We start from the raw sequence: 144,179 nt of genomic DNA, 5'->3' as shown, positions 1-144,179 counted from the left end.
TGCCTGTAGTGCCAGCTACTCAAGAGAGTGAGGCAGGAAGATTGCTTGAGCCAGAAGTTCACAGTGAGCTATGATCACATAACTGCACTCTAGCCTGGGCAACAGAGCAAGACCCTGTCAAAACAAACAAACAACAACAAAAAACAAACAAACAAACAAAAAACCACCAGAAAAGAAAAGGTGTATCATTATGTTGTTTATTTGAAGTTTTTCTACTACTTTGATGTTTTAGGTATTTATTGCTATAAACTTCCCTTTAAGAAGTGTTTGCTGTATCCAATGGGTTTTTCTCTTTTACTTTCATTTTTATCTGTCTTAATAAATTTTTTCATTGCCTTCTTAATTTCTTCATTGACTCATTTGTTGTCAGGAGTATGTTGCTTAATTTCCACAGATTTGTACAGTTTCTAATGTTCCTTCTGTTATTGATTTCTAGTTTTATTCCATCATAGTCAGAAAAGATATTTGATACAATTTCAACTTTTAAAAATTTGGTTTTTTTTTTTAACTTTCATTTTAGGTTCAAGGGTACATGTTAAATTTTGCTACATAGGTGAAATCATGTCACAGGGGTTTGTTATAGAGATTATTTTATCACCTGATATTAAGCCCAATATGCAATAGTTATATTTTCTGCTCCTCTCCCTCCTCCCACCCTCCAACCTCAAGTAGACTCCATGTCTGTTGTTTGTTTCTTTGTGTTCATGAGTTCTCATCATTTAGCTCCCACATATAAGTGAGAACATGTGGTATTTGGTTTTCTGTTCCTAATTAGTTTGCTAAGGATAGCAGCCTTCAGCTCCATCCATATTGCCACAAAAGACATAATTTTGTTCTTTTTCATGGCAGCATAGTATTCCATGGTGTATATGTACCACATTTTCTTTATCCAATCTGTCATTGATGGGTGTTTAGATTGATTCCATGTTTTTGCTATTATGAATAGTGCTGCAATGAACATTTGTGTGCATGTGTCTTTATGGTAGAATGATTTATATTCCTCTCGGTATATACCTAGTAATGAAATTGCCTGGCTGAACGATAGTTATGCTTTTAGCTCTTTGAGGAATCACCGTACTGCTTTTCACAATGGTTGAAGTAATTTACACTCCCTCCAACAGTGTATAAGTGTTCCCTTCTCTCTGCAACCTTGCCAGCATCTGTTTTGACTTTTCAAAAATAGCCATTATGACTGGTGTGAAATGGTATCCCATTGTGATTTTGATTTGCATTTCTCTAAAGATCAGTGATACTGGGCTTTTCTTCATATGCTTGTTGGCCACAGGTATGTCTTCTTTTGAAAAGTGTCTGTTCCTGTTCTTTGGCCACTTTTTAATGGAATTGTTTGTTTTTATCTTGTAAATCTGTTTAAGGTCCTTATAGATTCTGGATATTAGGGCTTTCTCAGATGCATAGTTTGCATATATTTTCTCCCCTTCTGTAAGTTGTCTATTCTGTTGATAGTTTATTTTGCTTGCTGTGCAGAAGTTCTTTAGTTTAATTAGACCCCATTTGTCAATTTTTGCTTTCGTTGTAATTTTTGTGTGTGTATCTTCATCATGAAGTCTTTACCTGTGCCTATATCCTGAGTGGTATTGCCCAAGTTGTCTTCCAGTATTGGGTTTCACATGTAAGTCTTTAATCTATCTTGAGTTAATTTTTGTATATAATGTAAGGAAGGGGTCCACTTTCAAACTTCGGCATGTGGCTAACCAGTTATCCTAGCACTATTTATTGAATAGGGAGTCCTTCCCCATTGCTTGCTTTTGACAGCTTTGTGAAGATCAAATGGTCAGAGGTGTGTAGCCTTATTTCTGAGCTCTCTACTCTGTTCTCTTTTTCTACTTCCCTGTCTTTGTACCAGTATCTTGCTGTTTTGGTTACTGTAGCCCTGTGATGTAGTTTGAAGTCAGGTAACATGATGCCTCCAGCTTTTTTCTTTTTGCTTAGAATTGCCTTGGCCATTTGGGCTCTTTCTTTGTTCCATATAAATTTTAAAATAGTTTTTCTAGTTCTGTGAAAAATGTCATTGGTAGTCTGAAAGGAATAGCATTAGATCTGTAAATTGGGCAGTGTGGCCATTTTACTGATACTGGTTCTTCCTATCCATGAACATGGGATATTTTTCCATTTCTTTGTGTCTTGATTTCTTTGAGCAGTGTTTTGTAATTCTCATTGTTGAGATCTTTCACCTCCCTGGATGGCTGTATTCCTAGGTATTTTGTTCCTTTTGTGGCAATTGTAAATGGAATTGCCTTCTTGATTAGGTTCTCAGCTTGGCCATTCCTGGCATGTAGAAATGCTAGTGATTTTTGTACATTAATTTTGTATCCTAAAATTTTGCTGAAATTGTTTATCAGTTGAAGGAGGTTTTGGGCCAAGACTATGGGGTTTTCTAGATATAGAATCATATTGTCCACAAAACAGTAATAGTTCAACTTCCTCTCTTCCTTTTTGGATGCCCTTTATTTCTTTCTCTTGCCTGATTGCTCTGGCTAGGACTTAAAATACTGTATTGAATAGGAGTGGTGAAAGAGAGCCTCCTCACCTTGTGCCAGTTTATAAGGGGAATGCTTCCAGCTTTTGCTCATTCAGTATGATGTTAGCTGTGGGTTTCTCATAACTGGCTCATTATTTTGGGTATGTTCCTTCAATTTATAGAGTTTTGTTGAGTTCTATCAAAGTCTTTTTCTGCATCTATTGAGACAATCATGTGGTTTTTGTCTTTAATTCTGTTTTTGTGATAAATCACATTTATTGATTTGCATATGTTGAACCAAGCTTGCATCCCAGGGATAAAGCCTCCTGATTATGGTATATTAGCTTTTTTTATGTGCTGCTGGATTCGGTTTGCAAATATTTCATTGAGAATTTTTGCATTGATATTCATCAAGAATACTGGCCTAAAGTTTTCTCTTTTTGTCGTGTCTCTGCCAGGTTTTGTTATCAGGGTGATGCTGGCCTTATAGAATGGATTGAAGAGGAGTCCCTTCTCAATTATTTTGAATAGTTGCAATAGGAATGGTATCAGCTCTTCTTTGTACATCTGGTAGAATTTGGCTATGAATCTATCAGGTCCTGGGTTTTTTTTTCATTGGTAGACTATTTATTATTGTTTCTATTTTAGAGTTCATTATTAGTTTATTCAGGGAATCAATTTCTTCCTACTTTAGTCTTGGGGGCTGTGCACGTCCAGAATTTATCCACCTCTTCTAGGTTTTCTGGTTTGTGTGCGTAGAGATGTTCATAGTAACTTTCTGATGGTTATTTTTATTTCTCTGGGGTCAGTGATAACTTTCCCTTTATCATTTCTAGTTTCTGTATTTGAATCTTCTCTCTCTTCTTATTAGTCTAGCTAGCATTCTATCTTACTAATTTTTTCAAAACAAAATTTCAGACCAATGACCAACGGATTCATTGGTCTTTTCAATGGTTTTTCACATCTTGATTCCCTTCAGTTCATCTCTGGTTCTGGATTATTTCTTGTCTTCTGCTAGCTTTGGGGTTGCTTTGTTCTTGCTTCTCTAATTCTTTCTGTTGTTACATTAGATTGTTAATTTGATATCTTTCTAACTTTTTGATGTGGTCATTTAGTGCTGTGAATTTTCCTCTTAACACTGACTTAGCTGTGTCCCAGAGATTCTGGTGTGTTGTTTTTCTGTTCTCATAGTTTAAGGGAACTTTTTGATTTCTGCCTTAATTTTGGTTCTTTTTCATTTGCTGAGGATTGTTTTATGTCCAATTACGTGGTTGATTTTAGAGTATGTGCCATATGACAATAAGCAGAATGTATATTCTGTTGGTTTTGGATGGAAAGTTCTGTAGAGGTCAATCAGATTCATTTGGTAGAATGTTGAGTTAAGGTTCTGAATATCTTTGTTAATTTTCTGCCTCAGTGATCTACCTAATATTGTCAGTGGAGTGTTGAAGTCTCCTACTATTATTATGTGGGAGTCTATGTCTCTGTCTCTTTGTAGGTCTCTAAGAACTTGCTTTATGAATCATGTTGCCTCTGTGTTGGGTACATATATATTCAGAATAGTTAGGTCTTCTTACTGAATTGAACACTTTCCCATTATTTTATACCCTTCTTTGTCTTTTTTGATCTTTGTTGGTTTAAAGTCTGTTTTGTCTGAAATTAAGAATGCAACCCCTGATTTTTTCTGTTTTCCATTTCTTTGGTAAATTTTCCTTCATCCCTTTATTTTGTGCCTGTGGGTGTCATTATAAGTGAGATGAGTCTCTTGAAGGCAGCATACCATTAGGTCTTGCTTTTTTTCCAGTTTGCTGCTCTGTGCCTTTTAACTGGGCCATTTAGCTGATTTACATTTGAGGTTAGTATTGATATGTGTGGATTTGATCCTGTTATGTTGTTAGCTTGTTATTGTGCTGACCTTTTGTGTAATTACTTTATAGTGTCACTGATCCATGTATTTAAGTGTGTTTTTGTATTAGCTGGTAGTGGTCTTTCTATATTTAGTGCTCCTTTCAAGAGCTCCTGTAAGGCAAGTATGGTCATAATAAACACCCTCAACATTTGCTTATCTGAAAAGGATTTTATTTCTCATTTTTTTTAGGAAGCTTAGTTTGGCAGAATATGAAATTATTGGTTGAAGATTTTTTTCTTAAAGAATGTTGAGGCCAGGCATGGTGATTCATGCCTGTAATCCCAACACTTTGGGAGGCCGGGGCAGGCAGATCACAAGGTCAGCAGGTCTAGACCGTCCTGGCTAATGTGGTGAAACCCTGTCTCTACTAAAAATATACACAAAAAATTAGTCAGGCGTGGTGGCAGGCACCTGTAGTCCCAGCTACTTGGGAGGCTGAGGCAGGATAATGGCATGAACCCGAGAGGTGGAGCTTGCAGTGAGCCAAGATCGCACCACTGCACTCCAGCCTGGGCAACAGAGCAGAACTCCATCTCAAAAAAAAAAAAAAAAAAAAGAATGTTGAATATAGGCCCCCAATCTCTTCTGGCATGTAGGGTTTCAGTGGAGAGGTCCACTGTTAGCCTGATGGGGTTCCCTTTATAGGTGACCTGCCCTTTCTCTCCAGCTCCTTTTTATATTCTTTCTTGCATTTTGACCTTGGAAAATCTGATGATTATGTGTCTTGGGGATGATCTTTCTTGTGTAGAATCTTGCAGGAGTTATTTGTATTTCCTGAATTTGATTCTTGGCTCTGCGGCAAAGTTGGGGAAGTTTTTATAGGTGATGTCCTGAAATGTTTTCCAAGTTGTTTGTTTTCTCCCACTGCCTTTCAGGGATGCCAATGATTCATAGACTTGGCCTCTTTACACAATCCCATGCCTCACAGAGGTTTTGTTCATTCCTTTTTCTTTATTTTTGTCTGACTGTCTTATTTCAGAAAGCCAGTCTTCAAATTCTGAGATTCTCTCCACAACTTGGTTCGTTCTGCTGTTAATACTCGTGATTGCATTTTGAAATGTTTGCATTGTGTTATTCAGCTCTGTCAGATCTGTTAGGTTCTTTTTTATACTGGTTATTTTGTCCTTGAGCTCCCGCATCATTTTATTATGGTTCCTAGTTTCCTTGGATTGGGTTTTTTCATTCTCCTGAATCTCAGTGATCTTTCCTATCCATATTTTGAATTATATTTCTGTCATTTCACCCAGCTCAGCTTAGTTAAGACCTCTTGTTGGGGAACTGGTGCAGTCATTTGGAGGGCATTTGACCTTCTGGCCATTTGAGTGCCTGGAGTTCTTGTGTTGGTTCTTTCTCGTGTCTGTGTGTGGATGTTTCTTTAATTGCAGTGTAGATTGACTACAGTCAATAAAGTCTTTTCTGGATGTTTTAACAGGGCTGATGCTTTGTGTAAGGTCTTTATTTGAAGCTGACTTCTTATTTTTGGTTTCAAGGATGGGGAATATTAGTGAGGTATTTTTGGTGTTGAAGTTTTGGGGTGTGATCCAGTACATGGTTCTTAGGTGTATTGGTCATTTGGTAGACCTTCATGGTTGTGTGACTCCTCTATGTTTCCTCAAAGTTTTAGCCATGTTCCCCCTCAATGCTCTGAAAGTGTGGGTTCCTCTTCCCTTTAAGTGCTGGCTGTAGATCATGGCTTGGCACTCCTGGGCTGCCCACTGCAGCTCTGGGGTGATCTCAGTGTTTATGTTCCTTCCCCCAACTTGGAGGCATCAGAGGAAGGGACCTTAGGAGTGGTTGTGGCCAAGGGTCTTTTGCTTGTCTCCTGGGGCTCTACTCCAAAGAGACCACTCAGTGCAATCAGCCCAGGATGGAGGGTCTGTGCTGTGGGCCCAAGCTGGGGTTTCCCTGTCTGATGATGAGTGTTGGCAGGGGGTGGGGAGTGCAGGAGAACCCATGGGAGAGACACTGGCCTCCTCTCCTTGGGTTGACTGCAGCTTGTTGGAGGTATGGATAAAGCACTTAAGGTCTTTGCTCCTTTGTTAGTCTGAAGATAGCAAGGGCAGTTCCACTGCAGATGAAGCGGCAGAGAGGCTTTCAGTTACACCTGGGGGCTCTGTCCAAGGAGTTGCAGAGCTGCTACTGGCTTGATAGCTCTGGTGAGGAGTGGCTGGAGGCCCAGGCCTGGAAGATGTGCGTGGTGAGGAGATATGGAAACAGACACCCATATAAGAGTCTGGCCACTATTCTGCAAGACTGCTGTAGTATGCTGAGGGCCTGCTCCAGTCCCTAGTTACCTCATATTTTCCAGTATCTGGAGGTATCAACAGTGAAGTCTGCAAAATAGCAAAGACGGCAGTCTGCTCCTCACTCTGGGAGCTCTGTCCCATGGAGGTACAAACCTGTTGCTGGCCTGAACACACTGGTAGAAGGTGGCTGGAGAGTCCAGTTTTGAGGTCCCACCCAGTGAGGAGAAACAGGATTGGTACCCTCTTTAAAAAGCAGTCTGGCCACATTTTCATACAGCAGCTGAGGTGTGCTGGGGCACTGCTTTTGTCCCTGGTCAACTAGGACTCTTCAAATTCCAAAGGCTGGAACAACCAAGTCACCAAAACAGCAAAGATGGCAGCCTGCCCCTTCCTCTGGGGACATCATCCCAGGGAGGTTTCAAATAACTGTTGTACAGAGACCACCAGTGGGGGTGGCTGTAGACCCTGGTTGGGAGGTCTTCCCAGTGAGGAGAAACAGGATTGGGGACCCGCTTAAAAGAGGAGTCTGGCCACATTTTCATAGAGCAACTAAGCTGTGCTGGGGGACCACTTCCACCCCCAGCTGACTCGGACTCTCCACAGCCCAAAGTCTGAAATGGCTGTTGCCCAAATAACAAAGATAGTAGCCCACCTTTCCCTCTGGGAGCTCCAAACCAGAGAGGTTTCAAATTTCTGTTGGCCAGAAAAAGCAACAGCGGTGTCTGGAGACCCTGGTTGGGAGGTTCTGCTCAGTGAGAAGGAACAGGATCAGGGACCGACTTTAAAAAGTGGTCTGGCTGGCAAGGCGTGGTGGCTCACGCCTGTAATCTCAACACTTTGAGAGGCCAAGGCAGGCAGATCATGAGGTCAGGAGATTGAGACCATCCTGGCTAACACGGTGAAACCCCATCTCTACTAAAAATACAAAAGCAAAATTAGCTGGGCATGGTGGCGGGCGCCTGTAGTCCCAGCTACTCCAGAGGCTGAGGCAGGAGAATGGTGTGAACCTGGGAGGCAGAGCTTGCAGTGAGCTGAGATTGCACCACTGAACTCCAGCCTGGGCGACAGAGCAAGACTCCCTCTGAGAAAAAAAAAAAAAAGGTAGTCTGGCCAGATTTTGATAGAGCAGCTGTGTTTCCTGGGGGACCACTTCTGCCCCCTGTCTTCTGCTTGAACTTTACAAAATCTGAAGACTGGAATGGCAAAGTCACCCTAAGAGCAAAGATGGTGACACACCCCTTCCCCTGGGAGCTCTATCTCAGGGAAGTGTAATGCTATCACCAGAGGCTGGCTGGAATTCCAAGTCCGTGGGTCTTACGCTGTGAGGTGTCATGAAAGTGGGGCCTGCAGACTGTTGCCGCTCAGCCCCCTAGATTTAGCCTCTTTCCTAGGGGTATGTATGGGAGTCTAGCCTCCTGCTTTGCCAGAGTTGCAGCTACTTTTGCTGGGAAGCTCAGAAAGCCTGGGTGTCTGAGGCTCCTAGATCTCCACATGTGTCTGAGCAGTTGCTCTACTGAGGCTCCACATAGCTCTGTGTGTCAGACTGAAGGCCCTGGTGGAGTGGGTTCACGGGGGGATATCATGACCCAAGGGTCACACAGATCTGTGGGAGAAACATGGGTTCCTGGGGTGGCACATTTACTCACCTCTTCCCTGGGTCAGGGAGGTTTCCCTGGTTCTGTGTCACTCCCAAATGGGCTGTCTTCCTGCCTTACTTTTCTCCATTCTCCATGGGTTGAGATGTTTCCTTGATTAGTCTCAATGCCTGTACCTGGGTGTTTCAGTTGAAGGTGCTGTATTTACTTGCTTCATTCTTTCCTCTCCATGAGAGCCATGCACACTAGCTTCTTCCAGTCAGCCATCTTGGCCACCACTTAAAAATTTGTTAACACTTGTTTTGTGACCTATCATGTAGTCTTTTTGGGAGAATGTTTCATGGGCTGTTGAAAAAGTATATATATTCTGAAGTTGCTGCATGGAAAATCCTGTAAATGTCTTTTTGGTCTCTTTGGTCTACAATGCAGTCTGACTCACGTTTCTTGTAAATGTTCTATCTGGATGATCAGTTCATTTCTGAATGTGGAATGTTGAGGTCCCCTACTATTATTGTATTGTAGGCAATCTCTCCTTTTAGTTCTACTAACATTCGTTTTATATATTTGGGTGCTCCAGTATTGGGTGCATATACATTTATGATTATTATACCTCTTGCTCTATTGGTCCCGTAGTCATTATATAATGTCCTTCTCTGTCTTTTTTTAAAACTATTCTTGAATTAAAGTCTATTTTTCCTAAGTGTAGCTACTTCTTCTCTTTTGGATTCCATTTCTGTGGAATATCTTTTTCTATCACTTCACTTTCTATCTGTGCATATCTTTATAGGTGAAATGAATTTCTTGTAGATAGCATATAGTTGGATCTTATTTTTTGTCAATTTAGCCACTCTATCCTTTAATTGGATAATTTAATATATTTATATCCAAAATTATTATTGATATGTAATGGTTTATTAATGGCTTTTTCTTGTTTGCTAGTTGTTTTATAGATTCTTCCTTCTTTTTCCTTTCTGGATGTCTTTTGTGGTTAAGCGATTTTGTATATTTTGATTCTGAGCTATTTATTCTCATATGTGTATTATAGGTTTTTTTCCTTGTGGTTATCATAAGGTTTACAAAAATTTATTATAGTTATAACAGATTATTTTAACTGATAACAGCTTAACTTTGATCACAAAGAAAAGTAACAAAAACAAACACTACACTTTAAACACCCCCATCATTTGGACTTTTTGATGGTTCTATCTATTTACATTTTTTAATATTTTCTATCTCTTAACCAATTCTTAAACTAATTATTGTTTTTACTTGTTTTGTCTTTTAGTCTTCATGCTTATACTAATAAGTGTTTTACTTATCTCAGTCATAGTACTACAGTATTCTGAATTTGTTTTCTTTCTTTTGCCAGTGAGTTTAATACTTTCCAATGTTTTCTTGTTATAGAAAATTATAGATAAATGTTAGCATTCATCTCTTCCTGATTGAAGAACTCCCTTTAGCATTTTTCATTAGACAAGTCTGGTATTGACAGATTCCGTCAGCTTTTGTCTGGGAAAGGTTTTCTCTCTCTTTTATGTTTGAAGGCTTCATTTGGTGGGTATAGTATTCTTAACTGGCAGAGTATTTTTCTTTCAGCACTTTAAATAAGGCATCCCACTCTCCAGGCATGCAGTTTCTCCTGAGAAATCCACTGACAGCCATACTGGGGCTCCATTGAATGTGTAATATTTATTTTCTCTTGTTGCTTTGAGTAATTCTTTCTTTGTCCTTGATTCTTGCTAATTTGATTATGATGTGCTTTGGCAGTCCACTTTGGGTTAAATTTGTTGGTGACTTCTGAACTTCCTGCATCTCATGATGTTGTCTTTCTCTAAATTTGGGTAATTTTCAGCCATTTCTTCCTTAAATATGCATTCTAGGCTGTTTTTTCTCTCATCTACTTCAGAAATTATGTTACGCTGTGGTTGGTTCTCTTGATGGCGTCCTATAATTATCATAAACATCTTCACCTTTTTAAATTTCTTTTTTTCTTTTTACTCCTCTGATTGGGTAATAATATCATATGTTCTATCTTCAAGCTCACTAATTTTTTCTTCTATTTGATCAAGTCAGCTGTTGAAGCTCTCTGATAAATTCTCAGTTCAATTATTGTATTCTTTATTTCTAGAACTTTTTTTATTTCTTCTTCTTTGTCTAATTTCTCATTTTGTTCCTGGATTGTTTTCCAAATTTCATATAGTTTCCCATCCATATTTTCTTGTGACTCTCTGAACTTCTTTAAGGTAATTATATTGAATTCTCTGTCTGAAATTTCATAGATCTTAAATTATTTTGGGTCCATTGCTGGAGCTTTGGTTTCTTTTGATAGTGTTCTATTTCCTTGAGCTTTCACTGTCCTTGTGTCTTTACATTGATGCTTGCACATTTGAGAAGACAGTCGCCTCTTCTAGTTTTTGTAGGTGTTTTTTCGTTGTGTTAGACCTTTACTATTTAGTATCAGGATTTAAATGCTGACCTGTGGTTTCTTAACATCTGGGGAGGACTTATAATGAGCACTGGAACTAAAACACTGCACTGCAGCTATTGTGTTGCCCTGCTATTGTTTCTTGATCTAAGGAAGACTTATAATGAACAGTGGAACTTAACTGCTGCTTTGAAACTAAATCACTGCCTTTCAATATTTCTCACTATAGGAAAAACTTAAGCAGATATCAGAACTTAATTCCAAGCCTTTAGTTTTTTCCAGGCCAAAGGAAGGCTCCACATGAGCACCTGGGCTTTGTAAAAACTTCAGTAAGGGATTTGGGCCTTGCTGCAGATAGTGCTCCATGCAGGAATATGGCATCTGGAAGTGTCTTCAATGTGGCATTGCAGAGAGTAGCCAAATACATTCTGCATACCAGTCACTGCAATCATCACTCCACTCTTTATTCCCAACTCACCCCAGTTGGTTCAGCTCTGCTGGACCTCATAATGACTCCTGCAAGATGGGACCAGAGTAGGCTCCCTGAAAAGATTTCAGACCAGTGGAGATATAAAATGTTCACCTCCAAATCCCTCCACTTACCTCAAAAATCATGGGTTCAGGATGATTATCTGTGAGTCACATTATGCTGGCTTGGAGAAGGGATTGGCACAATTCAAAATGATGGTTTATCTTATTGGTCATGGTTACTCCTGTTTCTGTGGGATCAAGATGTTTCTCCACTTCTCCTTAGAGTTCTGTGAATTCAGGGTGGTATTCTTTTCCTTGAATAGTTTCTAGCTGTATGTTTGTGGGGCAAGTGATGCCATGGGATCTACTATTCGGCCATCTTGCTGATGTCATTCTGAAATCTAGTCTTTTCCCCCCAAGCTTTATTGGGGTATGATTGATGAAGAAAAATTGTATCTATTCAAGTGTGCAACATGATGTTTTCATATATCTATACACTGTGAAATCATTAACACAATCAAGTGAACTAATATACACATCACCTTATATTTGAGTGGTGTGTGGTAATAACATGTGAGGTTTACTTTCTTAGCAAATTACAAGTGTACAATACATTTACTATAGTCACCATCTTGTACATTAGGCCTCCCAAACTCATTTAACTTGTAACTGGAAGTTTATATTATTTGACCAACATCTCTTTTTCTTCCCTTTCCCATAACCTCTGATAACCACCATTCTGTCCTCTATTATTATGAGTTTGACTGTTTTTAGACACTACAAAAATAAAGTCATGCAATATTTGCCTTTTTGTGTCTGGCTTATTTCAATTAGCATAAAGTCTTCCACGTCCATCCATGTTGTGGCAAAAAAAAAGATCTCCTTTTTTTTTTTTTATAAGATGGAGTCTCACTCTATTGTCCAGACTGGAGTACAGTGGCCTGATATCAGCTCACTGCAACCTCCTCCTCCCAGGTTCAAGTGATTCTCCTGCCTCAGCCTCCCAAGTAGCTGGGTTTACAGGCACCCACCACCACATCCAGCTAATTTTTGTATTTTTAGTAGAGACAGAGTTTCACCATGTTGGCCAGGCTGGTCTCAAACTCCTGACCTCAAGTGATCCTCAGCCTCCCAAAGTGCTGGGATTATAGGCATGAGTCTCTGTGCCCGGCCAATAGCCTTTTTTTTTTTTAAGGCTGAATAATATTTCATTGTGTCCATATACCATGTTCCCTCCCTCCCTCCCTCCCTCCCTCCCTCCCTCCCTCCCTCCCTTCCTTCTTTCCTTCCTTCCTTCCTTCCTTCCTTCCTTCCTTCCTTCCTTCCTTCCTTCCTTCCTTCTTTCCTTCCTTCCTTCCTTCCTCCTTCCTTCCTTCTTTCCTTATTTCCTTCCTTCCTCCTTTCCTTGCTTTCCTTTCCTTCTATTCTCTCTTTTCTTTCTTTCTTTCTTTCTTTCTTTCTTTCTTTCTTTCTTTCTTTCTTTCTTTCTTTCTTTTTTTCTTTCTTTCTTTCTTTCTCTCTCTCTTTCTTTTTTCTTTCCTTCTTTCTTTTTCTTTCTCTCTCTTTCTTTCTCTCTCTCCTTCCTTCCTTCCTTCCTTCCTTCCTTCTTTGTTTTTATTTTGAGATAGGGGTCTCAAACTCCCAATCTCAAACTCCTGGCTTCAAGTGATCTTTCTGCTTCAATCTCCTGAGTAGCTGGGATTACAGGCACAAGCCACCACACCCAGCTAATACAACACTATAATTTCTTTATCCATTCATCTGTTGTAGGACAATCAGATTGTTTCCATTTCTTGACTAATGAAAATAATGCTGCACTGAACATAGGAGTCCTAATATCCCTTTGAGATACTGATTTTATGTCTTTTGATATATACTCAGAAATGAAATTGTTGGATCATATGACAGTTCTATTTTTAATTTTTTGAGGAGCCTCCATATTGTTTTATATAATGACAGTGCCAATTTACATTCTCAACGATGTGCAAGGGTCTTGTCCACATCGTCACAAAAACGATCTTTTTTCTAACAGCTATCCTAACAGATGTGATGCAGTAGCTCACTATGGTTTCAATTTGCGTTTCCCTAAAACATAGTGGTGTTGAGCATATTTTCATGCACACTTTGCCCATTTTAATGTACTCTATGGAAAAATATATGTTTAGTCAGGTCCATGGCCCAATTTTAAATCAGATTATAATTATGTTTTCTTTTTGCTATTAGATTGCACAAATTTGTTTTTTTAATTATTATTATACTTTAAGTTCTAGAATACATGTGCAGAATGGGCAAGTTTGTTACATAGGTATAAACATGCCATGGTGATTTGCTGCACTCATCAACCTGTCATCTACATTAGGTATTTCTCCTAATGCTATCCCTCCCCTATCCCCCAACCCCCTGACAGGCCCCAGTGTGTGATGTTCCCCTCCCTGTGTCCATATGTTTTCATTGTTCAATTCCCACCTATGAGTTAGAACATGTGGTGTTTGGTTTTCTGTCCTTGTGATAGTTTGCTCAGAATGATGGTCTCCAGCTGCATCCATGTCCCTGCAAAGGACATGAACTCATCCTTTTTTATGGCTGCATAGTATTCCGTGGTGTATATGTGCCACATATTCTTTATCCAATCTATCATTGATGGGCATTTGGGTTACTTCCAAGTCTTTGCTATTGTGAACTGTGCACAATAAATGTACATGTGCATGTGTCTTTATAGTAGAATGATTTCTAATCCTTTGGGTATGTACCCAGTAATGGGATTGCTGGGTCAAATGGTATTTCTGGTTTTAGATCCTTGAGGAATCGCCACACTGTCTTTCACAATGGTTGAACTAGTTTACACTCCCACCAACAGTGTAAAAGCATTCCTATTTCTCTACATCCTCTCCAGCATCTGTTGTTTCCTGACTTTTTAAAGATTGCCATTCAAACTGTCATGAAATGGTACTTCATTGTGGTTTTGATTGGCATTTCTCCAATGACCGGTGATGATGAACTTTTTTTCTTATCATTGTTGGCCAAATGTCTTCTTTTGAGATGTGTCCATTCATATCCTTCACCCACTTTTTGATGGGGTTGTTTTTTTCTTGTAAATTTTTTTAAGCTCTCTGTAGATTCTGGATATTAGCCCTTTTACAGATGGATAAATTGCAAAAAATTTCTCCCATTCTGTAGGTTGCCTGTTCACTCTGATGATAGTTTTTTTTTTCCATGCATAAGCTCTTTAGTTTAATCAGATCCCATTTGTCAATTTTGGCTTTTGTTGACATTGCTTTTGGTGTTTTAGTCATGAAGTCTTTGCCAATGCCTGTGTCCTGAATGGTATTACCTAGGTTTTCTTCCAGGGTTTTTATGGATTTAGGTCTTACATTTAAGTCCTTAATCCATCTTGGGTTAATTTTTGTATAAGGTGTAAGGAAGGGGTTCAGTTTCAGTTTTCTGCATATGGCTAGTCAGTTTTTCCAACACCATTTATTATCCTTTCCCCATTGCTTGTTTTTGTCAGGTTTGTCAAAGATCAGATGGTTGTAGATGTGTGGTGTTATTTCTGAGGACTCTGTTCTGTTCCATTGGTCTATACATCTGTTTTGGTACCAGTACCATGCTGTTTTGGCTAATGTAGTCTTGTAGTATAGTTTGAAGTCAGTTAGTGTGATGCCTCCAGCCCTGTTCTTTTTGCTTAGGATTGTCTTGGCTATATGGGCCAAGAAAAGTTTTTTCTAATTCTGTGAAGAAAGTGAATCCTTGCTGATGGGGATAGCATTGAATCTATAAATTACTTTGGGCAGTATGGCCATTTTCATGATATTGACTCTTTCTATCCATGAGTATGGAATGTTTTTCCATTTGTTTGTGTCCTCTCTTATTTCCTTGAGCAGTGGTTTGTAGTTTGCCTTGAAGAGGTCCTTCACGTCTCTTGTAAATATACAATCATGTCATCTGCAAACAGAGACAATTTGACTTCCTCTCTTCTTATTTGAATACCCTTTATGTTTTTCTCTTGCCTGATTGCCCTGGCCAGAACTTCCAATACTATGTTGAGTAAGAGTGGTGACAGAGGTCTTCCTGGTCTTGTGCCAGTTTTCAAAAGGAATACTTTCAGCTTTTGCCCATTCAGTATAATACTGGCTGTGGGTTTGTCATAAATAGCTGTTATTATTTTGAGATATGTTCCATCAATACCTAGTTTATTGAGAGTTTTTATCATGAAGTCATGTTGAATTTTATCAAAGGCCTTTTCTTCCTCTACTGAGATAAGCATGTGGTTTTTGTCATTGGTTCTGTTCATGTGATGGATTACATTTATTGATTTGTGTATGTTGAACCAGCCTTGCATCCCAGGGATGAAGCCAACTTGATCGTGGTGGATAAGCTTTTTGATGTGTTGCTGGATTCAGTTTGCCAGTATTTTATTAAGGATTTTCGCATCGATGTTCATCAGGGATATTGGCCTGAAATTTTCTTTTTTTGTTCTGTCTCTGCCAGGTTTTGGAATCAGGATGATACTGGCCTCATAAAATGAGTTAGGGAGGAGTCCCTCTTTTTCTATTGTTTGAAATAGTTTCTGAAGGAATGGTACCAGCTCCTCTTTGTACCTTGGATAGAATTCTGCTGTGAATCCATCTGTTCTGGGGCTTTTTTTGGTGGTAAGCTATTAATTACTGCCTCCATTTCAGAACTTGTTATTGGCCTATTCAAGGATTTGACTTCTTCCTTGTTTAGACTTGGGAGGGTGTATGTGTCCAGGAATTCATCCATTTCTTCTAGATTTTCTAGCATATTTGTGTAGAGGCATTTATAGTATTGTCTGATGGAAGTTTGTATTTCTGTGAGATCAGTGGTGATATCCTCTTTATCATTTTCTATTGTGTCTATTTGATTCTTCTTTCTTTTCTTCTTTATTAGACTGACCAGCGGTCTATCTACTTTGTTAATCTTTTCGAAAAACCAGCTCCTGAATTCACTGATTTTTTTTTAAGGGTTTGTCATGTCTGTGTCTCCTTCAGTTCTGCTCTGATCTTAGTTATTTCTTGTCTTTTGCTAGTTTTTGAATTTGTTTGCTCATGCTTCTCTAGTTATTTTAATTGTGATGTTAGGGTGTCGATTTTATATCTTTCTCACTTTCTCATGTGGGCATTTAGTGCTATAAATTTCCCTCTACACACCACTTTAAATGTGTCCCACACCTACACCAAAACCCGATCAGTACATCACCATCATCAAAGACCAGAGGCAGATAAAACCACAAAGATGGGGAAAAAGCAGGGCAGAAAAGCTGGAAATTCAAAAAATAAGAGTGCATCTCCCCCGGCAAAGGAGCGCAGCTCATCGCCAGCAACGGATCAAAGCTGGACAGAGAATGACTTTGACGAGATAAGAGAAGAAGGCTTCAGTCCGTCAAATTTCTCAGAGCTAAAGGAGGAATTACGTACCCAGCGTAAAGAAACTAAAAATCTTGAAAAAAAAGTGGAAGAATTGGTGGCTAGAGTAATTAATGTAGAGAAGGTCATAAACGAAATGAAAGAGATGAAAACCATGACACGAGAAATACGTGACAAATGCACAAGCTTCAGTAACCGACTCGATCAACTGGAAGAAAGAGTATCAGCGATTGAGGATCAAATGAATGAAATGAAGCGAGAAGAGAAACCAAAAGAAAAAAGAAGAAAAAGAAATGAACAAAGCCTGCAAGAAGTATGGGATTATGTAAAAAGACCAAATCTACGTCTGATTGGGGTGCCTGAAAGTGAGGGGGAAAATGGAACCAAGTTGGAAAACACTCTTCAGGATATCATCCAGGAGAACTTCCCCAACCTAGTAGGGCAGGCCAACATTCAAATCCAGGAAATACAGAGAACGCCACAAAGATACTCCTCGAGAAGAGCAACTCCAAGACACATAATTGCCAGATTCACCAAAGTTGAAATGAAGGAAAAAATCTTAAGGGCAGCCAGAGAGAAAGGTCGGGTTACCCACAAAGGGAAGCCCATCAGACTAACAGCAGATCTCTCGGCAGAAACTCTCCAAGCCAGAAGAGAGTGGGGGCCAATATTCAACATTCTTAAAGAAAAGAATTTTAAACCCAGAATTTCATATCCAGCCAAACTAAGTTTCAGAAGTGAAGGAGAAATAAAATCCTTTACAGATAAGCAAATGCTTAGAGATTTTGTCACCACTAGGCCTGCCTTACAAGAGACCCTGAAGGAAGCACTAAACATGGAAAGGAACAACCAGTACCAGCCATTGCAAAAACATGCCAAAATGTAAAGACCATCGAGGCTAGGAAGAAACTGCATCAACTAACGAGCAAAATAACCAGTTAATATCATAATGGCAGGATCAAGTTCACACATAACAATATTAACCTTAAATGTAAATGGACTAAATGCTCCAATTAAAAGACACAGACTGGCAAACTGGATAAAGAGTCAAGACCCATCAGTCTGCTGTATTCAGGAGACCCATCTCACACGCAGAGACATACATAGGCTCAAAATAAAGGGATGGAGGAAGATTTACCAAGCAAATGGAGAACAAAAAAAAGTGGGGGTTGCAATACTAGTCTCTGATAAAACAGACTTTAAACCATCAAAGATCAAAAGAGACAAAGAAGGCCATTACATAATGGTAAAGGGATCAATTCAACAGGAAGAGCTAACTATCCTAAATATATATGCACCCAATACAGGAGCACCCAGATTCATCAAGCAAGTCCTTAGAGACTTACAAAGAGACTTAGACTCCCATACAATAATAATGGGAGACTTCAACACTCCACTGTCAACATTAGACAGATCAACGAGACAGAAAGTTAACAAGGATATCCAGGAATTGAACTCATCTCTGCAGCAAGCAGACCTAATAGACATCTATAGAACTCTCCACCCCAAATCAACAGAATATACATTCTTCTCAGCACCACATCATACTTACTCCAAAATCGACCATGTAATTGGAAGTAAATCACTCCTCAGCAAATGTACAAGAACAGAAATTATAACAAACTGTCTCTCAGACCACAGTGCAATCAAACTAGAACTCAGGACTAAGAAACTCAATCAAAACCGCTCAACTACATGGAAACTGAACAACCTGCTCCTGAATGACTACTGGGTACATAACAAAATGAAGGCAGAAATAAAGATGTTCCTTGAAACCAATGAGAACAAAGATACAACATACCAGAATCTCTGGGACACATTTAAAGCAGTGTGTAGAGGGAAATTTATAGCACTAAATGCCCACAAGAGAAAGCAGGAAAGATCTAAAATTGACACTCTAACATCGCAATTAAAAGAACTAGAGAAGCAAGAGCAAACACATTCGAAAGCTAGCAGAAGGCAAGAAATAACTAAGATCAGAGCAGAACTGAAGGAGATAGAGACACAAAAAACCCTCCAAAAAATCAATGAATCCAGGAGTTGGTTTTTTGAAACGATCAACAAAATTGACAGACCACTAGCAAGACTAATAAAGAAGAAAAGAGAGAAGAATCAAATCGACGCAATTAAAAATGATAAAGGGGATATCACCACCGACCCCACAGAAATACAAACTACCATCAGAGAATACTATAAACACCTCTATGCAAATAAACTGGAAAATCTAGAAGAAATGGATAATTTCCTGGACACTTACACTCTTCCAAGACTAAACCAGGAAGAAGTTGAATCCCTGAATAGACCAATAGCAGGCTCTGAAATTGAGGCAATAATTAATAGCCTACCAACAAAAAAAAGTCCAGGACCAGATGGATTCACAGCTGAATTCTATCAGAGGTACAAGGAGGAGTTGGTACCATTCCTTCTGAAACTATTCCAATCAATAGAAAAAGAGGGAATCCTCCCTAACTCATTTTATGAGGCCAACATCATCCTGATACCAAAGCCTGGCAGAGACACAACAAAAAAAGAGAATTTTAGACCAATATCCCTGATGAACATCGATGCAAAAATCCTCAATGAAATACTGGCAAACCGAATCCAGCAACACATCAAAAAGCTTATCCATCATGATCAAGTGGGCTTCATCCCTGGGATGCAAGGCTGGTTCAACATTCGCAAATCAATAAACATAATCCAACTGGCAAACCGAATCCAGCAACACATCAAAAAGCTTATCCATCATGATCAAGTGGGCTTCATCCCTGGGATGCAAGGCTGGTTCAACATTCGCAAATCAATAAACATAATCCAGCATACAAACAGAACCAAAGACAAGAACCACATGATTATCTCAATAGATGCAGAAAAGGCTTTTGACAAAATTTAACAGCCCTTCATGCTAAAAACGCTCAATAAATTCGGTATTGATGGAATGTACCTCAAAATAATAAGAGCTATTTATGACAAACCCACAGCCAATATCATACTGAATGGGCAAAAACTGGAAAAATTCCCTTTGAAAACTGGCACAAGACAGGGATGCCCTCTCTCACCACTCCTATTCAACATAGTGTTGGAAGTTCTGGCTAGGGCAATTAGGCAAGAGAAAGAAATCAAGGGTATTCAGTTAGGAAAAGAAGAAGTCAAATTGTCCCTCTTTGCAGATGACATGATTGTATATTTAGAAAACCCCATTGTCTCAGCCCAAAATCTCCTTAAGCTGATAAGCAACTTCAGCAAAGTCTCAGGATACAAAATTAATGTGCAAAAATCACAAGCATTCTTATACACCAGTAACAGACAAACAGAGAGCCAAATCAGGAATGAACTTCCATTCACAATTGCTTCAAAGAGAATCAAATACCTAGGAATCCAACTTACAAGGGATGTAAAGGACCTCTTCAAGGAGAACTACAAACCACTGCTCAGTGAAATCAAAGAGGACACAAACAAATGGAAGAACATACCATGCTCATGGATAGGAAGAATCAATATCGTGAAAATGGCCATACTGCCCAAGGTAATTTATAGATTCAATGCCATCCCCATCAAGCTACCAATGAGTTTCTTCACAGAATTGGAAAAAACTGTTTTAAAGTTCATATGGAACCAAAAAAGAGCCCACATCTCCAAGACAATCCTAAGTCAAAAGAACAAAGCTGGAGGCATCACGCTACCTGACTTCAAACTATACTACAAGGCTACAGTAACCAAAACAGCATGGTACTGGTACCAAAACAGAGATATAGACCAATGGAACAGAACAGAGTCCTCAGAAATAATACCACACATCTACAGCCATCTGATCTTTGACAAACCTGAGAGAAACAAGAAATGGGGAAAGGATTCCCTATTTAATAAATGGTGCTGGGAAAATTGGCTAGCCATAAGTAGAAAGCTGAAACTGGATCCTTTCCTTACTCCTTATACGAAAATTAATTCAAGATGGATTAGAGACTTAAATGTTAGACCTAATACCATAAAAATCCTAGAGGAAAACCTAGGTAGTACCATTCAGGACATAGGCATGGGCAAAGACTTCATGTCTAAAACACCAAAAGCAACAGCAGCAAAAGCCAAAATTGACAAATGGGATCTAATTAAACTAAAGAGCTTCTGCACAGCAAAAGAAACTACCATCAGAGTGAACAGGCAACCTACAGAATGGGAGAAAATTTTTGCAATCTACTCATCTGACAAAGGGCTAATATCCAGAACCTACAAAGAACTCAAACAAATTCACAAGAAGAAAACAAACAACCCCATCAAAAAGTGGGCAAAGGATATGAACAGACATTTCTCAAAAGAAGACATTCATACAGCCAACAGACACATGAAAAAATGCTCATCATCACTGGCCATCAGAGAAATGCAAATCAAAACCACAATGAGATACCATCTCACACCAGTTAGAATGGCGATCATTAAAAAGTCAGGAAACAACAGGTGCTGGAGAGGATGTGGAGAAAAAGGAACGCTTTTACACTGTTGGTGGGATTGTAAACTAGTTCAACCATTATGGAAAACAGTATGGCGATTCCTCAAGGATCTAGAACTAGATGTACCATATGACCCAGCCATTCCATTACTGGGTATATACCCAAAGGATTATAAATTATGCTGCTATAAAGACACATGCACACGTATGTTTATTGCAGCACTATTCACAATAGCAAAGACTTGGAATCAACCCAAATGTCCATCAGTGACAGATTGGATTAAGAAAATGTGGCACATATACACCATGGAATACTATGCAGCCATCAAAAAGGATGAGTTTGTGTCCTTTGTAGGGACATGGATGCAGCTGGAAACCATCATTCTTAGCAAACTATCACAAGAACAGAAAACCAAACACCGCATGTTCTCACTCATAGGTGGGAACTGAACAATGAGATCACTTGGACTCAGGAAGGGGAACATCACACACTGGGGCCTATCATGGGGAGGGGGGAGGGGGGAGAGATTGCACTGGGAGTTATACCTGATGTAAATGACGAGTTGATGGGTGCAGCACACCAACATGGCACAAGTATACATATGTAACAAACCTGCACGTTATGCACATGTACCCTACAACTTAAAGTATAATAATAATAAATTAATTTTAAAATAAATAAATAAATAAATAAATGTGTCCCAGAGATTCTGGTACGTTGTCTTTGTTCTCATTGGTTTCAAAGAACTTATTTATTTCTGCCTTAATTATGTTGTTTACCCAGTAGTCATTCAAGAGCAGGTTGTTCAGTTTCCATGTAGTTGTGTGGTTTTGAGAGTTTCTTAATCCTGAGTTCTAATTTGCTTGTACTGTGGTCTGAGAGACTGTTATGATTTCCGTTCTTTTGCATTTGTTGAGGAGTGTTTTACTTCCAATTATGTCATCAGTTTTAGAATAAGTGCGATGTAGTGCTGAGAAGAATGTATATTCTGATTTGGGGTGAAGTGTTCTGTAGATGTCTATTAGGTCTGCTTGGTCCAGTGCTGAGTCAAGTCCTGAATATCCTTGTTAATTTTCTCTCTCATTGATCTGTCTAATATTGACAGTGTAGTGTTAAAGTCTACCACTATTATTGTGTGGGAGTTTTAGTCTTTTTGTAGGTCTCTAAGAACTTGCTCTATGAATCTGAATGCTTCTGTTTTAGGTGCATATATACTTAGGATAGTTAGCTCTTCTTGTTGCATTGGTCCTTTTTACCGTTATGTCACGCCCTTTTTATCTTATTTCCTCTTTTTTGGTTTAACATCTGTTTTGTCAGAGACTAGGATTGCAACCCCTGCTTTTTTTTTTTTGCTTTCCATTTGCTTGGAAAATATTCCTCCATCCCTTTATTTTGAGCCTATGTGTGTCTTTGCATGTGAGATGGGTGTCCTGAATACAGCACACTGATGGGTCTTGACACTTTATCCAGTTTGCCAGTTTGTGTCTTTTAACTGGGCCTTTATCCCATTACATTTAAGGTTAATATTGTTATGTGTGAATTTGATCCTGTCATCATGATGCTAGCTGGTTACTTTGCACGTTAGTTGATGCAATTTCTTCATAGCGTCGATGGTCTTTAGAATTTTGTATGTTTTGCAGTGACTGGTACTGGTTGTTCCTTTCCATATTTAGTGCTTCCTTCAGGAGCTCTTATCAGGCAGGCCTAGTGGTGACAAAATCTCTCAGCATTTGCTTGTCTGTACAGGATTTTATGTCTCCACTTATGAAACTTAGTTTGGCTGGATATGAAATTCTGGATTGAAAATTAGTTTCTTTAAGAATGTTGAATATTGGTCCCTACTCTTTTCTGGCTTGTAGGGTTTCTGCAGAGAGATCCACTCTTAGTCTAGTGGGTTCCCTTTCTGGGTAACTTGACCTTTCTCTCTGTGTGCCCTTAACATTTTTTCCTTCATTCAACCTTGGTGAATCTGAAGATGATGTGTCTTGGGGTTGCTCTTCTTGAGGAGTATCTTTGTGGTGTTCTCTGTATTTCCTGAATTTTAGTGTTGGCTTGTCTTGCTAGGTTGGGGAAGTTCTCCTGGATAATATCCTGGAGGTATTTCCAACTTGGTTCCATTCTCCCCATCACTTTCAGGTACACCAATCAAACGTAGGTTTGGTCTTTTTACAAGTTCCGTATTTTTTGGAGGATTTGTTCATTCCTTTTCATTCTTTTTTCTCTAATCTTGTCTTCATGCTTTATTTCATTAAGTTGATCTTCAATCTCTGATATCCTTTCTTCTGCTTGATTGGCTATTGATGCTTGTGTATGCTTCACTAAGTTCTCGTGCTGTGCTTTTCAGCTCCATCAGGTCATTTATGTTCTTCTCTAAACTGGTTATTCTAGTTAGCAATTCCTCTAACCTTTTTTCAAGGTTGTTAGCTTCCTTGCGTTGGGTTAGAACATGCTCCTTTAGCTTGGAAGAGTTTGTTATTACCCACCTTCTGAAGCCTACTTCTGTCAATTTGTCAAACTCATTCTCCATCCAGTTTTGTTCCCTTGCTGGTGAGGAGTTGTGATCCTTTGGAGGAGAAGAGGCATTCTGGTTTTTTTCCAGCCTTTTGGCACTGGTTTTTCCTCATCTTTGTGGACTTATCTACCTTTGGTCTTTGATGCTGGTAACCTTCGGATGGGGTTTCTGTGTGCACGTCCTTTTTGTTGGTATTGATGCTACTCCTTCCTATTTGTTAGTTTTCCTTCTAAAAGTCAGGCTCCTTTGCTACAGGAGTTTGCTGGAGGTCCCCTTCAGATCCTGTTTTCCTGGGTGTTACCAGTGCAGGCTGCAGAACAGCAAAGATTGCTGCCTGTACCTTCCTCTGGAAGCTTTGACCCAGAGGGGCACCTGCCAGATGCCAGCCAGAGCTCTCCTGTATGAGGTGTCTGTCGACCCCTGCTGGGAGGTGTCTCCCAGTCAGGAGGTATGGGGGTCAGGGACCCACTTGAGGAGGCAGTCCATCCCTTAGCAGAGGTCAAGTGCTGTGCTGGGAGATCCACTGCTCTCTTCAGAACCAGCATGCAAGAACGCTTAAGTCTGCTGAAGCTTCACCCACAGCCGTCCTTTCCCCCAGGTGCTCTGTCCCAGGGAGCTGGGAGTTTTACCTATAAGCCCCTGACTGGGGCTGCTGCCTTCTTTTCTGAGATGCCCTGCCAAGAGAGAGGAGGAATCTAGAGAGGCACTGTGGCTACAGTGGCTTTGCTGCAGTGGGCTCTGCCTGGTTTGAACTTCCTGGTTGCTTTGTTTATGCTGTGAGAGGAAAACTGCCTACTCAAGCCTCCATAATGGCAGATGCCCCTTCCTCGATCAAGCTCGACAGTTTCAGGTTGACTTCAGACGGCCGTGCTGGCAGTGAGAATTTTAAGCCAGTGGATCTTAGCTTGCTTGGCTCCGTGGGGGTGGGGTCCACCGAACTAGACCACTTGGCTCCCTGGCTCCAGCCCTCTTTCCAGGAGAGTAAATGGTTCTGTCTCGCTGGTATTCCAGGTGCCACCAGGGCATGAAAAAAAAAACTCGTGCAGCTACCTTGGTGTCTGCCCAAACGGCCACCCAGTTTTTTGCTTGAAACCCAGGGCCTTGGTGGTGTAGGTACCTGAGGGAATCTCCCGGTCTGCAGGTTGCGAAGACTGTGGGAAGAGTCTAATATCTGGGCCAGAATGCACTGTCTTTCGTGGCACAGTCCCTCACGGCTTCCCTTGGCTCGAGGAGGGATTTCCCTGACCCTCTGTGCTTCCTGGGTGAAGTGATGCCCCACCCTCCTTTGGCTTCTCCTCCATGGGCTACACCCACTTTCAAACCAGTCCCAGTGAGATGAGCCAGGTACCTCAGTTGGAAAATGCAGAAATCACCCGCCTTCTGCATTGATCTCACTGGGAGCTGCAGACTGGAGCTGTTCGTATTCAGCCATCTTGCCAGCCACTTGTGTGAATTTCTTATATATTTTGAATATAAACTCTTTATCAGTCATATGGTTTGCAAATATTTTTTCCTGTTCCATAGGTTTCTTTTATATGTTGTAGATTATTTTCTTTGCTATGCAGAAGTATTTAGTTTTCTGTAATCCATTTTTAACTTTTTCATCTCTGCTGCCTGTGCATATGATCTCAAATCCAAAAATTTATTGCTATGGTGTGTGTCATAGTTTTCCCCTTTGTTTCTTCTAAGAGTTTTATGGTTCCAATATTTATGTTTAAATCTTTAATCTATTTTGGGTTGATTTTTGTGCATGAAGTAAGATAAGGAACCAATTTCATTTTTTGCATGTGACTATCCAGTTTTCCCACATCATTCATTGGACTGACTATATTTTCCCCCTTGTGTGTTCTTGGCACCTTTATCAAAAATCAGTTGACTATATATGTGTGGGTTTATTCCAGGGTTAATTTTGTTCTATTGGTCTATATGTCTGTTTTTATACTGGTATCATATTGTTTTGATTTCTTTTCCTTTGTAATATAATTTAAAATCAAGAAGTGTGCTACGTCCAGCATTGTGGTTCTTGCTCAAGATTTCTTTGGCTATTTAGGATATTTTATGGTTCTATATAAATTTTAGGATTATTTTCTCTATTTCTATAAAACATACTACTACTGAATTTTGATTGTGATTGCATTGAATCTGTAGATCACTTTATGTAGTGTGAATATTTTTAGAATATTAATTATTCTGCTCCATAAACAAATAATACTTTTCCATATATTTATGTCTTCTTCATTTTTTAATCAGTGTTTTATAATTTTTAGTGTACAGATCTTTCACCTCATTGGTTAAATTTATTTCTAAGTATTCTTTTTTTAAGTTATTGTAAGATTGTTTCTTAATATCTTTTTCATCTAGCTCATTGTTAATGTGTATAAATAAAACTGATTTTTGTATGTTGATTTTCTGTCTTGCAACTTTACTGAATTTCTGTAGTAGTTCTCATAGTTTTTCATAGAATCTTTAGAGATTTCTACATATAAGATCATGTCATCTGTAAACACATACAGTTTTATATCTTTTCTGATTTGGATGCCCTTGCCTAATGCCCTTGCCTAATGGCTCTGACTAGAACTTACAATATTGTGATGAATGGCAGTGGTGAGAGGGGGCATCCTTGTTTTGTTCTTGATCTTAGAGTAAAAGCTTTCAGCTTTCCACCATTGAGTATGATATTAGCTGCAGACTTGTTATATATGGCCTTTATTGTGTTAAAAAACATCTCTTCTATATCTAATTTGTTGGAAGTTCTTATCATGAAAAAATATTGAATTTTATCAGCTAATTTTGTTAATAATCATATCATTTTTGCTATGCACTTTGTTAATTTGGTGTATCACATTTATTGAGTTGCATATATTGAACAATTGTTACATACCACAGATAAATACCATTTGATCATGGTGTATTATCATTTGAATGTGCTGTGGAATTAAGGTTTTAGTATTTTCTTGAGGGTTTATGCATTTTTGTCCATCAGGATATTGGCCTATAATTTTTTTTTCCAGTAATGTCCCTGTCAGCTTTGGTGTCAGAATAATGTTTACCTCATAAAATGAGTTTAAAAATATTATTTCCTCTTCAACTTTTGGAAGATTTTAAGAAGGATTTCCATTAATTTTTCTTTAAAATTTTAGTAGAATTCACCAGCATTTGGTCCTGGACTTTTATTTGTTGGAAGACTTGATTGCTGATTGAATCTTCTTATTGTTCAGTTCAGATTTTTCTATTTCTTAAGTCTTAGTAGGTTGTATGTTTCTAGGAATTCATCCATTTTTTCTAGTTCATCCAATTTGTTGGATAATTATTCATAGTAGTCTCTTATGATCCTTTCTTTGTGTGATATCAGTTGTTTCCTCTTTTCTTTCTAATTGTATTTGAGTATTCTCTATTTTTTTAAGTTAATCTAACTAAAGGTTTGTCCACTTTGTTCACCTTTCTGAAAAACCAACCCAGTTTTACTGATTATTTTTCTAGTCTATGTTTTATTTATTTCTACTCTGATTTTAATTATCCTTTATTTTATTCTTCCTTTTTAAACTTTGGGCTTCATTTAGTTTTATTCTGTTGCCTTATGTTCAAAATCATTCTTTTTTCCTTCTTTAAAAAAAATTTTTTTTTGAGAGACAGGGACTTGCTGTCCTATTTCCCAGGCTGGAGTGCAATGGCATGATCATGGCTCACAGCAGCCTTGAAACCCTGGGCTCAAGTGATGCTCCCACCTCAGCCTTGCCAGTAGCTAAGACTACAGGTATATGCTACCACACCTGCCTAATTTATGTTTTGTAGAGGCGGGGTCCACTATGTTGCCCAGGCTGATCTCAAACTCCTGGCCTCAAGCAATCCTCCCATCTTGGCCTTCCATAGCACTGAGATTACATGTGTGAGCCACCAGGGCAGCCCATCTTCCTTTTTTCTTAATGTAGGTCCTTGTTGTTATAAACTTTCTTCTTAGAATGCCTTTTTCTGCATCCCATAAGTTTTGGTCTGTTGTGTTTCCATTTTCATTTGTCTCAAGATTTTTTTTTATTATTTTCCTTTTGAGTTCTTCTTTGACCCATTTTTGTTCAGGAGGTGTTGTTTAATTTCCACATATTGTGAATTTTAAAATTTCTTCATGTTGTTGATTTCTTGTTTCATACCATTGTGGTCAGAAAAGATGCATGATATAAATCCAGTCTTCTTAAATTTGTAAAAACTTGTTTTGTGGCCTAGCATATGATCCTTTCTGGAAACTGTTCTGTGTGCAATTGAGGAGAATATTCTACCATGTCGAGTGGAATGTTCAGTTTATGTCTGTTAGGTTTATTTGTCTATAGTATTCAAGTCCAATGTTATTGATTTTCTGTCTGGATAATTGATCCACTGTTGAAAGTGAAGTATTACTTTACTATTTTTTAGTGGTCTAATTCTCTCTGTAGAGCTATTCATATGTGTTTTATATATTAAGGTGTTACAGTGCTATGTGCCTATATATTTACAATTGATATATCCTCTTGATAAATTGACTCATTTATTGTTATATAATGACTGTTTCTTTTATAGTTTTTTACTTAAGGTCTATTTTGTATGATATAGGTATAGCTACCCCTGCTCTTTTCTAGTTTCCATTTGCATGGAAAGTCTTTCTTTCATTTATTTCCTTTCAATCTATGTGTGTCTTTAAAGCTCAAGTGAGTCTCTTGTAGGCATCATATAGATGGGTCTTGTGTGTGTGTGTGTGTGTGTGTGTGTGTGTGTGTTTAATCTATTCAGGCACTCTATATCTTTTGAATAGAGAATTTAGTCCATTTACATTTAACATAATTATTGAGAGGTAACAACTTATTATTGCCATTTTGTTAATTGTTTTCTGATTGGTAGGTTCTTTGTTCCTTTCTTCCTCTTCTGCTATCTTTTTGATTTATTTATTTTATGTAGTGGTATGCTTTGATTTCTTTCTCTTTATCTTTTGTGTATCTAATATAGATACTTGTTTTGTGGTTACTGTTAGGCTTACATAAAACATCTAATAGTTACAACAGGCTATTTTAATCTAATAACAACTTTGATCACTATACAAGCTCTGCCCAATTTTATGTTTTTAATATATAACTTCTTATATTATGAACCCACTAATAAATTATTATAGTTTTTAATACCTTGACTTTTAATCTTTGTGCTAGAGTTATAAGTGATTTATATACCATTATTACAGCACTAGAGTATTCTGAATTTAACTACAAAATTATCTTTCCAAGTGAGTTTTATATTTTCATATGTATTTACATTACTAATTAGCATTATTTCATTTCAGGTTGAAGAACTCTCTTTAGCATTTTTTTAAGGCAGGTCTAATGATGATGATTTCCCTCAACTTTTGTTTCTCTGAGGAAATTTTTATCTATCCTTCATTTATGAAGAATAGCTTTGCCAGGCAAACTATTATTGTTTTGCAGGGGTTCTTTCCAGCACTCTGAATATATCATTCCAAGTTCTCCTGACCTGCAAGGTTTCTGCTGATGGCCTCATAGAAATTTTCTTGTGTTTGATGAGCCTCTTTTCTCTTGTTGCTTTCAAATTTCTCTCTTTCGTCTTTGTGTTTGATAGTTTGATTAAAATATGTGTCAGTGAAGTCTTTGGGGACCACCACTGAGCTTCATGTACTTGGATTTCCATATCTCTTCCCAAACTTGGACAATTTTCAGCCATTATTTCTTTAAATAGTTTTCTGTCCTTTTCCCTCTCTGTCTTCTCCTTCTGAAGATTCCATAATATAAATATTAGCTCTTTTGATGGGGTCTCAAAAATCTTATAGGCTTTCTTCATTCCCTTTTATTCTTTTTCACTTTTTCTTTTATGCCTTGATAATTTAAAATGACATGTCTTCAAATTCTGATTCTTTGGCTTGACTGAGTCTGCTGTTGAAACTTTCTATTGCATTCTCTAGTTCAGTCACTGTATTCTTCCAGCTTCAAAATTTCTGTTTGGTTCTCTCTTTTTCTGTTTTCTATCTCTTTTTTGAACATCTCATTTTGTTCTCATATTGTTTTCTTGATTTCATTAAATCATTTATCTATGTTCTCTTGTAACCTGCTGAGCTTCTTTATAACAATAATTTGTGTGTGTGTTTAATCTATTCAGGCACTCTATGTCTTTTGAATAGAGAATTTAGTCCATTTACATTTAACATAATTATTGAGAGGTAACAACTTATTATTGCCATTTTGTTAATTGTTTTCTGATTGGTAGGTTCTTTGTTCCTTTCTTCCTCTTCTGCTATCTTTTTGATTTATTTTATGTAGTGGTATGTTTCTTGTTTGGTGTCTTGTTTCCCTGGTTTCTTGTGATCCTTGTTTGTGCAGGTTTGATATATAGGTAAACAGACAGGTGTCTGTGCCTTCGAAGACCTTTTCCAGATTTAGTTGACTGGCTGTGATAAGAAAAGACATTTATCAGTGGGGTGAGGGGGCCCTGGAGCATACTGTATCACCAGATATCAAATGTGGGAGCATAAAGTAGCTCTGGGTCTTGTGTGGGGTTGGTGTAGAGACTTATCAGCTCAGAAAGCTGTGGTCCATGATGTCAGCAGCAGCAAAACCTTTATTGATAAGAACTGCAGGGGATCCACAGTGAGTAAAAAAGCTGTTAGGGTCCTCAGCAGTGCCTCTGGCTTCAGTAGCAAGGGGCAAGGGCAAACAGTGGTGGACATCAGGACTTGAAGTTTACACATGTGTGGCTTCAGGGACCAGCTGTACATGCAAGTGTGGCTGCAGGAGTTGGGCCTGCCAGTATGCATGAGCTCAACTGCAAGGAACAGCTGAAGGCATGTGCCTGGTGGTGAGGGAGTCGGGGCTAGCTGGTGCATGTACACTGCTGTTGGGACCAGAGCTGACGGCTAGCTGCAGGTGACTGAATGGTAGTGAAGGCTGGCAGTGGGGTCAGTGTCAGCTGTGTAAACACACATGCTCGCAGGATCACCATGGGCATACATACAGCACTGCATGTCATGGCTTGATGCAGGAACCCAAGTCATCTGCAAGCATGTGCATGCAGTAGCCAGGCTGTGTGTGGGGATGGGGCACCCATGGTGGAAAGAAAGCTCTGGGAAGGGGAGAAAAGAGTGACAGCTCAGACAGCTGGAGTCTGCAAAGACTGTAGATCTCAAAGGCAAAAGCTTTTGGCATCCCCTATGGAGCAGACTGCTTGGATCCACAGTGATGAACACCATGGGGTCCTCAGAGGAGCTGGCTGTTGAGGAGGATGCTGTGAAACACCACAAGAGCTGTTGAGGTCCTCAGTGGCGAGAGTTGAGGATCAAGCCATGGGGGGTCACAATAGCATCCACCATATGGCTGACACTGATAGTCTCCAGCCTTCTTTGTTTTTTAGCTGAATATATGTCATGTTAAGTTTTTAGTCCTCTCCAGATGTCTCAGCTATGTTGGTGTCCCCAGGGATCTGGGTAAGGTGAAGCCAAAGCAGATCCTTAGGGCAATGCCCCCCAAAAACTGGGGAAGTTGGTCATTCATTCCGCTCTTCTTGTCCCTGTAAGGAGAACTTGTGCACTGGGTAGTTCCCTCTTAGCACTGAGCAGTGACAGCCTCAGGGGATGAGATGGTGCAGGCAAAATGAAGCTGTTGTTCCTATGCCTTTTATGCAATTATTCTTTGTGTTGTTATTGTTGTTGTTTGTTGTTGTTTTGTTTGTTTGTTTTGCTTTGCTGTGTTGCTGCAGCTTCTCAAATTGATGCCTGAGCTCTCCATAGCTATTTTCACTTGTGGATATCTGTCTAATTATTATTTTTTTGTGGGCAGATGAAGGCTGGCGTCTCCTACTCTGATATCTTGCTGATGTTATTCCTGAAATCTAGCCTTTAAAAGGAGATAATACCTTGTTTTAAAAAGAGCTAGGAGTTTTAAATCAAATGGTTACTTTCTGGAACTTTTCTGTTCAAAGCACTAAGAAAATGGGATACTGTAATTTTTGTTGAATATATATCATGTTAAGTAATAAGAGACAGGAGTTTGGTGTCCTTAGCTATTGCTTCAGTTGACTGATTTACCAAAAGCCATTTTGATTCAATATCACCGGGAAAAATTAAGAAAACGTTAATATTCCCTGCACAGACTAACATATTCAAGACTTGCTATTTTCAGTCAGACAAAGATCATTAGGAAATAAATTTGCGTTCATCAGAGCCAAATATGCTTAATAACTACTTCATTAAAATCTGCTAATGCTGGAACTCTTTTTGAGAAATTGGATTTATAACAATAAGCCATAGATAGCAACGAGATGACTCTGCCCCCAAAGAAATGACCCTTATTTTGTCTAGTTTAAAAATAGTTTGTTTAGTGGTAAGAAAAGCTTTAGTTCTTGGCTTCTGTCTCTTGCACAGTTTCCAACATGACAACAGGAGAGGGAGGCAATCAAGAATACATGATAGGAAAACATACTAGCTTCCCATTGACTGGGGGTAAAACTTCCCAAGAACAAGAAGAAGACTGACCTCATTCAACTCAAACCAACAGAAGCAGCACTAAGATGGTAAATAAATAACTTTTTTTTTTTTAGACGAAGACTCGCTCTTGTTGCCTAGGCTGGAGTGCAATGGTGCGGTCTCGGCTCACTGCAATCTCCGCCTCCTAGGTTCAAGCCATTCTCGTGCCTCAGCCTCCTGAGTAGCTGGGATTACGGGTACCTGCCAGCACACCTGGCTAATTTTTGTATTTTTGGTAGAGACGAGGTTTCACCATGTTGGCCAGGCTGGTCTCGAACTCCTGACCTCAGGTGATCTGCCCACCTCAGCCTCCCAAAGTGCTGGGATTACAGGCATGAACCACTGCACCCGGCAAATGAAGAGTTTTATGTGGACAGCACAACCACACTGCTTCAGGGCTGAGAACCAAAGTAACAGGCATGGGGAACCTCACAGGCAACACAAAGTTCATCTCTTTTATATTTATAAGGCAACATTTCCTCTATCCATTCTTCAGCACCTTTTCCTTATCTTCCTCCTGGGTCTGCATCTTAACTCTAACCAAGTGGTTGTCGACTCAGTGTGAGTGTCAGAATTACCTGTGTTGATATTCAAATATCACACATGATCTATTCATGTGGTAGGGCCACCGTAATAATACCAGAGACTGGATGGCTTAAACAACAGCAATTTATATTTTCACAGTTCTGGAGGCTAGAAATCCAGGATTAAAGTTTCAACAGATTTTGTTTCTTCTGACGCTTCTTTCCTTGGCTTGTAGGTGGCCACCTTCTTGCTCTGCCCTCACATGGTCATCCCTCTGGGCATGTGCACCCCTGGTGTCTCTCTGTGTGTTTGTATTTCCTCTTCTGACAAGGACAACAGTCAGATTGGATTAAGGCACACCCTAACAGTCTCATTTTAACTTAATCACTTCTTTAAAGACCCCCATGTTCACATACAGGCACATTCTGAGGTACTAGGGTTGAGAGCTTCAACATGTGACTTTGTGAGGGACACAATACACAGTTCAGCCCATTACTTTCCCCAAGTCCCAGTCACAGAGACTCTGATTCAGTAGGTATGGGGAAGTACCTCGGGATCTCTACTTTAAAACTACCACAAGGTGTCTCAAATACACAGGATTATATTCCAGTGTATTTTCTGACTTCTATGTATAATTCTTGAAGTCAAAGACTGCCTTGTACATGTATGTAATCTCATTCATTTTTATAGTACCTATCAAAGATGTTTAGGAAACAGTCTATTTTGTTTTAGTTATTACTCTGTTCTCTCTGGGTTTTTCCTACTTATCTATCTATCATCTATCTATCTATCTATCTATCTATCTATCTATCTATCTATCTATCTATGTATCTATCTTTGAGACAGACTCTTGCTCTGTTGCCCAGGCTGGAGTGCAGTGGCACGATCTCAGCTCACTACAACCTTCATCTCCCGGGTTCAAGTGATTCTCCTGCCTGAGTCTCCCGAGTAGCTGGGATTACAGGTGTGCTATCACGCCTGGCTAAGTTTTGTATTTTTAGTAGAGATGGGTTTTGCCATGTTGGCCAGGCTGGTCTCAAACTCCTGACCTCAGGTGATCTGCCCACCTCAGCCTCCCAAAGTGCTGGAATTACAGGCACAAGTCACCACACCTGGCCTATTTATTCTCTATATTTGATTTATTACTGACATGAGTATTTTATGTTTGCACTCTCTTACCCTTCCAGGGGCATTATCTTCTCATCTCTATAACTTTGATGAGGACCCAGCTGCTCCCTGTCCCAGTACTTCTTTATTCTCCAACTCTATTTCCCTGCAGGGCTCTGGAATCTAAACCACTCTGGGGAGAAATCTCAGGACTGATCTATACTTCAGGTAAGTTGGCATGTGGGCAAACTTGCTGCTTTTCTCATTTCAGTCTTGTGTCTCTCTCTTGGTAATTAGGTTTCTATTTTATTTCAGGGTCTGGATCCATGTGACACACACTAGCTCCACACTGGTCTCTTGATTGTTAGCTGATATCTAACTTCCTGCCTTGTTAGCCTGCCCATTCTCCAAGCCTGGGAACCTTTGTGCCTTGTCCTTGCCATCCTCCCAGTGTCATCAGCATAAATAATCTAGATCAAGAAGTGGTAAACTTTTTCTGTTAAGGACCTGAAAGTAAATATTTTAGGCTTTGCCAGTCATGTGGACTCTGTCAAGACTACTTAACTCTAACTCTGTAGAGCAGAAGCAGCCGGAAATGACATGTAAACAAATGAGCATGGCTATGTTCAAATAACACTTATGTACAAAAACAGCTAGCAGCTGAGGGCTGCTGACCTGAGGGCTGTAGTTGGCAAACTTGATCGCAATGGAGTGTTATCAATTTATTCTGTGGAATTTCATGGGCTCCTTCTATTAGAGAGGAGATTTTAATTAGATACTTTCTCTTTTATCTGTTTCATATTTAGGACTCTAATCATTCCATCCTGTATTCAGTCCATCGAGGCTGCTATAACAAAATTTCATAAATTGGGTGGCTTAAACAACAGAAATTTACTTCTTCTAGAACTAGGGACTGGGAAGGATCTAGGTAATGGCAGATTTTGTGTCTGGTGAGGATCCACTTTCTACTTTACTACATCCTCACATGGTGGAAAAATTATGGTTTCTTCAGCCCTTGTGCACTAATCCCATTTTTGAGGGTCCCACCCTGATGATCAAATCACTTCCCAAGGGTTCCGCCTCCTTACAGTATCACACTGACGATTAGGGTTCAACATAAATCTTGGGGAGACAAAAATATTCAGACCACAGCAGACTCCAAGTAAAAATTTTGGTGTAAAGAGGGTTCTACTGCTTTAAAATAAAAGGTTTGAAAACTACTAGTATAGATCAGTTCTAAGAAATACGCAAACGGAGATCTGAAAAAAATTAATTTGCCCTCAGTTGTAGAATTGCAGTTAGAAACTGCAGCTAGAAACCATAATGTCAATGATTAAACAAAATGTGGGGCCTTTCTAAGCATGGGAACCTTGTACAACTACACAAATTACACAGCCATTAAGTCATTTCTAGAGGGAGGATTGCTCTCTGTAAAGTCTGAAGAGGCACCGAGTGATCTGAATTTCTTAATAATTTTTTTAACAAGGGGCTCTGAATTTTCATTTTGCACTGGGCCTTGCAAATTATATAGCTGATCCTGCTCTTTACCTCCACATAAATATGCAATGCATTTGTGCAGTAAATAAGACCCCGTAAATGTCCAGAGAGGTGAGATCCCCCCCCAACTTAATTATTTTAAGAAACAGCTCATAGTCCTTACCCTCAACTTATAACTGTGCTGTAACTGCCTAGAGCTTTTGGTTTATTTATGAGTTACACAAACATTTGAGTTTGATGGCTCAAGGCAAAATTTGCAGCCAGCCAAGCTGGCCTTTGAAGTTTGCTCTCCTTCCTTTGGGATCAGCTTCATGACCCCTATTTCCGCCTGAATCCCCTCCCAAGCCTGTCTCTACCTGGGGTTCACTGCCCCCATGCTCTCTATATTATTTTTTTGCTACATGATTCTCTCCCTCAGATTGGTACATATCCCTTGTGTGGCAACTCTCCCTCAGTACCAGATTTTTTAGCTTCTAAGGTCAGAGTAAGTAAACTTATTTGTGAAAATGGGGTTTAGCCACCAATATGTCTCCTTAACAATAGTACTTTGATTTTCTTCAGACAGCCACCTCTTCCACATGGCCATATAATTCAGAGGCAGATAGCTCCATCCCTAAGCCCAAGACTAGGTCCTTATCGGTCTAAGCCAATTATGAAGACATTATTCTCCTTTCTGTGACTGCTTTGAGAAGATGTGTGACATAGTCCAAGCCAAAGAATGCAGGTGGTGGAATGGGATAAGCAGAGGTGGAATGGCATCTGGGCAATGTTGCCTTGCTGTTAAAGATATAAGAAAATGATGCCCTCTTGTTTTTCCTCAATATGTGTGTTGTTATTCCTCAAAAACCAAAATACCCAAGAATCTCGTATTTATATAGAAAGTGGATTTACCTTAGCCAAAGCCTATTTTCATATGGATTTGAACGACCTAAATAATAAAAACTTTGGAGACACAAAAAAGTGTCAAATTCTTCAGAACTCTAAGGACTGTATTTATAAATTTCATAAATTGTTCCAATGCTTTTTAAATGTCTAGATTCACAGGTTGTTTTAAAACTTTACTAGTCTATAACATTAAATCTTGCATTAAAACACAATTTCCCAATTAAAAAATGGGCAAAAGTCCTGAACGGACTTCTCACCAAAGATGATAAAGATGGATGGCAAATAAGCATATGAAAAGATGCTCCACATCACATATCATTAGAGAAATTCAAATTAAAAAAATGAGATACCACTACACAACTATTAGAATGGCCAAAATCCAGAACATTGCTAATAACGCTGGAGAAGATGTGGTACAATAGGAACTTTCATTGCTGGTGAGAATGCAAAATTGTACAGTCACTTTGGAAGACAGTTTGGCAGTTTCTTACACATACTCTTACCACATAATCCAGCAGTCACACTCAATAGTATTTACCCAAAGGAGTTGAACATTTATGTTCACAAAAATCTTGCACACAGGTGTTTATGGCACTGTCAAAACTTGGAAGCAACCAAGATGCCCTTCAATAGATTCTATGGATTGAATTGTTTCTACTCCTCTCTCCAAATTCACATATTAAAGCCTTAATCCCAAATGTGACTGTATTTGGAGATTGAGCCTTTAGGAGGTTAAATGAGGTCCAACACAACTGTTGGCTTTATAAGAAGAAGAGATCTCTCCCTGGCCACTCCACATGAACTCAGAGAAAAGGCCAGTGAGGATGCAGTGAGCAGGTGGCTATCTGCAAGCCAAGAAGAAAGTCCTCATCAGAGGCCGGGCGCGGTGGCTCACGCCTGTAATCCCAGCACTTTGGGAGGCCGAGGCGGGCGGATCACGAGGTCAGGAGATCGAGACTATCCTGGCTGACACGGTGAAACCCCATCTCTACTAAAAATACAAAAAATGAGCCGGGCGTGTTGGCGGGCGCCTGTAGTCCCAGCTACTCGGGAGGCTGAGGCTGGAGAATGGTGTGAATCCGGGAGGCGGAGCTTGCAGTGAGCCGAGATCGCGCCACTGCAGTCCAGCCTGGGGACACAACGAGACTCAGTCTCAAAAAAAAAAAAAAAAAAAAGTCCTCACCAGAAACAGGACCTGCTGGACCTTGATCTTGAACTTCCAGCCTCCTTAACTTTGAGAAAACAAATTTCTGTTGTTTAAGCCATGCAGCTTGTGTTATTTTGTTATGGCACCCCTAGCCACCTAAGATGGTAGGTGAATAAATAAACTGTGGTATATTCAGACAACAGAATATTATCCAATTATCCAGTGCTAAACAAAAGTTAGCTATGAAGCCCTGAAAAGACATGGAGGAAACATAAATGCATATCACTAAGTTAAAGAAGCCAATCTGAAAAGACTACATACTACATGATTCCAACTACATGACATTTTGGAAAAGACAAAAGTATGGAGACAGTAAATGACTCATGAATGACTAAGTGCCCTCCCTGTGGTAATGAGTTAACATTAGATCCGGTTGTTTAAAAAGAGTCTGGCACCTCCTCCCTCTCTTTCTTTCTCCCTCTCTGGACATGTCACCCGCTGGCTTCTCCTTTGCCTTCTGCCATGATTGTAAGCTTCCTAATGCCTCACCGGAAGCAGATATTGACACTACGCTTCTTGTGTAGCCAACAGAATCATGAGCTAAATAAACCTTTCTTCTTTCCAAATTACCTAGCCTCAGGTATTCTTTTATAGCAATGCAAAACAGACCAACACAGGAACTCTGTGTTCTTTCTGCTCATTTTTGCTGTGATCCTAAAGCTGCTTTAAAAAATAAAGTCTATTTAAAATAAAAATAAATTTTAGTTTCTTTCTGAAAAAAATGATTTAACTATAAAATACCTGAAAATATAATAGAGGAGAAAAGCAACTGAATATTGAAAATGCCTAAGATGGCAAGAATGGAGAAAGAGGTAAACAAAAAATAAATAATTTTTTATAGTAGCAAGATAGTAGAATTAAACTCAACCGTATCAAGTAAAAATGGACTAAACATTCCAGTTAAAAGGTAGTTTATTAGATTTGATAAATAAGCAATACCAAAAAATATAGCAAAGAAACACATTAAAGTTGTAGAATGTGCAAGAAGCTAAAATATGCAAACATTAAGCATAAGAAAGTTATATCAGACCAAGCAGACTTTGAGACAAGAAGTATTACTATAGATAAAGTGGGATATTTGGTAATGATAAAAGGGACAATTATTGAGAAGATATGACAATATCACATATGTAATGACCTCATAACAGAACCTAAAAATGCATGAATCAAAATTGTCAAAACTAAAGTAATCAACAAATACACAATTGTAGTTGGAAATTTTAATGCCCTTCTCTCACTACTTAAAGAAGGCAGAGACAAAAATCAACAAACACATAGATTTAAATAATACTACTGGACCTGTCATTTATAAAACATAATACCCAACAACTGCAGAATATCCATTCTGTTTAAGTCCACATGGAACATACACCAAGATACACCATGTGTCAAGCCAGAAAAAAAAAAAAGTCTCAATGAATTTCAAATAATAAAAATGATACAGAGTAATTCTCTGACCACACAAGAATGAAATCAGAAATGAGTAACAATACAGTACCCAGAAAATTCCCAAACATTAGGAAATTAATCCACACATTTCTAACACAAGGGCCAAAGACTACAGAACAAGGAAACAAATGATCAGTTTCACAAATAAAAGAGGATATCACTATGATCTGACAGATATTAGAAGGGTATTATAAACAATTTTATGCCAATAAAAACCAACAAGCAAAGCGAAAAACACAAGCTGCCAAAGCTCATTCAAGAGAAAGCAAATATCCTTAGTAAACCTATATCCATGAAAGAAATTGAATTTGTAATCAAAACCATTACCACAAAGAAAACTCGAGGTCCAGATGGCTTCACCAATGAATGCCATCAGACATTTAAGGCAGAAATAATGCCCATCTTAAACTGTTTTATAAAAGAGTATTATTCTTCTATAGAAACACTTTCCAACTTGTTTTATGAAGGAAAGCAGCATAACCTTCATACTAGAAGTAAAAACAGTGCAATAAAAGCACAGACCAATATACCTCCTGAACAAATATTTTAAAACTCCTTAAGAAAAATTAGGAAGCCAAATCCAGCAATTAAAACTATAACATGTCACAAACAAGTGGAGTTTATCCTAGGAATGTAAGATTGGTTTAACAGTTAAAAAAAAAAAAAATCAATCAATGTAATTCATCACATTAAAATAGTAAAGAAGAAAAGTCATAAAATCATTTCCATAGATAGAGAAAACAGGAAAATTGATAAAAGACAATACCCATTCATGATTTTAAAAATAAAAACAGCAGACGAGAAACAGAGGGTAACCTTGTCAATCTGATAAACAGCCAACATCATATTTTAATGGTGAAATATTTCAATATTTTCCTTATCCTTGGCAAAAGGGCAAGGATATGTACTGTCTCCAACATTGTACTGGAAGTCCTAGCTAGAAAGAAAGACAAGACAAGAAAAAGAAATAAGCAGCATGAAGACAGGAGAGGAAGAAGCTAAATGATCCTTAGTTACAAGTGGCATGATTGCATATAAACTGTGGCATCTAAAAAATGACTACTCAACTAGTAAGTGAAATTAGCAATGTGACAGGATATCCAGAAACATCAAGTATCTAAAAATAAACATGAGAAATGTGGAAACTGCTACAATATAAAACACAAAACATAGCTGAGAAAAATGAAAACCTAGAGATATAAACCATTCTATGTTGATTGAAAGACTCAAAATTGATGAGTTTTATTTTCTCCAAATTGATCTGTAGAGTTAATGCAATTCTTATCAATATCCCAGCAAGCTTTTATGCAAAAATTTATTTAAAGTAGCCTAAAACTGGAAGATACCAAAATGCCTGTGGAAACAGGCACATGGAAAAACAAAATTTGCTCTAGCCATACAATTGAAAACTCATTAGTAAAGGGAATAAACTATGAATACACTGAACGTAACAGAATAATTTCAAAAACATCGTGAGTGAACAAATCGAAACACAAGAGGTTGCATAGTATATACCATTTACATGAAATTCAAGAACCAGAAAAGCTAATCAGTGGTAGTTGAAATGAGAACAATGACTGCTTCTGGGTGTGAGAAGGAGCCACCTGGAAAGGGACATAACACCTTCTGAGGTGACAGAAATGACTTATGTCTTGTTTTGAATAATGTTTACATAAGTATATGAAATTGTAAAAACTCAGAGAAAAAACACAAGATTCATGGATTATGTTTAGGCTAGTTATACCTTGAATTATATTACATAAGTTATATCTCAAGAATGTTGATTTTAAAAGAATCAACCTGGCCAGGCACAGTGGCTCAGGCCTCTAATTCCAGCACTTTGGGAGGCCAAAGTGCGCAGATCACCTGAGGTCGGAAGTTCGAGACCAGCCTGACCAACAAGACACCCCATCTCTACTAAAAATACAAAATAAGCCGGGCGTGGTGGCACATGCCTGTAATCTCAGCTACTTGGGAGGCTGAGGCAGGAGAATCGCTTGAATCCGGGAGGCGGAGGTTGCAGTGACCAAGATCGTGCCATTCCACTCCAGCCTGGGCAACAAGAGTGAAACTCCATCTCAAAAATAAAATAAAATAAAATAAAATAAAATAAAGAATGAACCCATAGGATCTCGCAATTCTTTTACTCAGAAATGTATTCTCACTTTGTTCTGGTCTTACCTTTATTTTGAAGATAAGGCATAACTCACTGCTCTCAAAATTCTCTGTTAAACTCTGACCAAAATTATTACAAATCGGACCTAACCCAAAGAAGCAGTAATAACAACGATATGCAAGATAACTGTTTTTACATCTATGTATAGGTGACTGAAATAAAGATCTAGCCTAATGCAAGGAGAATGGAGAAAATGCTTTTATCAAATGTCCATCATGTACATGCACACAATATTTGAACACAAACATGGTTGTGATGCTGCCATTACACAATGTGGTGCCCTGGTTCTTTGATGACTCCCAAAGTTGTCTTTCTATAGTCTCCTCCCCTTGAATTTCACCTGGCCCAGGGACATCTTTTGACCAGCAGAATAAGGCAGAAGCCCTGGCAGCCTCTGCTTTTGTACTCTTGAAAGTTCTGAACTGCTACATAAGAAGTCTGGTTACCCCATTGGAGACAGCACATACCGAAGCCCTATGGAGACACCATGTGGAGAGGGAGAGGTCATTAGATTGCATGAAGAATTGAGGAACCCAGCCAACAGTTACACCAAAGACCCTAAATATATGACCTCACCAGAATCACTCAAGCCAACTCCTACCATTAGAGACTAATTAGTGCAGGTACCAGACACGGAAGTGAGGAAACCATTTTGGACATTCTAGTAGACATGATATCTAGATCATCTCTGCTGTTCCCTCTTTGAATTCCTGACTCACAGAATAGTGAGAAGTAATAAAAACAGTTGTTGTGTTAAGCCAGTAAATTTTGGGGTGCTCCATTATGCAGTACTAGATAGCCAAAAGACACCGAATGGGATAAACTGCCAAGGGAAAGCTGGGGCCAGGAGAAGGGGGTAAGAGGCAATATAAGAATGAACAGAAAATCAAAGAACAAAGGAGATCAAGGCAGATACACATAATACTGAAGAAACAGGAGGATCCCAGAAACACAAAATTGTGCTTCAGACAATCCTTTCTACCTATATGATGGCTTTAGCAAAGGCATGCCGCAGCTAATATCAGTAGGTCAAAGGATAGTACTAGGGCAGAAATGCCTAAAAAGCTATTTCTGCCAGCTTGATTATGAAACTTAACCCATACTGACTTCTTTAAAAGTTACTTTTGGTGTACACTTCTGTACTGAGATTCTCCTTATGGTTTCCAGCTGAGCTATAAAATTGAGATTGCCTTAAATAATCCCAAATGATTCTCTAGATGAGGAAGGTGTTCCTTAAAAAAATTATGCATTAAAATAGTGCACTCTTATTATTTTTATATATCTGTAACATATTAAACTACAGATTCATTTGTGAAATTTTGCAGATAGCTTCACTCTACATCTGCTAGGCCAGCTGTACCATCTGTATGTGGTGCTATTTTGAGATCCATACTTAAGCAGCAGATAAAGGATACATGAAGCTTGCAGTGGCTGAGCTGTCTGGACCTGGCTGCACTTAAGAAGGCAGAGTCTTACAGAACTGACTTACTAATAATGATTGAAGTTAAAAGCACTACAGAGTAACAAAGTATCGGCTGCCTTTTATTTTTGATTTTGCAAATGCCCCCATTTCCTTATCTGCAAAATGGGAATTTTAATGGTACGTTCCTCATAAGATTGTTATGAGGATTAAATGTCTAAATGCTTAATATCTGGCATGAAGTAAAGCTTCAATAAGTTTATCTATTATATAATTTCCTATATATGTCATATTAATAATGCAACAAAAATATATCATTTTATGTTAAGTTTCAATCAGAATTTGTTACCTTTGGTGTTATAATGATGCAAAGACACTAGCTAGCTTGTGACAAAGCTGCTTACATGTTTCAATTACTTTTTACAATCTGGTATAGCTTGAAAAGATAATCAACACCAGTAAGTTTAAGGCTGTACATGATGTTTCACTTTTACCATCTCTGAGTCACAAATTCTATTGGATTAATAAACCTTGAACTGCTAAGAAACTATTATGAACTAAGATGGACACCAAGAAGAACCATTATAGCTTTTATAAGTCTTTCAACTGAAAGTAACAGAAACCAACACTGGTTCTTTCAAGTAAAAAGGGAATTTGTTGGAAGGATGTTGAGAGCTCACATTATTGATGGGATTCTGGCAAACCAAACTTGGAATATGGGCCAACAAAGGCAGTGCTGAAGAGCAGAAATAGCTGCCCCTGCCACCATGAATCCTGCCTAACTCCTATGGATACGTTAGTCACGAAAGATGCAAAGTTCTGGGTGGGACTGTTTGATTAACTGAGCCCTGATCCCATGACCAACTCCTGGCTTCAGGAGAGGAAAGAGGAAAAGAAAACCATTTTAGCTACTATATTTAGTGGTAGTATCCTATCTTCCATGAAGATTATACCAATGGTGAACTATCCCAAACAGGAGGGAATATTTGGAGGGTGGACAACCATCCAAACACTGATTATCCACTACACCTTTGAATTGTTAGACACAGTAACATGAGACTGGCATCCACTTTATGACTAGTTGTTTGAAAAGTAAGTTTTACCACGTGACTGTAGTTCAGTAATATTTGAGGGCAATCCATACCTCATTTATCTCAGAAATCCAATTTGAGCCTCAAAAAGTCTATACAGCACAACAATTTGAGTCAATTCAGAGTATGCAGACAAATAGCAACAGTTTGTTACATTTAAATAATTACATAGTAAAGCATAATGGTTATCTGCAAATTTTACACACACACACTAACCAGTCAGGCTATTTTCTATTACAATAGCATTTTTAATGATCACCTAAGTAGCTGCAGGTTTTTCCATCTGTATTACTTTCCTGTGACTGTTGTAACAAATCATCACAAAATTAGTGGCTTAAAACACAAAAATTTATTCTCTTGAAGTTCTGGAGGCCTGAACTTTGAATCAAGGTGTGAACAGGGCCACATTCCTTCCTAAGACTCTAGGGGAGAATCTGTTTCTTGCTTCTTCCAGCTACCGACGGCATTAGGTATTCTTTGGCTTGTGGCTACGTCACTCCAATCTCTGCCTCATGGTCACACTGCCTCCTCCTTATCTGTGTCCTCTCTTCTGTGTGTTCATGTTATCTCCCTTTGTCTCTTTTAAGACTATTTGTGATGGTGTTTAAGGCCTTCCCAGATAATCCAGAGTAATCTCCTTTCCTCAAGACCCTTAATTAGATCCGCAAAGACCCCTTTTCCAATAAGGTAACATTTGCAAATTCTAGGGATTAGGACTTGATGTCTGAATGGCCATTACTGAATCTACTACTATACCATCATAATCTATTCCTGTATGTTACTAAAGTACCCAGTAAAATAAGACCGATTTAAAGAGAAATTAGGTTCAAGGAAATGATGAGCATTAATACTTTTCATTACGTTTGAAAACAGAATGGTAGCCAGATATTTCCAGGGTTTTCCAAAGAAACAAAATGAATAGGCTGTGGGGGATGGGGGAGGGAGAGAGACTGATCTATAATAAGGAATTTGTTCATGAGATTATGGAGACTGGTAAGTCTTAAGATCCGCTGTTGGCAAGCTGGAGACAGGAGAACAATGGTGTAAGTTCCAGTCTGAAGGCCTGCAGCCTTAAGACCCAGGAAGGGCCAATGTTTCAGTTCAAGTTCAAAGGCAGAAAAAAAAACAATGTTCCAGATCAAGGTAGTCAAGCAGGAGGAGCTCCCTCTTACTCAACTGGAGGATCAGCCTTTTTGCTCTATTCAGACTTTCAGCTGACTGGATGAGACCCAGGAACATTAGGAAGGTCAATCTGCTTTCTCAGTCTGCCCATTCAAATGGTCATCTTCCAAAAACACCCTCACAGACACACTCAGGGTAACATTTGACCAAGTATCTAGGTACCCTGTGGCCCAGTCAAGTTGACATATAAAATTGACAGTCACATCAGGTCATGCCGAATTGCAGAGAATTCATTCTTTCTATGAGATCACAAATTTGATTCCAGCAGACACATTCAAATAGGGATTAAAGTTGCCACAGGGAGGACATACTGCAGTCATTTATTTACCTAATATTCGTCAAGCATCCACCATAAGCATGTCATTGTTATTATGGGTGTGGGAAGTGGTGCAATAAAAAAGGAAAAAGGAAATGCCAATGAAAATACCAAACACATTTGATGTTTTTTACCTGTCCAAAAAGGTATAAAATCCATATCAAATATTTAAAATTCAAAAAAGTATATAAATTTTATGTAAGTAGAATAAAATATATACCACATGGATGAAACATAGAATCCTGACTTTTTCAATATGAAGTTTGCTCTGTTGGTGTTCCTTTACTAAAATACTACAAATTATTGAAAACTTAGGAGGCATAAAACATATAAAGGAAAGAGTATTTTTTTAGTTATCTGTTTTACTTTCAAACATATGAAAAACTGAGTTAAAAATCCATCCATCCCAGACCCCAACTACAGTTTATTCCTGTCTTATTTCCTATTGTGAATCAGTTTATAGCTTAACAATATATTAAAAATGCTTTACCTGCTGCCATTTGTTGAAAAATTGAAGTACAGTAAAAACTGTGTGTAACAACTTTGTAGAAGCACGTCGTGTAGAGAAAATTATTTGCACTAACATGTTTTTCCCTCAAGGGAAGCAACCTTCATATCCAAACCACTTACTACTTTTTAAAGAGAAGTTGCACTTTTCCATTTTCCCATAGTAACAACATCCAAATTTAAATGACCAAATCAAAAATAACTTTCTCACAACTGACCAGACTGATATCATGATACAGTTACCTATTGATGGAAACCATATCAAAAATGTAAGGTACTTTATATAAACATACATTGCTTCTGGAATAAAAAATTAACATAATGATGTTTCTGTAATAGAAATAGAAAGTTAATTATTAACTTGCCTGAGTCTAGTTTCCCAGAGAGGGAGTTGGAATTTTCAAAGCTACATAAAAACTGACTATGCCTAGCACTTAAGGCAATCATTCTCAGTTAACCCCAAATCTTGGACTTCAGTGTCTTGGTCATGACAGGAAAGAGGCAGGTGAATCCTACTACCAGATTGCCATATCACTTGGAACCAGCCCCCTGATTACAACGAGGGAGGAAAACAAAAAACAACCCCCATCCCTTCACACACACACCCTAACCACAAAGCCTGAGCTATTAGGATAGGGCCAGGATCCCCCCGGTCCCTGATCAACCAGCAGGATACCAGTGCCTTCTTAGTCATGCAGATTAGAAGGCCAATAATCTAAGTATTCTTTCTGAATAGAATGCCAATCCCGTTAAAATCTCTATGCATTTTCTAGAGGGGATGGACAATGGCATCCCCTGGATATTACTTGTCTTTGGTAGTTTTCTCCCAGTGAATGCTGTTCTAGCAGACTTGATCAATGTACTGCCTGACCATTTGAGCTTGCTTGTGCAATAAAAGCATAATATTCCTACTCAAAAATGTATTTTCTCTTAAGTAATTTTAAAACTACATTTTTAAAAATATTAACTTGGGGTGGTCATATTCTTTTGATAAAGCTGGCAAATATTTCTTATTTATGAAATTTAAGAAAATGAAGGTTAGACAAGATCATCAGTACTGTAAAATGTGTTTACCAAAGTAAAATATTTAACATTGCTAGAGATTTGTAATAAGTGGTAGCTCTAACATGAATTTGGAAGTCTCAGGCTGACTTTCTCTGCTGCACAGACTCACCAGTAAGTTGTATCAATAAATGCAGACAGGCCTAAACCATTTGCCTTGTTTCCAAAAAAGGCCTTGTTTCCAAAAAAGTAAAGGAATAGGAAAAGTAGAGTAGGCAATTGCAAACAAAAGTAAAGCAAGGTTGTGAGCTGTATATCTAGTAAAGTAGAATTCAGGCCTCAAAGCAGTAAACAAAACAAATAAAGATACTTTATAGTATTATAACCATAATGAAGATATAAACATAATGAAGATATAATCATAATGAAGATATAATCATTTTGAATATCTACATACCAAATAACAGCAGCCACCTTCATAAAGCAGAAACTACAGAAGATGCAAGAAGAAATGAACAGAAATATACTAAGAGATCACAATCAGTCCAAGACAGGTCAAGTGAAAAAAGTATACATTAAGTATACAAAAGGCCTAAAAACAGAACTAATAATGTCAATATTATATATATCCAAAATATGCCCTGATGCTACAGAATTTTATCTTTCTGTCAATGTGAAACATTCAAAGAAATGTACTATATGTTATGTCACAAAAATTCAAAAATATAATACAAACAACATTCTTCAGTCACAATATAGTAAAACTAAAAGTCAGAAATTTTTTAAAACCAAAAATGTCATTTCACCCTGGAAATTTAAAAAAAAGAAAATTCTCCATTAAACAAACAGCTCAGATCAGAGTAAAAAGAAATTGCCAAATTTCTTTTTAAAAAATCATAATTAAAACATAATATATTAGAATGTATAGTATAAAATTAAAGCAGTGATTAGTGGAAAATTTAGAGTCTATACACTTATTATCGATAAAAATTAAAGAATCAGTATACTGAATTCAATACTCATTTCAAAAGCTATAAAAATAGTAACAGCTAAAAGAGAAAATGCAATAAAGAAAAGGTACAAATAATTATTTAGAAATGAAACAACAGAATAAATAATCTGACTCTTAAAACATTCATCAACAAAACAAATGGTCACTAGTTAACCAATCAAAGTGGGGAGGGAAGAGATGACAGGGAGAACACAAATATACAAAACAGGAAATAAAGAGGGAAAAATAACTTTGAAACAAATACTATATTTTTTAAAAATGAGAGACTGCTTAATACACATCTTTCCAAATAAATTTTAAAACCTAGATGAAACAGATATTTCCTTGAGAATATCTCTTATCAAATTTGACAAGATAGAAAGTAAAAACTGAAATGTAAAAACTTACCAAAAACTAACCTAACTAGCACCGGCCCTAGATGGATTCAGAGGGGAATTCTACCAAATCTTCAAGAACCAAATACTCCCAAAACTATTTAAACATTTCTAAAAGAGGAAAAAACTTTCCATTAATTTTTATAAAGAAAACATAACATTGATTCCAAACCTGAATTATACTGCAAAGGACAGAAACTTCAGACTTACCTAAGAACACCAATACAAAATTTTAATAAAAAATAAAATCCTGTTTACAATACTAAAAAAAATAGGAACAAATTTAACCAAAGAGGTGAGACACCTATAAAGTGAAAACTATAAAACACTGATAAAAGCAAAAAATTGAAGATGACACAAATAAACAAAAAGCTATCCCATGTTCATGAATTGGAAGAATATTGTTAAAATGTCCACACTACCCAGTGATCTACAGATTCAATGCAATGACATTTTTCACAGAAATAGAAAAAAAAAAAATCCTAAAATTCATATGGAGCCACAGACTGTGAAAAGCCAATGCAATTTTGAGCAAAAAGAACAAAGTTGGAGACATAACATTACCCAACTTCAAAATATACTACAAAGTTATAGTGATCAAAACAGTATAGTACCAGCATAAAAACAGACACATAGGCCAATGGAACAGAACAGAGAGCCCAGAAATAAATCCATACACTTATGATTGGTTAATTTTAGACAAAAGTGTCAAGGACATACAATGGAGAAGGAACAATCCTTAATAAATGGTGCTGGGAAAACTGGGTATCGACATGTACAATATTAGACCCTCATCTCTCACCATATACAAAAATCAATTCAAAATAGATTGATGATTTAAACATAAGACCTGAAACTGTAAAACTGTTAAGAGAAAAACATAAGAGAAAAGCTCTTCATGGCATTGGTCTGGGCAATGATTTTTTATATATGATTCCAAAAGCATAGGCAATAAAAGCAAATAAGATTACAAATAAGATTACATCAAACTAAAAAAAACAAATAAGATTACATCAAACTAAAAAGGTTCTGCACAGCCATAGAATCAAGAGTTGAAGAGACAACCTATGAAATGGGAAAAAATATCTGCAAACCATATATCTAATAAATGGTTAATATCCAGAATATATAAAGAAATCAAATACCTCAATAGCAAGAAAACAAATAACTGACTGGATTTTAAGTGGACAAAGGACCTGAATAAGTATTTCTTAAAAGACATAGAAATAGCCAACAGGTACATGAAAAAATGGTCAATGTCACTAGTCATCAGGGAAATGCAAATTACAATCACAATGAGATATCACCTCACACCTGTTAGAATGGTTCGTATCAAAAAAACAAAAGTGTTGGGTGGGGGGGATGTGGAGAAAACATAATTTTTTTACACAGTTGAGGGAAGGCAAATTAGTATAGAAAACAGTGAGGGTTCCTTAATAAATTAAAAATAGGGCCAGGCATGGTGACTCACACCTGTAATCCCAGCACTTTGGGAGGCTGAGGTCAGGAGTTCGAGACCACCCTGGTCAACATTTCAAAACCCCATCTCTACAAAAAATTAGGCAGGCATGGTGGTGGATGCCTGTAATCCCAGCTAATTGGAAGGCTGTGGCAGGAGAACTGCTTGAACCCAGGAGGCGGAGGTTGCAGTGAGCTGAGATTGTGCCACTGCACTCCAGCCTGGGCAACAGAGTGAGACTCTTTCTCAAAAAAAAAAAAAAAAAAAAAAAATTAAAAATATAACTACCATGAACCAGCAATCCCACTGCTGGGTATTTATCCAAACGAAATGAAATCAGTGTGTCAGAGACATATGCATTCCCATGTTCACTGCGGCATTATTCACAATAGCCAAGACATGGAATCAACCTAAGTGTTCAATGGATGAACAGATAAAGAATTTGTGGTATATACACATAATGTCATACCATCCTGCCTTTAAAAAGACAAAAATCCTGGTATTTGGAACAACATGGATGAACCTAAAGGACATCATGTTAAATGAAACCAACCAGGCAAAGAAAGACAAATACCAAATGATCTCACTTATATGTCGAATCTAAAAAAGTTGAACTCACAAGAGATAGAGAGTAGAACGGTAATTATCAGGGGCTGGGTATGGGAAGTGGGTGGAGGCAGTTAGGGAGCTGTTGGTCAAAGAATACAAAATTTCAGTAAAACAGGACAAACAGGTTTAAGAGATGTATTGTACAACATGGTGACTAAAGTTCATAAGAATGTATTGTCTTGAAAAATCACTGAGAATAGATTGTATCTTCATCACAAAAAAGGTGAATTAATGGACTTTAGTTAGTTCAATTTACCCATTCTACATGTATACATATATCAAAACATCATGTTGTATTCAATACATATACCTAAATTTTATGTGTCAATTAAATCAATTTTAATTCCTGCCCTGACTTTGAGCTCACCATCTAGTAAGAGGCAGGCTATTAACAAATAAGCTTAATAAGTAAATCAAATAATATGTTAGAAAGTGATAAGTAATATGGGAGCAGGGTAAGAGGATCAGGAATATTGAGGAAACAAGGAGATAGGTAAAGGCTTTCAAGACATTTTACAGTGGAGGGAAAAGGAGAGATGCCATGACTTGAGGAATTAGAAAGGTTAAAAACCTGAAATACTTGTAGCTGAGGGAAAGAATATAGCGCAGAGACTGGAAGGAAAAAAAAATCCTGAAAAGAGGAAGAAATGGTATCAGAGGTACAATGTGAGGCTCGCTTGTGATAAGGAGTAAACTTACTTATTACTTGTGATAAAAAGGAATACACTTTTTTTTTCTTCACACAGGACAGGGAATTTGGGGATAGGAAAAAATTATGTTGACACGAGCTACAGAAGGCCTCCTTGCAGCATGCTTAACTACCAAGAGCTAAGTTCATCTTTTTGGAATTAGATTTTTTTTAAAATAGAGAATTCTTGGACATAATCACCAGTTTAGCAGCTAAGTAGTGCTGTTTTATGTGTAATACTTATTTCTCCTTTTAATTGACAAAAATTCACATTCTGAAGCACATAGGCTCATTTTGTTAACTTTGCTTTTTTCTTCCAGTGCTCATAAGAGTAGGCAGTAAGGAAACTGATTATCTCCTTTAAAATAATTAAAGGCATCACTAACTGATATGCTATGAGCATTGTAGCTGGTCTTAACATCTAAGAGGCATCTGATACCTTACAGTACATCTGATAGAGTTTGGATTTGCAACCAATTTGATAGTCTGCATACTCATGTATAGATAGCTTTCAGTTTCCAAGTAACTCATAAATTAATATTTAATGAAATCATTTGCCTGGAGATTTTCTGTACATTCCTATTAATCTCCTGGATTCTTTACATTTGGTGTGCACTGCACACTCCAGTCAATGACAGAGTTATGAGGACTAGTTTCTCATATACATTTACATCTCATATGTACCTGAACAAAAGCAGGTTTATTTCCCTCTTATTATCCCCTAGAAAAGTCATCTTTCTCCAGGGCAAGCAAAATCCCTTTATAAAAAACACAATCTTAATTACTTATTTGTGGAAATCACAGAAGGTTGAAACCACCTCAATCAATGTTGTGCTTTCAGAAGGCTAAAAAAAGACCACCAGATGAATTATTTAAAAACAAGAGGCAAATAAATTTAACAGTGATTTAGTCTGTTCTTGGAGATGTAACCTCAAAAACAAGCCATGGTTGTGTTACACACACACATTTTAAAGATCAGTTTTGGCCTGGCGTGGTGTCTCATGCCTGTAATCCCAACACTTTGGGAAGCTGAGGCAGGCAGACTGCTTGAGCTCAAGAGTTTCAGACCAGCCTGGGCAACATGGCGAGACCCTGTCTCTTCCAAAACTACAAAAAAACCAACCAAACAAAAACAAAAAAAACCCCAGGCATGGTGATGTGCACCTGTGGTCCCAGCTACTCAGGAGGCTGCTGTGGGAGCCTGGGGGTCAGAGATTGTGCCGCTGCACTTCAGCCTGGGTGACAGAGTGAGACCCTGTCTCATTAAACTGTGGAAATCACGATTACCTACAGAATGAATGGCAGAAACTGCTAATTTAATGTTTATATAATGGGTGATCTGAAGCATGAGATTTCTCATAACTTTGTACACGGATAAAACATTACTATCTGTCAAAGAACACATTTTCTTTCAAATAAACTTAAGACAACAAACCAATAAACTTTGGAAAACTGGTAGGTCAAATGTCAAAGATAAATGTGAACATAATGAATATAATGTGTGGGCAATGTTAATATATCATTTCATACAATTAAAATATGCACATAATTTATCTCTAGGATCTACAATGAATTCTAAATAAATCGGATGTTTTAAAAAATTAACCTATAGGATAAATTTTAGGCAACATCCAGTACCACCCCACCTTCCCACAAATTAAGTGACAAACTATAGAAATCACACTAGACCAAAGATTCTGAGACTTGGCACTACTGACATTTGAGGCTAATTGTTGCAAGGGCTGTCCTGTGTATTGCAGCACGTTTAGCAGCATCCTTGGCCTGGTCCCACTAGATACCACTAATATACCTCCTCTCTGAGTTGTGACATAAAATGTCTCCAGTTGTCAAATGTCCACTGGGGGGCAAAATCACTCCAGGTGAGAACCACTGCACTAGATAAACGAATGCCATGTCAAACATCCCCAGCTAAGTAGCTTCCACATTTTTCTTGATGTCCCATTTTCTAATTGTCTGAAATCTAATTAAAATACTTGGTGACAACAGTTGGCTACTATTATCATTACCTGTATCTACTTCTATTTCATGTAAAATAAAATATTTGCCTGGCGTGATGGCATACAACCTCTCAGCCCAGCTACTTGTGAAGCTGAAGCGGGATGATCGCTTGAGCCCGAATTCAAGCCTAGCCTGGGCAATATAGTGAGATCTCACCTCTAAAAAAAAGAAATAAGAAATTTAAGGCAGTTATTAAGTATAGCTGTTACTGATAATTAACACTGAAAAATACACATTAAAATAAAGCACGCATAGAACCACATCCATAATAGCAATTGAAATAAATCTTTATCAGAATGGAAACATTACTCTATACAAATATAGAACTATGCTGTTAGCATTTATCCATATTCTGAATTTTTTGTTTTTTCCAGGATTGCATTTTCCAAGCCAGATTTTTTTCTTGTCCTCATAACAGCAACTTAAATTACTAATGAAGGGGGCTATATACAGTCAATAGCAGTTATTGCTGTTTGTCCTCAGAGTACATTTAATTTTATTTGTTGCAATCATCTGGGTATGTCATGCTAAAATTAACAGTCCCTGAATCACTAGATGAGGGAGAGAAGAGATGAGCATAAAATTATTTGAAGAATTTGGACCAACATTAAATATTAATAACTGAATGTGGACTATCATTTTAAAACATTTATTTTCATGTGCTATTATAATTTATATCCAGACACAATAATCAAATACAAAGGAAAATGTAAGACTCTCAATTTCTAGTTTATAGTTTTTTAAAAAATCTCTTTATTAACTTGTTACAGTAGAATACATTTTTAAAAATATAAGTACAAAAAATTCTCGGTGATCACCAAAAATGTAATCAATAAGGTTACAATCCTTTGTTTCTCTGAATCCTTTTTCCTATAACGAAAGTGTATCTTTTAAACCTTAAGAAATTCTTTTTGCAATACCTTTTCCTACCCATTTTATCATAGTTTATGTCCTACCAGCGAGGATCTTGGAGAACTGCTCACATTAATCTTGTTTCCTGGGTTTTATTTCAAACTGTCCTGAACTTTATGGTAATTTTTGCTAAAGGCAGTTCCTAGTAATCAGTTATTTACCTTTGGTAAACTTAATTTTAGATGAAAACCATGCACAAAAAAACAATTGTCTTATGACTAGACCTTCAAGTTAGGGGGTGAATAGTCTATGCAGCATAAGACAAACCATAACTTTTACCTTTAAATTTCCTCATTTGACAAGAACTATCACATTCCTTTTTAAAAGGGTACACATAATACGTTTTTAATTTGGAAATTTCATATTCGGTGAAAATTCAAATTTTAATTACTGTGGAATTCTGACAACTCTAGCAACGGCAAAGCTGAATTTATTTCACTATTATCTATCAAAAAGCAAGTAACATTGTAAGATTTCAAATGTTTAACCCGGTAAAAGTGAGAATATATTTCAATCAAGAGCATACCATCTAAAAAAAACACTATTGCTATCTAGTCATATGCATTTCTTATTACATTTTTGCAGCCCCTAAGTGTTCAGAATAAATGTAGCATTCACATAATACTATAGTCAAAGAAAAGAGTATATTCTTTTATTGGATTTTGTTCATACATGTTAAGTTTCAACTTTCAATAATAAAATTCAATAAATTTGATTCCTTAATCATAAAAACTTGCTTTACACATTATTTACATGTTGTCAAAGTCCATACAAAACATCACAAGGATTTGATTGACTCTATGCATGGTACCATCACACAGGAGGAGGGAGCTAATCCGGTAACATACATTCAAAGATTAAATTGTAGATATGCACAGTGTATTTGGCACTGTTCATTAATATTATAACACCTTCCTCTCAAAGACAGGCATTCTTAAGTGTTAGTCACGATATACCAGAATTTGCTAATCACATTAAAACCACCTTTTAAACTTTATAACAGTAACCGATTATTACAGTTTTAAGAAACAAAACACAATGAGAACTGGGAATGGAATTCAAATCCTCCAACTTCTTGCTATGCTCCAAGCTGCCATTCATAAAACAGGTTTAAATTTGGTAATTTTTCCATTGTGGGGAGTGTCAACAAGAAACTATTCAAAGACAGTATTTTCCAATATAAATAAAGACACATACTTTTGTTTAAAATTACCAGTTCTTCTTGGGAGTGCAAAGGGAGGTTTGATGATGTACAACTTGTGGTGCTTTTGGCAGGAATTATAGAACAAACAATGCCATTCAAGTTGTGGAGATTGTACTAGCAGGTGAACTCATAAAGAGAAGGTTCTGGAATGACTACATCTGAAAACAGAATCTTAGTAGTTTATACTTTGCCTCCTCCTAGAACTTCAAGAGACTCAAATCATAGGCTACAAATGTACTTTCAAGTATATACTTATGAATGGAAGGAGAAAATAAAAGCATGAAAAATGCAAATATTAAACCTTTAGTGGCTTGGGCTATATTCCAGTAGGTAATCTGACTAACTTCACTTTAACAAAGATTAAATCCCTTCATTTTAATCAGGTCCATTAAATTTCATTCATTAAAGCTATACATACTCCAGAATGTTTATAAGACATTTATACCTATCATGTTTACAAAAGGCATAAATTCAGTCTTAAGCTGCATTACAAATGCCTCAATATAACATAATCACAGTATAAGGAATCAGAAATTCTCTGATTAGATATGCTGTAGCTTCACACAAAACTCTCAGTAATAAATTAAAACAAAAAAGTCGTACAATGTATAATGGATTATGCAGTGCAAAGTAACGTCACTGGACCAAAATTTAGTTTAACCATTTTTATTTCAAGTGTATTTAAAAAATCATAAATGGGGTTTCATAATCCAAAGTTAAAACATTTATTCTTCATAGCTTCAGAATTTGACAAGCAACTGTAGACCATCCTTTCCAAATCCAGTCTTCTTTGCTATTTTCCAAACTTCTGAGATCTAGTATTGAACTGCTCCATTCTAAATGTACAGTTTTAGATAAGTATTGTACACTTGTTGATAAGGGTTTTCTGAAAACAGTCTATCAAATATCAAGAATGGTTTCTATCTAAGAATCAGCAGTGAGGGAAGAAATATTAAACACCTATCAAGAAATTATTCATTTTAAAAATAACAGAACCAGTGCTGCTCTCTGTCATAAAAGAGAACCTGTAAAATTTATTTTTATAGACTTTGGTAATATTTTATTCCCCACAGAGGCCTTCAATCTTACTTAAAGATATTTTACACACAGTAACCACCAGGATTTACTGAGTAAAAATCTCAGTTATTAACCATGCCCCTAAAATGTGCTATTCCAAAGAGGAACAGGTTACTTTTGAGGAAAAAAGCTGCCTTGGTAACTTCCCTCAAATGTTTATTTTTAAAAAAATAGTTGATGGAAATATTTTTTAAACCAACTTTGGGTATAATATGGCATACTGCCCATCAAACAAAAAAGGAAATCAAAACTTTCTTTCCATTTATAGTTAGTGTTCCACCTTTACTATCAAGATTACAACTTATTGACCTTTTATGCTTGGTTTTTTTGACTGCCTAATCCAATATTTAAATTTTTAAAAGTCTGCATTTCAATGTGGTAAGAGTTATTTTTCAAATAATCTTCATAACCCAGAATAGAGACACCAGAGCAATACTCTCAAGTCATACTTTTGACTACAATTAAGAGATGAAAATGGACGGATATCTGAAGACAGGTATTTCCTCTGCTCTGAAGGTGAGCAAGCTTTTAACATGTGAGCAACACAGAACTCCACTCCTCTGGAGCTCCTTTCAACTCAGAATGCTCCCGTTCAGTAAGTCAATATATTATTCTTAAAACTTAAAGTTTGGTCACTAAGAAGGACTGAACAAAAATTATTCCCCTCCCGCCAAACACAACCAGAACTGTTCTAATCAGGCCCTTTGCTCCCCACAAAAATAGGGAAGTAGCTGGGCTGAAGACTTTAAGTGTGACATTTCAGTTCCTAAAACATTGCCGCTATTTGCTCAAAGTTGTAGGTCTATGTATTTCCTTCTCCGATACGTCCCCATTTATAAGTTTATTTCCATACATACAAACGTGCACATGTGTGCACGTGCACACGCACACGCACACACACTCACTCTCAAGTAAGACACTTTTTTGTGTTTGTTGATAAATTATGAGGATTATGAACTAGGTGTGTACAGGGTTTCATAGGTGCTTTGTAAACATCAGAGTCGCTTGGGTCCTTTCCTCCATAAGCCTCAAATCAAATTATGCAACCAATGACCACTACTTTCCCAGACGCTGTTCACAGGCTGCATACTGACGAAGGGCAGAGAAAAAGTCCTCATAACTGATGTTTAGGTGGGAAGGCAAAGAGCTGAAAAGAAAATACGGGGGGAAAAAAGCAATTAGATATACACTGTATGTAATGTAGGGGGGAACCAGAAGATAAGGAACAAAAAGAAGTTAAGAATAGAATACACGACATGGCACAAGTATACATATGTAACAAACCTGCACATTATGCACATGTACCCTAGAACTTAAAGTATAATAATAATAAATAAATTTAAAAAAAAATAGAATACACCAAATTATCCTCTACCAGACAGCACCATGACAAGCACAGAAAATGTCTTAATCATAATATGGAGACTAAAAGGGTGGGACCCTGACAGAACAGACTGGGAAATAGCAGAGAGCCTCTGAGGCACTGAGGGGTAGTGGTCACTGTTTATTGACGAGTGTTCATGGAAGATAGGTATTCCCTCTGCTCTGAGGGTAAATTATAAGCAGAATACGCCAAACAATTTCTACTAAGATTGTTCAGCTCGTTGTGAAAGAGTTCAAGTAAAAAATTAATATGCCATGCTTAATGTTGGGCAGGGCTACACAGCATCCAAACGCGATGAAATATTGTAGCCATGTTGTGAGCAACCTATAAATCAACACTTATCTCCACCATTTCCAATTACTCAAGGGCAATTACAGTGTGAAAATAAGCACTTTAAAGATAGACTGAATACACGATCAGAGGGTTCTCTTATATTATAAGTAACTATTAATTTTCAATAAGTAACATGAAAAACATCTGTAATTTATGTAGCTTTATAATGTGGGAATTCCAAATATAATCTGGGAATTCCAAATAGTATCAGGGTCAAACACCTGGTCAGAACAGAAGAGTCACAGAGTCCCATAGTCACATGCACCACAAAAAAAGAGTGAACAAACCTACCTTGAAAGGACTCCTGCCTGTCTTTAGCTATACTTTTCTTTATCCTTCCTCTGACTGCCAGAAATTCTGAAACAAGTCACCCACTTCTAACTCCTCATCATCTCTTATTAATCTCTGCTATCAACCATAAGTCTTATTCACGTCTCTGAAATAATATGCTCAAAGAACAAATGTAATGCATTCTTCTTGCTAAAGCTTGCTTCAAACATCCTCAAACTCTCAACTTTCCTAAGTCTTCCTCATCTTACCCCTTCAATCAACCTCATCTCCTACAACTCTTCAATAAACATAGTGCCACTAGCCCTCAATGCCTCAGAAGCTCTGTTGCTATTTCTCAGTCTGTTCTGTCAGAACCCCACCCTTCCCTTCTCTGTATTATGATTAACACATTTTCCCTGCCATCACAGTGCTCAGTCTCGTAAAGGGTACACAAATACAAAGCAAACCTCAGTATAATGTGATATAGCTATCACAGACATGTACATAGGTCAAAGGAAGAGCCTGTTATGTGCTTCATATCTTGTCCATTATCAGATTTAAATTCTCAGCTCCAAATTAACATGCCCTTTGTACAAATATAGAGAAGTTTAAATAACTTTCTGAAGTCACATTATTGAGCTGCATAGTCAAGATTCAAACCAAAATCCTTCTGTTCTTCCCTCCAGACCACTCCCAACTGTCCACGGCATCACTGCTGTCATACTTGGAGACCACCTGAAATGACTTGAAAACTCTTGGAGAAAACCAGGTAAGAGAAACATACTCCCACCATAAAGAAACTCTGAGTCTGGAGACCCGGGTTCTAACTCACTTTGTGACAAGCTTGAACAATGTCTCTTCCCTATTTTCCTTACCTATAAAATGAGAAGGTAGGACCAGATGATTTAGCGTCCTTTCCAACTCTAACATGCTGCATGTCCTCTCCTCTTTTTGAAACTCTGTCCCTCCTGCCCGCAAGCTTAAAGGACCCCTTCGTACACTCTGGAGAGATACTCTGTATTCTCATAGGTTCAACTACTTCCTAGATTATCATGATCCCCAAACATACATCTTTAGCCTTGACTTCTCACTCAAGCATCAATTCTACATCGTTATCTGTCCTACACTAAGCATATCCATCCAAATAGACTATAGCCTCAAAATCATCTGCATCTTCCCTTCAAAACTGAATATTCCCTTTACTTTCTGGTTTCCTCTCAATAATATCATAATCACTTAGTCACTTAAGCTTAAAAACTTAGGAGTCATTTCATCTCTTCTCTAATTTTATCACAATTAGTAAAGTGCTAGGCCTGCAATTATACTTGGTAAATACTTGTCATGAGAGAGAGAATTTGTAGTATTCTCCAAGACCCAGCATTTAAATATATTTTAAGGCTACTATGTCTCTCCTTTATTCTAAATTAGGGGTCAGCAAATACAGCCTAGGAGCCTGATACTTGTTTTCGTAAATAAAGTTTTATCAGAACACAGTCACAACGCTTGTTCACATATCATGCTTGGTTGTTTAGCTATAGCAGCAGAGTTGCATAGCTGCAATAGAGAGGAGCAGTTGTAAGTGACTGTATAGCCTGAAAAGCCTAAAATATTTACTATCTGGCCCTTCATAGAAAGTTTGCCTAAACTGTTCTAAATAAGCAATTTCACTCTTTTCAATGTATTTTCCCTTAAATTATAGTTATGGCCTCTTCACTTGTCTTTTTAATCTCATCCTTTCCCAAATCCAATCCACTCTAGTGCATAAGCTACTAAACAAACCTTCCAAAATCACCATTCCCACATAATATACAGGCTCAACAGGTTTCCTATTGCCTGCCTACCACTATAAACATTCCTTATGCTGGCATTTAAAGATTTGTGAACCTTGACACCTCTGAACTATATGATTTCATCTCATGCTACTGCCTAACACTGTCCGCTCCGGTGTGGCTAGTTTCTTATTTCTTTAAAACACGCCCCAAGTTTTCTTTTTTCCCCTCTTCTCGCCTTTCCTCTAAATATGAAAACTGTACCCATTTTATATATCCGTGGATCAAGCCACACCCTTTACAATGATGTCTCATTCCCGATCTCCTAAGGTAATTAGTGGCAATACCAAACATCTGCACAACTATACGCTCTCTTGTGTCTAACTCATTTATGTATGACTTTATTTTACCTGTGACACTGTGAAATAACTGACGTAAAAGATCCAGTATTATAATTCTTTGGAAATGCCCACCAGATCTAGTATAGTGCTGAGCTCAAGAAACACTTGCTGAATCTAAACAAAGTCAGTACACTTTTAATTACTTACACAATCTCAGTCAATCTGATGTGCCAGGGAAGAAAGCCTAATGTGCTGTCCACAGGACCAAACTTCAATACTAAATCAGGATCAGGACAACCATTTGAACCTTGGAAATAAAGAAATACACATGAACTTAACATGCACTGCACCCACATGCACACACACAGAAACACACAGATCAAGGGCAAAATGTATTAATCAAATTGGTTTCTTAAACTACCTGTTTTCTTCGAGTATGTCTCCATGCCCCACCCCCAACTCTCTAATACATACTTTAATATCTATGCTCATTCCAAATGTGGAAGTTTTCTCAAAAGTCTATTTAACTGGATTGATTGCCTGATAAGGGTAACCCAACTCCCACACTACACCCAACAGGTGCCCCCAAAATCACATGTATCTTTTAAGACTCAACGTAGGTGTTTTCTTGGAATCCTGGGAAAGGTACTATAGTTCTAAGGGCATGACTGCTTGATTCTGGCCACAGAATCGAATAACTTCAGAGACGAAAAGGAAATTTAAAAAGTATCTATTCTCCTTCCTTCCCTCATGTATCTCATTTTACAGCTATGAACCCAAAAAGACCAACTCCTAGCTATATACTACAAATGTCTACAGTGCTCCCCAGAGCCGGAGCAGCCTCAGAGAGCAAAAGGAGACCAAGCATCTGCCTCAACAAGGGCAAGGTCAATTTTTATCTCTTTCATGAACTGGTTTCCATATGAGACCTGACTTGGGGAAAAAAAGGATAAGGGTATTTCAATAGCTTAAAAATAAAGTTTGAAGAGTATAGAAAAAAGATACTATAATTTTAAGGTTCCAATAGTTAATATCCTCAGTTCTGCCACTAACTTATCTGCTATACAATCTCTCCAGTGCCAAATTCCTTCATTTGTCAAATAAGGAAACTGGATTAGGTGGTCCTGTCCAGAAGCAATATTGAAAAAATTACTTCCATAACAAAGTCCTTTTAAAAGTCCATACTGGTAGAGTGAATGGGCCAGGCAGAAGAACACACATTCCTATATCACCTAAAAAGCAATCAATTATCTTCCATAAAAAATGACAAGAAGGAACTGCAAACCAATAGTGATGTAAAGAGGGTGGCAAATCTTCTCTATAAAAAACATGTTAAATTGGAAAAAACCAACCATTCAAGAACACTAGATACTGACCAAAGGCGGACAATTATTCTTTAAAAAAACAAAGCAAAACAAAAAGCTAGAGTTTTCAGTAAGAATGGCAAAGGTCTATGGCCTTCTTGCCTGGGACTGCTCCCAATGTCCACCCCAATCAACTGGAGGGAACTTACATTTTACCAGTATATCTCTGACAGAATAATTAGATGATTTGCTACTTGCTGTCAAACATATGGACTCAATTTGGAACTGGAGGGTATAGGCAAGAAGGAAAAGGAACAATGAAAATCCATGGTTTGACAGTTAAAGGTGGGAAATTCAAAAGAGAACAAACAGGAAAACACACAGCTTTACTTGCCTGAGGTTGTAGCCCCAGTTAGTACAATGGAAAGAAATTTAACAGTGAGATCCAGGAAATAAGGGCTCAGATAAACTCTCACATATCCATGGCCGACTGGGAAATAACATACATACTAGGAGGGGAAGCAGGGTAGGGGACAGGGCAGGAAGAAAGTTCAGTGAAAATCAAAAGCCAAGGAAACTTGAGAACTACTGGCAACTTTAAATTCAGTTTCCAATACCAGAAATCATGGAAGCCTTACAAATTTAAGGTATCTAAGCATAACCAGTGTGGAAATCACTGGCTAACCACTAAGCTACATAGACATAAGCCGGACTAAAAAATAAAATAAAAAAATAACCTCAGCAGAGACAGCAGGAGTAATCTTTATTTATAGACAACATGATCCTGTATTTAGAAAATCCTAAGTCTCTATGAAAAGAGCTACTAGAACTATTAGGTGAACTTGTATCTTAGCAAGGTTGCAGGATACAAAATCAATATTAAAAAACAAGTGTATTTCTAAGTATTAACAAACAACCTGAAAATTAAGAAAATAATTCCATTAACAACAGCATCAAAAAGAATAAAATACCTAGGAGTAAATTTAACAAAAGAAGTAGAAATTCTATACCCTGAAACTGCAAAATATTATTTAAGAAAATTAGAACCCAGCCAGGTGCGGTGGCTCACGCTTGTAATCCCAGCACTTTGGGAGGCCTAGGCGGGTGGATCACGAGGTCGGGAGATCAAGACCACCCTGGCTAACACGGTGAAACCCCATCTATACTAAAAATACAAAAAATTAGTCGGGCGTGGTGGTCGGCGCCTGTATGTTGTCCCTGCTACTCGGAAGGCTGAGGCAGGAGAATGGCGTGAACCTGGGAGGTGGAGTCTGCAGTGAGCCGAGATCATGCCACTGCACTCCAGCCTGGGCGATAAGAGCAAGACTCTGTCTCCAAAAAAAAAAAAAAAAAAAAGATAATTAGAACCCAAACAAATGGAGAAATACACTATACACTATGTTCATGAACTGGAAGACTCAATATTGTTAAGACGGCAACTTTCCCCAAATTGAGCTATAGATTCAACTCAATCCATATCAAAATCCCAGCAGAGTTTTTTTAAATTAAAAAGCCAATCCCAAACTTTGTAGAAAAATGCAAAGGACCCTGAATAGACACAACTTTGAAAAAAAAAATCTTACTCAATTTTTTTTTTTTTGTACACAGTAGCCAGCCTCACTTCTCTCCGGCTCACTCCCCCATCACCTTTCCCAGCCTCTAGCAACCATCCCTCTACTCTCTATCTCCATGAGTTCAATTGTTTTAATTTTTAGCTCCCACAGGTGAGAACATGTGATGTTTGTCTTTCTGCGACGGGTTTATTTCATTTAACATAACGACCTCCGGTTTCATCTGTGTTGCTGCAAATGACAGGATCTTGTTCTTTTTGTGGCTAAATACTACTCTATGGTCCACCTGTACATTTTCTTTATTGATTCATCTGCTGCTGGACACTTCAGCTGCTTCCAAATCTTGGCTATGGTGAACAGTGCTGCAATAAACATAGGAGTGCAGATTCTTTTCTTTTTGGTATATACTTAGCAGTGGGATTACTGGATCATATGGTAGCTCAATGTTTAGTTTTTTGAGAAACCTCCAAACTGTTCTCCATACTGGTTGTACCAATTTACATTCCCACCAACAGTGTACAAGGATTCCCTTTCTCCACATCCTCGTTAGCATTTGTTATTACCTGTTGTTAAAAAAAAAAAAAAGCCATTTTACGATGTTATTGTAGGTCTAATTTGCATTTCTCCAATGATCAGTGATATTGAGTATCTTTGCATATACCTATTTGCTATCTGTATGTATTCTTTTGAGAAATATCTATTCAGATCTTTTGCCTATTTAAAAAATCAGATTAGATTTTTTTCCTATAGATTTGCTTAAGCTTCTTATGTATTCTCATTATTAATCCCTTGTCAGATGGGTAGTTTGCAAATATTTTCTCCCATTCTCTGTGTTGTCTCTTCACTTTGCTGTTTCCTTTGCTGTGCAGCAGCTTTTTAACTTGATGTGATCCCATTTGTTCATTTTTGCTTTGGTTGCCTGTGCTTGTAGGGTTTTGGCCCAATCCAATGTCCTAGAGAGCTTCCCCCAATGTCTTCTTGTAGTAGTTTCTTAGTTTGAGAGCTTAGATTTAAGTCTTTCATGCATTTTGATTTGATTTTTGGATGTGACAAGAGATAGGGTTCCAGTTTCATTCTTTTGCATATGGATATCCAGTTTTCCCTGCACCATTTATTGAAGATACTGGTTTTCCCCAGAGTATGTTCTGGGCACCTCTGTCAAAAAATGAGTTCACTGGAGATGTATGCATTTGTCTCTAGATTGTCTATTCTCTGCCATTAGTCTGTGTCTGTTTTTATGCCAGTGCCATGCTGTTTTGGTAACTATCAGTATGGCTCTGTAGCATAACTGGAAGTCTGGTAACGTGATTCCTCCAGTTTTGTTCTTTTTGCTCAGAACAGCTTTGGCTATTCTGGGTCTTTTTGTGATTCCATACAAATTTTCGGATTGTTTTTTCTAGTTCTGTGAAGAATGTCATTGATATTTTGATAGAAGTTGCAATGACTGCAGATTGCTTTGGGGAGTATGGACATTTTAACAATATTGATTCTTCTTCCAATCCATGAACGGAAAATAGGCTTACATTTTTTGGCCGCTGTCCTTAATTTCTCTCATCAATGTTTCACAGTATTCATTGTAGAGATCTTTCACTTCTTCGGTTAATTCCTAGATATTTAATTTTATTTGTACCTATTGTAAATGGGATTACTTTCTTGGTTTCTTTTTCAGATTGTTCACTATTGACATCTAGAAATGCTCCTGATTTTTGTACATTGGTTTTGTATCCTGCAACTTTACTGAATGTGTTTATCTGTTCTAATAGTTGTTTGGTGGAATCTTTAGGTTTTTCCAAATTTGAGATCAGATCATCTGCAAAGAAGGACTTCTTCCTTTCCAATCTGGATACCTTTTCCTTCTTTTTCTGGTCTGATAGCTCTAGCTAGGACCTCCAGTACTATGCTAAATAACAGTGGTGAAAGTGGGCATCCTTGTGTTCCAGATTTAGGAGGAAAGGCTTTCAGTTTTTCCCCATTCAGAAAGATAGTAGCTATGGGTCCATCATATATGGCTTTTATTATGTTGTAGTACGTTCCTTCTATAGCCAGATTTTTATGGGTTTTATCATCAAGTGTTTAATGTTATCAAATGCTTCTTCAGTATCAATTGAAATGACCATGATCTTTATCTTTCATACTGTTGATATATCATATTCATTGATTTGTGTATGTTCAACCATCCTTGCATCCCTGGGATAAATCCCACCTGGTCATGATCTTTTTAATATATTGTTGAATTTAGTTTGCCATTATTTTGTGGAGGATTTCTTCATGAACACTTATCAGTGACACTGGCTTGTAGTTTTCTTTTTTTGATGTGTCTCTGTCTGGTTTGGGTAACATGGCAATACTAGCTTCATAGAACGAATTTGAAAGCATTCCCTCCTTTCTATTGTGCAGAACAGTTTGAGTAGAATTGGTATTAGTTCTTCTTTAAATGTCTGGTAGAATCCAGCAATGAAGCCATCAAGTCCTGAGCTTTCCATTGCTCTAAAACTTTTTATTACTTCAGCTTCAATCTCATCACTTATTATTGGTCTCTTTGGGATTTGGATTTCTTCATGGTTCAATCTTGGTGGGTTGTATGTGTCTAGGAATTTATTTATTTCTTCTAGATTTTCCAAGGGGGATTTATTGGCATACAGTTGCTCACAGCAGCCACTAACGATCCTTTGAATTTCTGCAATATCTCCTTTCCATCTCTGATTTTACTTATTTGGGTCTTCTGGTTTTTTTCCTTGGTCTAACTAAAGATTTCTCAATTTTATCTTTTCTAAAACACCACCAATTTTTTGATCTTTTGTATATACTTTTTCATTTCAAATTCATTCATTTCTGCTCTGATCTTTAAACTTTTCTGTTAGTAAAAAGAAACATACGTTTCTTTTGCTGCATCCCATACGTTTTGGTATGCTGTATTTTTATTATCACTTGTCTCAATAAATTTTTCAATTTCCTTCTTAATTTCTTCAGTTACCCACTGGTAATCCAGGAGCATATTGATATAGTTTCCATGTGTTTGTATAGTTTCCAAAATTCCTCGTTATTGATTTCTAGTTTTATTCCATTGTGGTCGGAGAAAATGCTTGATATTATTTCAAATTTTGTGAATGTTTTAGACTTGTTTTGTGGCTTAACATATGGTCTCTCCTTGCGAATGTTTCATGTCCTGACAAGCAGAATGTATATTCTGCAGCCATTGGATAAAATGTTCTATAAATATCTATTAGATCCATTTGGTCTACAGTGCAGATTAAGTTCAACGTTTCTTTGTTGATTTTCTGTCTTTATCTATCCACGGTTGAAAGTGCAGTGTTAAAGTCTCCAACTATTATTGTATTGGGGTCTATCTCTCTCTCTTTAGCTCTACTAATATTGGCTTTATATATCTGGGTTCTCAATGTTGGGTGCATATGTATGTACAATTGCTATATCCTCTTGCTAAAATGACCCCTTTATCACTAGACAGTGAACTTCTTTGTCTCTTCTTAGAGTTTTTGTCTTGAAATATCTCTTGTCTGATATAAGTATAATAACTCCTGCTTTTTGGGTTTCCATTGGCATAAAATATCTTTTTCCATCCCTTTATTTTCAGTCTGTATATGTCTTTATAGGTGAAGTATGTTTCTGGTAGGCAACAGATCATTGGGTCTTGTTTTTTATCCATCCGCCCACTGTATGTCTTTTGAAGAGTTTAGTCTACTTACATTCAATGTTATTATTGATAAGGACTTGCTCCTGCCATTTTGTTATTTGTTTTCTGGTTGTTTTGTGGTCTTCTCTTCCTTCTTTACTTCCTTCCTGTCCTCCTTTTAGGGAAGGTGATTTTCTCTGGTGGTATGACTTAATTTCTTGCTTTTTATTTTTTGTGTATCTCTTTTAAGTGTTTTGATTGGAGATTACCATGAGGCTTTCAAATACCAGCTTATAACCCATTATTTTAAGCTGATAACAATACTGCTTGTATAAACAAATAAGCAAAAAGAAAACTAATAAAAACTGTACACTTTACATTCATCTCCCCATTTTAAAACTTTCTGTTGTTTTTATTTGTATCTTATTGTACTGTCTATGTCTTGAAAAGTTGTTTTAGTTATTATTATTGACTGGGTCATCAGGGTCTTTTTATTTGACAGTAGTTTTATATACCACAGTTACAGTTCTGTAATATTCTGTGTACTTACTATCACCAGTGAGAGTTGTACCTTCAGATGATTTATTGCTCATTAACATCTCTTCCTCTCTGATTAAAGAATTCCCCTCAGCATTTCTTGCAGGGCAGGTGTGGTGCTGATAAAATCTCTTGGCTTTTGTTTGTCTGGGAAAGTCTATTTCTTCTTCATGTTTGAAGGATATTTTCACTGGGCATACTATTATTCTAGGGTAAAAGTTTCTTTCCTTCAGCACTTTTTAAAATATGTTATGCCACTCTCTCAGTCAGTAAGGTTTCTACTGAAAAGTCTGCTGCCAGATATATTGAACCTCTATTGTATGTTGTTTCTTTTCTCTTGTTGCTTTTAGAATCCTTTTTTTTTTTTAATCCTTGACCTTTGGGAATTTGATTATTAAATGCCTTGAAGTAGTCATCTTTCGGTTAAATCTGCTTGGTGTTCTATAATCTTCTTGTAGTTGAATGCAGAGATTTTTCTCTAGGTTTGGGAAGTTCTCTAGGTTTGAATAAACTTTGTACCCCATCTCTCTCTATCTCCTCTTTAAGGCCAATAACTCAGATTTGCCCTCAAGAGGCTTTTTCCTAGATTTTTAAGTGTGCTTCACTCTTTTGTCTCCTCTGTGTATTTGTAAATAGTTTATCTTCAAGCTTATAACTTTCTTCTGCTTGATCAATTCTGCTGTTGAGACTCTGATGCATTCTCAGTATGTCAACTGCATTTTCAACTCCAGAATTTCTGCTTGATTCTTTTTAATTATTTCACTTTCTTTGTTAAATTTATCTGATAGAATTCTGACTTTCTGAATTCTTGAAAACACACAAACATCCACACAAAAACTTGTACACAAATGGTCATACGGCATTATTCAAAAACTGGAAACAAACCAAATATGCATTAACCGATGAATGCATGAGTAAAATGTAGTATATCTAGAAAATACTACGCACCAATAAAAAATAATGAATGACTAATGCATTTTACATAGATGAACCTCAAAAATATTACAGTAAGTAAACAAAGCAAGACACAAAAGACTATATATTGTATGACTCCTTTTATATAAAATTCATAGAAAAAGCAACAGCATAGTCAGAAGCCAGACCAGTGGTTGCTGGTTTAGGGGGCAGGAGTGGGGACTAAAAGCAGTCACAAAGGAACTTTGGGGGTGATGGTATTCAGAATGCTTGCTTCTGTCAAATTAATGAGTTAAGAATTGTGTACATTTTCATGTACCCTAAGCCTACAATGCCTGCAGGCAAACACCTGGGCTTAATAAACATTAGCGCTTTCCCATGGACTACCTGAAGGTCATCTTTGGATCTCCATCAACTTTTAGAATGTCCTTATGAAATTACTCTCTTATTAGGACCTCATAGGGTGCAGGAAACAGTCAACATCCCAGTAACATCTGAGCAGAGAGCTCTCATAATGGTGTACTACTCACTGAGCCTGAATATAATTAGGCAATGACAGAGAATACAAAGAGTAGGGTAGGAAACAAGTAGTCAACAAAAGTAGGAAGTTAGCGAAACCAAGAAGTGGGATATGGACTTTGCTCTGTGATGGACACATGTCAAAGTGGAAGAAACAAAGAATGGAGAGTTAAGTAAGTAAGTAAGTTAGACAGAAAATGCATTTCTTTTTCTTTTTTTTCTTTTTCTGAGACAGGGTCTCACTCCGTCACCCAGGCTAGAGTGTACTGATGCGATCTTGGCTTACTGCAACTTCTACCTCTTGAACTCAAACTATACTACTGCTTCAGCCTCCTGAGTAGTTGGGACCACAGGCATGAGTCACCATGCCTGGCTAATTTTTTATTTTTTGTAGAGATGGGGTTTTGCTATGTTGCCAAGGTTGGTCTCAAACTCCTGTGCTCAAGCGATGCACCTGCCTCAGCCTCCCAAAGTGCTGGGATTACAAGTGTGAGTCACCCCAACCAGCCTGAAAATGCATGATTAATAAGTAAATGGATATTCTAAATAATAAAAAATGAATGAATGTCTAAAACTGTATGTCTATAGAAACTATTAATGAACATGAATTTACCAGAGAGACTGTCTTTCTTCAAAAGGATCAAGGCTAATGCTAGTAAGCAAGAAGGACCATGATGGTAAGGCAAAAAGGTCCTAAAGGGAATTCTCTAGAGAGAATAAGCAAACCAAAGGCTTTTTTAAACAGCTGAAGAAAAAAAGTTATATTTGGTATAACATGACAAATACAGTTGTATATTTGGTACAGCATAAGAGAAAGAATAATTAAAAAGGAATCAGGGTAACAGTAAGATTATAGGTTATATTCCTGGGATCACCTCATAAAAAGATTAAGTTCAAAGTTAAGGGAAAGTTCAAACTAAAAAGAAAGGGGAAGAGGGAGAGGAAGGCTAACAAGCGAAGTCCTATTTTCAAGAACAGTCATCACTACAAAAAAGATCCTCAAAGGTCGTCCCCTTTATCATTAAATCCTCATGCAAGTGAGTGGCTACAAATCTCATTGTCTCGAAACCATTTTCACATAGGTCTTTAAATTTCAGAAATTTAACAGGTATAGCAACAAAAAGAATCAGGCTTTATAGTATGAAAGAAACAAATATTTCCTTTCATACTGTATCCTTCTGTGACAAAACTAAACACACACCACATACATATACACATATATGTATATATATTAAAAACTTACTAAGTAAACTGCCTAACATATCTACATCCAAATCTGTGGGTCTCTTTTGCTTCTGGGCTACTAACTGGCAAAAGTCCTGAGCAGCTCTCACAATATCTGCTTTTCCATCTTCCGGGGACAGCACCTTCACTGCCAAATGGCAATTTAAAACTGGAAGAAAAAACAAACAATGTATTTTAAAAACACTCTCTTACAAGTCTATTTCAAAATCAGTTTTAAGAAATATACGGTTTAGACCAAAATAAACATACAGTTCTTACAGTAAACAAGAATTGTTTAAGCCCTTCAATTTCAATATCAAAACATACTTAGCTATTCTCCTCTGAAAGGATCTATGCACCCCAAATCACGTCCATGTATAAATTTATACACTGCCTTCTTTTCAAAGTGTTCAGAATGACTATGTATTGTGACTACATCCTCTAGAAAACAGAAGCTTTACAGGCTAACAAATTTTCATGCATCTAAAATTTCCTCTATAATTGCAATACAGTTAGCAGTAACACAGAATAAAAGAAAAAATAAAGACTAAGAAAAAACTGTTACAGTGGAATATGCATTGCCTATAGCATATACACCTTTTATCAATTCTACTTCCATAGGAGCTATCTTACAACTCATAGGGATTCTCAGATAACACTGCAAAATTCTTATCTATAGACATGCAAATTCTTTCTTGTCCAGCAAAGATTCAATTTCTTCCCTCACGCCATAGAACAACCAGTTGTACCTCTATTTATATATTCATTTCAATATCCCTACAAATGTGTCCATTTTATGGATTTTCTGTGGAACCAGTTAAAAAATTTGCCTGGTTAAATAAAATCCTCACAATGTGTTCACTTTTTACCAAGATTAAGATGGGAAAGTCTAAATCTGATGATTAAAGATGTTGACAATAAAGACTACGAGAGCAACGTGAATGAATAAATGACAGAGTAACAGAAATTGCCATGAAACATGAAACACACATCTTCCCATGTCACATGTTCAATTATACACTCATGCTTACCTTGATCATCTTTGTCATTACTATTTGCAAATTCTGGTGAGTATTTTGAACAATCTAGGCCCAGAAGTTCTTGCTGTTGTTTTAAAATTTCATCCATCAATCTGGAATTATTTCTTTTGAAAATACCTTTAAAAAAGAAAAAGGCAAGTAAAACGCAACTAAGTTAATTTTTCCTCTTCAAGTGAATGCTTGCTGTGAAAACAACACTAGATCCAGTACTGAACAAATGTCAAGCAAAGCTGTAATGACTAGTCCTAAACTAGAATCTAAAAGGAAAATATGACAACAAAACTTTGTTAATACAAGAGTCTGCCTTCCAGGAAAAAAAAGAACAGAAGTAACTACTTAAGTAGTGGCATGTGAATATGACAGAAATTTAGACTTAGAAAGGACTTTTAAGAGATCACTTACTTAAAATCTTTGTGGATTCAGAAACTGAGGCCTTTAAGAACTCTTTAAGGTTCTTCTCCAAGAAATTATAAATTGCAGCAGGGGTCTAGAGCCTGTTGTGTTCCTCACTCACAGTCTAATGTACCTTTTCTGCAGATTTACTACTTGTATTAAATACTATTGCTTCAATTTGATTAGTTTTTTAAATCATAAGAAGTAGTAATATGGATTACATAAAAAGTAGAGAACAGAAAAAGTAACAATTTAGTAAATTAAAACAAAGCACAGAAATAAAATACATAAAATATATGGTCCTCTATGCAGGGAAAAGTTAACACTGTTAACTACTGTCATGTTATTGAGAAAGACAAAGGAACTGTGTGACATACATTTAATGTAAAACTAGTAAGAGCTCAAACTAAAAAAAGGAACAAGTCGTTGACAATTTGCAGAGGCAGCTTTCTAGTGGCCATTGCCTTTCTAATCTTTATCAAATGTTCCTACTCTGTACTCTCAGTCAGGCCTGACTTTAAAATAGTTCAACAAAATAACTGGAAGAGAGAACACAGGTTAATATACACACACACACACATATATATAAAGCTGCTTAAATCTTTTCCTTCACACCAGTTCTCTTTGTAGAATTTCCAGCTTTTATATGTGTGTGTGTGTGTGTGTATTTATATGGCACAGAACCTGCTGAATATACTGTATACAAATGCCAAGCCAGAAGTATATGTGTAACAGTACTTACAAAAGTAGTCTCCTTTGGTGAGGAAGGCTTTATAAAATAAGATGAGCTGAGATGAACTCAGAAGGTTAAACAGAAGAAACTAGAGAAGATACCAGGTGGGAAAAAATGCTTAAGAAAAAGCATGAGTTTGGAATGTTAAAAAAACAGACCAGTGCTGCTGATGCAAAGGATATGAAAAAACTGGTAAGAGGACAGTCCTAGTTTTTATCTCATTCTGCCTGCCAAATGGATAAACAACAATTTCTGAGCAATATGGAAATACATAAAAATTTATATCTTTACAAGAATCTGGCAACCACATATAGAAGGGCAAGCAGCAGACTACTGTATTAGTCCATACATAATTTGTTGAGGGGATGAGGGGAAAAAGGATTCATCACAAAGGAAGAATTGAGAGAATATGGTACATGACTGACTTAGAAGTGAATGTAGAAAATTCCATGGCTTTTATCCTAGGTAGCAGAAAACGATACCTTTTTTTTTCTTAATGAGACAGAGTCTCACTCTGTCGCCCAGACTGGAGTGCAGTGGCGCAATCTCGGCTCACTGCAACCTCCACCTCCTGGGTTCATGGGATTCTCCTGCCTCAGCCTCCTGAGTAGCTGGGACTACAGGCATGCGCCACCATGCCTGGCTAATTTTTTGTATTTTTTTTAGGAGAGATGGGATTTCACCGTGTTAGCCAGGATGGTCTTGACCTCCGGACCTCATGATCTGCCCGCGTCGGCCTCCCAAAGTGCTGGGATTACAGGCGTGAGCCACCGCACCTGGCCAATAACATTTTTAAAAGTTGAAAATTCAACAAAGAGAAGTGGTTGGAAAGAAAGGATAAGTTCGGTTTTAGACAGCTGATGATAGAAAATTTAGGTGGGGATTACTATAGAAGTGATTAAGAGGAATCATACAGAAGGAGTTCAAGAGAGGTCATATAAGCACCAATGTGAGTAGGGATCTTATCTGTTTTGCTCACCAGGGCCAACCACAGTGTCTGGCACAGAGCAAACAATAAATAAATGTCTGCTGAAAGAATATGGGAGCTCAGAAACTGAGACACAGATATACACTTGGGAATCATCCTTCTTAATGTGGGAGAGCCAAATACACAAGAATCACGATTAGTAAGATTTCAAATATAAGTAGGTATATATAGAGAAAAGTCGAAGACTAAGATGGCACTACATATGAATGCCCACAATTATTATGAAAGTCTAAAATCCTAAGACTCTAAGTGTGGAAATATAAAAGTGAGCATTTTGAAACAGCCATATCCAGAACAAGATTAAGCAAAAAAAAAAATCACTAAATATTAGCAAAATTTTTAAAGGAAGGTGATTAATATCAGGAGCTATTTGAATGGCAATCTTTAGAACAGTAATACTTGTGGAGTAATGCAGAAGTGTAGGATATAATCATAATCCCCAAATCAATCATAAAATTCACATGTATGATAGAAAAAGCACATATTCCAAAACAGCATATAACATACATGATGCCGGCTTATAAATTTTACAAGATTTCCAACTATCTACACAAGTTAGACCACACTTTGGTCTGTACTGTATGTATAAATTGTGGAAGCCATATGAATTTCAAAAATTTCTTAATTTAACAATGGCCTGGGTGCCAGTGGCTCTCACATGTAATCCCAGTACTTTGGGAGGCCAAGGCATGAGGAACAGTTGAGGCCAGGAATTAGAGGCTAACCTGGGCAACATAGCAAGACCTTGTCTCTACAAAAAAAAAAGTTTTCAAATTAGCTGGATGTGGTGGCACACGCCCTTAGTCCCAGCTATTCAGGAGGCCTAGGTGGGAGGATTGCTTGAGCCCAGGAGTTCAAGGCTGCAGTGAGCTATGATCATGCCACTGCACTCCAACTTGAGAACAAACAAATGTAAAAATCTCCATAACACTCCAGCCAGGACATGTAAGTTTATTAAAAATAAAATGGTAAATGACTCCCTTTCCCATAAAAACTAAGATTCATTTTAATAGTGTTGGGTAATACTAGGAAAGCCTGCTTTGTCTATTCACATCACACCAATCCCTTCCTTTGATACTCTTTTTAAAAACCTAGCCTTCAGTTCTCACTAATTTGTTCATATTTACCTTAGCCTCCAGATTAAAATGGTAAATCTTTTCAGGAACTCTTGCCCTCTTCAAAGCAATGGATGACAATCTTATCACCAGAATATTTACTACTTCTCCTCAATCTTTATTCTTCCCTCCTCAGTTTTTCTGAAGCGTTACCATTAATGACCACCATGCTTCCTTCTCAAAATTCTTTCTCCTCAGTTTTTCTGAAGCATTACCATTAATGACCACCATGGTTCCTTCTCAAAATTCTATCTTTATCCCACCTTGTCTCAATGTTCTCTTCCTGATTCAACACGTAACCTGGCTCCTTGAATGGCCCACTCTCACTTTCCACTGAATCCTCTTCTTTTCACCCTAAATAAAGATTATTCTTCAGGTCTCCCATCTCAGCCCTCTCTTTCTGTCCATGTGCTCCTTCTTTTCTGATTCTAGTTACCCACAAGACTTGAAAACAAAAAAAGCCCAGACAAAATTAGGTGAGGTAAAATTTGGGGTGCAAAAATTTAAGGGGGTGCTGAAAAAAGCTCAGTAATTAAGACAACGAATAACAATGCAGTATCTTTAAAAATTAAAATGCCCAAGTATCCACGATGAACAAAACATTAAAATTTTAGGTAGAAACAGGATCATTTGGTTCCTAACATTCCTAGTTCATTCAAACATCTAATTCTACCTTGAAGTTCTGTAGGCACCTGAGAGTGAACAAAGCCAAACCTCAGTGGCTTATCTAATAAAGCTAGCTCTCAGAACACTTACATGACATCAAGGTTAGAAAATAAATTAAAAGGAGTAGGACTTTAAGTGTATAACTTACATGCACTTAAGAACAAGACTGGAAGAGGACAACCAAAATGAGAACAGTAAATGTATAGGGGTAGTAGGACAGCAGGTGATTTAAAATCATAACCGCTATAAAGTGGTTTATAATTTAACAACCAAAAAAAAAAAAAAAAAAAAGCTCTCCTCCTTGATACTCTATTTCTAAAAAAGGCATGAGTATCTGCCCAGTCACCCAGGCATCCTCTCTGCTCTCCCATTATCACCCCCGAAAGCCCTACTAATTATGCTAAGCCCATATACTCTTTTACAGCAATGTTTCCTATATCCATATTCCTTTCTGTCCATTGCCCACACGGTTCCCAGCCATTGTGCTGTTCTTTATTATATATATACATACATATTTTTAAGAAACAGGGTCTCACCCTGTCATCCAGGCTGGAGTGCAGTGGGACTATCACAGCTGACTGCAGCCTCCAGCCTCTAGGCTCAAGTGATTCCCCTGCCTCAGCCTTCTGAGTAGCTGGGACTACAGGTGCATACCACTGTGCCCAGCTAAGTTTTTTATTTTTGTAGAGACAGGGTTTTGCTTTGTTGACCAGGCTGATCTCTAACTCCTGGCCCTCAAGTGATCCTTCCTCCTCGGGCCTCAAAAAGTGTTGGGATTACAGGCATGAGCAACCAGCCCAGCCTACTTACTTATAATATTATAAGCAACTTCTGTGGGTGTTCCTGCCCCCTTCTATTAAGTACTGCTAGCTTCAACACCAGATTTACTCAATCCTGGCACATTCCAACTTCGGTATCTTAAATGGTTCCTAAAATGCCTAGTGTATTAAGAACAAACTGCTCAGTCCAACATTAACATTCCAGCCTATGTTTCCAGGCTTGTTGAAGACAAATCAAATGAAGTTTTCCATTTCTCAATAATACTTTATCCCCACAAATTAGAATTGCCTATGTTCCTCAAAAACACATAGAGTGACTCCAACCTCCATCCTTTATGCCACTTCCCCAAGCCCAGGCCTATTAAATTCTCCTAATTCTTCATAGGCCAGCTGAAATGTCACTTACCTTCAAGAGGCCTTTCCCAATTCCCCAGCCAGATGTGCCCCATTCCTCCTCTGACTTACCCTCACTCTCAACTCCTCCATGTACACTCATTTAAAATTGTTAATAAACTAATATTCTGCTTTTTATTATAGCTTAAATCTCTCCACCCTCCCCTCGACTAAACTGTAGTCTTATTTGTGAATGTGTGGCTTACTCATCTCTTTTCCCATATTTTCCATATAGCAGTTCAATGTTTATTTAATCAACTGAATTACCAATGTACAAAGTGCCGCTTAACAACAATGAAACATAAAGGAACATGTCACTGAATGGAATTTTTCTTAGGTTTCCAGGAACATGCCACAAAAAAGCAGACACTTCCTTATTGCACACAGGCAAAAGTTCCATTAAAAGGAAAGAATATTCACTTTGGGAGGCCGAGGTGGGCAGATCACGAGGTCAGGAGATCGAGACCATCCTGGCTAACGCAGTGAAACCCCGTCTCTACTAAAAATACAAAAAAATTAGCCGGGCGTGGTGGCGGGCACCTGTAGTCCTAGCTACTCGGGAGGCTGAGGCAGGAGAAGGGCGTGAACCTGGGAGGTGGAGCTTGCAGTGAGCTGAGATTGTGCCACTTCACTCCAGCCTGGGCGACAGAGCAAGACTCCGTCTCAAAAAAAAAAAAAAAAAAAAAAAAAAAGGAAGAATATTACAGAGAGACACAATTACAAAACGTCTCTTATAAAGACTTTCATACAGTTATTGGAACAGAATCTTTGTCTTGGTTGATTTGGATGCAGAAATGAAATTTAAAGGTATGGTTTCTGAGAATTGCTGTGAGTGTAGATAAGACCCTATGGGCAAGATAATTCCCAATAACTCATAACTTGACCCCCAACCAGAAATCTGATTATACGTAATCACAAGCAATATTAGAAGCTTACAGTTTTCTTCAGGATTCAATGTCTACACACACACACACACACACACACACACACACACACACACTTCACATGATACACAAGAAATACAAGATATAAGGTTGGCTTTGACTAAAACAGGCAATTCCCCTAATAATATCATAGTATATGTACAGATTCTTTTTCTCGTATTATAATTCATCTAATTCATCCTGTTTCCCTTCTAGAATCTAAACTAAAGCCAAAATAATAAACTATTATGAAAGCTATTTTATGTAAAAGGAAGCTAAGATCATATTCATTCAGAAATAACTGATTAAGGGAAAACACTTGAAAATACTCAAATTTTTAAGAAAACAGTATTTTACAGTATTATATAGTATTGTGCCTCAAGAATCACTTTATCACATCCTTTTACAGGTGAGGAAATAAACCCAGAAAGGTCAAACAATTGTCTTTGGCAAGCATCTACGAATTTGGCCTGAAATCCAGGTATCCCTCTAATTATTCAGTTCAGTTACTATTTCTAACTCTGATAAAGGAACAATACTAAACTCTACCGTACAATTAAATTTTGAACTCCCTTCCAAAAAAGTTGAATTGTATAAAATAAATATAACCTATCTTTTAATAAATGGGCAGTATTTTTCAAAAAAACTAGGACTGGGGCTTATTTTTTTGAGACGGAGTCTCTCTCTCTCACCCAGGCTGGAGTGCAATGGTGCAATCTCGGCTCACTGCCGCCTCCACCTCCTGGGTTCAAGTGATTCTCCTGACTCTACAGCTCTTTTTTAAAAGCCTTTTAAGGAGGTTTCACGGGGCAAACAGATATTTGAATTCTTTAGGAGTGACTTGGGAATCTAAAATAAGTTTTTGCAATAATGACTTAAAGAATTTTACTTTATGTTTTGTTTCTTTAAAATTATATTTCATGTACTCTCAATTTCCCAAATGTAAACTGCATGAAATATAAGAAAAAAGTTAAATGGGCTGGGCATGGTGGCTCATGCCTGTAATTTCAAACACTTTGGGAGGCTGAGATGGGAGGATCACTCGAGGTCAGGAATTTGAGACCAGCCTGAGAAATGTAGCAAGACACTGTCTTTATAAAAAAAAGATTAGCCAGGCATGGTGGCTTGTGCCTGTAGTACTACCTACTTGGGAGGCTCAGGCAGGAAGATCGTTTGAGGCCAGGAGTTCAAGGCTGCAGTTAACTATGATCGCACCACTGCACTCCAGCCTGGGCAAAAAAGTAAGACCCTGTCTCTAAAAAACAAGAAAGAAAAGATATATCAAATAGCCATTTATGACAAAACACACACAAGAAAATCTTCAATTTCCAAGGTAAGGAACCTGCATACATATCCCTTGAATCTACAATAAAAGTTGAAAAACATAAAAGAAAAACCGCAAAATCTTCAACTTCCGTGAAAGAAGAAAATTATTCTAGCAAACTTACACCTCAGAAAGACTACCATGCTTTTATTTCTTAAATACAGCAGGTATGCATTTCGAGGCCAAATGAAGACTTCCTTTTATATTCTTTTTTTTTTTTTTTTTGAGACGGAGTCTCGCTCTGTCGCCCAGCCCAGGCTGGAGTGCAGTGGCGCGATCTCGGCTCACTGCAAGCTCCGCCTCCCGGGTTCACGCCATTCTCCTGCCTCAGCCTCCCGAGTAGCTGGGACTACAGGCGCCCACAACCGCGCCCGGCTAATTTTTTGTAATTTTTAGTAGAGACGGGGTTTCACCGTGGTCTCGATCTCCTGACCTTGTGATCCGCCCGCCTCGGCCTCCCAAAGTGCTGGGATTACAGGCGTGAGCCACCGCGCCCGGCCGGACTTCCTTTTATATTCTAAGAAACATCTGTTTTAAATTCTAGCCTTAAAAAATAAGATGTTCAATGTTTAGACAATAAGGGAATATTTCCTAACCTTCCCCATAACTGCTGGAATGTCCTAACCTTACCATTGTAACACAACTATTTCTACTTCTCAGTATTTTCTAGTCTTTGTCCACATGCATATGTAATCCTAGTGTATGTGATTATGCAATTTTGTATACTGCTTTTTTTACTTGCATAATATGTATCCTTCCTTGGTGCTAGTCTAATGATTATTTTAACAATTGTATGAAACAAAAAGTTTTTTGCTGTTTTTTTCCGGTTCTTAAAATACAAAAATCAATACTTCCAGGTGATTGCTATTATAGCAATCACTGTATTGCATATTCTCTCAGCAGTCAGGTTTCTCACCACATTCGAGGAAAGAAGAGTATCATATGGAGACCAGAGATGTCAGCTGTGGCCATAACATGAAGGGGCCTGTGGGCCTTGGTAATGAACTTCAAAAGCATTCCAACTACAACGAGAAGTTGCTGGAGGGTTTTATTCAGTCCAAATGATGCGATCAAAAAAAGATCACCTCACTGGTAGGTGAAGAATGGATTATACAGGGACCAGGATAGAAAACTAGAGATCAATTAGGAGGCTACTACAGTAATCCAGGTGAAAGAACAATGGTAATTTAAACTTGGGTGGCCGCGATAGAGACTAAAACAAGGATTAGGTCTCGAAAGTACTGTTTTAGACATATAAGGCATAAGACTGACCTAATAAAAGTAGATGTTAGGCAAGGAGTTAGATACAGAAGTCTGGAATTATGGGAGATATCAGTACTGTATTTCCAGCCCAAACCTGCGTGTCAGCACACATGACATTTAAAGCCATGGCTTTGGGGAGATCATCTGCAGGACAGGGGTCAGCAAACTACTGCTATGGAAAACAGCCACATTTGCTTATGGCCACTTTTTAGCTACACTAGCAGAGTTGAGTAGTTGCAATAAAGTGAATAACAGAAAGACAGGGGCATACATACAGCTCCAAACTCTAGGACACCACAACATTTGAAAGTACAACAGAGGAGGAGAAGCCAGACATATGGATTAGAAGACAGCAGAGTAGAACTGAATTTGCCTAATCTACCTATTAGGTTACATAGTGTATTCAGTCTTACACATTAACTGAATAATAAAGTCATGACATGCATAACTTTAAATTAAGGGAACCAAGTAACAAGGAGTTCAATTAGACAAGTATTCCATCAGTAAATTTTATCTGCATTCCTCAAATACTGATTATTTTAAAAGGTATGTGAAATGTATAATCAAGTCTATAAAATGAGGCTTTTAAAATACATGTACTGTTTCTTTTAAATCTGAAACTAGAATTTTTACTGTGATTATTCATTCCCTTCTACAGAAAAAGACTTTTTAAGAAATAATAGCAAGTACTTACAAGAACAAACAAGGGAAAAAATGAGATAAGCACTGAAACAATCTCGCCTCATTATTAAGCACTTCACTGGTTATAAATAAACGCCAGTTCTAAAAAATTGGCCTACCTCTTTTTCTTTTTGAACTAGACCCCTAAGTTACCTCTAATAACCCAATTATAAAACGACTAGAGAACAATCTTCAGAGAAGAAAACATGTATTTATGGAGCAATAATTTAAAGTGAAAAAAATCTACCATTAAAATTTTACATGACTGAAGTAGTCAAGAGAAAACAAATCATAACAAAATACATAGGCCATTAAGCTATTTTATTTCAGGAGAGAGCCCTTCAGGACACCTCACAGAACAACAATTATACTGTAGAAAATTATACTGCAATGCTGTAGTAAGAGAACAGGTATATGTAATGGTGACAAAGTATAACAAAATGAGGGCTGGATTTAAGTCCTAGCTTGTCAGCACAAAAGATATGTAAAATGAACAGGCCATGTGGGTTTTTTCGGCATCTGGTTGCACATTTTTAAAATGAGAATATAGTTACAGAATCTGCTCACCTGACAAAGTAACAACTCAACACAAAGCTGGAGCACCATAACATGAAATTTTTAGTTGGTTTTTTAAAAAATGCGTCCTATAACTCAAAGGATGAACACGTATACTGGTGGGATGAAGAAATTTCTATTAGTCTTTAAATATCTTTTACAAATAATTTCTATGACCTGTAGATAAGTGCCTGTTTACCAAGGCTTTAAGATGACCCAAAACAATCAGAAATAGTACTAAAAGTGACCATTGTGGTCACATTCTCTTACCAGTGGAAATCAAACTAATGTAATGGTTAAGCACAAAAGCTCCAGAATAAAAATTTGGTTCAAATTCTAGATCTGCTCCTTACTAGATTTGGAACCTGGCTTTTAAATTCTCAGTTTCTTTATCTGTAAACGACTTAAGGCACTTTTCTATAGTATCCAGCACAGCGTAGAAGTTGGAACCTGGCTTTTAAATTCTCAGTTTCTTTATCTGCTAACTGTATCCAGCACAGAGTAGAAGTTGGAACCTGGCTTTTAAATTCTCAGTTTCTTTATCTGCTAACGACTTAAGGCACTTTTCTATAGTATCCAGCACAGAGTAGAAGTTCAACAAAGGATAACTATTACTACTAAGATATAGGTGTGATTGATTGATTGATTGATTGATTGAGGCAGGGTCTCACTTTTTTACCCCGGCTAGTGTACAGTGCTGCAACCATGGTTCACTGCAGCCCCAACCTCCAGGACTCAAGTGATCCTCCCACCTCAGCCTCCTGAGGAGTTGGGACTATAGGCACGCACCATGTCTAGCTAATTTTTTATTTTTATTTTTCAGAGATGGGGTCTCACTATATTCCCCAGGCTGGTCTTAAACTCCTGGGCTCAAGCAATCCTCCCATGTCAGCCTCCTAAAGTGCTGGGATTAAAGGCATGAGCCACCATACTCAGCCAAGGTTTACTTCAATACACAGATCCAGTACTACAGTTAAACAAAAGGGTACCTACAGAATAAAGTCATTTAAGAAGTTAACAAAAGCGGGATAGAATTTTTCAAAGACAGAATAAGACTGGGGATGGAACAGTCAAGAGAGGCTACTTCAGGATGATAGTTCAGATGGACTTATAAGAACCAACAAGCTGGGCACGATGGCTCACACCTGTAATCCCAGCACTTTGGGAGCCTGAGGAAGGTGCATCTTGAGGTCAGGAATTCAAGACCAGCCTGGCCAATATGGTGAAACCCCATCTCTACTAAAAATACGAAAAATTAGGCGGGCATGGTAGCGTATGCCTGTAATCCCAGATAATCAGAAGGCTGAGGCAGGAGAACAGCTTGAACCCTGGAGACAGAGGTCGCAGTGAGCCGGGATCGCGCCACTGCACTCCCGCCTGGGCGACAGAAAAAAAAAAAAAAAAGACTATCGCAAAAAAAAAAAAAAAAAAAAAAAAAGAATCAACAGTCTTTTGACAGGTAGCTAGCCCTTTGCCAGAAAAAGGTGAAGAGGACATTTCAGGACATTAAGATAAACGTGAAATTCTGTACAAGACGTGAACCACACAAAGGTAGAGATTAAAAATAGACTGCTCCCTTACATGAGTTTTCACATGAGGGAAGATAAACACTAGGTTGTACTATTCAGTATGTCAAACGTAATCACAATATTTAGACTTCCAATATTTCCGGCACCTCTGTATTTCAACATAAGGAGAATAAATTTAAGAAAATCATACTTCTCAATAGTATCTGCGTCACTGTGCCAACTAAGTAAACTAGGGTAAACTATGTTCATTTTCCTCCATTACTTTAAGGCTTCTGGGTATTATGTTGGGAAACATAAAGTGCAGCTCAGTTCATTATTCTTATCTACAGGAAATGCAGCCCTTCTTTGAATTCAAAGAACACATATTAACTATTCATTACATGCATAACACCAAGATACACTCTGTAAGAAAAGCAAAAATGAGAAGGATGGGTAGTATCTGCAGAGTTTATAAACCAGTAAGAAAGTTTATGTACATATACATATAAATATGACTACACAAAGCAGAGAACAGAAGTACCTTTAGAGATGTTTGAAGTTCTGAGGAGATTCAGAGATACAGTAAGATAGGGAAGGGAGTGAATACTCAAGAAAGGCAAAAATATACAAAGTGATATTTAGGATTGACTCAGAAAAGATCGACAATAGCCTCTTGGTAGGCATATAGCCATTTGCCAGAAAAAAGGAGAAGAGGGAGTTCCAGGAAGACAGAACATTAAATAATCTAAATACAGATGTAGCAAAAGGTATGCAAAGCACTGAGAAACAGGTTGAAAAGGTGGGATACACTGGGCAGACTTTTAAAATGTTACTGTGAGAAACTTGTATGCAAAAACCAATTCAAAAGAAACCTAGCTTCGATTTAAATAAACTAAGGAAATAACACTAGAAAGAGCAGCACACACACACAAAAAATCTGTTGTCTTACTGTTGAATTCTCACACAGAAGGCAATGCCTTATTCTGGTTCATTCCAATTTACAGCAAATAATCCTAAGGCCTATCCCAAATTATCCTCGATCATGAAAAGGAACATGAAATACAAATAATCTAATGTAAGGCAAGTAGCAGAGTATCCTTTGATCTGCGTTAGGGTTCAACTTCATTGTGCAGAAGTATCACATAGGTAGCTTGATAAAAACAGAGATGCCCAGGTCCCAGTTCCCTCATTAAGTTTGATTACTAAATGTGTTGAACCTGTATTTTTTATAAGCATCCCCAGTGACTAATTCACAGATGGTCCACAGACAGCTTTTGAAAAATACTGGGCCGGGCGCGGTGGCTCAAGCCTGTAATCCCAGCACTTAGGGAGGCCGAGACGGGCGGATCACGAGGTCAGGAGATCGAGACCGTCCTGGCTAACACAGTGAAACCCCGTCTCTACTAAAAAATACAAAAAACTAGCCGGGCGAGGTGGCAGGCGCCTGTAGTTCCAGCTACTCGGGAGGCTGAGGCAGGAGAATGGCATAAACCTGGGAGGCAGAGCTTGCAGTGAGCTGAGATCCAGCCACTGCACTCCAGCCTGGGCGACAGAGCGAGACTCTGTCTCAAAAAAAAAAAAAAAAAAAAAAAAAAAAGAAAAATACTGACCAACAGCAAGGTTCCCAGCAAGGCACAATAAAGCCAGGAAATAAGAACAAGTTCCGTCACTTAAGATAACAATACATATCCAGATAACTTGGAGCCAAGTGTACGTGCATGTGAGACACAGGCAAACAACACTGCTAAGACTAGAACAACAAAATCCATTTACCCCAACCCCTGGTTCTTGTACCATCCCAGTTACGGTCATTTCTTAAATTACAATCATATAGACAGAACAGCAAAACCTTGCTAGAATTCTGAGCTCAGAAAATTCCTGATCACTGTCCTGAGAGAACAACTCGAATTTCTGAAAGATGGAAGAATTACTTGCAGACTCTATTATAATTAAGAAATATTGCAGGTAAATGAAAAACATAAAGATCAGTTTGCTGGCAGAATCAAATCAACGTCAATATAATAGATCTTTTAGTCTAAGGATTAAATATTATTATCTAGATTCAACCATAATTAGAACGAATTTAAATACAAATTTGAGGGCAAAGGGGTGTAGGACAGGAGAAAATGTAAGGTGGTAAGCTTGTCTTCAAAGTGGTTGCCCCTCAATCCCCCTTCAAATCCTCACCCAACCTTTCTACACAAGCCATTTTCTCATTGAGAGGTGAAGTCCATTTCTCCACTTTCTTGACGCAGAACAGACGTGAGACTTCTCTGACCAAGAGAACATAGAAAAAATAACACTGCGCGATTTCCTAGGTTAGGTCCTAAGACATCTCTCAGCTTCAGCCTTTGGCTAAGTCTCTAGAAACATTCGTTCTGCGGGAAGTTAGCTAACTGGTTACCCTGAAGCCACTATTAAAAGAAAAAGCCCAAGCTAGCCACAACCTCCAGACCATGTGAAGCCAGATGACAAACCTGCCCCATCTATTTCAGTCATCGAAAACCAGGCACCAGACACAAGGAGAAACCTTTAGGTCCCAGACTCTATCTGAATGAAAGCTTATGAGTGACCCAAAGGAAAAACTGCCCAACTGAACTAAGTCAATACATAAATTGTTGTTTTAAAACACTATGCTTTGGGTAGATTTCTACAAAGCAACAGATAACCAGAATAACTGTCCAAGACTTCATCCTACCTCATTTCCCAACTGTTCATTACATAAATCAACCTACTATATTCACTGCTCCCAACACTCTACTCAATGCTATTACTGAAGCTAGTCTAATGGGAATGCTGCCATTAGTGAAATCCCCATTCACACACAGAGAACACTGTTCACGCCAATCCCAATTCTATCTTTTTGAGTAGGTCCAGCTCAGGTGTTGCTCCCATCCTTACCAGACAAATATGGGGGTAACCTGGGAAATTTTCCATTTTTTGCTCCTTAAATAAAGTCTCTGCCATTCACTTAGCATTTCTATATTAGCTTGTGTTAATTTTTAATGCACATCATTACTTGAGTGGAAACTCCTTAAGAAACACCATTTCTTGTACTTCTTGTATCCCAGTGGCATTTATGTCAACAGGATTTTTTACATGTTACATATCTATCTAGAAAGAAGCTTAAATAGACGTGTATTTAGAAACACTGAATATGGCCGGGTGCAGTGACTCACACCTGTAATCCCAGCACTTTGGGAGGCTGAGGCGGGCAGATCACCTGAGGTCAGGAATCTGAGACCAGCCTGGCCAATATGGCAAAACCCTGTCTCTACTAAAAATACAAGAATTAGCAGGGTGTGGTGGTGCACACCTGTAGTCCCAGCTACTCAGGGAGGCTGAGACAGGAGAGCTGCTTGAATCTGGGAGACAGGTTGCAGTGAGCCTAGATTACACCACCGCACTCCAGCCTGGGCGACAGAGCAAGACTCCATCTCAAAAAAAAAAAAAAAAAAAAAAGAAACACTGAAAAAGAAACACTAAATAAAACTTATGTGTCTATACTCCCTCTGAGTAATTCTTATATATCCACAGGGCCTATATTTTCAAGTCTATATTCCAAGTTACTGAGCCTTTCCTTGGCCTCCCTACGTAAAACTGTACCCCTTCCTACACCACTGACTTTCAACATTCCTATCTTCCCTTCCCTGCTTTATTTTTCCTCATTGTACTTACACTACCACATATTTACCCACGTATATTATTTGTCAGACTCCCACTGAGATCTAAGTTCCATGAGTACACTGCTGCATTCCCATGTCTGGAAGAGTATCTGGTACTTAACAGACCCCGACTGTCACCTGTAAATGAATGCATGAACGAATCAAAACCAAGAATGGACTAATTGAAGGTCTCTTATTTCAGAAATATTATTCCTTATTCCTTTAAAAAGCAAACAAACAAAAAAAATTATTTTACAGTTAAGACACAAAATTCTGTAAGCCTTTTCACTGAAAATGCTCCTTAAGGTGCCTTTCAGTTCTCAGTCAAAACTTGGCTTAGCTTACTTCTTCCTCTTAATTAGCAATCATTTTTCTTTTAGCAACTATGACACAGGATACTTCTGAATCACATCAGCAATTTAAACACAGGAATTGCCGGAACAAGGAAATGTGGCAACATTATAGTCTGTACTAGTAGGCACAGTCATCAAGTCAAACAATTTAGCTATACATTTTCCTTCCCTACTGGAAGATAAAGATACTTGCTTTAAAAGATACTTGCTTTAAATCACCTGGCTATACATCAATCCACCACATTGCTTAATGTCTTTGATGTCCACTTTTGCTTCACTTATTTTTTTTCGCCAGACAATAGTGGTTGTATCGGTTTAGGCATGGATTGTGTCATCTCCTAACAGTCTCATGACTACTATTGGTCTGCTGAGTTCTTTAGCAAGTTCCACAAATGTCAGTCCCTGAATATATCAAACTTTACCCTACAGGGCAAACCATTATTTGGTGATGACAGGCTACTGCGTCATCACGTTCCTTGCGGGCTGCAGTAAAGATGATAGGGCAATCAGAGATCACCTTGTAAGAGTTACCGTCTGGCCTATTCCTACCCTTTCTGACAAAACCCTGCACTTAAATTTACCTATCTGACAAAGATTTATGCTTTTCTAGAGCACACAGGTAATTTATTGAAAATGAATAAAACTTTCATTTTCTTCCGTTCATACCAATACTCCTAAACATTCTTCTCACATCTTTATCTTTAAAGAAATTCCAATGCTTTCAAGATCTGATTGAAACCCAAACCTGACATCCCAAACCTGAGTATTCCTCAACTTATCTCCTACCTATTCTTCCAGGTCCTGCTTAAATCCCACCTCCACTGCATGAACTTCTCAAGTTCCTTCATTCATAATTTCTCTCCTCTCTTCTCACAGTAGTAACTTTACTCTCAACACTTATTGTTATTAACCACATCAAATATGTGAGCATGTGCCTACCTCCTAACAAGCCTGAGAGTCCATGGAATTAAATGCAAGATTCCAAGGAATATGCCTAGCACAGGGCTTTAGGTTTGTAGCTACCCAACAAGTATTGAATGTTTGTACTTACAAAAAACTCAAAACGTATGAGAGGAGAATTCTATCAAGTACTGTGTTGGGCACTGATGATGAAGGATCACAAACCATCCCAGGCTTCCAAGACAGAAAGGAACCATTTCCTTTTCTGCCTATCCAATCTCTCACATATTTTTCATAAACCCAGTTCAAATACCACCTGACCCCAACCGCTCCCATTTGCAGTACCTATCACACAGCCCATGCCTATGTCCTCTATAGCCTGACTGCGACTTAAGAACAGCGCCTGGAAGCTCTCTTAAAGAAACACTGTGGTGTAACTGAAGGCAAAGATTGTGAAAAAGCACAGAATGGCTAAAATTCCAATATCCCCATCGCCCAAGGCCCCATCTTTGTGGCCTTGGGCAAATCAGTTAATGTTTTTAAACCTTGCTCCCTCTTGGGAGACAAGGGTATACAAATACCATCTACATTACTGAGCTACTATAACGAATAAGGAGTATTTTAATTTTTATTGTTATTATTATTATTATTATTATTTGAGATGGAGTTTCGCTCTTGTTGCCCAGGCTGGAGTGCAAGGGCGCGATCTCGGCTCACCGCAACCTCCGCCTCCCAGGTTCAAGCGAGTCTCCTGCCTCAACCTCCCTAGTAGCTGGGATTACAGGCATGTGCCACCACGCCCGGCTAATTTTGTATTTTTAGTAGAGACGAGGTTTCTCCATGTTGGTCAGGCTGGTCTCGAACTCCCGACCTTAGGTGAACCGCCCGCCTCGGCCTCACAAAGTGCTGGGATTACAGGCATGAGCCACCGCGCCCGGCCAAGGGATATTTTTAAAACGTTAAAAACCGACCGAGTCAAATCCAGCGACTTAGTAGATGTTCAATAAAGCTTGTCTCCCTTCCTCGAAAGCGCTAGCGCTGTGATTTGCAGAGAGGCCGCGGCAACTCACGCCCTGGGCACCACCCGCCAGACGGTCCAGAGGTCTAAGACACCTCGGCCACCCCCCACCACCGCACTGGGCCTCACCTTGGTGGTCGTAGACGCTGATGTAGGAGATGCCCACGGCCATACACCACACCACGAGGCTCGCGATGTCCGAGAAGCTGGGTTCCTGCTCCACCTCAGTGATCACCAGGCCCATATGCACAGGCAGCTTCTCCAAGGAACGGCCGTCCGCGCGCCAGCGCATCCGGTGGTGGGCGGCGGCCAGGCACGACCCCCCGCGCGAGTGCCGGTGGTGACGGCGGTTCCTGCCGACTGCCGGGGGCTTGCGGAGCGTGAAGCCGAGCGGCGCTAGGACCGCGGCAGAAGCGGCGCGGCAGCAGCGCCGCCAGATCCAGTTCCAGGTGCCGAACCGAACGCGGAGCCAGGAGGTGAGCGTGCGGTGCAGACAGAGCAGCGCGTGCAGCACCCGCCACACCAGTTCGTACAGCCCCGTCATACTCTTGTGGCCCTCGGGCACCCCCTCTCCCTCCCGCCCACTCCCGCGGCGCGACGGCTTTTTATCCGCCCCTGCGGCCGGCGCGGGCCATAGCTCCGCGTCCCCCCGCCCCCCGAGCCCAAACCCCTTTCCACTGCCAACACCTCACCTCGCCCCCGCCGCCATCTTCCTCCTCTCTTGGCAGCCCCGCCCCCACTAGTACATGGACAGTTCTGATTGGCCAGCGTGGAATTCTGACGCGGCTTCTGGGTCCGAGAATATGGCCCAGCCCGGCAGAGTGAGAGAAGGCGCACGCCTGCGAATAGCCGGGCGGAGACCGCGGGCGCCCCCTGGTCGTGTGGAGGGCGATGAGCGAACGACCCTGGATTTTCTGAACGGAACCCCAACAAGGCACATGCGGTCGTCCATGCGATGGGCGCTTCCAGGGGACCCGCGCGTCCCTTGGGTCCAGGACGTCTTACAGTGTCTCCTCTGACGGCCCCCCCAAGAAACGGTTTCTGAGGAGTAAAAGTGTCCTGAGTGGACCGGAAATTACAAATGCCGGAAAGAACCTAGGGGTGGAAAGCAGCCCTCAGTGAGTGTTGAGGCTGGGAATCCACCAGGGTTCCCAAAAGTGTCCTCAAAGGCTGGAGTGGACCTGCTACTGTCTTTTATTCAGCCTCCCAGCTGAGGCTGGGAACGAAACTCTTTAGCCATGTTCCTGAAACACCCCTCTACCCATGGCATTCTCATCTAAGGTATCCTTTCTTGGCTGTACATTGCTTAGTACGTAAAAGAAAGGCTCTACAACTTGGTAGTCCAGTCACTTCATTCTTTTATTTCACTTATTCGGCAAGACTTTGACCAACCGCTGTGAGTTGGGTTTACAGTGGGGAGAAAAACAGGCATTGTGCCTGACTTCAATCACCGCCGCTGTTTGAGGTAGACTGCCCATCCAAGCCTTATCATCCCCTTTAACACCCTAATGTTTCTGTCCATCTGGACTTCGAAGTGGTCCTCTAGAATGGTTCTGTACTTCCCCGCGGCAAGTCTGTAGTGTCTTTGCCCTTTTTGTTCAAGCTGTTCTCCTGAATTCCTTATTCCCAGCTTGATATTGCCCACGTTCCAACCCATTTCTCAAGGTTCATCCTACATGCCACATCCTCTATCGTCATATATATGTGTGTGCGCAATACTATTTATATTACTTATATTTCTATAAGTACATATGTAAAGATTGGGGAGGTATTACAAAAACGCAGCTGTCTACACATACACATGTATGCACACATACTTACACACGTGTGTGTGCAAACAGTTGCATTTTTGTAACACCTACCTATTCTTCGTTCGCTAGAGCCTCTTTTTCCCCCTGGGAAACATCTGTTCACGTCTTGGCTATGTGACTTAATTTTTCTAACATTGTCCCTTTTTCAACTGTTCTCATTTCGGTTTCTAAGACTCATTTAACTTTACTTTAAAAGTTGAATCTCACGTCCATCTCCCTTTCGCAGTGCAATTTTCCTCCCTTTGGCAGTGCAGCCTGAAGAACTGAGGGCTGGGCACCAGGCATACCCTTCACACACTTGTTTCTCTCCTGGTCTCCTCTGCAGTAGCTCCTCTGATTATGGACAAAAGAAGGAGAGGTGAAAGGCCACGATCAGGGAAGCCTACAGTATTCTTCCTCACTGCCCATTGCTGCAGTTTATGCAGCTACATGATGCTTGTTAAGGAAGCTCCCTAGACACCGGTGTCCCATTGAGATTTGGCCATGTATTCTGCAGACCCCACTCCACCTCCCATGCTGACACCTTGCCACATTTCTGTAAAATACTCACTTCTTTGCCTCAATGTCTATCGGTTCTGACAAGATTAAAGACATCAATGTCATGTTCCTGTGGCCTGCTCTCAGGTGTGCAGGTGCAGACAGGCTCTATCTTCTGTATTTCTTTTTTCTTTTCTTTTCTTTTTTCCGAAACCGAGTTTCGCTCTTGTTTCCCGGGCTGGAGTGCAGTGGCGCGATCATAGCTCACTGCAACCTCCACCTCCTGGGTTCAAGCGATTCTCTTGCCTCAGCCTCCCAAGTAGCTGGGATTACAGGTGCCTGCCACCAGGCCCAGCTAATTTTTTTATATTTTTAGTAGAGACGGGGTTTCACCATGTTGGTCTATGAACTCCTGACCTCAGGTGATCCGCCGGCCTTGGCCTCCCAAAGTGCTGGGATTATAGGCGTGAGCCACTGCGCCCGGGCCCTGTATTTCTTTGGATTGCAAACTTAAGCAAAAGGATTCTGGCCACATGTCCATCTGACACACCAACATGCAGATCCTGGCATCTCTCCCAAGCCATTTCTTTGCTTGTTTTCCTCCTAGAGTTTCCTCCTGGTAGCAGGTTCCCTAGCTCCCAGGGATGTTCAACCTCCTAAAGAGTGGTGGGGCGGTGGTACCACTTTTCTTCTTTGTCAGCTGTTGGTAGGCTAGGGTTGGAAGTGTCTCATACAGAATAGTTCTCTGGGTGGCCTTGAACCAACACAGTTTCTTCCCCTTTTCTCACTTGTAGTTCTCGAGAATAACTGTAGAATGTGTTGGAATGCAATATACTGTAGACAAGGAAGAACTGACCAGAACAGCCTAGGCTGTGTTCCAGTCTCTTCTAGAAATAGGATGTCCTTCAACGAGTACTAGCCCAGCACATTCCATTGCCCTGTGGTAAAAAATGAGAGCAAACTGCTTTCTGGGGTCCCTTAGTTGTAGTGCAAGCGGTGCATGAGCCAATGAGATGCCATCCTCCCTAAGCCGTTTTCCTCAGCCTTGAGAGATATGGTCATCATGACTTACGCTTCTCTTGTCCTTTGCTGCCTGTCTGTAATAAACTCACTTCATGTAACTTGTGTGTGAGTGTTCTGTGTCACTGGACACTGGATATAGGAAAAGTGCAGTCCAAAATGCAGTGGGCTGAACCGGTAACCAGTGCACAGAGAACGTGCTTTGCATCTGGTGGTTGCTGTCAACTTCAGGCTTCTTCACTGTACTTAGAAGGAGGTGGACTCAGTGCCTTTTGTTCTCAACTATAATTCTGGAGTAACAGGAAAGTCACACTGGATGTCTTGCTCTGAAGATACTTGGAATCTGAAGTTTATGGAGTCCCCTCTCTTCTAAAGATTTTCTTCTTTTGTCATTTCAAAACAGCAGTAAATGTGGCACATTTAGGAACTTAGGGGTTCTGAATATAATGTTTGGATTTCTTAAATACCATTTAACCTTCCACCCCAAAATTTTACAAAGTACAGAAAAATACAGAAAGAGTTATCCAGCCTCAGACTCTTAAGTCCCAAGACATTATGGGGACGGTATTTCATTTACTTTTCAGTTTACAAAATGCTTTACATTATCTTAATCTCCACAACCACTGCTACTTTTACTGTCTCCATAATTTTACCTTTTTCCAGAATGTTACACAGTTGGAGTCACACGGTATATAGCCTTTTCTTACTGCCTTATTCCACTTACTAATATGCATTTAAGCTTGTCCATGTCTTTGCATGATTTCATACCTCATTTCTTTTCAGTGCTGAATAATATTTCACTGCTGGATGTACCACAGAACTTATATGTTCACCTACTGAAGGACAACTTGGTGGCTTCCAAGTTTTAGCAATTATAAATAAAACTGCTATAAATATCAGTGTGCAGGTTTTGTGTAGATACAGGTTTTCAACTTATTTGGATAAGTACCAAGGAAAAGGCCAGGTACAGTGGCTGACTCCTATAATCCCAGCACTTTGGGAGGCCAAAGCAGACTGAGCGCTTGAGCTCAGGAATTTGAGACCAGCCTGGGCAACATGGTGAAAACCTGTCTCTACCAAAAATGCAAAAAATTAGCTGGGCATGGTGGCAGGTGCCTGTGGTCTCAGCTACTTGGGAGGCTGAGGTGGGAGGATCACTTGAGCCCAGGAGGTTGAGGTTGCAGTGAGCTGGGATCGCACCCCTGGACTCCTGCCTCGGTGACAGAGTGAGACCCCATCTCTGGAAAAAAAAAAAAAAGAAAGAAAATACCAAGGACCACAATTGTTGAATCATACAGCAAGAGTATGTTCAGTTTTGCAAGAAACTGTCAAAATGACTTCCAAAGAGTCTATACTGTTTTGCATTTCCACCAGCAATGAATGAGTTCATATTGTTCCACATCCTTGCCAGCATTTATATTGTTAGTGTTTTGGATTTCGGTTGTTAGTGTTTTGAATTTTGGCTGTTCTAATAGGTGTATAGCAGTATTTCATTGTTTGAATTTGCAATTCCCTAATGACTTACGATGTTGGCATCTTTCTGTATGCTTATTTGCCATTGTCCATATTCTTTGATGAGGTGTCTGTTCAGTTCTGTTAAGACCCCGTTTTAAAATGAGGTTGTTTGTTTTCTTATTGTTGAGTTTTTAGAGTTCTTTGTACATTTTGGATAACAGTCCTTTATCAGATATGTCTTTTGCAAGTATTTTGTCCCAGTCTGTGGCTGGTCTTCTCATTCTCTTGATAGTATCTTTTGCAGAACCAAAGTTTAAATTTTAGTAGGGTCAAACTTATCAATTATTTTTTCACAGATTGTGCCGTTGGTAGTTGTATATTAGTCTGTTCTCACACTGCTAATAAAGACATACCTGAGACTGGGTAATTTATAAAGGAAAGAGGTTTAGTTGACTCACGGTTCCACATGGCTGGGGAGGCCTCATAATCATGGCACAAGGTGAATGAGGAACAAAGTCATGTCTTAAATGGTGGCAGGTAAGAGAGCTTGCACCAGGGAACTCGTATTTATAAAACCATAGATCTTGTGAGACTTAATCACTACCGAAAGAACATTATGGGGGAAATCATTCCCATAGTTCAATTACTTCCACCCAGCCCTGCTCTTGACACATGAGGATTATTACAGTTCAAGATGAGATTTGGGTGAGTACACAGCCAAACCATATCGTTCCACCCCAGCCCCTCTCAAGTCTCATGTCCTCACGTTTCAAAACCAATCATGCCTTCCCAACAGCCCCCCAAAGTCTTAACTCGTTTCAGCATTAACTCAAAAGTCCACAGCCGCAAGTCTCATCTGTGACAAGGCTCCTGAGCCTGTAAGATCAAAAGCAAGTTAATTACTTCCTAGATACAATAGGGGTACAGGCAATGGGTACCTACACCCATTCCAAATGGGAGAAATTGGCCAAAACAAAGGGGCTACAGGCCCCATGCAAGACTGAAATCCAACAGGACAATCGTTAAATCTTAAAGTTCCAAAATGATCTCCTTTGACTCCATGTCTCACATCCAGGCCACACTGATGCAAGAGGTTGGCTCCCATGGCCTTGGGCAGCTCCGCCTCTGTGGCTTTGCAGGGTACAGCCCTGCTCCTGGTGTTGAGTGTTGTTGAGTGTGGACTGGTGTTGAGTGTCTGCAGCTTTTCCAGGTGCATGGTACAAGCTGTCAGTGGATCTACCATTCTGTGGTCTGGAGGACGATGGCCCTCTTCTCACATGTCCACCAGACAGTGCCCAGTGGGAACTCTGTATGGGGACTCCAACCCCACATTTCCCTTTCACACTGCCCTAGCAAAGGTTCTCCATGAGGGCCCTGCACCTGCAGCACACCTCTGCCTGGACATTCAGACATTTCCATACGTCCTCTAAAATCTAGACTGAGGTCCCCAAACCTCAATTCTTGTTTTCTGCACACTGTAGGACCAACACCATGTGGAAGCTGCCAAGGCTTGGGGCTTGCACCCTCTGAAGTAACAACCTCTTACCTTGGACCCTTTTAGCCATGGGCTGGAACGGCTGAGACATGGAGCACCAAGTCCAGAGGTTGCCCACAGCAGAGGGGCCCTGGACCTGGACCAGGACTAGGAAACTATTTTTCCCTCCCAAGCCTCCTGGCCTGTGATAGGAAGGGCTGCTGTGAAGCTCTCTGACATGCCCTGGAGACATTTCCACCCCCCCCCCACCTTGTTTTGGTGATTAGCATTTGGCTCCTAGTTACTTATGCAAATTTCTGCAGCCAGCTTGAATTTCTCCCCAGAAAATGGATTTTTCTCTTCTACTGCATTGTCGGCTGCAAACGTTTCAAACTTTTAGGCTCAGCTTCCTCTTGAACACTTTGCCACTTAGAAATTTCTTCTACCAGATACCCTAAATCATGTGTCTCAAGTTCATAGTTCCACAGATTTGCGGCAGGGGCGAAATGCCGCATGTCACTCTTTGCATAGCAAGAGTGACCTTTATTCCAGCTCCCAACAAACTCCTCATCTCCATCTGAGACCACCTCAGCCTGGACTTTATTATCCATATCACTATCAGCATTTGGGTCAAAGCCATTCAACAGGCCTCTGGGAAGTTCCAAATTTTCCCACATCTTCCTGTCCTCTTCTGAGCCCTCCAAACTGTTCCATCCTCATCTGTTACCCAGTTCCAAAGTCGCTTTCACATTTTTTGATATCTTTACAGCAGCACTCCACTCTCAGTGCCAATTTACTCTATTAGTCTGTTCTCACACTGCTAATAAAGACGTACCTGAGACTGGGTAATTTATAAAGGAAATAAATTTAATTGACTCAGGCCCCAAGGGCTCTTTAGGCAATAGGTAATAAATTCTGCCAGCACCGGATCCTTTCCTTCTAGGAAGCAGGTTCCCTCTGGCCCAGGGTATATCTGGAAATGTCATCTGGGAGCTAGGGCCTAGAATGGAGACTCATGACTCTACCTAGTGCTCTATTCTACTGTGGCTAAGCTGGTGTCCAAGTTGCAAGACAAAGTCCTCTTTGTTCTTCCCTCTCCTCTCCTCAAACAACAAAACAATTCTGCTGTTACGTACACACATAATAAGGATTTTTCTATCTTCTTGAAGAATTGACCTTATCATTATACAGTGCTTCTCTTTATTACTGACAAGTTTCCTTGCTCAGAAGTCTCCTCTGTCTGAAATTAATATAGCTACTCTTGCTTTCTTTGGTTAGTGTTAGCCTGGTATATCTTTATCCATCTTTTTACTTTTAATTTATGTATTTTACATTTAAAGTGGGGGTCTTATGGAAAGCATATCATTGGATCTTGTTTTTAGATTCACTTTGACAATCTCTGTTTGTTTTTTTTTTAACTGACCCAACTGAGGAACAAATTATCTGATTTTTAATTAGTATATTTAGACCATTCATGTTTAAAGTGATTACTGATATAGCTGAATTAATATTTACTGTATTTGTTCCTTTTGTCTATTTGCTGTACTTGTTTTTTGTTTGTATTTGTGTCTTCCACCTTTTTTCTGTCTCTTATGGTTTAAATTGAGCCTTTTATATGATTCCATATACTCTCTTAGCATACCAGTCATACCTCTTTTTTTTTTTTTTTTTTTTTTTTTTTTTTTTTTTTTTTTTTTTACTGTTTTTAATGGTTGTCCTAGAGTTTGCAATATATATTTATAAATAATCCAGGTCCACTTTCAAGTAACACTATACTTCTTCATGGGTAGTACAAGTACCTTGTAATAACAAAATAATCCTAATTCCTTTTTCCTATTTCCTTTTATAATTCCTATCATTCATTTCACTTATACATATGCATATGTACACATATAATATCTATGCATACATAATCAAATATATATGCTCATATAATTGAATACATTGTTGAAGTTACCATTTTGAACACACTGTTACCTGTTAGATCAATTAAGAATTAGAAAAATAAATTCATTTATTTTACCTTCACTTTTTATTCTTTATTGCTCTTTGTTTCTTTATTTAGATCTGAGCTTCTAACCTATCTCATTTGCCTTCTGTCTGAAGAACTTCTTTTTAACATTTCTTATAAAGCAAATCTGCTGACAACAAACACCCTCAATTTTTGTCTGTCTGAGAAAGTTTTTTTTCCTTCACTTTTGAAGCATAATTTTGCAGGGTACAGAGTTCTAGATTAGTGGGATTTTTCCTTTCAACACTAATATATTTCACTCTACTCTTTTCTTGTTTGCATAGTTTCTGAGAAGCTGGATGTAATTCTTATATTTGCTCCTTCATAGGTGTTTTTTCTCTCTGACTTCTTTCAAGACATTTTCCTTATCTTTGACTTTTTGAAGTTTGAATATGATATGCCTAGGTTTAGTTTTGGGGGCATTTATGCTGCTTGGTATTCTATGAGCCTCCTGACCCTGTAGTTTGGTATCTGATATTACTTTGGGGGAAATTCTCAGTTGTTATTGCTTCAAATATTTTTTTTTTCTTTTTCTCTTCTTCTTTTTCTGGAATCTCTATTTAACCTAGCTACACAATTTTTAGTTGTCCCAACCGTTCTTAGATATCCTGTTTATTTTCCTCCTCAATCTTTTCTGTGTTTACTTTTCTGTTTTGGAATCTCTAGTGGTATACCCTCAAGCTCAGAGATATTTTTCCTCAACCACGTGCAGTCTACTAATGAGCCCATCAAAAGCATTCTTCATTTCTGCTACAGTAATTTTGATCTCTAACATTTCTTTTTTATTCTTTCTTAGAGTTTCCATCTCTGCTTACATTGCCTATCTATTTTTGCATGCTGTCTACTTTATCCATGAGAGTCCTTAGGATATTAATCACAGTTGTTTTAAATTCCTGGTCTGATAATTTCAACATCTGTGCCATATCTGAGTCTGATTCTGAATTCATGCTCTTTTTCAAACTGTATTTTTTGCCTGTTAGTATGCCTTGCAATTTTTTGTTGATAGCCAGACTTGATGTGCTGGGTAAAAGGAACTGCTGTATATATACTATTGGTGATGTGGTTGTAAGGTACCTGTTTTTGTAAAGTTTTATTGGAAAACAGCCACATCCATTCATTTATGAATACGGTGGTTTGTGGCAGAGTTGAGTAGTAACAACAGAGAACTCAAGGCCCACAAAGTCTAAAATATATATATATTGGGTTGTACCCATAAAAAGTTTGCCAACACCTGATTTAGATTATAAAGTGTCTTCAGTAAAAGGAACTTTATTCTTATTGGCTTTAGAGGCTAAAAAGTATTATATACATCTAATATTCCTAGAACTCCCAGATAATAAGAAACTATTAATATGTACTAGTTTTTTAGGGGGTGAAATCCCATTTTGACAAAAACTACTAGGTCACAAGCATTTTTATTTAGCAATCCAAAATCCTTAGGTAAATCACACTGGCTTGATAGTTTGGGTTTTTAAAAAAATGTCTAAGTTCATTCCCTGGATTTATCTTCACATAAAGAAACTAGTCAGTATAAACTTCCTGAATTTTTGCACTGAGTTACTGATCAGATACATTACTCCCATATAATGTTTTAAATTAGGAAAAATATAAAATTATAAACTCAACAGTTTAGAACTATATAAATTCTGAGAAACTTTTTATATCAACATTAATTGTGATCTGTAATGTATCATCTTAAATAGAATTTCCAAAATCTTTAATTAACTTTAAGACCTGGAATAATATGAAATCAGGTTAGTTAATTGAGTAATTGATATAAGTTGCATCAATAACTTCTAAGTAACATAGAATACTGAAACATTGGTCATATTCTTATATATACACATTGATACATATGTATATGTATATACATTCAGTGTGTGTGTATATATATTCCACCAACCTAGAACTGTGTACCCTGCAAAATTATACTTCAAAAGTGAAGGAAAAAGAAACTTAGACAAAAATTGAGGGTGTTTGTTTTCAGTAGATTTGCCTTACAAGGAATGTTAAAAGAAGTTATTCAGAGAGAAGGCAAATGAGATAGGTTAGAAACTCAGATCTAAATAAACATACATAAATACACACTAAATGTATATACACACACAAATATATATTACTGTATGTATCTGTGTATTTATAGTGTATGCTCTATATATAAAAGATTGACTAATTTGATTATCTGAAGGATTAAGGGAGGATACCACCCCTCATATTGTCTTATGCCCAATTTCTGCCTCCAAAGAAAGAAGTAAAAACTAAAAGGCAGAAATGAAATCCACAGGCAGACAGCCTGGCGCCTGTGCCCTGGGCCTGGTAGTTAAAGATCGACCCCTGACCTAACCGGTTATGTTATCTATAGATTCCAGACATTGTATGGAAAAGCATTGTAAAAATCCCTGTCCTGTTCTGTTCTGATCTGATTACTGGTGCATGCAGCCCCCAGTCACGTACCCTCTGCTTGCTCAATCGATCACGACCCTGTCACGCGCACCCCCTTAGAGTTGTGAGCCCTTAAAAGGGACAGGAATTGCTCACTCAGGGAGCTCAGCTCTTGAGACAGGAGTCTTGCCAATGCCCCCAGCCGAATAAATCCCTTCCTTCTTAAACTCAATGTCTGAGTAGTTTTGTCTGCGGCTTGTCCTGCTACAGGATAACTTTTTTTTTTTTTTCCGAGATGGAGTTTCTCTCTTGTCACCCAGGCTGGAGTGCAGTGGTGCGATCTTGGCTCACTGCAACCTCCACCTCCCGGGTTCAAGCAATTCTCCTGCCTCAGCCTCCCAAGTAGCTGGGATTACAGACGCCCGCCACCATGCCTGACTAATTTTTTGTATTTTTAGTAGAGACAGGGTTACACCATGTTAAGCAGGCTGGTCTTAAACTCCTGACCTCAGGTAATCTGCCCGCTTTGGCCTCCCAAAGTGCTGGGATTACAGGTGTGAGCCACTGCACCTGGCCAGGAATAATTTTTTCTATAAGATGAAAGACATCATAATGCAAGTCAAAAGGAAAATATTTTGGGATAAAATGCTACTCATATATCTGACAAAATAGAGATAATATCCCTACTATAAAATAAACCTTACAAATTGATCTTTAGAAAAGACGAGAGCTCGATTGCTTAATGGGCAAAGTATATGAATAGGTAATTAACAGAAGAGGAGATGCAAAGCCTAAAAAATATGTAAAAACCTGTTCAATCTTACTAGTGGTCAGGAAAGTAAAAAATGAATTAATGAGATACCATTATTTTCACCCATCGGATTGGCAGAAAGTAAAGACTGTACATAGATGCTGATGACTGCCCATAAACAGGGACCCACAACACTGCTGTTAGAGTGTGAGTCAACACAACATTTGGAGGAAGTAATCTTTGTACAATTATCTGGTGGGGTTAATTACAATTGAAAATAGGCTGAGCACGGTGGCTCACACTGAGGAAAGAGACAGACCCTCTCATATTGTTTTATACTCAGTACCTGTTTTAAGAAAAAACAAGGACATGAAACCAAAGACAGGCAGCCCGGCGCCAGGCCCAAAACCTGGCCTGGGCCTGCTTGGCCTAAACCTAGTAGTTAAAAATCAACTCATAACTTAGAAACCGATGTTATTCATAGATTCCAGACATTGTATAGAAGAACATTGTGAAACTCCCTGCCCTGTTCTGTTTCTCTCTATCAGTGCATGAAACCCCTGTTACGTATCCCCTAGATTGCTCAATCGATCACGACCCTTTCATATGAAATCTTTAGTGTTGGAGCCCTTAAAAGGAACAGAAATTGTGCACTTGGAGAGCTCAGATTTTAAGGCAGTAGCTTGCCGATGCTCCCAGCCGAGTAAAGCCCTTCCTTCTACAACTCTGAGAGGTTTTGTCTGTGGCTCCTCCTGCTACATTTCTTGGTTTCCTGACTGGGAAGTGAGGTAACTGACAGATGACTGAGGCAGCCCCTTAGGCAGCTTAGGCCTGCCCTGTGGAGCATCCTGCAGGGGACTCCGGCCAACCTGAGTAACATGATCCAAAGAGCGCTCCCGGGTAGGCAATTGCCCCGGTGGAATGCCTCACCAGAGCAGCACATAGCAGGCCCCTGTGGAGGATTAACACAGTGGCTGAACACCGGGAAGGAACTGGCACTTGGATTCCAGACATCTGAAACTTGGAAAGACTAGTCTTTGGAACTTACCTGCTCCATTTGAGTGGAAGCGTGGCCTGATCACCCACGGCGTGCCTTTATCGGCGCTTTGGTGTTGGTTTTGGTTTTGACTTGGTTGAAATTGCTTGACAGGACCAGTCTTGGGAACTTGCCCACTCCATTTGAGTGGAAGCGTGGCCTGATCACCCACGGTGTGCCTGTACCGGCACCTTGGTTTTTGTTTTTGGCTTGACTTGGATTGCTTGATACTTTGGTTTTGGTTTTGACCTGGCTTAGATTTCTGTATACTCTCATTTTGGTTTTGATTTTGGTTTGGTGTAAACTGCAGAAGTGTGTGTGCCCTTTTTACCTGTTTTGTGTTTTGTGGTGTGCGTGTGGTGTGAGCGTGGTGTTTTGTCTCAAAGAAGCATGGGTCAGGCACAAATAAGCCCACCCCACTAGGAACTATGTTAAAAAAAATTCAAGAAAAGAAAAAAAGAGGGGAGGCAGAATTTATATAAAAAGAATATTGTATGGTAAATTCTTGTCCTGAAATAAATTAACTGGTTATTAAAAAAAAAAAAATGTTTGTAATAAGTCAGAAAGTTAAGACATCTTGAAAAATTGTCTGCAAAAGTCATGAAAGAAAAAAGTTATAAAAAATTATGCAAAAAATGTTGTATAATTTAAAAGTAATAAGGCCCCCTGAGTACTATTGAAAAAACAGTTTATGTGCAAAGTGTATAAGACAATTAAAATATACCTTTGGTAAAAAGATTATAAGGAGGCATAAGAATGTGAATTTTTACCTACATTAAAAGGTTAAAAAAATTATTGTTTTAAAAGTTTAAGCAAGTTTTAAAACGTTAATTGTAAAGAAAATTCTGTGTGTAAACATATTAGCTAAAGTTAAAAAAGGTATCCAGTTTTTCTGTGAACTAGACATTAAAGTAAAAATGCAACAGGTTTTTCTTAAACCATCAACCTGCTCTTTAACAAAAATTATAAAAAGACTCTATAAAATCTTACCTTATGGGGCCGGGCGCGGTGGCTCAAGCCTGTAATCCCAGCACTTTGGGAGGCCGAGATGGGCGGATCACCAGGAGATCGAGACCATCCTGGCTAACAAGGTGAAACGCCGTCTCTACTAAAAAGTACAAAAAACTAGTGGGCGAGGTGGCGGGCGCCTGTAGTCCCAGCTACTCAGGAGGCTGAGGCAGGAGAATGGCGTAAACCCGGGAGGCGGAGCTTGCAATGAGCTGAGATCCGGCCACTGCACTCCAGCCTGGGCAACAGAGTGAGACTCCGTCTCAAAAAAAAAAAAAATCTTACCTTATGGTCAAACATAAAAAATTGGATAAATATGTGTACAAGGTTTTATTAAAATTAAGTTTAACATTAATAACACACTAATATAAAGGTAAAATTTAGCTTATCTGGTATAAAAATCATACACAAAGCATTATTAAATATAAAATGGTGTTTAGCTTTCTTTGGTCTAAAAACTAATAAAGATAGGTCCTAAAGGAAACATTTATTTTACTAGAGGATCATAGACGTTAAGGACTTAAAACAAACTTTGGCAATTAAGACAGCATACCAAGATGCAAATGCCTGGTTAAAATGGATCAAATGTTCCATCTGCACGTTAAACAAAAGCAATTGTTATGCTTGTGCACATGGCAGGCCAGAGGCCCTGATTGTCCCCCTTCCACTAAGGTGGTCCTCCAGTCAACCACGCATGGGCTGCATGGTAGCTCTTTTCCAGGATTCTACAGCCTGGAGTAATAAGTCATGCCAAGCTCTCTCTGCTATATCCCAAAGTCCCTGCAGATCAGCCCCCCGAGGGCCATCCAGCTTCCGTCTCCCAACACTAAGTTCACTTCGAGTCTCTCACGGCAGGGAGGAGACTTAGCATTCCTTGGAGACCTGAAGGGATGCAGTGAGCTTAAGAATTTTTAAGAGCTTATCAATCAGTTAGCCCTTTTTCATCCGTGAGTGGATGTGTGGTGGTATTGTGGTGGACCTTTACTGGGCACTCTGCCAAATAACTAGAGTGGCACTTGTGCTTTAGTCCATTTGGCTATCCCTTTCACTCTGGCATTTCATCAACCAGAGGAAAAACTAAATAAAAAATAAAAACATGTCATCGTAAAGCGAGAGAAGCCCCTTATAGGTCTTTCAACTCTCACATCTATTAGGTTGCAACTGGAGCCCCGCAAGGAATACCAGATCAATTTAAAGCTTGAAATCAAATAGTTACAGGATTTAAGTTAATATTTTGGTAAATGACAGTCAATAAAAATGTAAATTAGATAAACTACATCTATTACAACCAACAGCAACGAGCTTTTCATGAGTTAAAAAGAAAAACTCATGTCGGCCCCAGCCCTGAGGCTACCTGACCTGACAAAACTCTTTACACTCTATGTATCAAAAAGAGAAAAAATGGCAGTTGGAGTTTTAACCCAGACTGTAGGGCCCTGGCCAAGGGCAGTGGCCCATCTCTCAAAACAACTAAACAGGGTTTCCAAAGACCGGCCCCCATGTCCAAGGGCCCTGGCAGCAACAGCCCTGTTAGCATAAGAAGCAGATAAGCTAACTCTTAGGCAAAACCTAAAGTGCCCCCATGCTGTGGTGATTTTAATAAATACCAAAGGACACCATTAGCTAATAAATGCTAGACTAACTAAATACCAAAGCTTGCTCTGTGAAAATCCCCGCATAACCATTGAAGTTTGCAGTACCCTAAATCTGCCACCTTGCTCCTGGTGTCAGAGAACCCAGTTAAACATAACCGTATAAAAGCATTGGACTCAGTTTATTCTAGTGGGCCCAACCTCCAAGACCATCCTTAAACATCAGTAGACCGGGAGCTGTACATGGATGGGAGCAGCTTTGCCAACCCCTGCAAAGTGACTCTGAAAAAGACAACAAGCCCTGCTCCAGTCACACCTGGAAGCTGACTGGTCCACACATGGCCGAAGCATGAGGAAACTCATTGCAGGACTCATTTTCCTTAAAATTTGGACTTGTACAGTAAGGACTTCAACTGACCTTCCTCAGACTGAGGGCTGTTCCCAGTATATACATCAAGTCACTGAAGTAGGACAAAAGATTGCTACAGTCCCATAATTTTATAGTTATTGTAAGTGTACCAGGACTCTAAAAGAAACTTGTTTGTATAATGCTATTCTATCCAAGGTATGTAGCCCAGGAAATAACCAACCTGATGCATGTTATGACCCATTTTAAGCCTCCCATGATCACAGTTTTTAAAATAAAATTAAAGACTGGTCCTTTTCTAGGCGACACAAATAAAGTAATAGCTATGACAGAAGAAAGAGGAGTCTCCAAGCATATAACCCTAAAATTTAATGCTTTTGCCACTATCAATAGCAATCAGCATAGAATAAGATGCAGTTCTTTAAATTAAAAAAAAAAAAAAAGTTACACGGCAGGAAATAATTATATCTGCCCTGAATTAAGCTCATGCGCAAATGTGTGTAATTACTGGTCTTATGTCATCTAGACTACTTTAAAAAAGGATGAATAAAATCCTGTTTAGCTCCAAACAGGAGAAGGCAGCCCCTCTTATATGAGTGGAAGCTGCAACCCCTTGAAATTAATAATTACAAATCCCTTAAACCCAAGGTAAAAAAAAATAAAAAATAAAAAAGGAGAACACGTATCTCTGGGCATCAATAGGAAAAGACTAGGTCCTACAGTAAATATCTTAGTAAAAGAGGAGGTTCGTAAACTCTCTTTGGAACCAGTATTTCAGACTTTCTATAGTAAACTAAATGTGCCAGCACCAGAGACTCCAGGAAAAACCAGAAATTTGTTTTTGCAATTAGCCGAGCATGTAGCCCAGTCTCTAAATGTCACTTCATGTTATGTTCATGAAAAAACTGTAATAAGAGATCAGTGACCACAAGAAACACAAGAATTAGTGCCTACAGACCCAGTTCCTGATGAATTCCTGGCCCCCCCCAAAAAAAAAATCACCCTGATCATCTCTAGGTTCTAAAAGTCTCAATTATTGGACAATATTGCATAGCTAAAAAAATTTAAAAATTCACTCATTCTGTAAGATGACTTAGTTGTCTGGGGCAAAAACTGTATAATGGTACCACACACACACACACACACACACACACACACACAACCAGTTACATGGTGGAGTTCCAGTTACACAGAAAGAGATCCATTCAGTAAATTTTCAAGGTTGCAGACTGTCTGGGCCCACCCAGAATTCCACCAGAACTAGACTGCTCCCCACCGGGTTGTACTGGATATGCAGACATAGAGCCTATGCTAAGCTGCCTGACCAGTGGACACGTAGTTGTGTTATTGGCACTATTAAACCATTTTTCTTCCTACTGCCCATAAAAACAGGCGAACTCCTGGGCTTCCCTGCCTATGCTTCCCACGGAAAATGAAGCATAGCCATAGGTAATTGGAAAGATGATAAATTACCTCCTAAAAAAATTATACAATACTATAGGCCTGCCACTTAGACACAAGATGGCTCTTGGGGATACTGGACCCCCATTTACATGCTCAACCAAATCATATGGTTGCAAGCTGTTTTAAAAATCATCACTAATAAAACCAGTCAAGTATTTTTTATCAAAATACTCAGATAAAAAATGCTATCTATCAAAATAGATTGGCTCTTGACTACTTGCTAGCAACTGAAAAAGAGGTCTATAAGAAATGTAACCTTACTAATTACTGTCTACACATAGATAATCCAAAGCAAGTAGTTAAAAATATGACAAAACCAACACATGTGCCCGTACAAGTGTAGCACAAATTCGACCCTGAAGCTGTGTTTAAAAATTAGTTCCCAGCACTAGGAGGATTTAAAACTCTTATAATGAAAGTTATAATAGTAATAAGAACCTGCTTACTGCTCTCTTGTTTGCTACCTGTACTTCTTCAAATGATAAAAAGCTTCATTGCTACCTTAGTTCACCAAAATGCTTCAGCACAAGTATACTATATAAATCACTATCAATCTATTGCACAAAAAGACATAAGTAGTAAAAATAAGAGTGAGAACTCCCACTAATAAAAAGTGAGAGTCTCAAAGGGGGGAAATGAGGAGAGAGATCCTCTCATATTGTTTTATATTGTTTTATACTCAGTACCTGTTTTAAGAAAAAACAAGGAAGTGAAACTAAAGACAGCCCAGCGCCAGGCCCAAAACCTGGCCTAAGCCTGCCTGGCCTAAACCTAATAGTTAAAAATCAACTCATAACTTAGAAACCGATGTTATTCATAGATTCCAGACATTGTATAGAACATTGTCAAGCTCTCTACCCTGTTCTGTTTCTCTCTATCAGTGCATGAAACCCCTGTCATATATCCCCTAGATTGCTCAATTGATCACGACCCTTTCATATGAAATCTTTAGTGTTGTGAGCCCTTAAAAAGGATAGAAATTGTGCACTTGGAGAGCTCAGATTTTAAGGCAGTAGCTTGCCAATGCTCCCAGCTGAATAAAGCCCTTCCTTCTACAACTAGGTGTCTGAGAGGTTTTGTCTGCGGCTCGTCCTGCTACAACACCTGTAATCCCAGCACTTTGTGAGGCTGAGGTGGGAGGATCTCTTAAGGCCACAAGTTCAAGACCAGCCTAGGCAACAGAGCAAGCCCCCACTTCTACAAAAATATAAAAATAAAAATAAATGGGCTGGGTATGGTGCTGAGAGTTTGTAATCCCAGCTACTTGGGAGACTGAATCAGAAGAATAGTTTAAACCCAGTGTCTCACATGTCCATGTGAAGAGACCACCAAACAGGCTTTGTGTGAGCAACAAGGCTGTTTATTTCACCTGGGTGCAGGTAGGCTTGAGTCCATAAAGAGAGTCAGCAAAGGGTGGTGGGATTATCATTAGTTCTTATTGGTTTTGGGATAGGCGGTGGAGTTAGGAGCAATGTTTTGTGGGCAGGGGATGGATCTTACAAAGTACATTCTCAAGGGTAGGGAGAATTACAAAGAACCTTCTTAAGGGTGGGGGAGATTACAAAGTACATTGATCAGTTAGGGTGGGGCAGAAACAAATCACAATGGTGGAATGTCATCAGTTAAGGCTATTTTCACTTCTTTTGTGGATCTTCACTTGCTTCAGGCCATCTGGATGTATACGTGCAGGTCACAGGAGATATGATGGCTTAACTTGGGCTCAAAGGCCTGACACCCAGGCGTTCAAGGCTGCAGTGAGCCAAGATCATGCCACTGCACTGTAGCCTGGGTGACAGAGCAAGATCCTGTATCTTAAAAATGAACAAACAAAGAAGAAACAAAAGAAAAGAAAAGAAAACAAAACAAACACATAACCAACACAGGGATCTCAGTTTGGAATTTCATTATATTTCCAGGTGAATCATGAGCTACTTTTCATACAATACATGGAAATTTATTGCCTATTCAGACAATTTTCGGTGACATTGGGAATTGAGGGAAAAAAAAGTGGTTGATAAATTCTAAATAAGAAATTAGTACTATAGGCCTGAATAACAGTGATTTAATCCAGGGTGAGGGAGGTTGTGGCAGTTGTGGGGTTGTGTGGTGTGGAAGAGAATAGATTGAGCAAAATGACTATATACTAAGTATTTTTCTAATATGGAGATTGATTGGGTTAAGAACACTCCCACTCTGAAGGCAATCATCAGTGACTTTTGAATGTTGAAAATAGGTATTAAATAAAATCCTTTATATTGGATTCTTAAAAAACGTGTTTTGTGGAAACCCATAGAGAATATTAAAACAATATCTTGCCTCAGAAAAAGATGGGGAAATCCATTACACCACCTCTGTCCTGTCAAAAACAGATGCCACCTAGAATAAAGGCAATCCTAGGGCTGAGACTATGCTAGTAAGACCCCTGAATCAAACCATTAAGATAATCCATTTTTATTAACTAGGACGACACCAGTTCCATAAAGTTTATTCTCACAAACCTGTGCTTCGGGCACTTTTACCATTCCCTGGGGTTTCAGACTGATATGCCAGCAAGAATCCAATTTAATTCCCCATCAATTATGGTATGTGATGCAAAAACATTGAGTTTCTGGGTGACTTATAAAGACAGCAGTTATTTCATTTGTGTGCATATTTGGCTAAGCAAATTTAGCTAAGAGCAAAATATCAAATTAACTAAATGATGAGTGACATAACTGAGCCATGACGCATGACAAAGAGAGCTTTAGAAAATTATTATTCTGTAATCCCAGCACTTTGGGAGGCAAAGGCAGGCGAATCACAAGGTCAAAAGTTCGAGACCAGCCTGGCCAACATGGTGAAACCGCATCTCTACTAAAAATACAAAAAATTAGCTGGGCATGGTGGCGAGCACCTGTAACACTAGCTAATTGGGAGGCTGAGTCTGGAGAATCACTTGAACCCAGGAGGTGGAGGTTGCAGTGAGCCGAAATCACACCACTGCACTCCAGCTTGGGCAATAGTGCAAGACTCCATTTCAAAAAAAAAAAAAAAAATTGTTATTATTCAGTTTCTTAGTGTTGGTGAAACTCATATAATCTACAGATAAAAATCATGAAAGAGCTAAATGCCATCAGATCCTTCTAACCTCCTTTCCCCCACATGAATGGCTGTTTTATAATGAGAGCAGACTCTTCGGCTATAGCCTCAACACCACAGCATTATTTGCTGAGGGGCGATAGTAAACACCTATAGAGAAAAAAACAATTCCTTCTAAGGAAGGAGAGTTTTCTGACCATCAGCCTTGAAGTTAACTTTCCCTTCTACAGCCAAGACATCCATGAACATCCTCTCTCTGAAGTAAGGGAGGAGACTCACAGGTGCAACTAAGCAGATTTGGAGAAGACTTTTGAGCCCCTTTGCAAAGGCATTAGCAGAAAGCCCGCATCAGAGGTAGATAAGTCTACAGCGTTTCCTGCTATTGTATATATTGCATAGCAGAAATTTAAAAACTAGCCAAAGAAACCCGTTAAAGTTGATAAATTTTGAACAATTCTGAGTAGATACTAAGAATGCTGTTTAGTGAAAATATCAGCTCTGATCAAAGCAGTAATTTCCAGTGAGACCATGTGTATGCCAGAAAAAAGCACTAGCTCCTTTTCATTTATTTCAGCTCTTGCTTCTTAGGTTCCAAACTGGGATGACGTTCTCACCCACTAACCCAAGGCTGTATGGGAGATTAGTCCATCTAAGAACAAGCAAGCCCTTGCAGGGGCCAACTTAAAGGCTCCAACCAGAATTTGTATTACCAAGGGAGCAGCCCATAGACTGTATACGAACAGGCAATGGCTCAGTTCTGACTCTTTTCAGGGCTAAGCAACCGTAATTTGTAATGTTTGGGGTCCATGGAGAAAAGACAGGGGCCTTCAGCATAGACGCATGCTGTCCACTGCATAACCAGGGGGAAACCATTTACATGTGACCATATGACTGGCATCTGGGATATTGAGCAATGTCTCCATTGGGAGAGAGGAGCAGATTTGCAAATTATGGGGAGCAGATAGAAAAATGTCTTTTTTTATATAGGTTTTACTCAAGAAAATTAACTCTAGGAGATATTGCTATAATACTTAATTTACAGAGGCCGGGCGCGGTGGCTCAAGCCTGTAATCCCAGCACTTTGGGAGGCCGAGGCGGGCGGATCACAAGGTCAGGAGATCGAGACCACAGTGAAACCCCGTCTCTACTAAAAATACAAAAAATTAGCCGGGCGCGGTGGCCGGCGCCTGTAGTCCCAGCTACTCAGGAGGCGGAGGCAGGAGAATGGCGGGAACCCGGGAGGCGGAGCTTGCAGTGAGCCGAGATCGCGCCACTGCACTCCAGCCTGGGCAACAGCGTGAGACTCCGTCTCAAAAAAAAAAAAAAAAAAAAAAAAACCTTAATTTACAGATGAAGAAACAGAAACACTGAAAGGTATCAAGAAAAACTAGTCTTTGGAAGTTTATTTTCCCTTTACCTATCTACCCCCAAGTAGTCCCTTTTCTCAGTGCCCAAAATGACTCTCCCTTCTCCAACTCAAGTGACACTCAGCCTACGCCTACCATCCAGGGCCTTGATACAGCATCTCAGATTCTGTATTTCATTCTTCCTTCTATATATCACCTGCCCTGCATCCCAATCCTGGTCTCTAGCTGCTTTCCAAGATTGATAGGTAATTATCTAATTAGAAAAAATGATTCTACATAAGTATAAGTGGGAGATAATTAGGCTTTAAAAAATTTGCTTATCCTTTTCTACTTTGTCCTTCTCCCCACCTTTTTTTTTCTTTTCTAGTGAAGTGAATCATTGAATCAACTCAATGAAGAACAGATGGATGGATGGATAGATATAGATACATTCTATTATTAAGTAAATTGGGTCCCTCCAAAATCCATGTCTTGAAGCCTAACCCCAATGTGACTGTACGTGGAGATGGGGCCTTTAGGAGAGTAAGTAAAGTTAAATAATGTTATAAGGGCGAGGCACTAACCTGGGTGTCCTTATAAGATGAAGAAGAGAAACCAAAATGCACTGTGTGCTCTCTTTTTTCCCTGCATGCACAGATAAGAGACTGGGAGGAGAGGCCTCACCAGAAACCACCTCCTACAGCACCTTAATCTTGGAATTCCAACCTCCAGAACTGTGACAAAATTAATTTCTGTTGTTTAAGCACCCAGTCTATGGCATTTAGTTATGGCCACCAGAACAGATGACTGCAGACACTTTATTGGACATATGACTATTCTAGATACTGTTTGTGAGTAGAATGTACTGAGTGAATCTTATATTGCTGCAAATGCTGTAGTCAAAAGAGTGTTGGATGGAAGTAAGAAAACTCAGGTACAATCAAGTTCTAGCTCTGCCTCTTCCTGTAGGTGTGAATATGACAGTTACTTCACCCCCATGAGCCTGAGCTCCTTTATCTGTAAAAGGCTAGATTCCTTCTCAAGGCCCTCACAACTTGGGAATGCTGATGATAAATATCCAAGCAATGTCAGTAGTTATAAATTATTACTCATCATGCATTATTAGTCTTCCTTAGAGAGAACTGTAGGTCTAGCACATACGAGTTGAAGTCCCACACAATAATAAGAAAAATCATGTAAGAGTTCCCTTATTTCTGTACTTCTGTTGCTTTATATTCTTGGGATACATGTCAGTGTGCCAAGGAGAAAGAAAAACCACAATACAATAGGGCTTTTCTGCAAGAGGGTCATTTTTTTTTTTTTAATTTTCTTTTTTTGAGACAGAGTCTCACTTAGTTGCCCAGGCTGGAGTGCAGTGGCCCGATCTCGGCTCACTGCAAGCTCCGCCTACTGGGTTCACGCCATTCTCCTGCCTCAGCCTCCTGAGTAGCTGGGACTACAGGCACCTGCCACCACGCCCAGCTAATTTTTTGTATTTATAGTAGAGACAGGGTTTCACCGTGGTCTGGATCTCCTGACCTCGTGATCTGCCCGCCTCGGCCCCCCAAAGTGCTGGGATTACAGGCACGAGCCACCGCGCCCGGCCAAGAGGGTCAATTTTATACAGATTTTGAGATAGGAAAATATAAAGTAAGTAATGCAAAATGTGAATAATATGGTAAGTTAAAACATGGCATTCTGAAAAAAGGTTTGGCTTCTGGTGGACATCTTTGCTCATCCACTTATTCTGTATTATTTACTTTCTTTCTCACTGGGATATTTTAACAGAAAAATGTTGTAAAATGCTGCAACAAATAAATCTTGCAGGACCTAATTTGGATGGGGTTTCAGATTTATTTGCAAGTAGACTGTATTCACAAGTAGATTCACAGAACAAAATTATTCATTGGCCATTCCCAAACAGGCAACTCTCAAAAGCGTACATTTAATCAAAAGAAAGGCAGGATGGGGACTGTGGTCACCTCAGTGAGAACTGCATAGAACTCAGAGCACAACCCTTCAGGAAGGCCATTGTAGGGATATCTGTAGGATTGAAGGTGCCTGTTTACATTTCCCTTTCTGTTTTCATTTTGGTCTGGGTAAGACTGTCAAACAAGACCTACCGTTCCTTAGCCTGGCAAACGTGTGACTCAAACTAAGCCAATTAATCTTTCCCTCTGAGGATATGAATGTTGAGAGGAGGGAGCTAACAATGAAAATAGTCGGAGGCACTGCATTCTGCCAAGAGGAGAACCCTGAAGAAACTGAGGGTCTCTTCCATGATGTATTTCTGCCTGGTGCCCTGGAGCAGCTTTGATCCCTGTCCTTTCAACATCCTCATCTTTTCCTTTGACTCTGTGAGCTATCCCAAGTCCTTTCAATAACTTCTTTCATGCTTAAATCAGTTAGATTCTGTTTTTATTGCTTGCAACCAAAAGTTTGTAGTGTATGCCAATAGCACCAGCATCATAAACAAAAATTATTTTTCTTATTTGATAAAAGCAGCTACTCTATTTCCAGGAAGTTATCCATATGATGATTCTATTTAGCATTATGATTTGCCAAGTATGATGGTTAATATTAAACGTCAACTTGATTGGATTGAGGGATGCAAAGTATCGTTCCTGGGTGTGTCTGTGAGGGTGTTGCCAAAGGAAATTAACATTTGAGTCAGTGGACTGGGAGAGGCAGACTTACCTTCAATCTGGGTGGGCACCATCTGGTGTACACCATCAGCTGCCAGCACCGCTAGAATAAAGCAGGCAGAGGAAAGCGGAAAGCGCAGACTTGCTGAGTCTTCCAGCCTTCATCTTTCTCCTGTGCTGGACACTTCCTGCCCTTGAACGTCAGCACTCCAGGCTCTTCGGCTTTTACTCTTGGACTTACACTGGTGGTTTGCCAGGGGCTCTCAGGACTTCAGCCCCACATCAAAGGCTGCACTGTCAGCTTCCCTACTTTTCAGGTTTTGGGGCTCGGACTGGCTTCCTTGCTCATCAGCTTGCAGACAGCCTATCATGGGACTTTACCTTGTGATCCTGTGAGTCAATTATCCTTAATAAACTCCTCTTTGTATATACATACATCCTATTAGTCCTGTCCCTTTAGAGAACCCTCACTAATACACCTAGGTTTCACTGTCAAGCACAAATTATTTTTTTCTCTTTTTTCATAATTTATTTTGATTTATTTATTTTTTATTATACTTTAAGTTCTGGGATACATGTGCAGAATATGCGGGTTACATAGGTATACATGTGCCATTGTGATTTGCTGCACCCATCAACCCATCACCTACATTAGATATTTCTCCAATACGATCCCTTCCCTTGCCCCCCACCCACTGACAGGCCCCAGTGTGTAATGTCCCCCTCCCTGTGTCCATGTGTTCTCATTGTTCAGTTCCCACTTATGAGTGATAACATGTGGTGTTTGATTTTCTGTTCCTGTGTTAGTTTGCTGAGAATGATGGTTTCCAGCTTTATCCATGTCTCTGTGAAGGACATGAATTCATCCTTTTTTACAGTTACATAGTATTCCATGGTGTACATATGCCATATTTTCTTTATCCAGTCTATCATTGATGGGCATTTGGGTTGGTTCCAAGTCTTTGGTATTGTGAATAGTGCTGCAATAAATATATGTGTCCATGTGTCTTTACAGTAGAATGATTTATAATCCTTTGGGTATATCCCCAGTAATGGGATTGCTGGGTCAAATGGTATTTCTGATTCTAGATCCTTGAGGAATTGCCACACTGTCTTCCACAAAGGTTGAACTAATTTACACTCCCAGCAATAGTGTAAAAGTGTTCCTATTTCTCCACATCCTCTCCAGCATCTGTTGTTTCCTGACTTTTTAATGATCACCATTCTAACTGGCATGAGATCGTACCTCATAGTGGTTTTGATGAGCATTTCTCTAATGACCAGTGATAATCTTTTTTTTTCATATGATTGTTGGCCACATAAATGTCTTCTTCTGAGAAGTGTCTGTTCATATCATTTGCCCACTTTTTGATGGGGTTCTTTTTTTCTTGTAAATTTGTTTAAGTTCTTTGTAGATTCTGGATATTGGCCCTATGTCAAATGGATAGATTGCAAAAATGTTCTCCCATTCTGTAGATTGCCTGTTCATTCTGATGAAGTTTATTTTGCTGTGAAGAAGCTCTTTAGTTTAATTAGACTCCATTTGTCAATTTTGGCTTTTGTTGCCATTGCTTTTAATGTTTTAGACACGAAGTTTTTGCCCATGCCTATGTTCTGAATGGTTTTGCCTACATTTTCTTCTAAGATTTTTATGGTTTTAAGTCTTAAGTTTAAGTCTTTAATCCATCTTCAGTTAATTTTTATATAAGGTGTAAGGAAGGGGTCCAGTTTCAGTTTTCTATAAATGGCTAGCCAGTTTTCCCAACACCATTTATTAAATAGGGAATCCTTTCCCCATTGCTTGTTTTTGTCAGGTTTATCAAAGATGAGATGATTGTAGATGTGTGGTGTTATTTCTGAGGCCTCTGTTCTGTTCCATTAGTCTATATATCTGTTTGGGGTACCAGAACCATGCTGTTTTGGTTACTGGAACCTTGTAGTATAGTTTGAAGTCAGGTAGCATGATGCCTCCAGCTTTGTTCTTTTTGCTTAGGATTGTCTTGGCTATATAGGCTCTTTTATAGTTCCATATGAAATTTAGTTTTTCTAATTCTGTGAAGAAAGTGAATGGTAGCCTGATGGGGATAGCATTGAATCTATAAATTACTTTGAGCAGTATGGCCATTTTCATGATATTCATTCTTCCTGTCCATGAGCATGGAATGTTTTTCCATTTGTTTGTGTCCTCTCTTATTTCCTTGAGCTTCCTCTCTTATTTCCTTGAGCACCACCACCTTGGTTTGTGGTGCTCCTTGAAGAGGTCCATCACATCCCTTGTAAGATGTATTCCTAGGTATTTTATTCTCTTTGTAGCAATTGTGAATGAGAGTTCACTCACGATTTGGTTCTCTGTTTGTCTATTATTAGTGTATAGGGATGCTTGTTATTTTTGCACATTGATTTTATATCCTGAGACTTTGCTGAAGTTTGTTGTTTTTTTTTTTTTTAATCAGTTTAAGGAGATTTTGGACTGAGATGATGGGGTTTTCTAAATATACAATCATGTCATCTGCAAACAGAGACAATTTGACTTCCTCTCTTCCTGTTTGAATACCCTTCATTTCTTTCTCTTGCCTGCTTGCCCTGGCCAGAACTTCCAATACTGTGTTGAATAGGAGTGGTGAGAGAAGGCATTCTTGTCTTGTGCAGGTTTTCAAAGGGAATGTTTCCAGCTTTTGCCCATTCAGTATGATATTCCCTGTGGATTTGACATAAATAGCTCTTATTATTTTGAGGTACGTTCTATCAATACTTAGTTTATTTAGAGTTTTTAGCATGAAGGGGTGTTGAATTTTATTGAAGGCCTTTTCTGCATCTATTGAGATAAACATGAGGTTTTTGTCATTGGTTCTGTTTATGTGATGGATTACATTTATTTATCTGCATATGTTGAACCAGTCTGGCAACCCAGGGATCAAGCTGACTTGATCATGGTGGGTAAGCTTTTTGAAGTGCTGCTGGATTAGGTTTGCCAGTATTGTACTGAGGATTTTTGCATTGATGTTTATCAGGGATATTGGCCTGCAGTTTTCTTTTGTTGTGTCTCTTCCAGGTTATGGTATCAGGATGATGCTGGCCTCATAAAATGAGTTAGGGAGGAGTCCCTCTTTTTCTGTTGTTTGGAATAGTTTCAGAAGGAATGGTATCAGCTCCTCTTTGTACCTCTGGTAAAATTCGGCTATGAATCTGTCTGTTCCTGGGCTTTTTTGGTTGGTAAGCTATTAACTACTGCCTCAACTTCCAAACTTGTTATTGATCTATTCAGGCATTCAACTTCATCCTGGTTTAGACTTGGGAGGGTGTATGTGTCCAGAAATGTATCCATTTCTTCTAGATTTTCTAGAGTATTTGTGTAGAAGTATTTATATTTTCTGATAGTAGTTTGTATTTCTTTGGGATCAGTGGTGATATCCCCTTTATCATTTTTTATTGTGTCTATTTGATTCTTCTCTTTTCTTCTTTCTTAGTCTGGCTAGCGGTCTATTTTGTTAATCTTTTCGAAAAACCAGCCCCTGGATTCATTGATTTTTTGAAGGGTTTTTTGTGTCTCTATCTCCTTCAGTTCTGCTCTGATCTTAGTTATTTCTTGTCTTCTGCTAGCTTTTGATTTTGTTTGCTCTTGCTTCTGTAGTTCTTTTAATTATAGGGTGTCAATTTTAGATCTTTCCTGCTTTCTACTGTGAGCATTAGTGCTATAAATTTCCCTTTAAACACTTCTTTAGCTGTGTCCCAGAGATTCTGGTACGTTGTGTCTTTATTCTCGTTGGTTTCAAATAACTTATTTATTTCTGACCTCATTTCTTTATTTACCCAGTAGTTATTCCAGAGCAGGTTGTTCAATTTCCCTGTAGTTGTGTGGTTTTCTGTGAGTTTCTTAGTCCTGAGTTCTAATTTGCTTCCACTGTGATCTGAGAGACTGTTTGTTATGATTTCTGTTCATTTCCATTTGCTGAGGAATGTTTTACTTCCAATTATGTGGTCAATTTTAGAATAAGTGTGATGTGGTGCTGAGAAGAATGTATATTCTGTTGATTTGGGGTGGAGAGTTCAGTAGATGTCTATTAGGTCTGCTTGGTCCAGAGCTGAGTTCAAGTCCTGAATATCCTTGTTAATTTTCTGTCCTATTGAGCAATCCAATGTTGACATTGGGGTTTCAAAGTCTCCCATTATTATTGTGTAGGAGTCTAAGTCTCTTCATAGGTCTCTAAGAACTTGCACTATGAATCTGGATGCTCCTGTATTGGGTGTATTGATTCATTTACCATTATGTAATGCCCTTCTATGTCTTTTTTGATCTTTGTTGGTTTAAAGTCTGTTTTCTCAGAGACTGGCATTGCAACCTCTGCTTTTTTTTTTTTTTTTTTGGTTTCCATTTGCTTGGTAAATATTCCTCCATCCCTTTATTTTGAGTCTATGTGTGTCTTTGCATGTGAGATGGATCTCTGGAATACAGCACCCTGATGGGTCTTCACTCTTTATCCAGTTTGCCAGTCTGTGCCTTTTAATTGGGGCATTTAGCCCATTTCTATTTGAGGATAATATTATTATGTGTGAATTTGATCCTGACATTATGATGCTGGCTAATTATTTTACCCGTTTTCGATCCAGTTTCTTCATAATGCTGATGGTCTTTACAATTTGGTATGTTTTTGCAGTGGCTGGTACCGATTGTTCCTTTCAATATTTAGTGCTTCCTTCAGGAGCTCTTGTAAGGCAGACCTGGTGGTGACTAAATCCCTCAGGATTTGCTTGTTTGTAAAGGATTTTATTTCTCCTTCACTTAGGAAGCTTAGTTTGGCTGGATATGAAATATTGGGTTGAAAATTCTTTTCTTTAAGAATCTTGAATATTGGTCCTCACCCTTTTCTGACTTGTAGGGTTTCTGCAGAGAGATCCACTCTAAGTCTGATGAGGTTCCCTTTGTAGGTAACCCTATTTTTATTTCTGGCTGCCCTTAACATTTTTTCCTTCATTTCAACCTTGGTGAATCTGATGATTCTGTGTCTTGGGGTTGCTCTTCTCAAGGAGTATCTTTGTGATGTTCTCTGTACTTCCTGAATTTGAATGTTGACCTGTCTTGCTAGGTTTGGGAAGTTCTCCTGGATAATATCCTGAAGTGTGTTTTCCAACTTGGTTTCATTCTCCCTATCACTTTCAGGTACACCAATCAATCGTAGGTTTGGTCTTTTCACATAGTCCCATATTTCTTGAAGATTTTGTTCATTCATTTTCATTCTATTTCTGTAATCTTGTCTTCATGCTTCATTCCATTAAGTTGATCTTCAATCTCTGATATCCTTCAATCTCTGATATCCACTTGATCGATTTGGCTATTGATACTGTGTATGCTTTGTGAAGTTCTCATGCTGTGTTTTTCAGCTCCATCAGGTCATTTGTGTTCTTCTCTAAGCTGGTTATTCTAGTTGGCAATTCCTCTAACCTTTTTTCAAGGTTCTTAGCTTCCTTGCGTTGGGTTAGAACATGCTCCTTTAGCTTGGAGGAGTTTGTTATTACTCACCTTCTGAGGCCTACTTCTGTCAATTAGTCAAAGTCATTCTCCGTCCAGTTTTGTTTCCTTGCTGGCAAGGAGTTGGAATACTTTGGAAGAAAAGAGGTGTTTTGGTTTTTGGAATTTTCAGCCTTTTGCTACTGGTTTTTCCTCATCTTCATGGATTTATCTACCTTTGTTTTTTTATGTTGTTGACATTCGGATGGGGTTTTTGTGTACCTCCTTTTTGTTGATGTTGATGCTATTCCTTTCTGTTTGTTAGTTTTCCTTCTAACGGTCAGGCTCCTCTGCTGCAGGTCTGCTGGAGTTTGCTGGAAGTCCACTCCAGACCCTATTTGCCTGGGTATCACCAGTGGGGACTTTAGAACAGCAAAGATTGCTGCCTGTTCCTTCTTCTGGAAGCTTCATCCCAGAGGGGCACCTGCCAGATGCCAGCTGGAACTCTCCCTGCTGGGAGGTGTCTCCCAGTCAGGAGGCACAGGGGTCAGGGACCCACTTGGGGAGGCAATCTGTCCCTTAGCAGAACTCGAGCACTGTGCTAGGAGATTTGCTGCTCTCTTCAGAGATGGCAGGTAGGAACGTTTTAGTCTGCTGAAGCTGCACCTATAGTCCTCTCTTCCCCCATGTGCTCTGTCCCAGTGAGATGTGAATTTTATCTATAAGTCCCTGACTGGGGCTGCTGCCTTTCTTTCAGAGATCCCCTCCCCTGAGAGGAGGAATCTAGAGAGGCAGTCTGGCTACAGCAACTTTGCTACTTTGAATTTCCCGGCAGCTTTGTTTACACTGTGAGGTGAAAACCAGCTTCTCAAGCCTCAGTAAAGGGGGACGCCCCTCCCCCAACCAAGCTGCAGTGTCCCAGGTCGACTTCAGACTGCTGTGCTGGCAAGTGAGAATTTCAAGCCAGTGAATCTTAGCTTGCTGGATTTTGTGGGGGTGGGATCAGCTGAACTAGACCACTTGGCTCCCTGGCTTCAGCACCCTTTCCGGGGAAGTGAATGGCCCTGTCTCACTGGAGTTTCAGGCGCCACTGGTGTATGAAAAAAAAAACAAAAAACAAAACAAAACAGAAACAAAAACAACTCCTGCAGTCCTGCAGCTAGCTCAGTGTCTGTCCAAATGGCTGCCCAGTTTTGTGCTTGAACCCCAAGGCCCTGGTGCTGTAGGTACCTGAGGGAATCTCCTGGTCTGCAGGTTGCGAAGACTGGGAAGAGCATAATATCTGGACCGGAATGCACTGTCTTTCATGGCAGAGTCCCTCATGGCTTCCCTTGGCTTGGGGAGGGATTTCCCCAACCCCTTGTGCTTCCTGGGTGAGGTGACTCCCCACCGTCCTTTGGCTTGTCCTCTGTGGGCTACACCCACTGTCTAACCAGTCCCAATGAGATGAGCTAGGTACCTCAGTTGGAAATGCAGAAATCACCCACCTTCTGTATTGATCTCTCTGGGAGCTGCAGACTGGAGCTGTTCCTATTCGGCCATCTTGCCAGCCACACAAATTACTTTTAAAATGGAAGGAATCTTACATCTTCTTACTATTGTTCTTTTCTGTTTTCTTCCCCCATCTCATCTTAACCCTCATTCTTAAAACATTCTTCAAACAAAAATAAGAACCACTACAAAAGAGAGTCTTGCATATCTAAGTGTATAGCACATTCCTACTTAAGAGACTGAACATTAAAAAACACTTTCTGAACTGTGAGCAAAGTTCACTTAATCTATTTCATAGTCATAATCATCATCCATGTTGATTCTGATGCTGGAGGGGTCTTCGGGTTTTGATTTCTTTTTGGTCTCTTTGCTTTTCTTGGTCAGATGAAAGTGATGCTCACATTGCCTCATGATCTTGGAAGACATCCAGCTCTTCCCTTCCTGTTCAGCTGGTGCTGCACATTGTCCTCCCCTTGTATCTTGCCCTTGGCCATCAGGACTTCTCTTGCTTTTAGGAGACTGCAGGTGCAATTCCAGGGATTTCCATCCAGGTACAGGTGCCTGAGACAAGGCAGATCCTCTAAGGCTTTTAGGTCTAAGGCAGAGATCTTGTTGTTCCTCAGGTTTAGAACATGAAGCTGTTTGAGGTCCTTGAGCTCCCATTCAGCAATATTCTGGATGACATTGCCTTCTAGGTCTAGCCTGGTTAAGGTCCCTGGGAGCCTGCAAAGCATGGAAACAGGATGTGAGAGGAGGCCATGCCCATCATTTCACAACTGTCAAGGCAACAGTGACTGAGAAGCATTGCCTTTTCATACAGCTCTGTCTCTTCTCAAGCTAGGAAACAAGATTTATTTGAGAAAATCAATTATAACCAAAAATCTCAGTGTTATTCTATGGATCTTTAACTTTTTCTCATAGATCTTACGTTCTAACCTTCTGATTTTTCTGGCTCCTATTCATAAACTCTTTAGTTTTTTTCTTGTGAAATGAGATCACTCAAACAAATTGATAAGAAAAACACTAAGTTCCCAATTTCTAAGGTGGCAAAGGCCATTAATCAATGATTTCAGGAAAAAACAGTAAAAGTGTCAAATAAAAGTATGAAAAAGTGTTGTTCTTCATGAATATAAAAGGCAAATGAAAAAATGCAATGTTTTAATATAGCAAATTAAAACATGGCTTTAATTTTAAAACACTGCTGCTGTGGGTATAGTAAAAACTGTTGGTAGGAGTGTAAATTGGTACCGTTTAGGAAACAATTTAGTAATATGTATCAAATTTAATTAACAGCATGCCTTTTGACCTAGGACATAATGGAAAAAGTGAATATTTATTTACAAAGATATTTGTCACATATTTGATATTTATAACAGCAAAAAAAGACTAATGCTCAATGATTTTAAATTATGAGATGATGAACTATTACGTGATTACAAAAATCATGGGTTTTGATTTTTTTTAAAATTATACTTTAAGTTCTAGGGTACATGTGCACAATGTGCAGGTTTGCTACATATGTATACATGTGTCATGTTGGTGTACTGCACCGATTAACTTGTCATTTACATTAGGTATATCTCCTAATGCTATCCCTCCTCCCTCTCCTCTCCCCACAATAGGACCCGGTATGTGACATTCCCGTTCCTGTGTCCAAGTGATCTCATTGTTCAATTCCCACCTATGAGTGAGAACATGCGGTATTTGGTTTTCTGTTCTTGCGATAGTTTGCTGAGAATGATGGTTTCCAGCTGCATCCATGTCCCTACAAAGGACATGAACTCATCCTTTTTTATGGCTGCATAGTATTCCATGGTGTATATGTGCCACATTTTCTTAATCCAGTCTGTCACTGATGGACATTTGGGTTGATTCCAAGTCTTTGCTATTGTGAATAGTGCTGCAATAAACATATGTGTGCATATGTCTTTATAACAGTATGACTTATAATCCTTTGGGTATATCCCCAGTAATGGGATGGCTGGGTCAAATGATATTTCTAGTTCTAGATCCTTGAGGAATTGCCACACTGTTTTCCACAATGGTTGAACTAGTTTACAGTCCCACCAACAGTGTAAAAGTGTTCCTATTTCTCCACATCCTCTCCAGCACCTGTGGTTTCCTGACACACATTAATTTGGTATCCTGAGACTTTGCTGAAGTTTCTTATCAGCTTAAGGAGATTTTGGGCTGAAAAGAAGGGGTTTTCTAAATATACAGTCATGTCATCTGCAAACAGGGACAATTTGACTTCTTCTTTTCCTAACTGAATACTCTTTATTTCTTTCTCTTGCCTGATTGCCCTAGCCAGAACTTCCAACACCATGTTGAATAGGAGTGGTGAGAGAGGGCATCCCTGTCTTTTGCCAGTTTTCAAAGGGAATGCTTCCAGTTTTTGCCCATTCAGTATGATATTGGCTGTGGGTTTGTCATAAATAGCTCTTATTATTTTGAGATATGTTCCATCAATACCGAATTTATTGAGAGTTTTTAGCATGAAGGGCTATTGAATTTTGTCAAAGGCCTTTTCTGCATCTATTGAGATAATCATGTGGTTTTGGTCTGGATTTGTGTTTATATGCTGGATTACATTTATTGATTTGTGTATGTTGAACCAGCCTTGCATCTCAGGGATGAAGCCCACTTGATCATGGTGGATAAACTTTTTGATGTGCTGCTGGATTCGGTTTGCCAGTATTTTATTGAGGATTTTTGCATCGATGTTCATCAGGGATGTTGGTCTAAAATTCTCTTTCTTTGTTGTATCACTATCAGGCTTTTGTATCAGGATGATGTTGGCCTCGTAAAATGAGTTAGGGAGGATTCCCTCTTTTTCTTTTGATTGGAATAGTTTCAGAAGGAATGGTACGAGCTCCTCCTTGTACCTCTGGTAGAATTCGGCTGTGAATCCCCTGGTCCTGGACTTTTTTTGGTTGGTAGGCTATTAATTATTGCCTCAATTTCAGAGCCTGCTATTGGTCTAGTCAGGGATTCAACTTCTTCCTGGTTTAGTCTTGGGAGAGTGTAAGTGTGCAGGAAATTATCCATTTCTTCTAGGTTTTCTAGTTTATTTGCATAGAGGTGTTTATAGTATTTTCTGATGGTAGTTTGTATTTCTGTGGGGTCGGTGGGGATATCCCATTTATCATTTTTTATTGCATCTATTTGATTCTTCTTTCTTTTCTTCTTTATTAGTCTTGCTAGAGGTCTATCAATTTTGTTGATCTTTTCAAAAAACCAGCTCCTGGATTCATTGATTTTTTGGAGGGTTTTTTGTGTCTCTATCTCCATCAGTTCTGCTCTGATCTTAGTTATTTCTTGCTTTCTGCTAGCTTTTGAATGTGTTTGCTCTTGCTTCTCTATTTCTTTTAATTGTGATGCTAGTGTGTCAACTTTAGATCTTTCCTGCTTTCTCTTGCGGGCATTTAGTGCTATGAATTTCCCTCTACACACTGCTTTAAATGTGTCCCAGAGATTCTGGTATGTTGTATCTTTGTTCTCATTGGTTTCAAAGAACATCTTTATTTCTGCCTTCATTTCGTTATGTACCCAGCTGTCATTCAGGAGCAGGTTGTTCAGTTTCCATGTAGTTGAGCAGTTTTGATTGAGTTTCTTAGTCCTGAGTTCTAGTTTGATTGCACTGTGGTCTGAGAGACAGTTTGTTATAATTTCTGTTCTTGTACATTTGCTGAGGAGTGATTTACTTCTGACTATGTGGTCAATTTTGGAATAAGTGCGATGTGGTGCTGAGAAGAATGTATATTCTGTTGATTTGGGGTGGAGAGTTCTGTAGATGTCTATTAGGAACGCTTGGTGCAGAGTTGAGTTCAATTCCTGGATATCTTTGTTGACTTTCTGTCTCGTTGATCTGTCTAATGTTGACAGTGGGGTGTTGAAGTCTCCCATTATTATTGTATGGGAGTCTAAGTCTCTTTGTAAGTCTCTAAGGACTTGCTTTATGAATCTGGGTGCTCCTATATTGGGTGCATATATATTTAGGATAGTTAGTTCTTCCTGATGAATTAATCCCTTTACCATTTTGTAATGGCCTTCTTTGTCTCTTTTGATCTTTGATGGTTTAAAGTCTGTTTCATCAGAGACTAGGATTGCAACCCCTGCTTTTTTTTGTTTTCCATTTGCTTGGTAGACCGTCCTCCATTCCTTTATTTTGAGCCTATGTGTGTCTCTGCATGTGAGATGGGTCTCCTGAATACAGCAAACTAATGGGTCTTGACTCTTTATCCAATTTGCCAGTTGGTGTCTTTTAATTGGACCATTTAGTCCATTTACATTTAAGGTTAATATTGTTATGTGTGAACTTTATCCTATCATGATATTAGCTGGTTATTTTGCTTGCTAGTTGATGCAGTTTCTTCCTAGCATCGATGGACTTTACATTTTGACATGTTTTTGCAATGGCTGGTACCTGTTGTTCCTTTCCATGTTTAGTGCTTCCTTCAGGATCTCTTGTAGGGCAGGCCTAGTGGTGACAAAATCTCTAAGCATTTGCTTGTCTGTAAAGGATTTTATTTCTCCTTCACTTATGAAACTTAGTTTGGCTGGATATGAAATTCTGGGTTGAAAATTCTTTTCTTTAAGAATGTTGAACATTGGCCCCCACTTTCTTCTGGCTTGTAGAGCTTTTGCTGAGAGATCTGCTGTTAGTCTGATGGGCTTCCATTTGTGGGTAACCTGACCTTTCTCTCTGGCTGCCCTTAACAGTTTTTCCTTCATTTCAACTTCAGTGAATCTGACAATTATGTGTCTTGGAGTTGCTCTTCTCAAGGAGTATCTTTGTGGCATTCTCTGTATTTCCTGAATTTGAATGTTGGCCTGCCTTACTAGGTTGGGGACGTTCTCCTGGATGATACCCTGCAAAGTGTTTTCCAACCTGGTTCCATTTTCCCTGTCACTTTCGGGCACACCAATCAGATGTAGATTTGGTCTTTTCACATAATCCCATATTTCTTGGGGGCTTTGTTCATTTCTTTTTACTCTGTTTTCTCTACACTTCTCTTCTCGCTTCATTTCATTCATTTGATCTTCAATTGCTGATACTCTTTCTTCCAGATGATCAAGTCAGTTACTGAAGCTTGTGCATTAGTCACCTAGTTCTCGTGTTATGGTTTTCATCTCTATCAGTTCTTTTAAGGACTTCTCTACATTGGTTATTCTAGTTAGCCATTCGTCAAATCTTTTTTCAAGGTTTTTAGTTTCTTTGCGCTTGTTACATAGTTCCTCCTTTACCTCTGAGAAGTTTGATCGACTGAAGCCTTCTTCTCTCAACTCGTCAAAGTCATTCTCCGACCAGCTTTGTTCCGTTGCTGGCGATGAGCTGCATTCCTTTGGAGGGGGAGATGCGCTCTGATTTTTTGAATTTCCAGCCTTTCTGCACTGCCTTTTCCCCATCTTTGTGGTTTTATCTGCCTTTGGTCTTTGATGATGGTGACATACTGATGGGGTTTTGGTGTAGGTGTCCTTTCTGTTTGTTAGTTTTCCTTCTAACAATCAGGACCCTCAGCTGTAGGTCTGTTGGAGTTTGCTTGAGGTCCACTCCAGACCCTGTTTGCCTGGGTATCAGCAGCGGAGGCTGCAGAAGATAGAATATTGCTGAACAGCGAGTGTTGCTGTCTGATTCTTGCTCTGGAAGCTTTGTCTCAAGGGTGTACCCTGCCATGTGAGGTGTGAGGTGTCGGTCTGCACCTAATGGGGGATGTCTCCCAGTTAGGCTACTCAGGGGTCAGGGACCCACTTGAGCAGGCAGTCTGTCTGTTCTCAGATCTCAACCTCTGTGCTGGGAGATCCACTGCTCTCTTCAAAGCTGTCAGATGGGGGCATTTACCTCTGCCGAGGTTTCTGCTGCTTTTTGTTTAGCTATGCCCTATCCCCAGAGGAGCTTTTTTTTTTTTTAGTACAGGGTCTGTCTCTGTAGCCCAAGCTGGAGTGCAGTGGTGAGATCTCGGCTCACTGCAACCTCTGGCTCACCAGCTGAAGTGATCCTGCCACCTCAGCCTCCTGAGTGTCTGGGACCACAGGCACACACCACCATACCTGGCTAATTTTCTTCTATTTTTGGTAGAGACAGGGTTTCATCATGTGTCCCAGGCTAGTCTGGAACTCCTGGACTCAAACAATCCACCGACCTCGCCTTCCCAAAGTGCTGGGATTACAGGTGTGAGCCACCACACCTGGCCTGATGTTTTAAACTAATTTTTAAAATAACAGTTATATGAAAAAGCTTTTGTAACTATGACTAAAAAAATCTAGGAGCTATAAAAATTGATAAAGTTTCAACATTAAAAAGAATTTTAAAAGAAATTGTGTATAGCAAAAGACAGGCAAAGTCAAAAGACAAATGATAAACTGAGGATAAGTATGATGTCTGCACTTTATAGCAAACAAAGAATTAATCTCCTTAATTAACAAAAAGCCCTTAAAATTGAGAAGAAAAATTATAAAAATAAAACAGAAAAATGGGCAAAAATAACAAATGGAAGCTCACATAAAAAGCAAAGCAAAGGGCCCTCAAGTTGTCAACTTTATGCAGGACAGAGAAATTAGATTAAAGCTACACAGACATGCCACTTAACACTTATCAGATTGGTAAAAATTCTAAGCCTTAGCAACCTGTTCTGTGAGCAAAGCTATGAAGAAACAGATATTCTGGTATATTTCTAATGGAAGTCTAAAATGGCACAGCCCCTTTGGAGAAATATTTAGCAAAACCTAACAACAACAACAAAAAACATATTTATCCCTTTAGACCACCATTCCCACTTCTAGGAATACACCCTGAAGATATGACCTTACAAATATAAACAGTATATGTGGCATTTATTATGATATTATTTATAACAGCAAAAGGTTGGAAGCAACCCAGTACATTAGTAAAGAACTACTATGCAGCCTTAAAAAAATAAAATAATAAAAAAAATAGGCTGGTCTCTATGAATTACCATGAAGTGATTTCCAGAAAGTATTGTTAAAGAGAGAAAAAAAAGCAAAAACAGAGCAGTATATATAGTACACTAGTTTTTGTGTAAGAAAAGGGGAAATAAGCATTACATATACACGTTTACTTATTTGGGGCAACTGAAGGAGAATGATAAACCAGAAATCGATAAAAATGGTTACATATAGGGAATGGTTGGTTCCATGTGATTTTAACTTTTCAACCATGTTAATGCTTTACATGTTCACAAAAACAAAATCAAGTGCTAAAACTGAACACAAACAGGAACAAGCATATCTAATTAATGAATCAAATGTTTATATTTGTAACATAGTCATACAGAGAAAAGAAAAAGTACTCTGACTGAACATCCTTAATAGATGTATTTAAGCCTTAGATTCTAAGGACAAAAAGATCTCGAAATTTCTCTTAGCATGTTTATTGTTAATACTAATGTTAATAATGAAATTTTGAAAATTTTTATGAATATTAGGTGGCAAAACAAATAAGTAAATACATTCATGTCATAAGGAAACTATACTTTCATTGTAAGAGAAAAAGATAAAAATATAAAATAAAATAAACAAAACCCTCTCTGATGTTAAATATGAATTGAAAATGTTAATGTGAATTCATAATTTAAAAAAATATATTTTCTAGCTCTTGTTTTCTCAAAGGACCTAGAAACAATATTATATTCTAGTATCGATGCTACCCCAATGACATGAGCACACCAAGCACACAGATCTTAGCTGCTGAATTCCATTCTTTACTGGAAAGAACCAGAGCTTCTTGGAGAAATGACTGATTCTATGTCTAGGGAAAAAAACCCATAGAGATTGTCAGCCGTGTGATACATTTATCAGCATGTGATAAAATGTTTAAGGATTAATGGAACACCCATTGGGATGACTACTGTCAAAATAACAGAAATAAAAAGTATTGGCAAGGATGTGGGGAAATTGGAAGCCTTTTGCACTGTTGGGAATGTAAAATGGTGCAGCTGCTGTGAAAATAATAATTTTTTATTTTTAAAAAACTAAAAATAGAATTAGCATATAGTTTAGCATTTCCACTTCTGGCTATATATCCAAAAGAACTTAAAGCAGAGTCTTGAAGAGATATTTGTACCTCCATGTTCATAGCAGCATTCTTCACAATAGCCAAAAGATATAAGCAACCCAAGTGTCCATTTACAGACAAATAAATAAACCAAATGTGGTATATACATACAATGGAGTATTATTCACCCTTAAAAAGGAAGGAAATTTTGACACATGCTACAGCATACATAAACCTTGAGGATAGTATATTATGCTACATGAAAGAAGTCAATCACAAAGACAAATACTGTATGAGTCCACTTATATGAAATATCTAGAATAGTCACATTCATAGAAACCTAAAGTTAGAAAGTAGAATGGTGGTTATCAGGGGCTGGAAGGAGGGGAATATGGAGAGTTTTGTAATAGGTATAGAGTTGTAGTTTTGTAAGATGAAAACTTCTGTAGGTTGGTTGCACAAGAATGTGACCATACTTAACACCACTGAAATGTACACTTAAAGATGATTTTACGTTATGTGTATTTTACCACAACTAAAAAAAAAAAAAAAAAAAGATTAATGGAGTCATGTCTCATGAACAGAGGAACTACCTTGGAGGGGCTCCCACTAGCCATATTTGTGACAATTTGGGCATCAAAAGAGACTAGTAACTGTAAATGATCAAAACATACCAAATAAATTAAAATCCATGGGTCCATAGTGATACTCGGAAAAAAAACAGAAAAGGGGAAGAGGGAGAGAAAAAAAACAGTATGTTAAGTGGAAAAAGTAGAATACAAAATTGAATGATCCCAAATATGTAAAAACAAATTATGTGCTTATGTCCAGACAAAGGCTCTGGTTGAACAATTCTGGATGATTTTTTAATTTTTCAGCATATTAAGTATTCAAGCTTGAACAGCTATTGCTTTATAACCAGGAAGACAAAACAGATTTTTTAAAACTGTGAGTACCAATTTGAAAAATGTCATGCTCATGCCTATTGATTGAAAAAATAGAAAAGAATCACAATGGTGAATGTGAAATTCTTTTTCCTACACAGACACTTTGTAGTAAGTGCTTTCCTTTTTATGAAATACAAAATATCTGAAAGTTTAATAGGGAAAAGAAGCCCTTCAAATTGACATACCACCTGAATGCTATTTTTATACAAAGTGAACATACTGGATATATATTCATGAATTTTAGTATTCAGTGTAGTTTATTGTGGCAGTACCAGTTATATAACTGTTATATCAAAAAGAGAAAACAAATAAGTTTAGCCATATCCTATGCCAATATTACCTTTTGCTTGTTATAGTATTATTATTACATGAATTTTATTCCAAAAGGTCAGTCTTTTGGGTTTTTGCCACTTAGCCTGCATTTTGCCTTTGGGATTTTCTTTTTTAAACTAAATTTGTCATTTTATATTTGTAATCATATCCTAGACTATGCAGTAGTATGTATACATAAGTATTTATACTTTTTGAGTAAAAATACTCAATCATTTAAAGTGTCTTCTTCCTAGATAGAATAAATTTTACCTAATAAAGTAGGTTAATTTACCAGGGAAGTTCACTTTATGCCTTCCAACAGTTTGATAATTAAATTCAATTCAAAGCTAATCTCCAAGAAAATGAAATTTTGTGCACATACCAGCTTACCTAAGGTGAATTTCTAAATGGTATACAGAAAATCTCTTATGTATAAGTTCCCTCCTGCCAAGGAAAAATCGACTATTGTTGGATTGTGTAGTAGTAAGCAAGACTTCATTCCCATTGCAGAGGACAATGAAGCCTAACCGGGAAAGATGCGCTAGAGGAAACAGGTGTCAAAAAGGCCCAATGTATTAAGACTTGTGTTCTAACTTGAGCCATTCTGCTTACTACTATGTGGTTTTAGGTAAGTCATTTTTCTTCTTAAAGATCCTAATTTTCCACCCTACAGATGAACCATTCATTACACGTAAGTCCCATAACCAATGTTAGAGAATGAAAATGAGCAAGCCAAGTTTTCTAGGAAATAAATACAATTATCCAGTTCTTGGATGTGTATCCAAAAATTGTGCCTGTTCTTAGGCTTGCCTTTTTTTCTCCCTGGCTTGTTTGTATGGAAGTCATCACCAAAATGACATTGTAAGAGAAATCACCATTTATCCTGGTTTTGTGACTTTCTGACAGCCACTTATTGCTTTGATATAATTTGTCTTTATAAGTCTGATTTATATTTTAAAGTAGCTCTGATTTTAAAATAAACAGTTTTCTAGAAATGCTATCATGTTCTTTGGGTAGCTATTGCTTTTTAGAGTAAAAAGGGGCACAGCCCATTTTGCAGTAGATGGCACCTGGGTGTAAGATAAAATGCTATCTGCATTAGGTTGTAAGAAGCCATTCTAGATTTCAATCATCTGAAGAGTGGATAAAAAGAGATAATTTAATTTATATTTATTCACTAAGCTGCAAATTGATGAAATCTGAAGCAGCAGCAATTGAAGTCCAGTTCCTGGGCATTTGAAGTAGTATGGTTATTTTATTGACAGTAGAGTAAATCCTAGAGACAGGACTATGCAGTGTCTAAACTTCTCTGACTCTGGAGTTAAAATACTGTGTTTAAATTCTGACTATGACGTTGACCAAGTTTCTGAATACCTCTAAGCCTTAGTGCTCTAGTCTGTAAATTATTAGATAAACCAGTGTACCCACCTTCACAGAATTATTGTATGTATCTAAGTTCACTGCTGGTTTTAATAAGCACTTAATAAATGTTAGGTATTATTTTCTATCTCAATTAGTGTAATGAGGCAAATGTAGTAGGGCTTTGAATGTATGTGTACCTAAAACCATATACTCATATACTACTGTTTTCTTGATGAAATGTGGAATGGAGGATGGTGGCAAAAGAAAAGATATGCCAAAATATCATTGGTGATAGAAGCAGGTTGCCTGTGTTAATAGTTTACTTGTAGAAAACTGAATCGTATATTATAGATTTTGTGTATGAAGAAGCAGCATGCAAATTTTTAAAAGTTGTAATGTTTAAAAGCCATAAATAAAAAATTTTAAATTAAAATATAAGGAATAGATATTATCATGTTTCAAGTTTTAACTTTTTTTTTTTTTTTTTTTTTTTGAGGCAGGGTCTTGCTTTGTCACCCAGGCTGGAGTGCAGTGGCACAATCATGGCACACTGCAGCCTCAACCTCCAGGGCTCAAGCAGTTCTCCTACCTCATCCTCCTGAGTAGCTGGGACCACAGGCATGTACCACCACACCTAACTAATTTTTTAAAAAATTTTTGTAGAGATGGGGGTCTCACTATGTTGCCCAGACTGGTTTTGAACTCCTGGGCTGAAGTGATCTGCCTGCTTCAGCCTCCCAAAGTGCTGGGATTACAGGCATGAGCTGCTTTGCCCAACCATGTTTTAACTTTTAATGAGAGGAGAACCACAGGGAAACCTTTCTGGGTCTTTCCCAGTTGTCAATCAAAACAAAAAAGGGCTGAGGAGTGGAGGCAGTGTTGATAGGGGTATTTCAAAGTCACAAGAACTTTGCTATCATGGCTGGCCAAGTACTTTGACAGAGCAGACAGTTGTGTTGCTTAATTTAAGCCTCACAGGAAAAGCCCACTCCCACCTCATATTACTGGCCCCATTGTCCTTGCAAAGTAGCTCTTGACCCTAGCTGAGCATTAAATTCATCTGGGGAGCTTTTCAAAAGTAGTGATGCCTGAGTCTAGGGGCATCTGATTTAATTGGTTTGACGTAAGGCCTAGGTATAAGTATGCTTTTAAAAAATATTTCTCAGGCCGGGCGCGGTGGCTCACGCCTGTAATCCCAGCACTTTGGGAGGCCGAGACGGGCGGATCACGAGGTCAGGAGATCGAGACCATCCTGGCTAACACGGTGAAACCCCGTCTCTACTAAAAAATACAAAAAACTAGCCGGGCGCGGTGGCAGGCGCCTGTAGTCCCAGCTACTCGGGAGGCTGAGGCAGGAGAATGGCGTAAACCCGGGAGGCGGAGCTTGCAGTGAGCTGAGATCCGGCCACTGCACTCCAGCCTGGGCGACAGAGGGAGACTCCGTCTCAAAAAAATAAATAAATAAAAATAAAAAATAAATAAAATTAAAAAAAAAATTTTCTCCAGATAATTCTAATGTGCAGCTAGATTGGAGAACTATGGCTAGTTCATGCTTGCGATTCCACTACATATTCCATTGGGTAAACCATTGTGCTTTCTGTAGTCACTTGTTAAAACACAAGTACTCTAACAAGAGTAAATAATTAAGCTGATTTTTCCACTCTTAAAACTTAGCAGGATTACTCAACAAAATGCTTTCTAAAAGTCACTTGAGTAGAAAAACCCACCAAGTTCACAATATTGCCCACGGCTGTCATAGCCTGCTGTCACATTACATGATGTAGTTACTGTCTAACCTGTTGTATGAGTTTTTATTTTATACACTATTTTTTTTTCCTTGAAGTTGGGGCGGTCAGTAATTAAAAAATAAGGCTTGTGGCTGGGCGCGGTGGCTCATGCCTATAATCCCAGCTCTTTGGGAGGCCAAGGTGGGTGGATCACAAGGTCAGGAGATCGAGACCATCCTGACTAACACGGTGAAAACCCGTCTTCACTAAAAATACAAAAACAAAAGTAGCCAGGCGTGGTGGCAGGCGCCTGTAGTCCCAGCTCCTCAGGAGGCTGAGGCAGGAGAATGACATGAACCTGGGAGGCGGAGCTTGCAGCGAACTGAGATAGAGCCACTGCACTCCAGCCTGGGCAACAGAGCAAGACCCCATCTCAAAGAAAAAAAAAGAAAAAAAGTCTTGTAACATAGTCAAGAAGTTATTTAAATAACAAGTAGTAGAGTCTTGAGACACTGCAATTGTGTTTTTGCCTCAGGGCCTTTGAATTGGCTGTTCTCTCTAGAAAACTGTTTCTCCCAAATAGCTTCACAGCTAAATCCCTCACCTTCTTCCAGTCTTTGCTCAAAGGTTATGTTTTCATGAGGGTTACCTCTCTTACCCTATTTGAAATTGAAACCAGCCACCTCACCCACTACACTCTTGAACCTGGTAATCATGCCCTTTTTTGTTGTAAGCTATAATACCTAATATAGTCTGAATGTTATATATTTTACTTATGTATTATGTTTGTTGTCAGTCTTCCCCTGCTAGATTTTAAACTGTACAGAACAGGAAGTTTTATCTCTTTTATTACATTGATGTATCCCAAGTGTCTGGTAAAATACCTGGCACATGGTAAGTGCTCAAAATGTACTGATTAAATTAAAGCAATTGTATATTCATGCTTATGCAGTAAAAGAAATTAATTACTTTGAAATCACCTTTAATATATATTTTGAAATACTGATTTCTTTTGGAAACATCGCTTTTTGATGTTTTACACTGAGTACAGTTACCATACTATATAATTTTAAAATCCCCTTTTCAACTAGAAAAAAGAGCATATCTATATATCAAAGATAATTTTCTCGTTTTTATTGATAAAAAAAATGTATTATAGGCTGGGCCTCTAATTAGTGGCTCATGCCTATAATCACAGCACTTTGGTGGGAGGATCACTTTCTCCCAGGAGTTTGAGACCAGCTTGGGCAGTAGCGAGACCTCATCTCTAAAAAAAAAATTATTTTAATTAGCCAGACATGGTGCACGCCTGTAGTCTCAACTACTCAGGAGGCTGAGGAGAGAGGATTGCTTTAGCTCAGGAGGTTGAGGCTGCAGTGAACCATCATCACCCCACTGCACTCCAGCCTGGGTGACAGAGTGAGACCCTGTCTTAAAAATATATATATTATAAAACACAATAAAATTAGGTAAATAGAATACCATAAGATTCTACAGAAACCAGAAGTTGGTATATTAATTACGAGAAATTTGATAATGCTAATAGCCAGGGCAAGAAGCCTTTTATTTTTTCAATAAAGTACTGAAAGGGAAAAAAGAATCCACTGATAGACAAACATAGTATCATTTTAAAGAGAATAATAGTGTTTCATCCTATATTTTAAAAATTTATCTACTGTAAAATGTAGAACATAAAATAATGTTTAAGAAATAGGATCAATTAATATAAACACATGTTGCATTAGTTATAAATTATGAGCAGTTGGGGGAACAGGTGCAGCAGGTTGGGTATAGAGGGAGGGATATTTGGGAAGAGAAATTGAGTGTGAGGGCGTGTGTGTGTGTGTGTGTGTGTCTGTGTGTGTGTGTGTGAGAGAGAGAGAGAGAGACAGAGAGAGAGACAGAGAAAGGCGGGGCGGGGGAGGGGGAGAGAGAACTGAAGAGATAACCAAAACCAGAAGGTAAGACCAACCTAGTGGACTCACCTACTCATACAGAGAGACACACAGAGAAATAAGCAAAGCCAGCTTAAGCCCTTTAAAGATCATAGCACTGAAAAGAATATGAGGCTCCCCAATAAGTAATTCAAAATAAATACAATATTACATTGTAAAGTTTTAATTTTCCCCCAATAACTACTACTTCAACGCATTTTAAATTACAAATATCTTAGTATATTTTACCCCTCTTTTTTCCTGGTGTGCTTGTTTTGCTAGTGGCTAAGCTCAGGCCTCCTGACTGTTGATTATCTAGGCCATATACAGTACTTAGAAAAAGACACACTCTTTACAGTATCTTCATATTGTTTGCTAATAGAGATATCACCTGTTGGGTGTCTTGTCCCACAGGCAAGATAGATAAAGTTAGTGCAGGAGTGAGTTTGGGGGCTGAAGATTCAACACCTCTGTTTAAAACTTCTATCCCTAAATCCTTGTGTAGCCTTGATCGGATAATTCACATTTGCTCTAATTCTCTTGCTTATATGATGTGCTGAATTGTCCCAATCTTCAGAAATTTTATATGGTAGCTACAATAAATGAAAATACTCACTCACCTTAGGGGTACGGACAACAGCAGGTTCGGCTCCAGGGCCAGGTTGGAGAGCTGAGAACGCCTCTGCAGGGCTCCAGCTTGGAACAAACTCACAATGTTATTGTCCAGAAACAAACGTTTCAAGTCTTGGAGGTCCTAGAAGTCTTGTGCTGTAACTCTCTGAATCAGATTATCGCTACAATGAAGTTTTTGTGGCTTTACTGGTAGTCTGAAGGGCAACATTTGGAGCTGGTTTGGGGACAGCTCAAGAGTAGTTAAATTGGTAAGGAGCTGTGCCCCATTGATGGAAGAGAATAAGTTTTCTGACAGGTAAAGATGGCAAAGATTCTTCGAGTGTTTCGTGTCTCGAAACCTTACCATTCTGAGCTGGTTTCTTTCCATCTTTAAAGATAGCAAGGATTTGGGTGGTTGACAGGAACTTTAGTCAGAAAGTTACCACTGAAACTGAGAAATTGCAAAGACTATAGAGAAATAAAGAAGCTGTCGTATAAGATGTACCTTATTATTCTCCAGGCTCATGTGTGTCAGATGGGGAAGTATCAGGGGTCCAGCTACAGCCTCTATACTGTTACATCCAACATCAAACTTTGCAAACTGACAAGGGAGGAGAGTGTGCTGGGAGAGAAGGAAGAGATCAGGTTGTTTTAAAGTTCAAGGATTTTTAATTTCTTCAGTCCTTCAAAATCTGATCCATGTATGACATTTATTGAGTTATCATTTAGTTTTCACACTTCAAGACTGGCTGGGAGAGCACTAGAGACTCTTCTTAACTTATTTTTTCCAGAGTTCTAAGGTCTTCAAAGCACTCAGAGCTTTGAAGGTGTCATTTTCTACTGACTCTGTTCCACTGGCCAGCAGAATAGAATCTTCTACAGCCAACATTCGGGTGAAGTCAGACAGCTACAAAAAATGTGGAGGCAGGGAAGGGGAAGAAAAAGCAATAAATTAATATTGTTTTAAAAATACCATATACACTGTCATTACAATACTAATAATACTTCAGATTTCTCTTCAGGTTCTATTTTAGATTATCTCTTGGAAAAGGGTTGAAACTCAGATCCTGAATATTTTTATTTATGATTGATAACATAAGTGTAAGGTATGAAAATCATTCTAAGCACTTTCACACATTATTGATAGATACATAATATTGGCCAACTTTTACTACATATTCTCTGACCCAGCAAATTTACTTCTAGGCAGAGATACAAATTGCAAAATGATTTATGCACTAGGATGTTCTTTGTTGTATCATCTCATAATAGCCACAAATTGAAACAATCTGGAAATCTCTTATCAAATTGTTAGTAGTTTCTAAATCTAGAGGGTAAGATTACAAAGGATTTTCACTAGCTACATTTTGCATTGTTTAACATTATGAATCACATATTTTTAAAAGGCATTAAAAGCTATAAAAATGTAAATGTCCCAGTCTGTTATCACTAGGATGCACTTACTGAAAACAGTTTCAACTATATTGTATTTTGGAAAATGAGCCTGTTTCCTATACCCAATTTTCACTTCACCAATGAAAAAAAAAATCGTAAACAAATGTATACATGTTATCTCCCTCTGTCTCTGTAGAGCAAAGAGTTCATTTGTGCATATATCCCAGACCTAATGCCACTCTTCCTCTAGAATTTAGATATTTGCCAAATCTGATATACTTTCTTCGTGTTTTGTAAGTTCCCCTACATGCCTGCCAACCTCCCAGCTTAATACCCATGTCTTTTGCTCAATGATGTAATTATCTTTATTTGGTGTCAGGAGTAAGGTTATGTTTAAGCAGAAAAAGGAATTGTTCTGTGTTTTCTTCAGGTTGATGAATCTTCACAAAATTTTCAATCTGCCTTAGAATTCAATGAAGCTGGAGTTTTCAGTATACAATTTCATGTGTCTTACTATACACAGTTTTTAAATATTTGACTTAATTATGCAGTTGAGCACTTTCATAATACCAATACATGGTTAACACCTTCAAGGTGAGTTAATTTTGTATCATATATTTATTATAGGTACTTATATTCTGGGAGGATATGTGATGTGAATTATCATGTATTTTTAAACGTCTCCTAATATGTTACTTCATTAGGACACTCTCCAGTTAAAATTTCCATAAATGAATATTTTTAATCATAATAGTTTTGGCAGTTGCCTTGAGTTACATATTGCTGCTAACATTTTATATTTTCTTAATGATTTATCAGTTATATTGAATAGTCCTAGTCACAATAATGATAGAGATTTTATTCTTGCATTCGTTGAGTATCTATGAGTGCCAAGTGCTTTTTTATGTATTATCACCAATCTCCTAATAACCCAGCAAGTTTACTATTATCAACACTGGCTTCTAGATGAGGAGACTAGGAGAACTAGAATGTGAAAGAATTCAGAATTTCAGCAAGGTCTGTTGAACTGCAAACCCCTTTCTTCCTTAGCTACACCATTTTCTAAAGCATTTTCTATTGCATTTGGCCTGAAATTAATGTTTTTCAAAAGAGGCTCAAGATCTAGACACCAATCACAGAGCTTTAGAAAAGCAGAGATTTTAGGGATTATCTAATCTAAATCTCTCATTTCAGGAATAAAGAATTTCAGGCCTAAAAAGTTAAATAACTTGCTGAAGACTCAGTGTTCTTTACATTCCATTCTGAAATGTCTTTTTGTAGGCTTATCTTTTATATAAAGTCAGAAATGTCTCTACACATATATCTTTATGTCTTGGACTGTTGAGATTCCCAAAAAAGAACTGGGTATTATATTTCCACTTATATCTGAGTGACTATACACAAAAAATGATTACTAACTATGCAATAAGTCTCAGAGATGACATGGATCAGAATGGGCAATTTATTTTGGGAATGGGCAAGGGATGGTGTCAAAGCTTCAATTTGTCTTGATTTCTATTTATAAAGTATACAGATTGGCCTAAATAGACTTCATATTCTTAAATGACTATTATTAAGCATAGAAAGCATTTTATTTCTTTCCTCCTTTTTTTTTTTTGTTAGGGTCAATAGAGATTACATTTGATTATTAATTAAAATGGCTACAATTTTAGAAATATTTACTATATTTAATTTTCACAAAGCCCTAGGCATAAGCATAATTATTCCATTTTCAGAGAGGGAAACTAAGGCTCAAGAAGGTGGAATAACCTGTCCAAGTATATCATTTTCTAGTGGAAAAGTTGGGCTACTAACCCAGGTTTATCTTACCCCAGTGCATATATTTTTAGCCTTACTGCTATAACATCCTTTAGCTGAAGAAAACAGAGGTATGGTGCCACATAACAATGAGGAAGACTCCTGCTGACTTTCAGCTTTTCAGTTGGGTTTGCAGAACTGACAAAGGGAAAAAATTCTGCCAGACCCATTTTTCCATTTCCATGGCTTAAGCAGGGCCTCGAACAATTATGTGGAAAGAGATGCTTTTGCCGTAGAGCTAACCTTGGGGCTACCGGCAGCTTTTCCCATATTGCTTAAAAAGCAAGGCCAGTAAAATGAAGTAGGGCACAGGATAGCTCCTGCTAGCTTCCCCAGGAGAGGCTTTGTTTCTGGTTTCAATCCTGGGCAGACCCTGCTCCACATAGTAAAGGGAACACACCCTTGTCCGGCTCCTTATAGAGCCAATGTACAACGAAACTGACATACACACAAAGTGATGGTTTCAGACTTGTGTGAACCAAGCCAGGAAGGAGTTTGTAAAACAATGCTGGATTTTTTTCCTGATCATCAAAGCAACATTTGTTCTTTCCAAACAATTTTTAAATTCTGGAAGATATAGAGAGAGTATAAAATAATCCATAATCCCCCCATTCAGTAATGAATCCTTGTTTATATATTTCTTAGGAAGAATTTGAAGAAGCTTATTCTCTTCTACAAAAGAAGTACAATCATTTTAACTAACTGCTACCATAACTACATTCCCATTTGTCTTCTACCTCTGAAGAGAATATATCACTTTTGCTTATCCATTTGAATGGCAATAGTGAAGTAAACTTAAGGATATTTTACATATGTGGACACAAAGTACTGAACCAAACCTACAATCCTCTAAATAGGAGTGACTTGGGTCGCCTAGTACACTGTCCATTTGGTATCACATGTAATCAGCTGTTCATTGTGTATTTCACTCAACACAGTCAAGCAGTTCATCATGGCTTGAGACTAAAGTCTGAGTTAGTGCATAGCAACAGAACAGGACAGAGGAAACAAAAGAATGAAGCTGAATTCCTTTCTTATGCCATACACAAAAATTAACTCAAAATGGATCATAGACCAAAATGTACAAGCTAAAACTATAAAACTCTTAGAATATAATATAGGCATTACATTTTCATGAACTTGAATTAGGTAAAGCTAGCTTAGATATAACACCAAATACACGAGTGACAAAAGAAAAAAGTCAGGTGTGGTAGCTCTCAGCACTCTGGAGGCCAAGGCAGGTAAAGAGCAACTAGTAAAGAAAGAGCAGTTGAATATATGGGGGTACAGAAAGTGAGACAGCAAGGTCTGGGGAGAGGTGTGAAGGATGGAATCAAGGGCCTTGAATACCAGGAGAGACATGTCCTCTCTGGAGAAAAGAGTTTGCAAAAGTGGATGGAGACAAATTTGTACACAGTGAGCAGGGACTGAGGGAGATCAAGTCTTGTCATGATTTGTAAATAAAATGGGAGGCCAGCTATTCATTGAGAATTAGGATGGCAGGAATTGAGTATGCAACCCAACACTCTACTGAAGTTTTGGAACATATTGAATGATTCCGTAAATTCAAACCCAATAAACAGAATGTACATTGTATTTACCAAATGCAAATGAGATATGGTCATTTAAAACCTATGCAAGTGAGATATGATAACTTAAAACCTAAGTATTTTTAAAAGAGAAGTATCATTGGTCAGAACTTTCATCAACAAAAAGAACTTTCATTTTCCTTAACAAAACAATCCTGTCTTTTATTATGTTTCTGTTGTGAACAGTCCTTACAAGAGATAATTACCTAACTTAAAGTCAGGGAAGTGGCAATGCTGCTGTTCAATGAAACTAAACCAATGACAAACTGACTCATCCAATAACTGAATTTAATAAGAGGTATAATTTTATCTTGTTGGCTACAAAGTACCAGTGTGTAATCATTACTAGGATTAGTTGACATTCTGCTTTCAATAAGCATGTCAAGTCCTCAGGGCAAATATTTAAGTAGCTTACCCTTTAACCAGGTGTCTTGCTTGAAAATTTACACTTAATGGGGTCAGACTTGCTATCTGGTGTTAGGCACTACAGGGTTAGAAGAGGAAAGCAAACAGATGGAGACAAGACAACTGTGTTTATTGAGCCAGGATCTAAATACCATGCTACATATTTTAAACTCTATGTGTTTATGGGACACCCATATGAACATTTCTTAACCAAATTAAAGGGATGGTGTCTCTGTTTGAAGGTAAGGTACACTCACCTGCTGCCTCTCTGCACCTGGCTCACAGAGAGGCATTACTTTATCTTAGGATTCAGATCTTTAAGGGGGAAGCAGTGAATAGTAAAGGGAAAATTAGACAGCCGTAGAATTTTCCATCTGGAAGGGGCCTGGGATCACCTATCTAATCTAACCTTCTCACTTCATAAAGGTGCTGCCCAAAGATTTTTTTAACAGCCAGCCTAAGATAGTCATATCTCTAATTAGGGGGAAAACTGGGATGAGAACTCTAGTCTCTTGATAACTTTCAAAATATCAGAGATCAAAAATAAAAGTTCATTTATATTATATAAGTCAGACAAATCCATAGCACTCTTTTCAGTGCTGTCTGCATAAGTGGGCATAAAAATAAAAGTCATAATTAAAAGCACATAGAATGAGAACTGTGGGTAACTTGGCAAAACAAAAATATTTATTTCCTCTGTATAGGTTTCCACAAAGACACTGATACCTGACTGATACACAGGGTTTGTGTGAATTCTTCTGATATACTGGGTTCGCTTTGGTAGTCTGATGTTGCTCTAAGTATCATCTTCCATCCATGGAATAAACAAAACTACATTTTCCCCGAAAGGATTTATTCTTAATCCTGGGGACAAAACGTAGCAGTATACTTTTTGTTAAGCAAGAGTCATTTTTACTTTGCAGCAACATAGTTTTTAATGTTTTTGAATAAATATTAAAATACAATATCATTAACTGTAGATTCTGACTTTTGTTGTTTTCCTAAAAATAAACATCCAGAGGCATATACCCATCTCAATAGTACAGAGCAAGCAGATAGCTAGTTCAACTACCCTACTTTGATAACTAGCACATTTAAGTTATGATTATTTAAAATAAATTTAACAATCCCACACTTGCCCCTCACACTGTCTCACGAAATAAGATTGCAGTAATTTGAGTGCCACATGATATAGTTACCTGGAGGTGTTGAATTTTTCTGTGGCTAATGTAGAGCCTCTTGATGGCAGAAGGAATACTTGATGATACCTCCGTTAGTCTGTAGCATTACACTGACTGCACAGAATCACAGTTACATCTTCCATGACAGTTAGGATTAAAACCATTGCTAAGAGAGAGCAAAATAAAGAAAGCATAAAGCAGATGCATCTTCCAAAACAGGGGCTGTCAGATGTAGGTAGGTGTTCAGGTGATGTCTCTTTATACCATGAAGTCTGATGATAAAATCTTACGAATGTGTACTCTGTCAATGTAAGAAAGCAGTAGAGAAAAATTTCTCAATTTTGGTTAAAATGTTAGCAACAATTATAAAGAGGAAGGGGATTAAACATTAATAAGCTGTCTTAATATTTATAGGTGAGCAAAACCCTATGTTATTTATGGTTTTGAAAGCTAATCTGCAAATACCTCTATTATCCATAGTTTCCTTGTTTTGTTAAATGTGACACTAGGGAATTAGTGGGAAAAGACAAAGAGCTGTTTTATAATGGGCCATAAAACCTTTGAATTTTGTGTGACCCTATATTAAAACCATTTTTGTGGGACTGAAACAGGCAGGTGATGTCTTCTCACATTAACTAGTAAGGGAAAATAGGAAGGTTTTCTATTTGTTACTGCTGTTTCAGTAACATTTTATTGCTAAATAAAACAATGGCAGTACAATGGCAAGATACTTAGAGGCACAGATAACTTACTCATTCATCACTTGATCCACCCAAATATAATATTTGGGAAACAACTTTGTCACTCAAAAATATTGTTCATTCAGAAAACAAAACCTCAACATGGGTCAACTATTTTCATCTATTTTTAATAATGATAGAAAGGGCCTCTGGCCGCTTCAGAGAAAGTTGTCAGATGTGAAACCTCACTGACTACAGAGGGGAAAGCTTCACTTGTCTAGGCACTCCTTTGATGTGACTTTTTTGTGTTACTCTGAGCATACCTGTTGAGGGTTTCAAAAGCATTCTATGCAAAAAATTATGTAAAGAAGATCTCTACCCACAAATGAAGAACTTTATTTCCTAATGCCAGCAGGCCTCAGCAGTTTGCTTTAATGAAACCCTTAATATTGAAAAGATCCTTCAGTATCCTCTTCAACCTTACCTCTCTGCTATAATTGTCATTTGAAATGTGAACTCTGAAAATCTGAGACAGGTCTCAGTTAATTTAGAAAGTTTATTTTGCCAAGGTTGAGAACACATGCCTGTGGCACAGCCTCAGGAAGTCCTGAGTGGTGGTCAGCAGTTTTGGTTTTATACATTTTAGGGAGATATGAGACATCAGTCAACATATGTACGATGAACATTGATTCGGTCTGGAAAGGTGGGGAGGGGACTTCCAGGTCAAAGGTAGATAAGAGACAAATGGTTGCATTCTTTAGAGTTTCTTGTTAGCCTCTCCAAAGAAAGCAATCAGATATGTATTTATTTCAATGAACAGAGGGGTGATTTTGAATAGAATTGGAGGCAGGTTTGCCTTAAGCAGTTCCCATCTTGACTTTTCCCTTTAGCTTAGTGATGTTGGGGGCCAAATCACTAAGATATTCAGTCCTGCAAGGTATTTTCCTTTCACATTTCCCTCCTTTTAATTTTTAAAATCTTTTGGAGAAAACATTTTAGAAGAAAATGAGTCTCTGGTCTCAGGTTTCATCTGATCTCTCATGGTTAGGATGGTTTATTCCTAGTCAGGTGGGTCTTGAGATATTAGGAAAGCTCATTTTTAGAAGGTTGTGAAGTGTCATGTACTATGAAAAGAAAATAGTGGGAGGAAGGGAGAAAAACAACAACAAAGAACATCCTGGAAAATCAATATAGGCCACATTACTCTGAAGCCCATACATCAGTAGGCAGGCATGAAAGTGGCTTATGTATGTAAATAGGTTGCTGTTATTTTCTTCTGAAGTTTAAGCTGTCTAGCTTCAGTTTGCAGGGCTTTATGAAAGCACAGCTTAGTTTTCAATGACTCTGAATTAGGAAAAATGGGAAAAAAAGGAAAACATTATTTTAAAGTCTTCTAGCCAAGAAAAAATAGAATTTGATCCAAACTGTAGAAGATAATAAAAATTGAAAAACATTAGGCAAGACTAGAATCTAACAACAGGTGTACTACAGTTTTTGAAAACTAATTTTTCTCTCTCTAGTTTCCCATTTTTACTAAAGACAAACCATAGTAGGACTAGTTTGCTTTATTATATTTGGCTTATTTGTATACAGTGCAGCAAGAATAATTAATTTTTACATAACTGTTATTTTTTTCTTTTGAGATGGAGTCTCACATTGTCACCCAGGCTGGAGTGCAGTGGTGCGATCTTGGTTCAACACAGCCTCCATTTCCTGGGTTCAAGCGATTCTCCTACCTCAGCCTCCTAAGTAGCTGGGATTCCACCTGGCCAATTTTTTTTGTATTTTTAGTAAAGATGGGGTTTTACCATGTTGGCCAGGCTGGTGTTGAACTCCTGACCTCAAGTGATCCACCCACTTCACCCTCCCAAAGTGCTGGGATTAAGGGCATGAGCTACCATGCCTGGCTTACATAGGCTTTTACATTGGCCTTGATGGAACTTTGTTCCATAGAAGGAATAAGTCGAGCCCAGTCATGTATTTATACCATTAAATACCTATGATTTGGGTGAATTCCTCTCCTCTTGAGGTTCCAAGATAAACCTGGGGTTCTGGACTTGTCAGAAAGTACATTCCTTACTTACCACAGGTCAGGAACCCTGTACAGGAACTGTGTAGACAAAGGTATGTGGACAGTTTTTCCAAGGAGTTTTATTGGCTCAGTAAGTTTGATTCCTAAATGGAAAACACACCATTCCAGTAAAAGTCTTGGTAAAATAACCAGTTCTCCAATTGTGTCCTGTTACAAATGAAAACAGATTCTTATTGCACGTATGCTACTAATTGTATTGTCACAAGTTAAGAATGCTCACAAATAGCTTCCAAATTCTGTAGAAATAAGGTAGAGAGAAACAAATATGCTCCAAATTTTGTTCATAGGAGTATACTCAATTGTTAAAATTTGTAAATAACTTAAAGTTGTTGACTCTGAAAAACAAAACAAAGGATCACCAATGTTTTAAGCAAAACTTAAAAAGATTACTTCAGTCTTCTATTAGTTTAGTCCATTATGTTAGTTCCTGTTCTGCTTGATATTCATGATCATTTCAGCTCTCTGTGAGTACTAAAAGTTTTTCCTCTATTCTGATGTCACAATCTTCAAAGTTATCAGAGGACCAAAACAAGACAGTCAGTGACCATGGATGGCAAAAAGTTTCAGGATAGCCATACTCAAAGACACAATTGACAAGGAAATTTGTTACCTCTATGGCACACAATAATTTAACATAACAATTATAATTATTACTGATAACATACATTAAGTCACATCAAAATTATAGGAATTTCTCATAATTTTAGAAGAGGTACCAATAACATATTTATACAAATACAGCCCAAAGAAAATCAAACACCATTTTATATTTGACAATTCTTCCTGTGTAATTTTTATACCAAATAAGCCAAATATGTGATTTTTGGAGTTTAGGGAACTTATTAATAACATCTTAAAGGATTAATTAGGTCAGAAAAAGACATAATTTATAATTTGATTTTGGAAAGTTTGTCAATTACCAAAGGTTTAAAACACTCGATATTTCAAAATAGGATTACAGGTCAGTATAAAATAAGCCATTCATTTAACCAAAGTGATAACTCAAGGATTTCAAAAAAAAAAAAAAAGGCAAAAACCTTCATTCTTTGAGAGAGACTAATTTTCCAAACAGTAAGCCCTAATAAAACAGCATGAAGTCAATTAAATTTGTTTTCCAAAATTTTATAAACCACTTCTAAAATTTCATCTTGATTTTAAGTTATAACTTCCATAAGTCTTTATAACCTTTATTTATTTATTTATTTATTTATTTATTTTTTTTTTTTTTTTGAGACGGAGTCTCGCTCTGTCACCCAGGCTGGAGTGCCGTGGCCGGATCTCAGCTCACTGCAAGCTCCGCCTCCTGGGTTTACGCCATTCTCCTGCCTCAGCCTCCCGAGTAGCTGGGACTACAGGCGCCCGCCACCTCGCCCGGCTAGTTTTTTTTTTGTATTTTTTAGTAGAGACAGGGTTTCACCGTGTTAGCCAGGATGGTCTTGATCTCCTCACCTCGTGATCCACCCGTCTCGGCCTCCCAAAGTGCTGGGATTACAGGC

General features: G+C 38.5%; 1 protein-coding gene and 1 pseudogene across 1 annotated transcript; both read right to left on the bottom strand.

Annotated features, from left to right (window-relative positions):
* Positions 1-53,111: 53,111 nt before the first annotated feature.
* Positions 53,112-110,576, bottom strand: NUS1 (NUS1 dehydrodolichyl diphosphate synthase subunit). The gene is given in 6 exon segments (NM_001194492.3): positions 53,112-56,813; positions 59,971-60,070; positions 69,484-69,633; positions 70,496-70,621; positions 87,891-88,481; positions 110,553-110,576. Coding segments are annotated over 5 exon segments (882 nt in total). The 5' UTR covers positions 88,306-88,481; positions 110,553-110,576; the 3' UTR covers positions 53,112-56,722.
* Positions 110,577-118,897: 8,321 nt separating this feature from the next.
* LOC100426869 (nephrocan-like) lies at positions 118,898-140,118 on the bottom strand (annotated as a pseudogene).
* Positions 140,119-144,179: the final 4,061 nt, after the last annotated feature.

Source organism: Macaca mulatta, chromosome 4, assembly GCF_049350105.2.
Source record: "Macaca mulatta isolate MMU2019108-1 chromosome 4, T2T-MMU8v2.0, whole genome shotgun sequence".
NCBI classification, from domain to species: domain Eukaryota; kingdom Metazoa; phylum Chordata; class Mammalia; order Primates; family Cercopithecidae; genus Macaca; species Macaca mulatta.
Note: the sequence above shows the minus strand (reverse complement) of the source record. Positions and strands in the feature narration are given on the sequence as shown.